This window comes from Elaeis guineensis, chromosome 7 (assembly GCF_000442705.2).
Source record: "Elaeis guineensis isolate ETL-2024a chromosome 7, EG11, whole genome shotgun sequence".
Taxonomy (NCBI): Eukaryota; Viridiplantae; Streptophyta; class Magnoliopsida; order Arecales; family Arecaceae; genus Elaeis; species Elaeis guineensis.
Window position 1 is genome coordinate 104,788,098 of NC_025999.2, and position 144,179 is coordinate 104,932,276.

General features: G+C 37.6%; 5 protein-coding genes and 1 non-coding gene across 12 annotated transcripts; 1 reads left to right on the plus strand and 5 right to left on the minus strand.

The window, feature by feature from the left end:
* The first annotated feature begins 38,194 nt into the window (after positions 1-38,194).
* Positions 38,195-81,515, plus strand: LOC105047827 (nuclear pore complex protein NUP205). Of its 6 annotated transcripts, none has more exons than XM_010926919.4 (45): positions 38,195-38,479; positions 38,569-38,664; positions 39,445-39,519; positions 39,639-39,743; positions 39,886-39,996; positions 40,373-40,532; positions 42,354-42,436; positions 42,571-42,693; positions 42,792-43,019; positions 44,293-44,382; positions 46,908-47,069; positions 48,163-48,279; positions 48,352-48,558; positions 48,882-48,983; positions 49,060-49,203; positions 50,026-50,156; positions 50,264-50,383; positions 50,661-50,784; positions 56,681-56,878; positions 56,965-57,083; positions 57,256-57,406; positions 57,488-57,600; positions 57,681-57,762; positions 57,846-57,932; positions 58,015-58,092; positions 59,832-60,032; positions 61,773-61,865; positions 61,941-62,054; positions 62,229-62,387; positions 62,498-62,553; positions 62,639-62,711; positions 62,807-62,997; positions 63,105-63,234; positions 63,328-63,405; positions 68,657-68,821; positions 69,365-69,535; positions 69,599-69,730; positions 70,894-71,037; positions 71,137-71,259; positions 71,356-71,451; positions 73,033-73,179; positions 73,394-73,494; positions 76,811-76,930; positions 77,285-77,363; positions 81,259-81,515. In XM_010926919.4, the coding sequence occupies exons 1-45, from the start codon at positions 38,339-38,341 to the stop codon at positions 81,340-81,342; spliced, it is 5,604 nt and encodes a 1,867-aa protein (XP_010925221.1). In that variant the 5' UTR covers positions 38,195-38,338; the 3' UTR covers positions 81,343-81,515. The 6 variants fall into 6 exon arrangements, 4 of the variants coding, with proteins under 4 accessions (XP_010925221.1, XP_073116729.1, XP_073116730.1 ...); XM_073260628.1 differs by having other exon boundaries at positions 42,354-42,424; XR_002165123.3 differs by lacking the exon at positions 73,394-73,494 and having other exon boundaries at positions 81,259-81,461.
* An 11,847-nt stretch (positions 81,516-93,362) lies between these two features.
* LOC105047825 (plant cysteine oxidase 2) lies at positions 93,363-98,025 on the minus strand. Of its 2 annotated transcripts, none has more exons than XM_073260630.1 (5): positions 97,719-98,025; positions 95,826-95,947; positions 95,014-95,173; positions 94,642-94,845; positions 93,363-93,666 (listed from the first exon to the last, which is right to left on the minus strand). In XM_073260630.1, exons 1-5 carry the CDS (start codon positions 97,876-97,878, stop codon positions 93,545-93,547), a joined length of 768 nt encoding a protein of 255 aa, XP_073116731.1. In that variant the 5' UTR covers positions 97,879-98,025; the 3' UTR covers positions 93,363-93,544. The 2 variants fall into 2 exon arrangements, with proteins under 2 accessions (XP_073116731.1, XP_073116732.1); XM_073260631.1 differs by having other exon boundaries at positions 96,757-98,007.
* Positions 98,026-98,855: 830 nt separating this feature from the next.
* On the minus strand, positions 98,856-108,121 carry LOC105047824 (heme oxygenase 1, chloroplastic). Its single transcript, XM_010926916.4, has 4 exons — positions 107,479-108,121; positions 103,999-104,222; positions 99,362-99,469; positions 98,856-99,195 (listed from the first exon to the last, which is right to left on the minus strand). The coding sequence occupies exons 1-4, from the start codon at positions 107,927-107,929 to the stop codon at positions 99,103-99,105; spliced, it is 876 nt and encodes a 291-aa protein (XP_010925218.1). The 5' UTR covers positions 107,930-108,121; the 3' UTR covers positions 98,856-99,102.
* A 690-nt stretch (positions 108,122-108,811) lies between these two features.
* Positions 108,812-108,883, minus strand: TRNAP-AGG (transfer RNA proline (anticodon AGG)). The gene has a single exon. It is a non-coding gene; the product is annotated as a tRNA-Pro (tRNA).
* An 8,880-nt stretch (positions 108,884-117,763) lies between these two features.
* On the minus strand, positions 117,764-118,653 carry LOC105047823 (uncharacterized). Its single transcript, XM_010926913.3, has one exon. It carries the CDS (start codon positions 118,608-118,610, stop codon positions 118,071-118,073), a length of 540 nt encoding a protein of 179 aa, XP_010925215.3. The 5' UTR covers positions 118,611-118,653; the 3' UTR covers positions 117,764-118,070.
* A 6,674-nt stretch (positions 118,654-125,327) lies between these two features.
* On the minus strand, positions 125,328-128,953 carry LOC105047822 (SPX domain-containing protein 1). The gene is made up of 3 exons (XM_010926912.3): positions 128,522-128,953; positions 127,800-127,923; positions 125,328-125,969 (listed from the first exon to the last, which is right to left on the minus strand). The coding sequence occupies exons 1-3, from the start codon at positions 128,804-128,806 to the stop codon at positions 125,536-125,538; spliced, it is 843 nt and encodes a 280-aa protein (XP_010925214.1). The 5' UTR covers positions 128,807-128,953; the 3' UTR covers positions 125,328-125,535.
* Positions 128,954-144,179: the final 15,226 nt, after the last annotated feature.

Sequence of the window (144,179 nt, forward strand, 5' to 3'; positions counted from 1 at the left end):
AATCAAAGAGTTTGACAAACACAAACGGAAGATGGATATTAGATACTGTACCGATTGACTTTAGTTCAAGTGAGAGTTGTTAGAAAATGTATCCTAAAGACAATCATTTGAATAATTATACTCTTTATAATTTATATATGAATTATGAATTAATAAAAGTTATCTGTAATTTTTTCATCATAAGGTGTATATCTTCCTTATTAAAATTCTTGTGTTATGATTAAATCCTTAGAACTATATAATAATCGATAAAGAAAAATTTATCGAATAGTTTTTAAACATATTCACGATCAAATGATATATTATTAAAGGATGATGACGTTCATCGAGTGTAGGTCATTGTGTGCCATATAGGTTGGTTGTCTCCTTAATCAAGAAGTGTAGAAATACTGGTATGGATATAGATGAGATATAAGAGTACATCATCATTAAGTAAGCGACTCACCTGTGGAGCGCTCTACTATTAAGAGTAGCTCGCGAAATGTATGCGCATAAGTATTCCTTAGATCTGAGATCACCATAGTGAGTTGCAAGTAACTCACTGTACTTTGGTGTCGGACTACACGTATTTCTAACACAATGATGGAAGGCTACTGGACACAGTTAAGTACTTACAAAGTCTATGCGTGGATCAAGATGGGATTGACTCTTCTGAATTATAGGAGTTAATGTATCATTATATTTTAATTTAGTAAAATCTGGGTCTGGATAATCCATGCGATGGATGTGAAAGATTGAAATATAATATGGATGACTCATCCAGGGTTAACAGTTAAAATCCTAGATCATCCTTGAGCATTCAGGATTAAAATGATGAATTATATGATAATCATATATGTAGGTTCTTGAATATTATCTTATATCTATTCGATCTATCTGGATGTCAGAAATTATTTCTAGATGATAACTTCAATTAGTACAGAAAATAGTTCTTGTGCTACCGACTTAGTGTTCAAACTTATGGAGTCACGCACAAAGTCAAGCAATGTAGGAAAGAATTAACCTAAATCTATGAGTTTATTTTGAAAGTAAGTGACTTGATTGAATGAATAGATTAGCTTAATTTAGAATTAAATTAAGAGTCATATAAGATTAAACAAGTTGACTATGTCTAGCTAGCACTGAACATGAGGTTCAAATTTAATTTTGGAGATGATGATGATCTGATCAATGATTCAAGAGATTTATGAGAGATAAAATTTATCTTAATTAATTTTATATTTGATCTGATTTAATTAAAACTTAATTGGAATAAAAATTCAAGTTAGATCTAGATCAGAATCCTAATTAGATTAGGATTGACAGGCTCTTCGAATCTGGTTCGAATCGGATTCGAATTGAATCTAAATTGAGTCAAATCTGAGCCCATTTGATTTAGAACCAAAGAGTCCTAATTATCAGAAACTCTCTCTCATAAGGTGGCCAACTAAGAAAGGAATTGAGGCATTGGTTTTCCCTCCAAGGAGCGCACGCGCAAAGGGTCTTACGTGAAATAATTTTGGATGCTCTCCTTTCTTAATCTGATTTCCTACTTTGGATAGGATTAGGTGTCCTAACTAATTAGGACTTTGGATCAGATATGGATGCCTCATCTATTAAAGGGAGGACCCTATTACATGGTAAAGATGAAATATTTTGTGTGGCAAAACTATAAGACCATGAGATAAGAGGGAGAAGGTGTGTGCGACACAAAAATAAGGAGTGTTTTCTTCTTGGTGTTAAGGCTTATTCACGTGTCCTATCTTGGCATGAAGGCACTTATCCAAGGCATCCCCTATTGATGAGTTTAGATCTCATCCCTCCCTTGCTTCCCTTCAAAAGAATGAGGCATCAAAGATTATCTCTCTTTCCTATAAAGTTTGACATGCGTGTGAAGTAGAGGGTCTGTGCATTCAAATCTCGTGAGATATTGGATTCGAGAATCTTCTAAGATTTTTTATCTTTATTCTGCTGCATATCAAGTAAACATAAAATTTATGTTAGCTTATTATAAAAAAATTTTCAAATTACACTCTAGCAATCCAATCAAATTGGATGAATTTTCTTTCATGATTATTGTGATTCGAAAGAGGACCTATAAATCGAGGAGGACATGGATATTGATGAGTAGATCTATAAGTTTTGTTGAATCTTCTCTTGCAATAATAGTATACAATATAATTCTATTCATTAGCATTTATGTATTTTTTACTATTATTGTTCTTTATTACATTCATTTATATGTCAAGTTAGTTATATGCATGATTTAAGCATTGCAAGTATGGCACCAGGAGGGAGACGACCACATCCAAGTTCCCAACCTCCCCCTAAGGAGCCTTCCCCCATTTCCATTGCCGCACCATCGAAGCCGCCAGAGGATGCTGTAGAGATGGGTCCAAGTGGTATTTTAATATTTTTATATAATAAAATTTAGTTTTAGTTGTATCTATTAAGTTTATAGATAGCTATCATACTAATAATTTATTTATTATTGTTTCAGGCCATTCGATGCAGGTGGTGAGGTGAAGATGAGGTCCGTCGAAGAATCTCACCTTGGAATGTTGGAGATGCAAGCACGAGAGACAGCATCTTCGTATCAAGATTTCGCTCGGCTACACCACGTCCATTATGGGTGAAAGAATAATACCCTATAAGTCAATCGTATATGAGATACGATGGAATTTTCTTTTATAATTTATCTTTCAAATTCATGTATTTGATATTATTAATTAATAAAATAGACTTTTTGATTTATTATATGTTGCATCTTATTATTATTTTAAGATTATAATGAACCTCATAGGTCACGATAATGATTTCAGGATCATGATGAAATCATGCCAATAAGATTTAAATTCTTGATAATCTTTATCTAAAATATTTTCAGTCATTGATTCATTGGGTCAAAGATTAATGATACCGATAAGACTGGTACATCCTATGTATGCTCAATAGTGAGGATGGTTAATCTCACAACCACTTGTGTGGTGACACTAATATAAGAATATAAGTGCTCATTAAAGAATGAGTTTACTAAATAGACCTATGCAACAATACCTGATGGAGTTTTATTTATATGTCAGCTGATAGTTCTCTAGTGGAAGTTATGCAAGTGATCCTTTGATCTGAGATCATCATGGTACCTTATGTATGTGAATTCATATTTTGATTTCCTTCTTAACTTGATTCTTTGATCCTTATGTGGAGTATTTTGGATATGATGAAGTATGTATGAAGGTTGTGAGTGGTCAATAAGAGATCGATCACTCCTAATAAGAGGAGCAAGCATCCTATGTGATCTCATAGGTTGATGATTCTGGAAGTCTTTGACCAAAACATGATGATAATTAGAAAAAAAATTTTAATATATCATCAACTGAATTATCATATTTTGGTTGAGATATATTTAGATAAGCAATTGAACTTGACATGATTCCATACTCACAGCTCATCTAGGATATTGTTTAACTGAAGGATTGAATTGCATGATAACTTGCCACTGAAAGATATTTTGATAATTTTTATCAAATTTTATCTCTTTCAGATAGTCATAATATATTGCTAGATATCAATCTTGACTTGTGAACTTGTTAGAATTAAAAGAGTTTAATTCAAGAATTAATTAAAAAGAGTCCTAGTTAATTGGGACTCTTGAGCTGACCTAATTTAATTGGATTAGGGTTAGGTCATGAGTCTGCATCTACTGCTGGCTAGATTTGGAACTTAATGGGTCATACACTTTAAAATTTAATTTTGATCTAATTTAATTAAAATTTAATGTAAATTCTAGGGTTCAATTTGATTTGCTAACACATTGTGTTAACCCAAGTTCCTAATTAGGTCAAGTTTAAAGTGTATGAGCTAAACTGAACCTATTATTTTTGACCTAATTGGATTAGGTCTATTTTAATTGGACTACTATCTAATTTGGAAGAGTTTTAAGTGTGGAAGGACTACTCCATGCCACTCTAGTTTCATGCCAAAAATTAATTGCTGCCATCCTCTTTTTAGCATTGAGAAGAGGAAAAGTCTTTCTTCTTTAAGACTCTTAACCACCTCTTAGTTTTTCACCGATTCCTTAATTATCACATGTCAGAATTTATTATAAAAATTATGAGGTATAGAAGAGGAAGAGTCCTTCTGTGTGAAGCTTCTTGTGTGCCACTTAATTTATCAGAGAATTAATGCTCCATGTGAGAAAGTAGAGCGCCAAGAGTTGGCACCCTTTGGGTCTTCTTGACGTCTCTTCATCACCTATTTAAATGGGGTGCCTCTTATGGGATAAGAGCTAAATTTTGGTGAGAAATCAAAGACCTTGGCATATGATAAGAGAAAAAATCTAAAAAAAATCTTAAAAAAAATAGAGTGAAAAAAAATAAAAAGAAGGGAGGTGAGAAAAATAGCAAGTGAGGTGTGCTTGTTCTAGGATTTAATTTTTTCATATGTTGGAGTACAAAATCAAATTCTAGGTTGTGAGACTTTTAGAAAAAATTCTCTAAGCATGATTCTAGTAGAGAAAATGAAGGCAATAGAGCATTGGTGCGATCGTTCTTCTAGTACGAAGCCGGTAATGTTTTTATAAAGAAAAAGCTGCGACAGTGCACCGATTGGAAAGGACCTTGACCATCTTCTATGTAGATCACTATAGAAAAATTTCTACTTTGGATTCTCATAGAGATCACCTTCTTACCATACTACTCATTTGAGAAAGTATAAGTTTCTATCTCTTTGCATGCTTGGATTTTGTTTTGTTCGACATCTACAAGGTGATTCTAAGGTTTGGATTTCTGTTCGATAGTTTTAATTATTAAAACTTTTGATTTATATGTTAAAAAAATTTAAAATTTATATTTTATTATATGATTGAAACTCAATAGTGGTATCAGAGCCATCCTTGTTAGATTCGATCAAACAAGTGCTAAAGTTGTAATATAGATTTGTTCTAATTCATGTTTTGCCAAAATATTACATCGATTTCTAGCATCGATCTTAAAATCAAAAATTATTTTTGATTTTATATTTAAATCATAGATTTAAATTTTAGTTATTAAATTTTAAATTTATGATAATATAAAATTTAATGATTCATGATTGTTTGGTGCTTAAATTATTTTGATTAAGGATGTATTGCATGCCTCATTTGATTAGGATTTGTATTAAATTGACTAAACTTGTTATATATGTTAAGTCATTTGCACACCCTTATATGATTATTGTAATCATTTTTGGCATGATAATATGAATGATATTATAACTTGAAAAGCATGTTGAATTGTATAGTTTGTATGTTATATTTTATGTAGTAGTTAGGATATGCCGAGATCAATTGACGACCCTCTATAAAAATCATATTAAGTTGTAGTGTCGAGATTCACTTACAAATCAAATATCAAATTTATTTAATCAATTGATGTCTAGGTAAGTGTTAAGGATGATTTTCTAATTAGATCTGTATGTTGGCCTGGCCGACTTTGTTGGTGTCTAAAAAAAGCTACGGGAAGCCTCCCACCTACTGACCTGGCCAATTTGATCTTATTGAGTTTCAGACTTAGATTGATTAATGATGTAGATACTACAAAGGCCTTCCTTCATGCTTGGTCAATAGAGTATATCAAGATCTTAGTGAGCTTGTTGTGCTATCCACAAGACTTATTTTAGAAATTGATATAATGTTAACTAAGTGCATACTGATGCTTATGGCATATTAGAATGGTGTTCCTTGTTGTGCTATCCACAAGGACAGTATTGTTTAAGTATGACCTGATGAAAATGAAGGATTAATTTAACTAGAACACTATAGTTTGTTGTGCTATCTACAAGACTATGAGTGATCTAAAAGTAAGAGAGAAAAATATTGAGAATTGTATGAAGTATAATTGGCAAAGAGTTAACTACTTTTGAACTCATGAATGCTTGTTGTGCTATCCACAAGGTATTTATGAGGAATAGAGATCTCAACTCCACTTAAAAATATAATGATGTTTCTCATTTTTCATACTTGAGGGCTATAAAATTCGTTAAAATAGTGGAAAACATAATTAGACAAAAGTCCTAATCTAGTTGTATATGTCATTATGAGTTATCTGCTTATATTGTGTTCTTGTTATTGTAGATTAACTGTATAAATGACATCATCACTGTCACTTCGAGGCATACTAGATGTAAATAAATTGATCAGATCAAATTATGTGGACTGATTGAGAAATCTAAAAATAGTTCTCACACAAGAGAAAGTCTTCTATATACTGGATTCACCAGCACCTGATATGATCAGAAAAGATATGTCTGAGGAGAAAAGAGCCACATATAAGATATGGAAGGATGACAGTGTGACTGTCAAGTGTATCATGCTTGCCTCGATGAACAATGAGCTTCAAAGGCAGCATGAGGATATGGATGTTCCTTTTATACTCCTTAATCTAAAGGAGTTATACGGAGAATAAAGTCGAACTGCTAGATATGAGATATCTAAGCAGTTGTTCTATGTCCGGATGACTAAAGGCACGTCTATACCAACTCATATTCTTAAGATGATTGATTTGATCACTCATTTGGGACAACTGAATTTTATTATAGATGGTAAACTTAGTCAGGATTTGATCCTGCAGTCACTCCTCGATTCTTTCTCTCAGTTTGTTATTAACTATCACATGAATAAACTGAATATTAGCTTATCTGAATTGCTGAATATGATTAAAACAGTAGAGAGCCATTTCAAAGATGAAAAGGCTCTAGTTCTTCTTGTAGATAAGATCAACAAGAAGAAAAATAAGAATGATTTCAAGAAAAAGTTGAACCCTAAGGCTAGCATCTCCAACAAGAAGGTGAAGAAGGTCTCTGTCAAATGTACTTGCTATCACTACGGCAAGGATGGGCATTGGAAGAGAAATTGCAAGGAATACATTGCAACTGTAAAACATAAGGAAGCAAATATTGCTAAAATTTTGTATATGATACAAACAAACTTATCATTAAGTACTTCAATTTTAGATTCTTGGATATTGGATACCGTCTATGGCTCACATATTTACAAATCGTTACAGGATCTGTAAAAAATAAGGAGTCTGAGTAAAGATGACTTTGTGCTATTCGACACTAGTGGAGAGTCCATCCAGACTGAAGTTGTGGGAACTAAGATTTTAAAGTTACTTTTGGACAAAATTTTGGAACTAAAGATCTGTTATTATATTCTAAAAATTAGTAAAAATATTATTTCTGTATCCTTGTTATTAGAACAAAATTTTGAAATGAAAGCTAAGAACAATGGTTGTTCTATTTATTTTTCTAATAAATTTTATGAAAATGCTTTCATTGATAATGGTCTCCTATTCCTGTCACTTAATGATAATGTACTTCATATTGATAATATGAAGAAAAAGAAGAGAGAGGATATAAATGTCACATACCTCTAGCACTGCTGACTTGATCATATAAATGAGTTAAGAATTAATAAGTTATACAAAGATAAATTCTTTGATCCTTTTAATTTTGAATAATATGAAACTTGTGAATCTTGTCTCATGGATAAAATGATCAAGACTCTATTTACTGGACATGGAGAAAGGGCAAGCGATATTTTGGATCTTGTACATACTAATATTTGTGGTCCAATACTGACTCAAGCCAAAGATAGATACTCCTATTTTATCATATTTACTGATGATAAGTCTAGATTTGGATATATGTATTTAATGAAATATAAATCCGAAATCTTTAACAAGTTTAAAGAGTATCAAAGAATGGTTGAAAAATAAATCGATTAAAGTATTAAAGCTCTTCGATCTGATCAAGGAGGAGAATACTTAACTAGTGAGTTCTTCGATCATTTAAAATAAACTAATATTCTCTCTCAATAGACACCTCCTTACACTCCATATTAAATGGTATTGCGGAAAGGAGGAATCGCACCTTATTAGATATGGTGCAGCCTATGATGTGTTTCACGGATCTTTTGATCTTCTTTTGGAGATTTGTTCTCGAGACCACGGCATATGTTTTGAATAAAATACCATCAAAATCTATCTCTAACACTTCATATGAGATATCGAAAGGAAAAAGATCCTGTCTTAAACATCTTAAGATTTGAGATTGTCCTGCTTATGTGAATAATATTGATAGACATAAGCTTAGTGCTAGATCAGAAAAATATAAAATTATAGGTTATCTCAAGAAAAGTATAAGATATTACCTCTACCATCCTACTCGATAAAAGGTGTTTGTTGGTAAGCATGCCATTTTCTTAGAGAAAGAGTTCATCCAAGAAGGAGGCAGTGGGAGGTCAGTTGAACCGGAGGAAGTTCAAGACCTATAATCTATCCAGAATTCACAAGCTGACTCTCAACCAGATGCGTCCATTGTTGAGGCACAGCCACTACACACATCTCTTCTTCGAAGGTCAAGTAGAATGCGTAATGTACCACTCCAATATGGGTTTGTCATTGAGAATGACAATACATCCCACATCATTGAGAATGATGCTTCTATGATCTATTCGGAAGTTGTCATGAGTGGTGACTATGACAAATGGCTTAATACCAAAAAATCTAAAATGGACTTCATGTATACCAACTAAGTTTGGACTTTGATTGATGCATCTGAGGATGTAACCCCAATAGGCTGTAATAGGTCTTTAAGAAGAAGATTGGAGTAGATGATCAGGTAGAGACCTATAAGGCCAGACTGGTGGCAAAAAATATCAAACAAAAATAATGTGTTAATTGTGAAGAAACCTTTTTATCTATAGTCAAGCTCAAATCAATTCAGATTATGCTTGCTATTACTGCATACCATGACTATGAGATCTGGCAGATAGATGTCAAGATTTTCTTCTTCAATGAAAATCTGGAGGAGAAAGTCTATCTGACTCAATCAGAGGGATTTGTCTCTAATGGGAGAGCAAATCAAGTATGCAAGATAAATAAATCTATTTATAGATTAAAGCAAGCATCGAGGAGCTAGAACATCTATTTTGGTGAGACAGTCAAATCGTTTGGTTTTATTAAAAATATGGATGAACCTTGTGTGTATAAGAAGACTAGTGAGAGTACTGTTATCTTCTTAATCTTGTATGTGGATGATATACTGCTCATTGGGACTGATATCTCTATGTTACAATCGGTCAAGATATGGCTATCACAAAAATTTTTCATAAAAGACTTGGGTGAAATGTCCTATATACTTGGTATAAAGATCTATAGGGATAGATCGAAGAAGATGCTTAGCTTGTCCCAATCTAGGTATGTAGACCTTGTATTGAAAAGGTTCAATATGGAAGGAAGTAAAAAAGATCACTTGCCCATGAGTCATGGCATACAACTCTCTAAGAAGATATCTCCTAAGACACCTGAAGAAAGAAATAGAATGAGTTCTATTATTTATGCTTCGACTGTAGGATCAATAATATATGCTATGCTATGTATCAGGCCTAATGTGGTTTATACCTTAGGCATTGTAAGCAGATGTCAGGTTGATCCCGATGAGAATCACTAGAAAGTTATGAAAAACATACTCAAATACTTAAGAAGGACTAGAGATATTTTTCTTATATACGGTGGATCTGATTTAAAACTGAAAGGTTATACTGACACTAATTTTTAGTCTGATCCAGATGATAGCAAATTCATATCTGGATATGTGTTTACTCTGTATGGTGGAGTAGTAAGTTGAAAAAGTTTCAAACAGCAAACTATTACTGACTCAGTCATTGAGGTTGAGTACATTGCTGCTAGTGAGACTACTAAGGAGGCCATCTGGATGTAGAAATTTATCTCAAAATTGGATGTGGTTCTAAAAATTGAACAACTGGTGCCCCTATATTGTGACAATACTGAGACAGTTGCTCAAGCCAAAGAATCGAGATCTCATCATAAATCCATGCACATCCTAAGATGGTTCCACTTCATTTGAAAGATAATTGAAAGATGCGATGTGATCATGGAGTGAGTTGATACCAAGAACAATATAATAGACCCATTCACTAGCTAAGACCTTATCACTGCAGCAGTTTAACTGCCACTTTGATTACATGGCTATCAAGTATAGGGGCGATTGATTTTAGTGTAAGTGAGAGACTGAAAGAATAATGTCCTACAAGCTAATTGCATATGGGATGCGATGGGATATTTTTCTATAATTTATCTATCAAATTCATGTATTTGACATTGTTAATTAATAAAATAGACTTTTCGATTTATTATATGTTGCATCTTATTATTATTTTAAGATTATAATAAACTCCATAAGTCTAGACAATGATTTTAGGGCTGTAATGAGATCACGCCAATGAGACTTAAATCTTTGATAGTCCTTATCTAAAATATTTTCAATCATTGGTTCATTGAGTCGGAGATTAATGATACCTGTGAGACTGGCACATCCGATGTATGCTCAGTGATGAGGGTGGTTGATCTCACAACTATTTGTATGGTGATACTAATACAAAGAGATGGGTGCTTATTAAAGAATGAGTTTACTAAATAGACCTATGAGAGAACATCTGATATAGTCTTATTTACATGTCAGCTGATTGTTCTTTAGTAAAAGTTGTGCAAGTGATCATTTGATCTGAGATCACCATGATACTTTATGTACGTGAATTCATGCTTTGGTTCACTTTCTAACTTCATTCTCTGATCTTTATGTGAGATGTTCTGAATGTGGTGAAGTGTGCATGGAGATTGTGAATAATCAATAAGAGATCAGACACTCCTAATAAGGAGAACGAACATCCTATGTGATCATAGGTTAATGATTCTGAAAGTCTTTGATCAAAGTAGGATGATAATTACAAAGAAATTTTTAATATATCATCAACTAAATCATTATATTTTGATCGAGATACATTTAGATAAGCAATTGGACTTGATATGATTCTATGTCCACAGCTCATCTGGAATGTTATTTGACTGAAAGATTGAATTGCATGGTGTTGGAAAATATATCCTAAAACCAATCGTTTGACGTTTGTGCTAATTATAAATGTATATGAATTGATCAATAATAAACGTTATTTGACCTTTTTCATCACAAGATTATATCTTCTAACGAACTCCTACATTGTGATAAAATTCTTAGGACTACTTTGATTGATAAAGAAAGATTTATCGTGTAGTCCTTAAACTGACTCACGATCAAATGATACGCTATTACTTGGACGATAATAATACGGTTGGTTGTCTCTGTAACCAAATGGTGTGGATATACTAATAAAGCATGCAGGCGAGATGTAGGAGTATATCCTCACTAAACGTGACCAACTACGGAGCACTCTACTGTCAAGAGTAGCTCGCGAAAGGTATGGGTATAAGTGTCTCTCTGACCTAAAATCACCACGATGACTTGCAAGCAACTCACTGTACCTTAGTATCGGACTATCTAAATTTTTAATTCAGTAATGAAAGATTTTTGGGTGCAGTCAAGTACTTATCAAGTCGGTGCGTGAGTCAAGATGGAATTGACCCCTTCGAATTAGTAGGAGTTAATGTATTAATGTATTTCAATCTAATAAAATCTGGATCTGAATAATCCATATGATGGATTTGAAAGATTAAAATATAGTGTCGATGACTTATCTAGAGTTGACAGTCAAACTCTGGATCTCTTTGAGCATTAGGATCAAAAAGATGAATTATACGGTAACCATACACCAGTAGGTTCTTGAATGTTGCTTCACCATCATTCGATCTATCCAGACATCGGGTCCCATTGCTAGATGGTTATATCGATTGGTTCAAAAATTTATTCTTATACTACTGGCTTAGATTCGAACCTATGAGGTCACACTCAAAAAAAATTTCTGACTGATCATGTGGCTGATCGACGATTGAGAATCTTTCAAGGGTTTAATTGTCAATTCAATTGATGGTTAACCTTATACAAAAGTTACAATAAATTTATTCACTGAGTATTAGTAAATTAATAGAGAATTAATTAGTAATTAAATTATAGATTAGCTCAATTTGATTAAGCAAAGAGAATTAGATAAAATCTAATTGAATTAGATTCAATTAGGTTTGACCCGATTAGGTTATGAGATGACCTAATCACTAAGGGAGAATTGTCTCTGATTTAATCAAAATTTTGGTTCAATTAATTTTAAATTTGATTGAGATTTGATTAAAAAATTATGAACCTAATTAAATTGGGTTTCATCTATTTATTTGGGCTTAACCAAATGTGATTTGGTTTGGAGTCAAATAAGGAAACCAAGAGTCCATATAGTATTGGACTCTTCTTCCCTTGTGCCATAACTTTGGACGCCGACCTTTCTCCATGCAAAAATGGTTTTTACATGAGATTTCTCTACACCAAAAAGGTCTTCCACCCTCTCTTTCTCACATCCAAAAGTAGAGAAAATCTAGTCATAAAAGGTATGTTCAAATGTGATCTGAATAGGTTACCATATTGGATAAGGTTTGACCTTATCTATAAAATCTTGCCATCCACTTCCTTTATTCTCTTTCTTTTGTATGACAAAAGGAGAAAATTTTTCATATGGAAAATTAGATGGAGGTCTGATTTAATGTAGAAAATATTGGGTTGGGGCATCCTATGTTTATTTGGTGTGGATTTTATGAGAAGGTGGTGACATTTCTTGGAAGAGTGCCAACATTGTTGGACACTTCACCCTAACTTCCTTATAAGCCAAATAAATAGGAATCCCTTTCTTTTGTGCATGTAAGAGAGAAGAGAAGGTGGCCTTCATATTGAGAGGGCTTTGGGCGTGGTTCCATGGCATGAAAGAAAGCGGAGAGTCCTCGTCTCTTGGGTTAGCGCAAAATCTAGATTTCTAGGATTTGATCCGAGGATTTGGGAAGAGAGAAAAATAAAAAAAATATATTTTTTTTTCATACTTCTTTCTCATCCTCATCTCTTCCAGATGTCTTTCTTCAATCTTTAAAAAAATTGAGAGATTTGAAGAAAAGATCTAGATCAACCAACAAGATGGTCTTCGTGCAAATTAGCACTCTCGAGAAAACCGATCAGATCAGAACTTCGAGTGGACTTTTTGTAGAGGCCAGACGCATATGCGGCTGTGAGCAACCAATGAAGATCTTCTTTATCATATCTTTCAATAGTGATGATCATCTATCCGCACTCAGATATCGAGTTTTGAACTCAGATAGAAGTAGATTTAATCTACTGCTCCATGTATGCATGCAGATTTTTATCTTCTAAATTTTTTTTAGATTTTATATGCAACATATCATGTCATAGATCCTAGAGTAGATTAATTTGATGATTAGATTATATACATATTAGATTAATATGATTAATCTAGTTATCTTCTGCTGTATTTTATTTTGAAAATTTTTGAAATACATACATGAAATCGCCTACGTTTTTCAACAGTGATATCAGAGCCTAGATTCATTATGACATATTATATGTATATATTAAATTTAAAATTTTATTTTATTTAGATCTGATATATGATATCTTAGATCTAAATTTAATTAATGGTTGATCACATAAACTAAAATAAGATTATCCTGCTGTAAGGTTTATCCTTTACGGTGAATAGGTTGTCCTAGTTTGTACTTATCTTTGATAAAATTGAATTTTATATGTTGCATATGATATTTATGATCTAATTTAGATGTGATCTAAGATTGTGATCAGATCTGATGTAGTTTAGATTAGATCTAAATTCATGCATATATGATATATAATTAAATTAGATGATCTGATTAGCAAGTATTTGGATTGGGTTGATCATTAGGCCGTTCTGATCATAGGAGCAAGAAGGGTTTAAAGATTCTCTCTTCTCATTCGATGAAATGCTCTTATGACGTGTAGGAATGTTATGTGATTAAATCTCATGAAAAAGAATGCGAAAGAAAAAAAATTATTTTTCTGTAAAATCTTAGATCTTGAAACTCTAAATTTGTTGTATGTGATACAAAGTTGTATGAAAAGTAAAATATCTAATCTATATAATTAAAATTATTTTAATCATAAGAAAATAAAATCTAAAATCATAAAAAGTTTAGATATGATCTAAAAGGGTGTTTATGATTGATTTATGCAAGATTTTTTTGATATGAAACTCTTTGAAATATGCTCACACAATTATTGAGCTGATCCAGTTTTGAACTGAGTCAACCCAGTCCTTTTGTATAGCTAGCTCAGTATTGATTGAGTTAACCCAATTTTAGAATAGAAAATCTTTGTATAAAATTTGTTATAAATTATTTGCAAAATAAAAAATTAAAATTATTTCAAATCTAAACCTAAACCCATGTCAACCTACACATAATTGAGAATTAAGTTGAACAAATTAGATCTAGAATTGTGAATTAAAGATCTAATATCATTCACATAAAACATGGGTTGATGGGTTTATGGGTTAGCTTGATCAGATCTTCTTAATTGGGTTAGACCTAAGGTCGGAATCAAAGAGTTAATGAATCAAGTAGAGAAATTGATTAAATCTAATCAAATATTAAATTAGATTAAATTAGAATTTTTTTAGAATCAATACAATAGTTGTAGATGGTCAAGTTCATATCTCTGATTAAACCAAATAGATCTTGATAGCGGCTCAGTGGTCGAGTCTGAGTCTTTCGACAAACCTAATTGAAACTGATGAACCAATTGATGTCTAAGATAAGTTTGGTATTTCGATCGATAGTTTTTAATTGAAAATGACTTATCTGACCATTTTAATAGTATCTAAGGCAAGCTTAGCATATCCTTCCATCGATCTTACTGACCTGACCAATATGGTTAATCAATTTTTGATTAGGTTGCTCATTAATTCGTACTAACCATACTGCATAGGTAAATCAGTGTGACTGATTTAGGTGCTCCTAGATTGACCAACTAGTCTTGAGTCCTCTTCATGACATGGTCAAATCAGTGGAAGGATTTATAACTAGTTGAATGGACTAGATTAAGCTTAATCTTCTTTGATCTGACTTGATGAAGTCAATGGAAGAATTAAGAATAGCTGGTCAAATCTCTTTTCTAAATTAATTCTTAAATTTTTTAAATTATTAGATCTCTAAAATGAGATAATTACGATAATAACTAAATTATTGCCTCCCATTAAGTTGGATGAAATGGATCCATTAGTATGATGATCATTAGAGGCCCAAAGGCATGGTACTCATCTGTCATTGAAATTATTATTCATAATATGATGACTCAGTTGAGTCTCTTTAGCAAGTAGTCAGATTGGCCGGTCAAAATCGAGCCCGATCATTTGGTAGTTAGATTTCTTAGTATGTTCATGTTAATGGTTAGATCTAAACAGGGCTTGCAAAAAAGATCAAAGTCAACTGAAAAATTATCTGAGACAAAATTAATTACTAAAAATTATTTACTAAAATAATTGATTAAGAACCTATCCATAGATGTACATGGGTGAGCCGACCAAAATTGAACTCATGTGCAATTATATGGATTCTAGAATCCGCTAAGAAATTAGGATAATTCTTCAGATTGAAGGTAGAGGCTACCAATTCGATTAAAATAGTGGGAGAACCTTTAGACTAAAGTTCAAGTTTTTAGGCTTAATCAATTCATAAACATAGAGATTTTGTATTTTCTTTTCAATTATGGCTAGATGTCCATTGCTCCGTTCACTGTTTAATAGTGGCTTATTTATAAAATCCAACTTTGATAGTTGGTATCGGAAGTTATAAATAGTTCTAGAATATGAATGGATCCTATATATGATTATGGATCCAGCACCTAATGTTCCCATGTCCAACACACATGATGCAATCAAAGGCATTTATTAGAAGTGGCCAAATGATTATATTACCATGTGGTATTTTGGAGAGCAGCAAAGAATATAATTTGGTTGTAAATTTGATGATGCTCAATGAAAAAAAATCCTTCAAATGTTGAAGTTCTTTTGCACCTCTAAAGATGTGTCTTTAGTAGGACAACAGTCTTTTAAGAAAGAAAAGAAAAAGAATGTGCAAAAGAGTCATGCTTGGACTGAGGAGCCCGAACTGATAAAAAAGTCTAAGATTAATCTAGTCTGGCAGAATCTCTTGATCCGAACAAGTTAAGAAAGAAAAATCAATAAAGGATTATTGGACAAGGTACTTATATGATAACACTTTATAATTTCTCTATCTGTGACACAACTACTTAGGTATTGGATATCGAAAGTCCATGCAAATTATTGCAATGACTTCAAGTTAGTAGAAAGATTGAAAACAGCAAAAGATTCCTGAATGTTAGAGCTGAAAGTCATGTTTCAGTTCTAGCTTCAAGAATTTTCAAGCAAGATTTTGATTATAATAATATCATTTTTGGTGATTGTCACCATTGTCCATTTTGACGAATATAATTTTTGTAGGCCTTCTAGCCAAGGATGAATTTACATTATCAACATAGAATGATTTTTGTGATATCATTATAGATGATGTCAAAATCATGATGGACAACTAAAAAAATGGTATTTATGAATAGTCACAGGCTGTAGTGTACTGTACACAACAAACAAACTTCTTAGAGTAAATAATGTCATGGAAGCTTATCTTTGGTATTTTAAGCTCAGTCATATAAATAAGGATAAGATCAATAGAAAATAATTCTCAAAGTCAATAATTATGAATCATTGTCAACCTGTCAATCCTATCTCCTTAGTAAAATGATCAAATTACTTTTTACTGAAAAAAATGAACAAGCTAATAATGTTCTGAGTCTAATACATACTGATGTATTGAATCTATGAACATGTTTGTCATAAATTTAGATTATTTGAAATATTCAAACAATTTCATAATATGATAGAGAAACAAACTAGAAAGAGCATTAAAATTCTTCGGTCAGATCAACGAGGAGAATGCCTTTCTAGTGAGTTTTTGACATATCTAGAAGAGAATATGATTCTTTCTTATTGGAATCAACTTCATTAGACATAGTTCGATCCATGATAGAGTTTACAAGTCTGTCAGTCTACTTTTAAGATTATGCTCTTAAGACTACTTATCATGTTCTCAATTCGATTTCGAACTATTCAGTCATAAGGACTCTATATGAGAAATAGACTAGGCATAAGTTGATACTCTCTTACCTTTGAGTTTGGGAGTGTTTGGTTTATGTCAAGTATTTGTAGATCAATTAGCTTGAATCTCGATCCTATAAATATTATTTTATAGGATAACCCCAAAGAATCTTGAAGATATTACTTCTACCTTGCTAAAGAACAAGAGTTATTCGGCATTTTTTTAAGACAGAGAGTATCTTAGTGAAGAAACTGATGCCTTTAATATGGAACTTATGAAGTTTGATAGGTAGAAGAACTGATACAATCTAGTGAATTCAAAGAATCAGATTTGATTAGATCAAACCCAGAATTCATTGTAGTGGCATCATTAAGGAGATCCGATAGAGTATCGCATCCATCGGATAGATACTTTGGTTTCTAGTTTCGAGATGTGATCCTATTGAACTCGATGAGAATAATAAAGATCCGATCACCTACATGGATGCTATGCAGAGGTTCAATTCCGATTAGTGGCTTGGAGCCATAAAGTCCGAAATGGAGTCTATAATGATCAACGATGTATGGACACTCATTGATCCACTCGAAAAGATAAAGTTCATAGAGTGTAAGTGAATCTTCAATAGAATCAGAAGGCACAGATGAAAAGGTAAATATCTACAAAGTCCGTTTGATTGTCTAAGGATATCGTCAATGTCATGGTATTACCATAATAAGATATTTTCTCCTGTGGCAATGCTAAAATATTTCAGAGTTGGAACATGCATTTTATTAAGTGATCAAAATGCATGACTTTGTTGAGAACAAAGATGAACCCTGTAAATACAAATAGGTTAATAGTTCTGTGAGTATATTTCTTATTTTGCATATGAATAAAATTTTCTAAATCGAGAATGATATTTCTTACAATACAGCGAATAAAGGTTTTGCTGTTATTATTGTTCTCTATAAAAGACTTGTAAAAAATATCCCTCATCTTATGGATGAAGATCTATAGAGATAGATCTAAGAGCTTGCTTAGGTTATCCTAGTCTATATACATAGAGTGTTTATAAATTAAATTTATTCTATCGTGTACATCATATACTAGACAAGATATGGTATACTCACTAGGGTAGTGAGTGAATATCTTAAGATATGGATAAGAATCACTGGTAGGTCATCCTTAAGTATTTTAAAAATACTAAGGACTGATGATTCGGTTATGGAGAATCTGACTTAAAACTTATAGAGTATGACTCTAATTTTTAGTTGGACATAATAATAGCAAGAACATATGGAAATACATCTTTATTCTAAATAATGGAGTAATCTGCTAGAAAAATTTCAAGCAAAACAATATAGTCAATTCAAATTATGAGGCAGAATGCATTGCAGCATCCGATACTTGTAAGAAAGCTATGTGATTATAGATGTTCATTGGCAAATTGGAAGTGGTACCCTTCAATGATGGTCCTACTATATTGTACAGTACCGAAGCCATAGCTCATGCCAAAGAATCAAATTTTTATTAGCTTATCGAAGATTTTGTGTCACTACCACCTTATTCGAAAAATCTATAAAGATGATGTCGAACTTTAGAAGATCGACAGAAAGAAGAATCTGACCAACTCATTTACTAAAGCCTCAGTATCTACGAGTTCTTAGATAATAAATCAAAGATGGGTATATAATATTATACTAATTGGCTTTAGTCCAAGTGAGAGTTGTTGAAAAATATGTCCTAAAGCTAATCGTTTCACGATTATGCTAATTATAAATATAAATAAATTGATCAATAATAAAAGTTATTTGACTTTTTTCATCACAAGGTTACATCTTTTAACAAACTTCTGTGTTGTGATGAAGTCCTTAGGACTATTTTGATCGATAAAAGAGGATTTATCGCGTAGTCCTCAAACTGGTTTCCGACCAAACAATATGCTATTGCTAGGATGATAGCAATATCAAGTATAGGTCGTTGTGCCATATGCGTTGATTATCTTTGTAACCAAATGGTGTGAAGATACTGATCTGGCATGCAGGTAAGATGTAAGAGTACATCATCACTGAACGTGACCAACTATAGAGCACTCTGCTGTCAAGAGTAGCTCGCGAAGGGTCCAGATATAAGTGTCCCTCTGATCTGAGATCATCACGGTGACCTACAAACAACTCACTGTACTTTAGTACCGGATAATCTAAATTTTTAATTCAGTGACGAAAGATTTTTGGATGCAGTCAAGTACTTATCAAGTGGTATGTGAGTCAAGATGAGATTGACCTTCCTGAATTAGTAGGAGTTAATGTATCAATGTATTGCAATTTAGTAAAATCTGGATCTTGATAATCTATGTGATGGATTTGAAAGATTGAAATACAGTGTGAATGATCTACCTAAGGTTGACAGTCAAATCCTAGGTCTTCTTGAGCGTTAGGGTCAAAGAGATGAATTATATAGTAACTATACGCCACTAGGTTCTTGAATGTTACTTTGTCATTATTTGACGTATCCGCATGTTGGGTCTCATTGCTAGATGGTTACATCGATTGGTTTAAAAATTTATTTCTATGCTATCAGCATAGGTTCGAACCTATGGGCTTATACTCAAAAAAAAAATCTGATTGATTATATGGCTGATCAACGATTGAGAATAGTTCAAGGATTTAATCGTCAATTCAATTGATGGTTAACCTTATATAAAAATTATAATAAATTTATTCATCGAGTGTTAGTGAATTAATGAAAGATTAATTAATAATTTAATTACTGATTAGCTCAATTTGATTAAACAAAGAGGATTAGATAAAATCTAATTGAATTAGATTCAATTAGGTTTGATCCGATTAGGTTATGAGATGACCTAATCGCTAAGAGAGAATTATCCTTGATTTGATCAAGACTTTGGTTTCATTAATTTTTAATTTGATTGAAATTTAATTAAAAAATTATGAATCTAATTAGATTGGGTTCATCTATTTATTTGAATTTAACCAAATGTGATTTGGTTTGGAGTCAAATAAGGAAATCAAGAGTCCATATAGTGTTGGACTCTTCTTCCCTTGCGCCATAACTTTGGACGCCCACCTTTCTCCATGCAAAAAAGGTTTTTGCACGAGATTTCTCTATGCTAAAAAGGTCTTCCACCCTTCCTTTCTCTCATCCAAAAGTAGAGAAAATCTGGTCATAAAAGGTATATTCAAATATGATTTGAATAGGTTACCATATTGGATAAGATTTGACCTTATCTATAAAACCTTGCCGCTCACTTCCTTTATTCTCTTTCTTTTGTGAGACAAAAGGAGGAAGTTTTCAACATGAAAAATCAGATGGAGATCTGATTTAACATAGAAAATATTTGGTTAGGGTGACTCATATTTATTTGGTGTGGATTTTATGAGAAGGTGGCGACATCTCTTAGAAGAGTCCAAACATTATTGGACTCTTCACCCTAACTTCTTTACATACCAAATAAATAGGAATCCCTTTCTTTTGTGCGTGTAAGAGAGAAGAGAAGGTGGCCTTCACATTGAGAGGGCTTTGGGCATGGTTCCATGGTGTGAAAGAAAGAGGACAGTCCTCTTTTCTTGAGTTAGCACAAAACCTAGATTTCTAGAGTTTGATCCTAGGGTTTGGAAAGAGAAAAATAAGAGAAAAAAATTATTTCTTCTCCATATTTCTTTTTCATCCCCATCTTCTCCAGATATCCTTCTTCAATCTCTAGAAAGATTCAAAAAATTTGAAGAAAAGATTCGAATCAACCAATAAAATGATCTTCGTGCGAGCTAGCACTCTCGAAAAGACAGATCAGATCGAAACTTCGAGTGAACTTTTCATAGAGATGCATATACAACTACGAACGATCAATGAGGATCTTCTTTACCACATCTCTCAATAGCAACGACCATCGATCCATGCTTAGGTATCGAGTTCTGAACTCAAATAGAAATAGATTTGATCTATTGCTCACATGTATGTATGCATATTTTTATCTTCTAAATTTTTTTTAGATTTTATATGCAACATATTATATCATAGATCTTAGAGTAGATTGATTTGATGATTAGATCATATGCATATTAGATTAATATGATTAATCTAGTTATCTTTTGCTATATTTTATTTCAAAAATTTTTGAAATACATGTATGAAATTATCTACATTTTCCAACAGTGGTAACTTACCACTGAAGGATATTTTAATAATTTTTATCAAATTTTATCTTTTTCAGATAGTCATGATATATTGCTAGATGTCAATCTTGACTTGTGGACTCGTTAGAATTAAAAGAGTTTAATTCAAAAATTAATTGAAAAGAGTTCTAGTTAATTAGGACTCTTGAGCTGATCTAATTAATCTAATCAGATTAGGATTGGGTCATGAGTCTGTATCCGTTACTGGCTAGATTTGAAATCCAATGGATCATATACTTTAAAATTTAATTTTGATTTAATTTAATTAAGATTTAATATAAATTTTTGAGATTAATTTGATTTGCTAGCATATTGTATTAACCCAAGTTCCTAGTTAGGTTAAGTTCAAAGTGTTTAAGCTAAACTAAACCTGTTACCTTTGACCTGATCGGATTAGGTCTAGTTTAATTGGACTCCTACTCAATTTGGAAGATTTTCAAGTGTGGAAGGACTCCTCCACACCACTCTAGTTTCATGTCAAAATTAATTGCCGCCACCCTCTTTTTAGCGTTAAGAAGAGGAAGAGTCTTTCTTCTTTAAGACTCTTAACCACCTCTTAGTTTTTCACTGATTTCTTAATTATCACATGCCAGAATTTATTATAGAAATTATGAGGTGTAGAAGAGAAAGAGTCCTTCTGTGTGAAGTCTCTTCTATATCACTTAATTTATTAAAGAATTAATTCTCTACATGAGGAAGTGGAGCGCCAAGAGTTGGCACCCCTTGGATCTTCTTGACATCTCTTCATCACCTATTTAAATGGGATGCTTCTTATGGGATAAGGGCTAAATTTTGGAAGAAATAAGAGACCTTGATGTGTGATAAGAGAGAAAAAAATCTAAAAAAAAAACTAAAAAAAAGATAAGAAAAAATAGAGTGAAAAAAATTAGAAAGAAGGGAGGTGAGAAAAATAGCAAGTGAGGTGTGCTTATCTTAGGATTTGATTTTTTCATGTATTGAAGTATAAAATCAAATCTTAGGTTGTAAGATTTTTGAAGAGAATTCTTTAGACGTGATCGTAGTGGAGAAATCGAAGGTAATAGAGCATTAGTGCGATCATTCTTTGGGTACGAAGCTAGTAGTATTTTTGTGAAGAAAAGACTACGGCGGTGTACTGATTGGGAAGGATCTTGATCATCTTCCATGTAGATCATCATTGGAGGATTTCTATTTTGAAGTCTTAAAGAGATCACCTTCTTATTATACTAATCGTTTGAGAAAGTATAAGTTTCTATCCTTTGCATGCTTGGATTTTGTTTTGTTCAACATCTACAAGGTGATTCTAAAATTTGGATTTCAGTTCGATAGTTTTAATTGTTAAAATTTTTAACTTATATGTCAAAAAATTTTTAAAATTCACATTCTGCTGTATGATTGAAATCCAATAATGGGATGGTGTGAGCTATGGCAGACTGAGCTGAACATCACATATCGCAGCTATGCCCCTGTGATGCTCTTCGATTGGCATCACATTACACCAGCTCAGAGGGAGGTCTTCTATAGCTACTTACAGATAAAATAATATTTAGTAAAATATTTAATTAGTATTGTATTCTTATAATATTTGTTGTTGGCAAGCTATATTTGATATTATTGATTTCGAGCATGATTACGTGCAATGAGCTATGGATGATCAGCTATACTCGCATTTTAAAGATTATCGGTATTGCATTCATCACCACTGATATGTTGTAGTGCAAGATCAAGGGGTAGAGACAACGCCGGCAGTGGCCATATGACAGTATCAGTATTGAAGTTTGGGGTGTCATATGCTGCAGGTGTGAGGATCCAATATATCAAGTTAAGCATCCAATTTTTTTTTTAGAGTTTAATAATTGAATCATTTATTCTTAAATTTAGTTAGTTACTTACTAATTTGATTGTTAACTGTACAAAGTCAATGTACCCAAAATGTCGCCAAGCAAACGAGACAGACCATCATGCACTGTGAGGGTTCGAGGCTATTCGCTCACCATATAGAGCAGATGGTAAGTAATTTTTATTTAATATATTTTAACTCCTTAATTATTTAAATTTTTTTATTAATTATTTTCAAATTATAGAGAGATATAGAGAGTGGCGAGCTTCCTCGTAGTATTGAGATCTACCAGCAGACCCATCAGTGATGGTTAGGAGAGTGGACGACGGAAAATCAGGAGCTTTATGTAAGTTTTTTCAACTATTTTTTTTATTGATATTTTGATTTTTAGTACAAACTTAGAATAGCTATAATTTTAATTTTTAGGATCGTATGAGAGGGATTAGATCCCAACCTACTCCTAAGGGCTCAACTGCACCCATAGATGACAAGATCTGTGATCAAATATTTGGTACAAGATCTTATTATATTAAGAGACTAGGGTATGGAATCAGAGCTCTCCCATCCTCATGCTCGTCCAGGACGGATGTCCATACTACCTGTGATGCCCGACTGAGGGAGATACAAAGACACACGCTGAGAAATGATAGTGGATGGATGAGCATCGACAGCTGATGAGATAGATGATGGAGCGGATGGCACAGATGGAGCAGATGATAGAGCTGATGAGGCAGTAGCAAGCCAATCCAAACTTCTCCATCCATTCTTCTTCTCCAAATGATGATGCTTGACAGCCAGTGACTTATTTTTATATTTTTTTATTTTAATTTTCGATCTATTATAATTATTAAATTTATTTTTTTATAATTATATTTTAATATAATAAAATTATTAAATATATTTATAGCTTTATTATGTAAATTTTTTATTTTTATTTTATAGATTATATATATATAATATTAAAAATATATATTTATTAATTATATTTAAAAAAATTAAATTTTTATTAATGATGTAATTATTTGTGACAAAAATATTTCATCAAAAATAATTTATTTTTTAAAATTTAAAAAAAAATTAAAATTATTTACAATGGAATATTATCATCATAAATATTTTTTTGATAAAAAAATTTATGATGAAACTTTTTGATGCAAAAAAGTAATTTATTTTAATTTTTTTAATATTAAATTTATTTATTAAATTATTTATGATAGATTATATTTTTATTATAAAATATATTATTTATGATGAATTTTTTCATCATAAATTATTTTTTAAAAAAATTATTTTATGATGTAAATATTTAGTCATAAATAATTATTATTAGTGATGAAAATTTTGTTTCCATTGTAAAATATTATTTATGATCCCATTTTTAGCAATGTAAGTTTCATTATAAATTAGAATTTGCGATGAAAATTTAGTATTTTTGACTTTTTTTTGCATCGCAAATAATCCTTTCTATTGTAGTGTAAGGAGTGGATATAGATGCGAGCTGCCTTCTTGTGCTTCTTTGACTTTTTTTTATTTCTTACTTGGCATTATCTTAATTCTTGTATGACTTATTTTATCTCTTATTTTCGTTATTGCATATTATTTTCACTACATAATCACATAAGTTAAGTTAACTAAAGCACACTATTGCTTAGATTTCAAGATTTAATTGAAATTTTTAAAGAATCCAATTCATCCCCCTCTTAGATTGCTATTTTTTTGGATAATAATTGATATGAGAGTGGGTGTTCTAATATTATTTGTTGATCTAGCGATCTTAAGCTAAAGATTATGACAATCCTGATTGGTTCCTCATTTGCTAAAGGCCAATCCATATCTAGACCATCACTATTCAACGACATCAATTATATTTTTTGAAAAGTTAGAATGAGAATTTTTATATAAATTTTAGATTATGATATATTGGGAGCCATAACTAAAGGAACATACATATCAATAATTGAAGTTAATGATGCATCTCTTCCGAAGTTCGAAAAAGATTAGAATGAGAATGATAAAAAGATGGCTCAATATAAAAGCTATCAATATTTTATAATGTTCTTTAGATGTATATGAATTTAATAGAATATCAACTTATACATCAGCAAAAAAAAATTGAGATAAATTAAAAATAACTCATGAAGAAAATCAAATTAAAGAATCTAAAATTAATTTGCTTGTTCATAAGTTTGAATTATTCAAAATGGAACAATATGAGTTTATTTCTAATATGTTCTTAAGATTTACTGATATAATTAATGCTTTAAATGATCTTGGCAAAATATATACTAATCATAAATTTGTTTGTAAGATTTTAAAGTATTTATTGAAGATATGAAAAGCAAAAGTGACAGTAATATAAGGAAAAAAAAGATCTTACCATACTGTTTATGAAGAAGTTGATCGGTTCACTTATGACACATGAGTAGAACATATATTAAATGGAAGAAGAAGAAGAGTCAAAGAAGAAAAAGATCATTGCTTTCAAATCAACTGCCAAATTTGAAGATAGCAATAAGTTGGAGGATGATGAAGAAGAAGAAAGTGAGAATGAAGATGAGGATTTGGTACTACTCACTTTGAAATTCAAAAAGTTTTTCATGAAGAAAAATTTGAAGAAGAAAGATAATGAAGAAAAAAAAGAAGTGTCATATGTTATAAGGACAACAAAAGCAGACATTAGAAATCAGATTATCCTCTACCCAAAAAGAATCCCAAAAAAAGCAAAAGCAATGCAATGATGGCTATTTGAGGTGATAGTGATATTTCTAGTTCGAATGAAGAAGAAGAAGAGGAAGATATTACAAATCTATGCCTCATAGCCAATGATAATAAGGTGTATCTTAAAAACTCCTCTGAATTTTCTTTTGACGAATTATATGAAGTCTTTAATAATCTAATAAATGAATATAAAAAATTAAGGCTGAAAAATATGGAGCTTAAAAACTCAAATATATCTTTAACTAAAGAAAAAAATAAGTTCTTAATGGAGAAAGAAGAACTTTTGAAACAAAATAAAGTCTTGGTTGAAGAAAAAAATATTCTTTCAAAATCTAAAAAATTTCTTGTAGAAAAAAAATACTAATCTTAGAAAAGAGATTAAAATATTAAGCCTATGCTTGAAAAGTTCACTATTAATTATATATTGGTTCATAAAAACTTCAATTAATTTTTAAATAATCAAAAAGCTGTTCTCAATAAAGCAAAAATTTATTTTAATCTTTTAAAAAATAAAAATTTATCAAGTATATATTTAGTAAATCTTTACATAAAAATCATTATATAGTCTATTTCAAATATAACAGAGTAAGCCAAAAAATTCCAGAATGTGATATTAAAAGAAATGGTCATACTTTGGTTAAATAAATTTAGATTCCAAAAGTAACCATGTGTACTAACTCCAATGAATCCAAGATAGTTTAGATATCAAAATTTAAAAAATAATTTTACAGGTATGCCTAACATCCAAGGGTATAAAAGGAACAAATTCTTATAAATGGATACTTAACTTAAGAAGAATGGATGATGTTGCATGCTAAAAGCTAAATTTTTCTCACATCATATTATCACTAATTTCTAATTTTACTTGAGTGATTGATTTTGATGCTTCATGCATATGCTTGATATTGTGATGATTTTTTAGTGTTTATTTAAAAATATTGATTGGTAGAAGCATAAGTTTTATTTTAAATTCAGCATGCTTCCAAACCCCTTCTAACATGATATCACTTATAAAACTTAAATTAAAATAAGCTTGATAAATTATGAAAATATTTGAATGTAAATCTCTCAAATTAAATTTTGACACTCTCATAAGACAGGTAATTATTGAAATTCTCAAAAAAATATTTGATTTAAGGAACATCAAGATAAGTCATAAATTCATAAAGGATTGCATGTTTGATGTTGTTGATTTGTATTGCATCTTAGATTAATCCTTCAAGTTTTGAATATCCCCCGGCTAAATCTAAATTTTTAAAATCTTTATCTAGTTTTTTCTTAATTTGATCTTATTTAATTTGGTTGATTATCATATCCTCTAATAGATTAATTCTTAATCCCCCACTCGATTCATTTATTCAGATTTAAATATCTTTTTTTGATCATTAATTTGATTTGTCTTTGATCCCTACCATATTTTAGCTATTCTTCATTGGATCAAAATTTTTTTAACTATTTTCTATATTGAAGAGTCAACTCATGATTTCTTAGGATGCTAGGATTCCCTCTTAGTATGTTAGTATCCTTAGTAATTCATCTTTTTAGTACATGTAGCCTTCATATATTTTAAATGTACTAATGTATTGATCAATTCCTGAAATCACATTTTGATAAATTGATAAAAATCTATTTTTTTTTTAGAAATTGAGTGTGTTTGATGATGTTATTTGTTTAATTTCTATGCTTATTTATTTGATTCAATATGTGTTTAATTTATAAAACTAAGAGAGAGAAAAATGTAAAGCTTATTTTTCTTGAAATTAACTAAATGTGCATACTTTAGAAGAAAAAAAAGAATATTAAGATAAGTGAATCATTTGACATTAACTATAAAAAATAGGGGGAGATAACATTGTTAAAATATAAAGGAGAAATCATTTTGAAATTTAATGAAAATAAAAATTATTGATGATTATTTGTATACTCTTATTTCTTTGATTTATTTTTAGAAAATCATTTATACTTGATTTCATTATTCATGCTTTGCATAATTTGATTGTATCAATTTTTTGACAATTAATTAGCATCTAAAAAAAATATTTTGCATTGATTGATCATCTTTTGAAAAATAAATTTAAAAAATGCTTTTCATAATTTATATCAAGCTAAATTTGAAATATGAATCCTTATTCTATTCAAGTAATGAATCTAAAAATTGATCTTCTTTGATCTTTAAGTGGTATCAAACTTTTAAAGAAATCATAATTTGTTTTAAATTTTAGTTCAATTAGTATTAAGAAAACCTTTCAAAAAAGTCACTATTTAGATTAGTTTTCAAGAAAATTAGCATAAAGAAGATTAGTTCCACAATTAATATCAAGAAGATTCTTCTTAAGAAATTTTTCATATTTGATATCAATGGTTTCACTCTTGTTTTATGCCTTATTTCTTCATCTTTTGGCAAAAAAATTGAATACTTGGTCTCAAATCTATTTTGCATTGATGTGTTCTTAATATAGACAAACTCATACCATTTCTGAACTTAATGGATTAAATCTAAGATGTGTTCCATATCATTCAAAAAAGAGGAGATGTGTTTCAAAATTGAATTTACAAAGGAAAAAATGTATTTTGAAATACATATTAAATCTAAATTTTTTGTAAGATTTCAAAAAAGAAAAGAATATCTTTATCTCAAATCTAATTTTGCATAGCTAATGTGATATCATTTGAGATAAATTCAAGAATTTCATATTTTTTTAAAAATTAATTGAGTGATATTTTCTAAAAAAAATAAAGAAATGCTCTTATTGAAAAATAAAATATCTCTCTATGATTTGTTTTCCATGATCTATTGGTATCTATTCAAAGTGATTTATCATTTTGACTGAATTTAATCGATCTATCTTTTTTTGATAAAAAATTTTTATAATTAGTATCATAATTGTCATAATTGGTATCAAACAATATATTATTGCTTTGTATTCTATTGCTTTATCTCTTGGCAAAAAGAAAAGAATGTTTTGTCTCAAATTTATTTCATTCTGATACCACATTTTACTTTGATATATTCTTGATATAATATCACTTGAGACAAACCACAAAAATTGATACCTTTTCAGAATTTAAATGATTGATACTTTTCAAAAATAAAAGAATAAACTTTGAAAAACTAAGCATGTCTTATGCATATCTTTAATCCTAGCAAAGCTCCATCTCTCTTGAATATTTTGAAGTTCAAAGCTATTCTCTATTTGAATTTAAAAGCTCATTCATTTCATCTATTTTATTCAAAAAGGGAGAGATATGTTTTAAATCTATATTATTCTAAAAAAGAGAAAAAAAATCAATTTAAATTTACTGCTAACTTTCAAAAAGAGAAAATAAATCATGAAATCTGAATTTACAAGTTGGATTCAAGTTAAATTTGAAAAAGAGGAGAAGTATTTTTGAGTATATTTTATCCAAACAAAAGGAGAAGTTATAAGATCTAAAATTTGATGTAGTTTTTTTGAATTTAATTTGCTTTCTACTTATTTTTGATGATTTATTTTAAAGCCCTTTCCTTGAGCTTTTTGATACTATCAAAAAGGGGAAGAGTTATGTTGAGTATATGCTTGAGCTAGCTTGAATATTTTATGATTTACTCATAAAGTATGTTCTCAATGTATCTACTTATTTACTTCATGTAAATTATATATAAATTAACATAAATCTTAGAACCACACAATATTTTATTTTGCATATACTCAAAGTTTTGTCATTATCAAAAAGAGAGTGATTGTTGATCCTGGGATTGATTGTAGTGAGGACAAAATTTTTGAGTATGATACTAATGAATGTGTATTTTTGAAGGAATTAATTTATTTTATAGGAAGCACAATGAGCTTGAAATTTAAAGAAGCATGAAAGAATAAATATTAAAGTTAGAGAAGCATTTAAACTATTTCGAAAGTATTAGAGCTAAGAAATTAAAATTTGAGAGGTCAAAATATGAAAAAAATAAAATTGAAAGGTGTTAAGTCGACTCCATAGAAGTTGAATTGACTCTGACACAAATCTAGTTTTGAGCACAGGCCTTAAGTCGACTTAAGAAAGTCTTAAGCCGACTCAAGCTCGAGTCAACTTAAGAACTGCTCGAATCGACTTAAGGATCCCTGACAGCAATAACGATTAGTTTTCTGCATATCTCCAACGGTTAGTTTTTCGATCGAACGGCCATTCCAAGTCTCCCACCAGTCAAAACTCTTTCTCCAACCAACTCCAAGACTATTAAAGGCTAGAAAAATATTTGAAAAACAAAATTAAGAGGATTGAAGAGGGAAATATATTCTTTTGAGTGAGCATCATTGAATATATTTAAGAAGAGGAAAATGAGAGGAATTTGTGCATAGAATTTAGCAAGCTTTTAATATCAATCTTCTCGATCATCAACTATATCCTCTCAAGCATCAAAGAAGAAAAGTCAAGCCTCAAAAGAGCAACTCTTCGTCGACTTTTTCTAAGTCAAAAGGAGTTTTATTTTTTTTATACTAAAATTCTGCATCTTATATTTTTTATTTTTTTTATAAATTTTTTTTTTGATAAAAAAACTTGAGATTAGGCCCATCAAAGTCCGAAATTGGATATTGTAGGTTTTAGTTGATGAGTTCATAAAACCAATTGGGTTAATTGTGATCCCAAAAAATAATCGATATATAGATTTTGGTTAGTGATCCCAGAAAACTAACTGAATTTGTTTATGAATCCAGGTAAAATAAATATGTTGTAATCGAAAAGATTATAGTAAAATTTTCAAGAGGCTCTTAGGGAGTGGACGTAGGTATGAGATTGCATCGAACCTTTATAAATTTAATCATATTTATGTTGTGCCTTCTTGTACTTACTTAACTTGCTTTTATTTCTTGCTTAGTATTGTCTTAATTCTTACATAGCTTATTTTATCTCTTATTTCTGCTATTGCATATTGCTTTCACTTCACAATCACATAAGTTAATTGAAGTACATTATTGCTTAGATTTTAGAATTTAGTTAAAATTTTTAAAGAATCCAATTCACCCCTCTTTGGGGTTGCTATCTTTCTGGATAACATTGGGGAAGAAGAAGCTCTTTTAAAATATTGGCCACTGCCATCCTCACAGGATCACCTATTGCCATGGGAGAAAAATAATTCAACAATGAGCATCATAAACTTTGCAGATTAAGAATAAAAGTGATGAAACAGATTACCCATGACTAAGCTAAGAAGGTAAGTAATGGTGGGGATGAGATGAAACTCTCACAACTCTAGATCAATAAAAAATACACTCTACTCACCAGTCGCCTTGCTCGTTGTGCTCAGTGAAGTCAAGATCCCACCGTGTCACCTGCTACATCGCGGTGTAGCCTCCGATGGTGAAGGCCCGGAGGAGGTTGAGCATCGCCGTCGCCTGACAGCAGGCTCCGATCATCCTCTGGGGATCCAACATCCTTGACTTCTTATCAAATGCATTGTCATTGACGTTATCTCTCTTATAGCTTAGGAGCTTCACCCCATTCCTCTCCTTGAATGGCTGTGAACTTTGCTTCGCAAACTGCCCCACCTACACGACTATTGAATCATGCATTCAAAACACCAGATCAGGCCCATACGATGGTCGAAAATCTAGATTAAAGGGATTTGCAAGGGGATCATACCTTGATGATGGGCATCTGGCTGCCAAACATGAGGATGGTGCCCATCTAGAGGACCGCACCCTCGCCAACGCCCTATTCTTCCTCTTCTCTCTAAAAACTCCATCATCGAAGATGTCCTCTCCTTTTTTTTCTCCTTCTTCTATTCTCCCTCTTTGTCACCGTTCTCTTCCAACCCCTACAAACCAAAGGTATTCCCCTTCCCCTATCTCCATCCTATTCCATCTCTTAAACCTCTTCTATACCCCCATATGTTTTATTCCATCTTTTGTGAACTCCTCTTCTCTTTGCCAAAGTAGCCGAATAGGGAAGCTTAGATGATGGCTAGGATTTTGTGGCATCTGATTTTTATTATTTATTTTATTTTTAAAAATAATATTTAATTTTATTTATCTATTTTAGTGTATATAAATATTTTATTAGATCTAGAAATCAACTCATTTGTCCATGTGCAGTTTAATCAAATATTGATAATACAATAAGATCAAGATGAGCATACTAAATAGTATTAGGGACAGTTTCCCAACCCTATAATAATAGTTGATAAAAAATATCAAAATTTTGAAACAAATCATAGAAAGTTTGTCAGCGCTACATAACATATTTGGAAATCTTCATCTTTATTTAATGCACTCAACCTTGGGCTGTTGAAAATCGTCGATACTCTACATGGACTTGAGGATACTAGTGACGGAGCCCTCTGCAGGAGCCCATGGTGATTCAAACTTTCTAAAGACAGCAAACTTCATGCCCTAGGTTGTTGCGCATCCCGAACCCTGCGCAGCGATCTAGTTCATGTCCCCCCTACTAGGTCGCTACTATAGGATTTGATGCGCAGCGATCTAGAGTATGATGTTTGTTGCCCTTAGAGAGTTTAGATCATCATAAACTCTTACAGAGGGTTTTGTCTCAGGTCTCCTCAGATCCATACAGGTGCACGATGGTCCTAACAATTGGTATCAGAGCCTGGTGAAGCATAAAAGTGAGAGAGAAGTCACACAGAATGAAACTAGAAATCTACTGTAGAGGATCCTCAACACCTCGTATTCATGAAGCTGTTTCTTAATGCCCAAGTTCCAGATATTTTAGACATTAAAAAGGTAAATTCTTAGGTTAACCATATATCTACTATTTTAATTGTAGGTCGATCTAATCCTGGGAGGATTAGGAGAAGCAAGCATCAACAGGAGGTTGTTTGCTAAAATTTGCACACTTATTCCACAGTATGCCTCAGATCCATCTTTATTTTTACTGTGATTTGGCTAACCAGGAGCAGCAGGTTGAAGGTGGAGATTGAGAAAATTGATGGAAAGAGAAGTTTTTCAGGGTGGAAGATTTGGATGGTAGGTTTTCTGATTCCACTTCGGTTGGATCTGGCCTTGAAGGAAGAAAGATTAGAGCGTGTGATAGTTAGGCGATAGGGTTTTCTAAGGAAGATGGGCAGTAGGAGGCTGTTTAATAGGTAAAGAGTGATTGACAGATTTGGCCTGCTAGAGGAGAGGTTCTCCAAGGGGTAATGATCGAGGTGGAGCTGAAGAAGCGACTATACAGTCTTCGCATGCAGGAAGGCAAGAAAATAGTCAAAGTGTATTCAGTGGTTCGACCAAAGCATGGATTTGTAGAGCCTTGGAATGATGGAGATGGCTGATCTACAGAGTGTCATAGGTGGTGCAAAGGAGGAGGTTCTTTGGTGGTTTCATAGGGATCCATAGAGTGTGGAAAGTCTGAAACAGCAGCAATGATGGAAGAGTTTAGCAGGAGGTCCAGCAGGACAATGCTGGGCAGCTGATCTCGGATCAGGATTTATCTTCTGCAGGGGCATCAAGAGGAGTCACGATTCAGGTGGAGCACCGGCCAGTGGTTCCTCCATAGATGGAGGATGATTTGGCATAGGTTTAGAACCGAGGGGTGCAGAGATAGAGCCAGTTTTCAGCACCAGCGGTGGTGATGTACAGCATGGTTCTATGTGGAATGTGTAGATACCAGAGAGCTTTGTCTCTGGAGAGATCATGTTAGACAGATTGTTTGTAGCAAGAAAAGATCTGGATATCTATAAGAAGACTGAGATGAGCTTTGGGATGTGATAGGTAGGTCTGAGCTTAAACGAGATTTAAGCTGTAGTTCTTTCAAGTGAAGCTGAAGCGACAGTTGGTGCAAGTGCAGAAGAGGATGACACCGATTAAATCACATATGGGTGCCAGAAAGTTAGCAAAGATCATAGCCCAGATGAAGGCGATCACCTTAGAAGCTTTCAAGAGAGCTCCAGAGCTAAAGGGTTTGGCATCGATGATGGAGGTTTGCATAGGGAGCTGTCAAGGTGCGCAACGATAGCAGGATCGTGCGAGAGGTTTGCTAAGGCTTGGAGACATCAAGATGAAGATTGTTGGCACATGTGTGGTGCTTTCAAGTCTTAAGAGATTAGGAGATGAGCAATGGACTTGACTCTAGAATTTTAGGACTGGTTTGGATCCTAAGGCTAGGATCGATTTGGTCCTAGGGTGGAGGTAGGGGTGAGCAAAAATTGAATCTGAGCCAATCAAACCGATGAAATCAAACCAAACTGTCGGTTTGGTTTGGTTTAAAATTTTATTTGATTTGGTTTGATTGATTTTTGACATATAAAAAATAGATATGGATTGGTTCAAGTTTGTCAGTAAATAAAATCGTTCTCAAATCGAACCGAACTGGCTTTAATAAAACAATATCATTTTGATTAGGGTATTGTTTATATTAGAGTATTAATGTATTAGAAAATAATTTTGGATTTATGGTATTGTTTATCAATTTAGTTTTGTGTTGATTAGCCTTAAACCCTAAGTGACTTACTTACTGGATTGTTTATTTTTTTGTAATGTATTAGAGATGTTTATCTTAATCCTTAACGATGGTGTTTGTTTAAAAATTTTATTTTATTGAGTGACAATATCTTATGTTAATTTAAATCATTTTATTTGATAAATTTTCTTAGTGGTACTCTTATGTGAAAAGAAAACAAGTCTTTACGAATCATAAAATAATAATAATAATATAAATCGGTAAATCAAACCAAACCAGATCATTTAAATCATGTTGGTTTGATTTGATTTCAATCTTCTATTGGTCCAATTTGATTTTTAAAAATATCAAACCATTTAAAACTGGTTCCACTTATGTTTGAGCATGAAATCGATCCAAACCAGACCATACTCACCCTTAGATAGAGGTTCAGCCCTCCACGATCATGAGGCCCTGGTTTGTGGGTCTCCTCATGGGGGCTAATCAAAGTTTGAACTAGATTTAGGTCCACGAGAGTGAGTGCATGATTAGATCATGGATGTACATAGGTTTAGATGAGTGCATTCGGATTGAGTTAGCCTAGAGAGTTTTTGGGCTAGAATTTTAGTCCATGTATTTGTCTATATATACATTGTATGTAACCTTAATTTGTGAGGAATGAAAGAAACTTTTTTTTCCTTAGCTTCTCCTCCTCTCTCTAATTTTGCACGCCGTCTAATGAGCAGCAAAGAAGGCTTCACGTGCACCCCCTTTGGAAAGGGGGGCGCGCGGCATGAGAGGACTAACGCCAGTGCTAGGAGAGAGTCCAATTTGCCTGGGACCCTCTCTCCTAATGGGATCTAGGTTGCCTAAAGCCTCACGCCTCTAGAGGAGGGTGTGGAGAGTTGTCCTTGCATGGTAGAGGGATTTCTCATGGACAAAAACCAGGAAGAGGTGTGCCACAACATGGAGCAGGGAGATCGTGTGGGCAGGTTGATATTTTGGTGCGCTGGAAGTCCTTGTTGCATAGGAACTCTTTCACCATTGGATCTCAATTTGTGTACCCATTAAAATAGTAAGAAGAGCTTGATCTGGAGACTTTAATATCTTGATTGATCATCCAGAAGATCAAGATAGGTGGAGATGAGCAGCACAAGGTAAAGGCTGCACAGGAGGAGAAAGGCTGCCATGGAGTCTTAGTCCAACAAAGACTCCTTCTCATCAATAATTTTTGTCCAGATCTGATAGCCCCAAGATATCACGTCCCTAGTCCTAGTTCTTAGGGTCTTGGGAGTGCGAGATTAGACCTGGAGGTGCATCCCATGTCTCGAAAAATAGGAAAGATGCGAACTAGGTCATTACTGCAGGATTTTTGGTGCACAGTGATCTAGGGTATGGTGTTTGCTACCTTTAGAAAGTTCGGATCATCATAGACTCTTATAGAGAACTTTGTCGTAGTCTCCTCAGGTCCACGTAGGTGTACGGCGGTCCTAACATGGGCATGGAGTCACCACCAAGAAAAAAAGAAGAATTTATCTATTCAATTTATTGTATAGTAATGATATGTAACATAAACTACGGATCAACAAAACATGATGAAAAGATGTTCCAACAAGTGATAGAGTTATCTTACTGAGAGTATAGGTAATAAAGAAGTAAGACTTTTTGACAATGCATCTAGTGTTTGGGGAAGAGGAAGCTCTTTTAAAACATTGACCATTGCCATCTTCATAGGATCACCTATTGCCATGGGAGAAAAATAATCCAACAATGAGTACCATAAACTTTGTAGATTAAGAATAGAAGTAATGAAATAGATTACCAATGACTGAGCTAAGAAGGCAAATAATGGTCAGGATGAGTCGAAACTCTTGCAACTCTAAATCAATAAAAAATCTACTATACTTATCGATCGTCCTACTCGTTGTGCTCAATGAAGTCAAGATCCCCACTGCATCACCTGCTGCATCGCAGTGTAGCCTCTGGTGGCGAAGACCCGGAGAAGGTTGAGCATCACCACTGCCTGATAGTAGGCCCTGATCATTCTTTAGGGATCTGGCATCCTTGACTTCTCATCAAACGCGTTGCCATTGACATTATCTCCCTGTAGCTTGGGAGCTTCACCTAGTTCCTCTCCTCGAATGGCTCTGACCTTCGCTTCGCAGATTGGCCTGCCATCCACCCCACCTGCACCACTATTGAATCATGCAATCAGAACATTAGATCCGAGCAATACAACGATCGAGAATCTGGATTAGAGGGGTTTGCAAGGAAATCATACTTTGATAATGAGCATTTAGTTGCCGAACATGAGGACGATGCCCATTTGGAGGACCGCGTCCTCGCCAACACCCTATTCTCCCTCTCCTCTCTAAAAACTTCATTATTGAAGATGTCCTCTCCTTTTTTCCTCTTCCTTCTATTCTCCCTCTTCGTCGCCATTTTCTCCCAACCCCCACAACCCAGAGGTATTCCCCTTCCCCTATCTCTATCATATTTTATCTCTTAAACTTTTTCTATGCCCCTACACATTTTATTCCGTCTTTTGGGAACAACTCTTCTCTTTGCCAAAGTGGCCAAAAAGGGAAGCTTGGACGATGGCTAGGGTTTTGTGGCATCTGATTTTTGTTGTTTTTCCATCCTCAAGAGTCTCAATCAGGTGGGAGGCTTGGAGTGGCCAAATAAGGAAGCTTAGATGATAGCTAAGGTGTTGCGATCGCACTTTGGAATATGGAAGCTTAGGCTATGTGGCTCCCTCCTCTCTTTCCCAATACCCCACATGGCAAATAGAGGCTTTTCAGATTAGATATATTAGGTATATTAGGTTAGATTAGATATATTAAATGACTGCGGCATGGGTTTGCTGGTTGCTATGCATTCTTCACAAGCAGGGCACCTCCAAGTTAAAATCCTTAGGTTGCATTTGGTGCATTACCAAGCAATCTTGGAAGATAATATAGATTGCCTTCAAGATAGATTTTCACTATTAAATTATCAGTAATATTGATTACCATGTTTGATACATAAAGGTAATATTGCAGTAAAATTATTAGGAATCTTGATTGGCATGTTTGGTATGACAATCATATTATCGATAATGTGAAATCAAAATTTTAAAATACCCCCAAGTCAAATTACCATGCGTTTAGCATAAATAAAGGTCGCAATGGCCCTCGCCCAATTCAATGGTGATATGTACATGGAAGTAAGCCTCACACTTTAAACACGATCAAAGCCTTAGCATGGCGCTCCTCTCGGGAGGTCGGCCACACTATCGGCTACCGCACGCCGACCAAATCCGACCGTAGGCTAGCCTCACACTTGCTATGGGTAATAAGGAGCACCTCTGTGGCCCAATCTACGAGGCCTCCGGATGAGATTGCAAATGCAGGCAAGGGGAGAAGGATATTGCAGGAGTTCTAGATTCGAATGGAGAGGCTAAGGAGGTGCGGGGTGCTGGTGAGGCAACGGTATGGTATGAGAGAACTTAGGGCTCTTATTCGAAGACCTTTTCCTTAGAGGTCTTGGAGTTCACGAGGAGCCTGTGCTCCTTTTCATCGTTGTCACCATCTTTGCAGCTATGGAAGGAATGGGAGTAACCCATTGAGATGGACGGAGGGTCTCAGACCTGAATGAAGGGGCCAAAGGGGCATAGGGTGCCGATGATAGAGAGCTGGGGAGCGAGCGGATAGACAGCGGTGCGGTATGGGAGGACCTCAAGCTCTTGCTTGAGGACATTTTTCTTGGAGGTCTTGGAGTTCGTAAGGAGCTCGTACTCCTCTTCGTCGTCGTCATCGTCTCCATAGTTGTGGAAAAAATGTGAGGAGTCTATTGGGATGTGGGGAGGGGGAGATGGCGGTGAGATTAGTCTCTACTGATGGCGCTACTGCAGTCGGAGATATAAATTTCATATTATTTTTTTTGAAAGATAATTTTGATTTTTTTTTATAATATTATCAAAAAAATAATAATCTGGATAACTATCCCTTTTCAAGATTATCTAGATTGTCTCTTGAGAGATAATATAAATTATTATTTAAAAAATATATAAAATATAGTAATTTAGTGGGTCTATTTTGAACTGCGGCAATCTGAAGTCGGCAAGAAAGTGGGGTAGAGGGGGTGAAAAAGAAGAAGAAGAAGAAGAAGGAAAGGAAAAAAGAAAAAACGAAAAAGCCCGCCTCGGCCCGAGGGTTTTAAACCCAAGAAGCCCCAGGGCTTGTCGTCGGCCTCCCCGCTCTCGTCTCCTCATCCTCCCGGCTAGCTAGGGTTTCGGAAGCCATTGTCGGAGCGGAGCGGAAGAAGAAGAGGAGGCGATGGTCTCTCCGCACGAGCTCCTCTCGACGATCGAGGCGGCCCTCCTCGGCCCCTCCCCTCCCACTGCGACCCAGAGGATCGAGCTCATGCACGCTATTCGCTCTTCCCTCCCGGCTCTCCGAACCCTCCTCTCCTACCCGGTCCCCTCTCCCTTCTATTCCTCTCTCTATCTCCTCTTCGTCTTCCCGTTCTCGCTGCTGACTCCTTTTTGATTTCATCGGGTGCGCAGAGCCCCAAGGCGTCTGATCGATCTCAGGTCCAATCCAAGGAAATCAGGCTTCCCGATTCATCACCAATCACGCTGGATGACATGGATGTACAGATTGTGAGTTGCTTGATCTCTTCTAGTGGAATTTTGCTTTTTCTTTTTCTCGATAAAATCATTTCCATAGATTTAGATGATTAGTTAGACCAAGAGTTTCCACGGCCGGGCTTGCTCCATCCTTTCTCTTAAAAGAACTGGCAAGAAAGAGGGTACTCAGAGGCAAAAAGAAAAACTTCCTTTCTTCCTTTTCTGATAAATTTGAATCATTTGATTTCCATATACAAGCATCTAGCATGAGAATAACACTAGTTATCTCAATGCATTTTTTTTTTCTTTTTTTTTTTTTAAATCTTCACACTCCACAGCACTCTGCATTTTCCGGTCATTTGTCTTAATGATACTTTTGTTTTGTTTCTTGGAGTAATTTCTTTTCTTGTTTCTGGTGTTTTCATCTCTACTTCGAGTCTTCAGAAGACTGATATCCATGCATGATTTTGCTTCTCATCATATTTGAAATGTTTTGACATCTGTGAGACTCCAGAGACAAGCAATCATGATCACCTTATTAGTTGTCAACAACATCGACTGCATCAGCATCCCCCTTTATATTGAATATATATTCTTAAAATTAAACATGGCATTACGTGCCTCCTACAAAAGTTAGTATACACACTATATTTTGAAACTAGACCGGTGTCAAAGGAGGTATAATAAATTCCTACCATAAATGACATTTTGATTGAAAGAATGCACTTGAGTATTGGCTTAAATCTTGGGAGCTGCACAATCTATCTAACATGTATGCTTGATCCATCTTACTATGTTTATTATGATATTCAGGCGTTGAAATTGAGTGATGATCTCAATTTAAATGAAATTGAGTGTGTTCGCTTACTAGTTTCTGCCAATAAAGAGGTATGCTTCCTTGATGTTTCTGTTAAGATTTTGTTAGTGGTAATTCATAGGAGCAGTTTATATCGTACTGTCACATGGAATATTATTTCCGTTATAATACTACACATGCATCTTCCCAGTGGGTTTTACTTGGGCGAGAACCATTGGAGATATTTCGACTTGCAGCAGGCCTCTGGTACATGGAAAGAAGAGATTTGATAACCTCTTTGTACACCCTCTTACGGGTAAATTCATCAATTCAGTGTTTGATGAAATCATATCCGATAGGGCCAAGTTCTCCTTTTTGAGTTTTTGATAATAGTTGCTCTTCCCCCTCCCTGTTCTTTCTTCTCAAGATAAAAATTTGTATACCCTTCTTCCATACAGGCTGTTGTGCTTGACCAGGGGCTGGATGCTGATCTTGTGGCTGACATTCAGAAGCACCTGGAAGATCTATTTACCTCTGGTCTCCGGCAGGGGCTGATTATGCTCATAAAGGTTGGGGATTTTTTTAAATACAATCTTAGATTTCTTTTGTTAAATGAGGTCATCAATGGCTGCTGTTAGTGCTGGAAACATGGTTATTTAACATGCATCTTACGCATATCTAATCGCAATTTGATGTCTTCTTAGTTTCTTTGCTTATTACATTAGGTGAACTGCTAATGTTATTAGTACCGACAACATGGCTACTTTCATTTCCAGCTTGTACAATTGAACTCAGTTTATATTTTTGTCAGTAACAGATCCAATAGCAATGCCATGTTCTGCATGCCTTTAGTTTTGTACGCGTTGTCTTATTGCCATGGCTTCAATCATTGTGAAGTAAAGTTGATGTCAGTTTTTGTGTTGCTTCACATTCTTTTATCAACAGGAACTAAATCGAGAGGAACCAGCTGGTTTTGGTGGCCCTAATGCTGAACGCTATGTTCTTGACTTCAGAGGTGCTATCGTCCAACGACGAGCTGTTGTTTCTCGGGAAAGATTGAGTCTTAGTCACTGCCTTGTCCTTTCTGTACTTGTTATGCGGATGAGTAAGCTAGGCTTTGTTCAAGCTCATTAGATAATATTATTTTGGCAGTCCTATACTGTGGTTTGAAGCATTTGAGTCTTATATTCTTTTAAAAATTGAGTAAAAAAAAGGTTCTTTCTAACATGTAAATGCAAAAGAAAATTCCTTAGTCTTGTGCTTTAACTAGTTTGATGCTTTTACTTGGATTTTAGCTACATTAGGGTACATAGTACATACTACTATTTAAACATAAATTAGGTTTTGAACAATATCTATGTTGCTCGATGAGAATATGTCTTGAGGCATCAGATGTACTTATTCATGACATTTTGTTCTTTCTGACATTACAACCAAGGACAACCTTTCACTTTTGTTTAGATAACTTGCAATCATCAATCATCAAATTGACTATCATTAAACTCATCTTAATCAACATTTGCACCATCTATTGTTTATGGATCAAGTTATCGTCCATTAAAAGTTTGATAACATTTTACTTTTGCAACCATCTCTTGACCTAGTATTGACCTTTGTGTTGAAAGGGGTGTCAACTATTTGGCTATTACAACTGTGGATAAGTTGGCATAGTGACGTACATGTAACTTGGAAGAGCCATATGTTATGCATATAACCTAAGTTTTATTCAATGGTGGAGCAACACTCAAGGTTTCTCTAGGAATGCATGGTTTGACATGGGATATTCTTTTTTTTTTTTGGGGGGGAGATGTTACATGACAAACAGCCTGTGTTAAATGGTCCATGTATCACTGTAATTGAATGTCCTTTTATTAGTCTTCCATGATGATTGCCACCCTTGTTCTGGGATTCTTGCTGTTTGGTATGTTCATCCTAGTTATAAATCCTGCACGGCTTCATCAAATTTTCTTTTGCATACTTTTTTCCATCTCAGTTGGTTCCATGAATTCTGTACAAGTTTGTTTTCATAATAAGTTGGTAATATTTTTTGGGATCCTGGTGGTCGAGGGTCTTTTTCCCAAGGCTATTGGTGACTTCTCAAACAAAGATGGAGTAATGTGCATATATCATACCTCCTTCCTGTTGCCAATCTTGTGCCTGTGCTCTCTGAACTCCTCTGATTTGTTGTCCTACACTTTGTGCTTGACCTTTCTCATATTGAAGCCTGGACTTATTGAATGTGGTTTTTGGCATGCCCAAGGCTTTCAGTAAAGTGGATTTTGTTATTGGGGTTGTGAAGTTGAATCTTTAGATGCTGCAATTGGGTAGTGATTCAAGCAGGACATGATAAACTGCTGAGGCATATAGAAGCAGCAATGAGGTTGTTGAGGTGGAGTATGATGAAGCTAGCAAGCTATGAATAAATTTAGGTATGCATCATTTGAATCATGGACATAGAGTTACTTATATTAGAATTGCAGAGGTGCTGCTTTTGGGAAGACTTGGGGTTGGATATATCCATGATTTGAGTCAAAACGAATTGAATATGTTTGCTGTTTGTGCTAACTTCTTCCAATTACATTTGTCTGAAAATCTTCATATTCAGGGTTCAGTATCACTTGTCCTTAAGCCTACTATTTAAAGTAATATGCACAGTGCTGAGTGGTTGGAATACTTCACTAAAATCGTGCAACAATGAACACACATTGTAGGAGCCAGATGTTTCCGTTCCATTTATTATGCTTATAAGAGAAAAGTTTGTTTTTATTGTTATATATTCAGCAATTTTAACTTATTAATATACTTTTACCTAATTGGTTGCCTATATATCAAACAAGGATCCCCCCTGCCCCCTACAAATTGAATGAATTTACTTCCCCTGAGATGAAGACTTGATTATGTTGCTGTTCATTTTCACTTTTTGCAGGTCCAAAAGATGTAAAGGATGTATTTGAGACCCTAAAAGATTGTGCAGCTGAAGTTGATAGTGATGCCACCGTACAGCTTCAGGTCTAAATCTAATGTGTATCCTGTTAATGCTTAAGTCCTAGATTTATTCTTATCTTATTTTGCTGGTTTAGGTTTTATGTATATTTCTAACCATGGTCAATTTAATCTCATTACATGTTGTTTGCCCATTGTAGATAACATTCAGCCTTCTGTTTTCTCTTGTTATTGCTTTTATGTCTGATGCCTTAAGCACAGTTCCCAACAAAGCCTCCACACTATCGCTTGATGCCTCCTTCAGATATGAATTTCATGAATTAGTAAGATATGCTAACAACATCTTTCCTTCTCTCTTTGTTGTCTCACATTAGTTAGGAATAATTCTGCTGATGATGACTTATGACTTTTGCTGACCTAGGTGATGACTACCGGGAATAATTCCAATGTTGAGGGTTTCGTTGATGGTGTAAGACTTGCATGGACCGTTCATTTGATGTTAACTCAAGATCAAAGTGCTTCAAGAAATACTATCTTGGGTGCTTCATCCAAGGATTTGGCAAATATTTACTCATGTTTGGAACTTGTTTGCTCAAACAACGTTTTCCACTTTTTCTTGGCTAGAGTTCTCCAAGCTGCTGCCTATCAGGTTGAGTGGTAACTGCAAATGTTGTTTGACAGAGGATGTTATATTAATATGTTTTATACTTACAATGTGATGTTTGCGCATGATAACACAGGAGATCTCTTTCTTACTACTGCATTGACAGTTAAACTAAAATTGATGTTCTGTGTAGTTCTAGATACTGCCTTTTCGTTCTGTAAAACAGTAGAGGTTCCTACTGTTGTTGCTGTGTATCATCTGCTGTTGGCAGCTTTGTAATTCACATATTCCTGGTGCTCTTGGCAATCAGTATGTTATGGCAGTCCTTTCTTTTATTTATTTATTTTTTGATTTTTCAGTCATCATTGTTTATGGAAATTAATGTCATTCTATGTAATTTTCATTTACTTTTGTCAAATGTCAAGAAGTAAATTCATGAAAATTCATTAAAGGCAAAAATTATCTTTATCTTAACATACTCAAGTAACATTTTCTTGATTGGTGAAATCCAGCATTTGGAGAAACTATATAGTAGTAAGCTTCTTAAGAAATAAAAGAACTTTAGTTGTGCAATTCAACATCCATTTATTGTCTTCTACAGAGGGTCAGAGTTGAGAAGTGATGGAAGATATACAGTGAAAAAGACTGATCCTATGTTGTCTAAAGGGAAAAGAAAAGTCACATGTCCCTGTAGTCCTAAATCTGTGTTGCTATCACTTGCTTACATCAATTTACTGAATTTTCTATTTTATTCGTTTAAAATTTTTTATTCCCTGGGGATTGTGGTTTTTGACATGCTGGTTTTCAGTTTATTTCGGTTACCTGATTTGTTTTCTTCTCGCATGTTCCTTGATTATGCATATGACTATCATGCAACCCTCAACACTTTCAGTGTGAAATTGTTCCTTGCTGAGGGCTTTTGTTATCACCATATATTTATCTGTTTTTTCCTAAATATATATATCGATATGTTCCTTTTGATGCTATTGTTTCTCTTATATTTGATCTGGAACTTGCTGCCTGTAAGGAAATTTATCTTTTGCTTCTTGTACAATCAAGTTCTTTGACTAATTGTGTGCATAAACTTATTCCTTCAAATGTTTGTTTTTACCAACCTTCAAATCTGTGTTGGTATCAACCTCTTAAACACCTGTTGGTGATCAACAGGAAGGTGAAATGGACTGAGAGTAGTTTAGCTTTTGTTCTGGACGTATCAGAAGTTTAATATCTCTAGTTGTTGATACTGTACCACTATCCTAGCCTCTGTTGATAGTCACTGTTTGGGATGCTGACTTTTCTTTTACTTCATTTGGCACAGAATGATGACGAGGACATGGTCTATATGTATAATGGATACATGCATAAATTGATGATGTGCTTTCTTTCGCACCCACTTTCTAGAGACAAGGTCTGTATGTAGTTATTCTTTTGTCCCCTGATTTTTTTAATGACAATAAGATAACCAGGAATAACATATAGAAGACTGAAATTTCAAGATTAAATCTTCACATCTCATATATTCAAATGATGTAATTTTTATTTTTTTATTTTTTTAAGTCATAGAGCAATTAATATAGATATGTATATGTTTGGTCCGGAGAAAATCAAGTTGTTCCAGCAGTTATTCATATCTGCCCATAACTTTGCATTCTAAATGCAGTGGAATATATTGTACTTTTCAGTGTAATTGTGTGATGTTTTGCAATCTTATTTGAAATAAAAATTGGAAGCCAAAAGAATCTATCTTACATGGACTTTTTTATAACTGTTGGGAGTGCTGGATCCTTTTTATCATTAATAATGTCCCTTTGTGGAATTCAAACTGAATGTGACAGGACATAGCGATTAAAGCTGTTCCGCATTGATTGCTTTTGGAACAAAGAAAGTCAAGAAATTTCTTTATTTTTGCTTTGCAAGGGCATAAATGGGCCATGACAGCCCAAAGGTGTGGCCTTCAAGTTCCAGGGTTAGACTTGAAGATGTGGCTTCAATGTTGGATTCAACTTATATAGAATCAGACCATGAAACATCACCAAGAAAAGTTTGTGTGAGATTGGTTTGATTCTGAACTCGGCTTGGTTCTGCAAGACACCTATCTTGGATAGAGTTTGAGGCATGGTTTTTAGCGCTGGAACCAGGCGTACCAACTCGTACCTGTAGTAAACCAATATTTGATTTGTGCCCTGTATTGAATGTCAGTACCAGGGACCAAACTGTACCTGTTAGATATCGAGACAGGTACCGAAACTGGTTCTGCGAAACTTGCTTTCATGGGCCTTCTTGTTTTGAGTTTGGCTTGGCTTGCCCCTAGTACTACATCAGGAAGCTAGTCCTTACCCCTGATTAGGTACCAAATTTCTCCAGAACAAGATAGGTTGCAATTTTGCAACTACATATGTCTATTTTCAATTGGATTATTGTGGAATATATGTTTTCCTATGAATAGAGAAGTGTACTCCTATGTATGAGAGTTAATAGAGAAGTGTACTCCTATGGATATGCAGACAAGGGTTCACTCATTCAACTATTATTTATATGCCATGCATTAAGCTATGATGCTAACATTCTTGTATGCACAAAATAGGCTGGTACCTAAAGTCTGCACTGATTGAGTGTTTGGAATCTGCTTTTTCAACCAATGTCTCATGCATCTGCGCAAAATAGGTAGGCATGCTGTATCATGTGCTCACACCTAGAAGTATATTAGCACAACAAGATGAGTAGCACTGTTAAGAGGTTAAACAGCACCAGCCCAAGATATTTAGGAATACATCCTTGTGCATCTAGGCTATTTTAATCGACTGAGGGAAGTGATGACATGCTTGAATGACATTAATTTCGAACAGAAGATAGAAAAAAAAGCTGAGCTTACTTGGACAGTGCTGTACTTGGGGTTGCAATGGGTCAGGTCAGCTTTAGGATGTGTCAGAAAACCCTCAATCCATACCCGACCCATTTGCAAATGGGTTTAGAAAAAATAGACCATGCCAAACCCATTTATTTTATATGGATATCCAGCTTGCCAGCTATAGATCTTGACGTATCAATTATATACCTTAAAGGATGAGAACAAAACAAAGATAAGAAAATGGGAACTGGGGCCCAAATAAAGTGAGATTGGAGAGGAAAGTAACTTATAGAAGAAAACACTTCTAGTCATTCAAACCAAGCCTTGACTAGTCTGTGGGGCCCACCAAAATATTATCTCTATTCTAGGGATATAGGACTAGTTTTTAATGGCCTATCCAACCTATGATAGCCTATTGATTTTGGGCCAGACACAATTCCAATCCATTTATATTCAGGTTTGTCTTGGCTAACTGGAACTCGATGCAATTATAAAAACCTTTACCTGTATTCTCTATTTATCTTATTTTGAGTTGGTTCGGTCTGGTTGGATGGTTGAGGTTAGGAATTGCCACCCCTAACTATACTGCTTGTCCTCACATAAAGTAGCATCTTGGAATTGGTTGGCCAGCAACATGTTGCAAAAGTGCTCCGGACCATTCAATCACACATCCTTTTTTGGGACAAATGAAAAAAAATAATTTGTATTGATGGATTTTTGAGAAATTGATTTAGATTATTAATCATGCTAGTGGTATTTATTCCCTTATAATTAAAGTCAGGCAATTCAGAACCATACTGTGTTAAGTGTTAACGTATGGTTATAAAGACAGAACTTGAATTAGAAATTTGAGGCTTTTGTTAATGTTTTGATAGGCTTAGCAACCCATCATGATATGAGATCAAGAAATTTATTTACTTTTTGTGATATGTTCTAGTTAATTTAATATATCAGGATGTATGATATTCTTCTCATTTTGACTTGTGATGACTCAGCAGCATGATGCAGAAACATATAATGTGTTTCTAGTTGTTCAATTTCTTTTTACCTGAGCTTTCTGTTGATCTATCATGATCATGTAATAGGTGAAGGAAATGAAGGAGAAAGCTATGAGTGTGCTTAGTCCATATAGCTTGTTGGGATCAGATGACTTCAGAGATGACACTTTTAGTGATCCATGGCAAGTGACACAGATGGGTTGTCAGCCATTTGTTTCGCTGTTGGAATTGGTTAGCGAAATTTATCGGGTAAATCTATGCACTTTTCCTTGTTCGAATCTACTTTTTTTTTTCCTAATTATTTGTTTTGTAGCAAAATGCACCTGTGCTAACTATGATTTTTTTTCCCCATGTATATATATATTTACACAATCTTTTATATGCTAATAAGGCTGTGAAAATTTTATTATTTTTTTGTTGATTCTGTTAGCTAGTAACTAGATTGGATACATGAATGATGATGCAAGTTTCAAGATCCTCATTGTGCTTGGAGAATGTTGGAGTATTAAGCAAGGATTTAAATGCCATGGGACAGAGGTGTCCCGGTATCTCCATGGAATGGGATGCCCATTGTTTCATCCCGTCTTGTCCCGATGCATTCCGATAGATATCTTTCATTTCTCCCTCTCTTCTTTTTTCCTTTCTTTTTTCTTTTCTTCCTTTTTTTTCTTTCTTTTTCTTCTACCTTCCTTTCTTTCCTTTTTTTCGTTTTGTCATCCATTCCTTTCTTTCTTTTTTTCCTTTTTCTTCTTCTTTCTCTTTCCTTTTCTTCCTTCTTTCCTTCCTTTCTTTTCTTCTCCGCTCTCTTATTTCTTCCATTTTTTTTCTTTTTCTTTCCTTTCATTTTTTCCTTTTTTTATCTTCCTTTCTTTCTCATCTTTTTTCTTCTTTCCTTGCATGGATAGGTATTGGAGTCCCGACCCCATCCCGGTCCCGTTTTCTCATAGGAGCGGGATGGGACAATCGGGACACCCCCATTCCCACCGTGATGTAAAACCATGGTAGTGAGCATAGACAGCCTCAGATAGAAACTCACATATTGTGTTGGTCATCGTTTTGTTTATGTGGTTTTACAGTTTTATGGTGTAGAGGTTATATATGGCTAATTTAACAAATATTCAGATGATTCTGTATCTGGTCTGCATGGAGGTTAGATCTATAATCCAACATGTTGTCATGCTGATGATAAATCATAAGTCCATATCAATGTGTTAGTGCAAAATCTAAGATGTAATCATAATTCACGTGGTGGTATGATTCTTGTTGTGGTCATTGTTTTTACTCCCACTTTTCCTTGTGACTGAATACTAATATGCTTTTGCTGCAACTCACATTTTATCAGAAAGAGCCAGAGCTATTGTATGGGAATGAAGAGTTGTGGACATTTGTAAACTTTGCTGGAGAGGACCATACCAATATACGGACTCTTGTGGCTTTCTTGAGACTGCTTAGTACTCTGGTATGGTGAAAGTCTGTCTAATGTTTGGTTTGCAATTCAGAAATTTAAAATTATTTTATTTGGATTTTTCAGGCTTCTGACGAGGAGGGTGCATCAAAAGTTTTTGAGTTACTCCAGGGTAAAATGTTCCGGTCAATAGGTTGGAGTACCTTGTTCGATTGCTTATCTATTTATGAAGATAAGTTCAAACAGTCTCTGCAAACTTCTGGAGCCATGTTGCCTGAATTTGAGGAGGGTTATGCGCAAGCGCTTGTTGCATATTTAGATGTTCTTAAGAAGGTGTGGACTTGTAACTTATGTGCTTGTTTTTGACATTATCTATTTCTTGCTGTCTATGGCACTACGACTGCATGCTCTTGAACCTATCCTTGCATGTTTTTTTGTACTTTTTTTGCTTCCATATATGCCTATTGGCCTGCAGCTTCTTACCCTTAGTCCCAAAAACTGGCGACAAAGGTTTCAAAGACTCAAAGTTCTTCTGTTGCCAATCTATTTGTTATGTGATGGTTACCATTATGGTTTTTCTTTTACCGAGATCATTTCTTTTTTCCCCCCTCTCCCGGCGTTTTTAACTAATGTTAGAAGTGGATAAAATGCTGTAGGTTGTGGAAAATGGAAATCCTATTGAAAGGAAGAAATGGTTTCCGGACATTGAACCCTTATTTAAGCTTCTCAGTTATGAAAATGTGCCTCCATATCTAAAGGTTGGAATCTGTCATGTACTTTTTATACAACTTGCCTGAGTGTTGGACATTAGTGAATGTAACACTTTATGTGCAGGGAGCATTGCGGAATGCTATTACTGCTTTCATCAAGGTGTCTCCAGTTCTAAAAGATACTATCTGGAATTACCTTGAGCAATATGATCTTCCTGTAGTTGTTGGTCCTTCAGTTGGTAGTGGTGGGAAGCATGTTGCATCCCAGGTATGGTTCTCAGTGCTGGCTTCTGTTGTGCCTTTTATTTTGGTAACCAGGTCTCTGCTAAAAACATTCTACAAACTTGTAAAATTACCATAAGGAAAACATATTGTTTTTGTAAGCTGCTTGCGGTCTACCAGCGAACAAGATAAGTCATGCTGTCCCTGTCCAGCATTTTTCAGTTTTTCCTGGCTTTCCTGCTTTGTCTCTGCTTTATGGATTTTGTTTCACGTTAATATAATTGATCATAAACTACGTATTCAATGAATATATTAGTACATAATTAGCAGTTGTGTGTTGGTTTCTTGTCCGGAATATGTCTAAAATGTTTCATCTTCTTCCTATGGAGTACTATGTTACTGTTGATATTCAGTTATATTCCAGCATTTGGTGTTAAGTGTTGTTATAGAGGACTCCTTGCAATTCCATGTAAATATTGTCAATCACAGCGATGGTTTTGTTTATTTGTTTGTTTTTGCTTTCATAAGAATTTCTTCACAGAGATGCAGACCATCTGGTCGTAAAGTGGTTAATTCTTGCATGGATGTTTTAGAAAGTCATTTAATAGGGACAGCTGATTTGATTACTTCATGAAGTAGTTCATCTCAATATAAAATTCATGAGACTGCGAGAAATGAACTTCTGTTATTTTGCATTATGAGAGGAAATTATGAAATCCTTCTACATTTATAAGTTATAACTAAGATTAAAAAAATAGTAGATGATGGTTTAATCTGAACAGCTATCTGGTGCATGACGGATGGAAGTATGATATATGTTATTGCTTCTATTTGCTTCTGATGCATCAATAGTAACACGCTTTGGCAGGTTTATGACATGCGGTTTGAGCTGAATGAAGTTGAAGCAAGGAGGGAAAGATACCCATCTACCATATCTTTTCTTAACTTGGTAAATGCTCTTATTGCAGAAGAGAGAGATGTCAGTGACAGAGGCCGAAGGTACTGACTCGCTAGTCGCTATCACTTGAGAAATGTTTATACTGTTCCCAACCTCCAATCTCATTGTTAATTTGTACTTAAATAGCTTATTATTTTTGGTTTATCAGGTTTATGGGGATCTTCAGATTTGTTTATGATCATGTGTTTGGGCCTTTTCCCCAGAGAGCCTATGGCGATCTTAGTGAAAAGTGGCAATTAATTCTTGCTTGCCTTCAGCACTTCCGAATGTGAGTATTCTTTCTGAAAAGATTGATTGGATATTCAATCAGAATCTGCCTTTTCAGTTGGGTTTTGGCAGATATTTGTTTGCTTTAGACATTTTCTGAAAGGCTGCCTTTCTCATGTAGATTTGACTCACTTTGTTGCTGACTTCATCTTGATTGGCTTCTCTGCCAGTTCTTTAGCTAAACTAGAAAAACCCATTGTTCATATGCTTGATGAAGTTTTCTGTTCCAGAATTTTTGAAAGCCTTGAGGAGTTTGATTCAATCTGTGGTGCTGGCAGGGTTTTGAGCATGTATGATATCAAGGATGAAGATATTAGCAGTGCTGTCGACATGTCTCAGCCTTCAGCCATGGCACATGTCTCCCCACTTGAGAACCAGCTCCCTGTGCTGGAACTGCTGAAAGTATGCATTTGTTTTTGTTAATATATCTGATATGGTATGCACTTTTTGTTTTCCTAATTTGTTTATTTATTTGGTAGAGATATTTTAGGGTGCCATTGCTTGGTGCAATGGTGAAAGGCTTGGGTTGACAAGCACAATGGTGCAGGTTCATGTCCTGGGGAAGCCATTTTGTGGAAAAAGATGCCAAAGGTTAGGTTTATCCCTAGTTTACCCAACCCAGGACTCTGATTTTTGGGACCCTAATTGGGTAGAAAGTGAAAGTGTATCCAGTATATGGATATTTTGGTTCTTGATGCTGCTGAATTCTACTTACATGGATTATTGGAGTTAGGAATAAACTCATTTTATATTATTTGTCAAACCATTGTCTGTTTTTTTAGTGTATAATACAAATGGCTGGTTTATAAATGACGGTAGTATACAGGTGTCTGATAATATGAGCTATGGAAAAACCCTTTATATTTGCCTTATATAGTGTTGATTTATAGAAAAGTTGATGATATGAAAAATTTGTTTATATGATAAAGTGTCTCACAAATTTGAGGCTAGGTTCACTTTGCAAATCATTCTGGTCAGAATACTTGTATGTAGCTATCTTAGATTATATAAGCACATAGATAGCATTGAGCATACAAAGATGATGTGTCATGTGATATTCCATATAAGTAGGATTAAGCATACAACAATGATGTGGGATTTGTCATCTGTTTTCATATGTTATTTGTATCTCCAAACAGAACTTGGGGTGATTTAAATGATGATATACGGTGCTTTCATGCAATAGCTGTCCTTTTCTGGATGGTGTTTTCAATTATCTTCAAGTGGATCGTTATCAGTTTTTTGTATAATCATAAAATGATAGTCACATCATATGAGCATGAATGCTAAGAAAATTGTCGGGGCATTCCTTGCTAGAGACATGTCGCATTGGAACCCGAGTGTAGGGAAAAGTGGGCAAGGTTTAACCAGGGCTTTCACTGGAACCAATGTGATATACTGGTGCCTGGATGTGGTGAGAGGTAGAGAAGGATGAGAAGTGGGTAAAAAAATGTTACCCCAGAAAAGTAGGATACATTTAGTGCATGTTTGATTGTAGAGAGTTGGATTTTGGAATGTGAATGGGAATGAGTAACTCCCATTCCAACTGTTTGGTTGGAGGGAGTCCCATTCACACTCCGGAATGGAAATGTCCCAATTCCCCAATACCCAATCCCTTCTCTCCCCTATGATTCAAATTCCATTCCAATTCCGATTACGATTCTAGTCATGAACCAAACATATGCCGCGAGGTATGGTCATTCTGATTCTTATTCCATTCAATTCCGATTTAGATAATTTCGATTCTGGTTGCAAACCAAATGCGCCCTTAGCAACTTGGAATGTAAGTTCATCGGCAGGGAAATTGATGGAGCTAGTATATACAATGGCTAGGAGGAGAGTTAATATAGCTTGCTTGCAAGAGGCTAGCGCATAGGAAGACAAGCAAAGGTAGTTGGTAAGACCTGTTATAAACTTTGGTATATTGGTAAAGATTGGAATAAAAATAGAGTAAGAGTTATTGCAGATAAGAATTTAAAAGATGTGGTTGTGCATACTAAGTGTAGGAGATAGAATAATCTTGATCTAATTCATGTTAGGAGAGGAGTCTATTGATATCATTAGTGCTTATGCTTCTTAAGTAAGATTAGATATTGCTACAAAGGAATGTTTTGGAGAGAAAATGAATGGATGAATTCAACAGATTCCTAGTGAAAAAATATTTATTGGGGATATGATTGTGTTTGTGGGGATATATGATGTGTGTTTTGAAGTGGGGCATGAAGGGTATGGTTTCGGTGTTAGAAACGAGGAAGGAGATGCCATTTTGGAATATGCAACAGCATATGACCTAGATTACCTAATGCTTGCTTTAAAAAGGACTCTCATTTGATAACTTTAAAAGTGAGTATGGTAGTCAAATAGATTCCTTCTTTACTAGAAAGACTGATTGAGTTATAAAGATTGTAAGGTTATACTGGATGATAGTTGAGCCATTGGTGGTTTTAAATGTGTATTATGAAATGGAAGGGAAAGACTAAAGAAAAGTGGAATTTGAGGACTAGGCGATGGAATTCGCGAGGAGAGAAACAAATGGCTCTTAAAGATGGAATGTTGAAGGAAAATGGGGTCTAAATGTGGAAATCAATAATTTGTAGGAAGATATGACAAACAATATTAAGAAACTACGTATAGAGGTATTGGAAAATCAAAGGGAAAAAAGCCATGTGGTATGGAAACTTGCTGGTGGAATTATAAAATTCATTTGGTTAAGGCTAAAAGAGAGTGCTATGGATATGTAGAATATAAAGGCATATTAAAGCTATAAGGTGGCTATAAGGGAAACTAAGAAGCAATATGATGCGCTAGATTTGAGGCATATGAAGAGAAAGATATATATAATTTTGCAAGGCTAAGAGAAATGAAAACTAAAAACTTGACACTGGTTAAATGCACTAGAGATGAAGATAAAAAAAATTTTAGTTATGGAGAACGGGATCAAAGAAAGAGAAGTTATTTTGAAAACTATTCAATGGAAGTCACATAGATGATTTAGGTTGTTTTACTAGTTCTATTGAGGATAGAAATGTTAAATATACTCATAGTATTGGAGTATTTGAGGTAAAGCAGGCTATGAAAAAGATGAAAATAAGAAAAACAGTTGGCATGATGAAATCCCTGTCAAGGTTTGGAAGTATTTAGGTGATGCAGAGTAATCTTTTTGACTAATTTGATAATAAGATTTTTAAAGACCAAGAAGATGCTTGATGAATCAAGAAGAGCACCACAATACTGATGTATAAGAATAAGGGTGACATTCATAATTGTTCCAACTATCATGGTATAAAACTCATGAACGATACTGAAAAACTTTTGGAGAGGATGGTTGAGAACAAATTGAGGTGTGACACAAAAATATCAAAGAGCCAATTTGATTTTATTCTAGCAAGGTCGACAATGAAAGCCATTTTTCTCCTTTAGAGGTTAATTTAGAGAAAGCATTTGACAGAGTCTCTTGAGAAGTTTTATGGTGGTTATTAAAAAAGAAAGGATGTGTATTGTGGAGTAGAGCTGTCAAGACGGGCCAGCCCGTCCCACCCTGTTTAGGTTATTAAAAAAGAAAGGATGTGTATTGTGGAGTAAAGCTATCAAAACGGGCCGGCCTGCCCTGGCCCGCCTCTAAATGGGGTGGGGCGGGCTGGCCGGTCCGTTTAACTGGCGGGTTGGGAAAGCCCCAACCCAACCCAACCTGCCATGGGCTGCGGGTTAAACGGGCTAACCCGCCAAAATTTTCAAAAAAAAAAACTGTAAACTTGCGGGAGCCTACCAGGGAGGGGGGAGTGGGGGGATGTGAGCGTGGCGAGCATGGGGGGCATCATGGGGAAGGGGTGTGGATGTCGTGGAGGGTGGGGTGGGGTGCGGCGTCGAGGCGGGGGGCGGGGTGCATGCGGCCACAAGGGAAGTTGCGGGGACCGGGGTGCGGGCGTCGGGGCGGAGGAGCTTATTAGGGAGCAGGGGGAGGGGGGAGCATGGGGGGATGGTCGGATGGGAGCGTGGCGTTGGGGAGGAAACCCTTCCCTCGCCTCTCCACATCCCTCCACGATCTCTTCCAAGCTCGTCGGAAACCCTTCCCCGTCGATGGCCGGCGCCCCCAGGATCAGGTCCAGGACCTCCTGGAGTCCCATGATCCGGCGGCTGACGGACCTCCGTAGCTCCCTCACGGTCGGATAGTAGTCGGGCACTGAGTCCAGTCGAAGGAGTGCCATGAGGCCCTCGCTCACCAGGAGCCGCTCCCGCTCGTCCCGTCGGACGGCATCCACCGTCTCATGCTGTTGGATCAACCGCTTCATCCGTTCGGCCTTTGTGTCGACGGCCCAGATTTTACCGATCAGGGATCAGACCAAGTGGCTGCGGAAGGCCGATTGGATCTTGACGGTGGCGGCGTTGAGGGCGGCGACGGGGAGGTGGATGGGGATGGGGGTCGGGAGGTCGCCGGAGGAGGGGGCCGGGGGCTGTGATGCGAGCGCCGGGGTTGGGGAGCTCTTTCAGTCTCTCCTCTCTTTTTTAGTTCTCATGTAGTTGAAACTTGTAAGGGGGATTACTGAATAAGGAGATTTGATAATTTTTTTTATTGAAAAAAAAGAGGTAGGCCAGCCCCCCCCCGACTCACCCCGCCCCGCCAACCCAAACGGGGCGGGTCATTTGACCCACTTTTAAACGGGTTGCTAAAATATGAACCTAACTTACCCCATTTACATGGCAGGGCGGCCCAATCCGACGGGCCCAACCCAAATTGACAGTTCTATTATGGAGCGATTATAATGGGAGAACTACTCGTGGTAATGCTATTAAGTTTGTAGTCATAATAAGTTTATACAAAAGATTTGCTGTCCCTATATTTTTTTTCTAGTCATAGACGAGCTTATTAGACATATTCAGGACAATATTTTTTAGTGCATATTATTTGTGGATGATATAATCTTACTGAATGGTTAGAGATAATCATGTGGAGAAATATATTAGAATCCAAGGGTTTTAGATAAAGTAGGACTAAGATGGATTATATGGAATGTAATTTTGTAACATTAGAAATTGAGATGAAGCTTTTGTGGAAACTGAGCAACACGAAGTTCCTAAGAATACTTGTTTTTAGTATATAGGCTTGATTTTTCATAAGGGGAGATTGAAGAGGAAGCTATTCGTAGGACCAAAGCAGGTTGGATAGAATGGATAAGTGCAACTGGGTTATTATGTGATCATAGAATACTTACCAAGTTGAAGAAAAAAATTTATAGGATTGCTGTGCACCAGCTATACTTTATGGTACAAATGCTGGGTAGTTGGAAAACAATATGTGCACAAGATGGGTGTGGCCGAAATGAGAATGTTGAGATGGATGTATGGTAATATCAAAAGAGATAGAATAAGAAATGAAGTCATTCATAAAAATGTGGAGATTGCCCAAATTGAGAGAACGACGGCTTAGATTGTTTGGACATGTACAATGTAAGTTGATGGATGCACAAGGATGAAGGAGCTATTTAATATATCTAGAAGCAAAGAGAGGTAGAGGTAGATTGAAAGGAAAGACTTGACATCTCAATATCTCTCAGAAAATATTTCCTTTAATCAAGCAGAATGCATGGAAACTAGTTTCAGATTAAGGCTTAGTTGAGTTGAGATGAGTCGAGAATTTAACCCCACTTCATGTGAACTTAACCTAGTTTGTGTTGTTTTCTAGGACCATGCCGAGCATCTCATGCTTGTCAGTTCCTCAAGGGAATTAGATATAATGAACAAATTGGAAAATAAGAGAAGGTTTTGCTGATAATATTGTGGTGGGACTATGCAAACTTCTATATTTTTTGCATATTGGCTTTCCATGTGACCACTTTGCAGTAGCTGCTCGTATGTGGCTATAAAAATTTTCTTCTGCCATTTCATCATTGCTGTGATTGGTTTTGAATTTATTAGATATATCTATAATATATTCTTCCTTGAAACATTCTTGTTTGTTGGAACCAATATGTTACTTTGCCATCTGTAGTACATTATGTATCTATTTTTTCAGATATTATTTCCTTTTTTTGAGAAGTGCTGAGTGAGCCTAGAGGATTCAGATAATGAAATGGTTACAAAAACAGATCTTTTTCATCAGTTCTTTTTCTTGTTTTATCCAAAAGTATGTTTGTGTAATTTCTCTCTTTATTGCACTGGATACTTCTTATTCTTCATATATGCATTGTGGTGCCTTTTTATCTTTTTTTTTTTTTTGAAATATTTTTGCAGGTTGCTTTTGTGCTCAATATATGTTAAGTAAACAGGTAATTCTGTATCTGCTTTGTGAATGTTGTTGCAGGATTTTATGAGTGGTAAAATTGTTTTCCGCAATATAATGAGTATCATTTTATTGGGGGTCAACACTATAGTTAATGAGCGGAGTAGCCAAACATATGGCCAACTATTGGAGAAAGCTGTGCACCTTTCACTGGAAATAATTATTCTTGTTATGGAAAAGGATTTGTTTCTTGCTGATTTCTGGCGCCCATTATATCAGGTTATTGTCTTTAGCCTGTTTGGAAATTTTCCTACTTTTCCTTTAGATTGAGTTTACATCTTCTCTCACCATCTGAACTTGTACAGCCTTTGGATATTATTTTATGTCAAGATCATAACCAAATTGTTGCATTGCTGGAGTATGTACGATATGATTTTCTACCTCAAATTCAGCATTGTTCAATAAAGATCATGAGTATTCTTAGGTACTTTTTTTTTTTTTTGGCTGATTGCTGATTCATGCTGATCTTACATTCATTTGCAATGATTTTTTGCTCTCGGAGTGTATATGATTATGATGTTTGTTTGCATAAACTGGCAGTGAGTCTTCTCTGGTAATTGAGTTCCAAACTTACCCGTAAAGTGGCTTCTTGACAGTTCTAGATTGGTTGGCCTCGTACAGTTATTGTTGAAATCAAGTGCAGCAAAATGCCTGATTGAGGATTTTGCAACCTGTTTGGAGTTACGTTTTGATGAGTATCAGGTTATAGAGAACACAAAAGATGATGTTGGCATTCTTATATTGCAGGTTGTATTAAATATATTTTTCTCCAAGCAACTTAATATACATTTGAGAAGATTTTAAACATTGTTTTGGTTATATTTCCAGCTTCTTATTGATAATATTGGTCGCCCAGCACCAAATATCACACATTTGCTTCTTAGGTTTGATGTTGATATTCCTGTGGAGCAGACAGTATTGCAGCCAAAAGTTCATTACAGGTTTGACATTTCTAACATATTTATAATGACATGTTTCCGTATGTAATGATCTAATCAGAGTAATTGAGCACTCTGTGCAGTTGTTTGAAAGTAATTCTTGATAACTTGGAAAAGCTTTCAAAGCCAGATATAAATGCTTTACTGCATGAGTTTGGTTTTCAGGTTTGCTAGCTGTTTTTCTTTCATATTCAATGTCTTCCCATTTGAAATCTTTTGGAGATTTAAAAGACTGTTATTGCATGCAGCTTCTGTATGAATTATGCCTGGACCCCCTAACCAGTGGGCCAGTAATGGATCTTTTGAGTACAAAGAAATACCAGTTCTTTTCTAAGGTGCTTCTTAATTTGTTAAAATTAGTTTTGCAATTAAATTTCTTTTTCCCCTATATCTTTGATGCATGTAATTCAATTTCAGCACTTGGAAACAATTGGTGTTGCTCCACTCCCCAAAAGGAGCAACAATCAGGCACTTCGCATTAGCTCTCTTCATCAGGTAATGCAATTTTTCTATGTGGGTATGTTTTTTCAGCCATAAATTAAATGAAGTTCCTTATGTGAACTGTTAACACCAACACTTTGGATCATGTCAATTACAAACGTGATTAGTTAATGACTGTTTATAATACCAATTTTGACAAAATGGGCAGGACTATATGCCCTTGAAAACAGTGCTGGCCATGGCATATCTTCTGACCTTGCTTGGTGGTTCTCTTCGCCTACATGGTGTAAAATCTCTATGATCATAGTTTATAGTTATTGATTTGAAGTTCTCTGCTTGACTCATGCTCCCGGTCTATGTTAGTGTTACCACCTGAAGTGGTGAAACTAATGATGAAATTGGACAAAATAAAATATTGTAATAACAGTTTTTGGTCTATCCTTTGAATCCTGAGAATATATAGAAAGCAATTGCTTTATTTGTTGCAAGGAAATTCAGGTACTATGGTATACTAACACATGTTCTGCTGTTAATAATGGGCATTAGAAAATAGAATTGAGTGGTAAGTAATAAGCATCTACCATGACAATAATAATTTGCATGACCTGGACTGGATCCAGACTGCCAAGTTGAAGAATTCATGCTTCGCTGGTTACTTATATGATAATTTTTGCTATGTTTGGTTAATTGACCATTGGGTAGTCATTGCCTAATGAGTTCCGACAAGTGTTGGATATGGGTGTCAATGGTCCAAGTGTCCTGAATAATCTGACAAGACATGCTTAAAAGATTGGATACAAGGACGTGGCAGTGTAATTTAATTATAAAGTATGACTACATATAGAATATGGTGCTGGAATCTTGAAATTTAGTAATTTATGTGGGTTTCAAAGTATTTAGACCATATATGAGCAACAATTTGGACTGCAATTTCTGAAAGTACTACTTTTGGGCTATAATTTTGTTTGCACTCAGTTTAGTTTAGGCATGACTCAATAGCAAGCCCAATATAAGCATTAGGTCTATGCGCATTACTAGCTTCGCCCATTCACTTGGGATTGGATATCCGCACCAGTCACCCATCCCCCCCCCCCCCCCGCCCCCCCTTCCCCACAACGTGGGTCACTATTCACCCTAAAACCAGATGTCATTCGATAGGAGAATAGGCTGGCAGCTGGCTGTGTTATGCATTCCTTCCACCCTCAAGAAGGGATTGGGAGTTTAGAGCTTTGGATTACTCTGCCACATTGTAAGGAGGGCACATGAGAAGCAGAGAGGAAACGGGCACTCCAAGCTCTCTCATCCACCTCCTCCTCTCCCCTCCCTCCCTCCGTCCCCCCCCTATTTTTTTGTTATTTTTCTGTTCTTTTAGCAGTTTGTGGATGAGAGATGCTGTGAACCTCAAAGTAGCAAAGAAACCATGTCTATGATGTATGACATTTGTGTCATGCTGTGTGAGCGTGGGGACACTGCAAATTTTTGCTATGTCCAGGTGACAATGGTGCCAATCTGTTTAAGGTCTTCAGGGGAAGTTGTTTTGATTGCTACTTTTATCAATAATCATTTTTGCATTGATCAATGTCAACTTTTGAGATCTGAGTATAATTTAAACTGGAGATTTGACAACGTATAATTAGTTATGATAATAAAATTTGCTTTTGAATGTGCTAATGAAGAAGGTACCATTCTTGCCTAGTAATGTCAACCTCGATGTCTAGGGAGGGTAGGTTTTTACTTTTTTCCTACTTTATGTTGATTTTAATAATGGTTACTCTTTTTCATATCCTTTCCAGAGGGCATGGCTGCTTAAATTATTAACATTGGAGTTGCATTTAGCTGATATGGCTGTATCCACACACCGAGAAACATGCTTGGCGATTCTTTCCCAGATTTTTGTTCAGTGTTCTGATGAGATTTTTGGAAGTCCAAATGTGTCTCAAACCAATGATGCAGATGCTAATCATGCTGGAAATAGAACTTTTAATAAGCGGAAGGTGTACCCTGAGACTCTATTCACCTTTAATGAGATGTCTAATGCACTTAAAAGCATCTCTATAAGTTTTTTTTTTGTGCCTTGGCTATTTTATTTCATGCTCTATAATTGTTTGTTGTTATTACTGCATTCAGTTGTGGCATCTATCTTCTAATATCAGGTCCTGTGTTTTTTGTTTTAACATTGCTGAATGAACTCGGAAGCTGTACTACTATCTTTTGGTGTAATAATCAACTGTTGTAACATGAACATGTTGAGGTTCTAGTTTTATCTTGATAATCAGTTTTAAAGCTGGAAGATTTTTGTTGTCAGATTGTGCTTATATTCTGCTCTATTTATATTGGGAAGAATGCACTTAAGCTGGCCATATTATCTACTTTTGGATCGATTAGGTAGTTTTAGATGTTAACATATCGTCCACTTTTAGATGGGTTAAGTAGTTTTAGATGTTAGGTCATGGTAAGTGATATTCACGCTCTGGTGGATAGAGCTTGAATGTCACAAGGAAGAAATCATGAAATTACTTTTAGGTGGAATAAATATATGAAATGAGAACTCTATTATCTGTCATACAGAGCATTGTGTTTTTTCCTTTCCTTAAGGTTGTCTGATTATTCGATATGTTGTTGTATTGGTTAATGTTATAGAAAGCACTCTATGTCTTTTTCATCATGTACTAGTTAATATGCAAAGTTGGAAAGCATCAAGTATCGCCACGAACATACAACAGAACCTACAAGCTGTCAGTGGTTAAGAAGGTGATGCTGGCTATTTTGGGGTGTTGATTGACATAATTTGGAGTTTGGACATATGTTATATATTTGACTTGATCAAACATCTCTAACATCAAAAAAATAATTTAAGCAGTACATTGGTGCTATAAACATGACTGAAAATGATATAGAACATTATATCAGCAGATGATGCTTATCGGCTAATATGAAACAACATTGAACTGAAGATACTTCCATGAGGACAGAGCACTATCCAAGACGGGTAGAGTAAGAATATGTGGCTCTTGATTCTCTTGTGGTTGTATAGTTGATTAATATTGCAAGAAAATGGAAATCTCGATTCCTCATGAAAGATCTTCCATGAGGATAAAGGACTACCAAACAATAGACAGAGCAGGATTACATTGTTCTTTTCTTTCTTAGTCATAGATGATTAATCTCATAAGATAATTGAAACCTCTAATCATGAATGTTACCATTGGTCTTGCTGATATATAACTTTTGTTAGCTTGTTGCTAAATGGTCACTTGGAATTGCTTTGTTTCATGTTGAGGAGCTGAGGACTTTGGTTAAAATGAATGGAATTATATGCTAGAGGATAAATCTAAGCTAGGGGGCATTCTGAAGTTTTTCACTTTCATATGCCTTTTATCCAGCAATACTCAAAAATAATATATATCCTTGTCTCCTTGTTGATTATGATGCTATACTAAGATGTCTATTACCTTGTATATGGTCTGTCATTAGTTTTTCCTTTCATTCCCGAGCTTCTCATATGCAAGTGTCAGCTTCTGCATTGTATGATTTCTGTGTTTCTCAACTTAGACTTCTCGCATGATCCTGTATTCTCTCAGCAGTTATAATGCATGATCTGATAATCTATGTTTTTGTTTTTTTTTTTGTTTGGACGTTAAATAAGGAAATTACATGTGTGGATGTAGTTCTTCATTGTGCTTTCCTCTTTCTTTCTTAAATTAGCTTTGACAGATCAATTTTTTGTAGTTCAGGCATTAGAATTGCTTGAAATTGTCCAGTTCAGATCTCCTGATAGAGCTATGAAATATCCTCAATTCCTTTCTAGTTTGAAATATGACACAAAGGTAAGATTCTGTGAGTTAGTTATAATCTTTGTGTTCTTACTATTATTTCTTTACAATCTATAATCTTTTTTCTAGGTTGATGATATACTCAGAAATTCTGCGACATCTGAAATGGGTGGTGTGTATTATTATTCTGAACGAGGTGATCGACTAATCGACCTTGATGCATTTCATGACAAGCTCTGGCAGGTTATATTCTCTTATTCTTTCTTAATGAGTTATATAGCTGTTAAATTATTAATTATGTGCGGAAATTTTATATATAAATATTATTAATCTGTCTTATTTGTATGCAGTGATAAATCCTAATTTGATCAAGTAACAGCAGTAAAACCACGACTGATTTTTCTTTTGTGTTGTTAGACATTCGCGCAAGTGGGCTCCCATTTTAATGAGGCTGAGAAAGGTGAGCTAAGAGAATCAATCCAGCAGTTGTTAAGATGGGCTTGGAGGTATAACAAAAATCTTGAAGAGCAAGCAGCCCAGCTTCATATGCTGACTGGCTGGTCCCAGATTGTAGAGGTGGCCGATGTTTATTCTTTAGCTTTAATATTTGTGATGACTGATATATTAAACTGTTATATATTCTTTTATATGTTTCAATTTAACATGCTTGTTTGGACATCTTTCAGGTTCCTATATCTCGGAGAATGTCACTTCTTGAAGATCGCTCTCAGATATTGTTTGAGTGAGTGAAATTGTATGGCTTTGATCTTATGATTCTAATTGTATCTCATACTTTATTATTAATTGTATTTTGAATAAATTGCCAGGTTGCTTGGTGCTTCATTGAGTGCATCGGCATCTCCAGATTGTTCATTAAAGATGGCAGTAATATTAAGCCATGTGAGAACCCTTTCATGTGATACGTTTGGTGTCTCTTCGTGCCAGCTATCCCTTTCATAGTTTTTATCCTTTATTTGCTTTCTTGGATTTCAAAGGTTGCGCTCACCTGCATGGCGAAACTTCGAGATGAGAGATTCTTATGTCCTGGTGGTGTAGATTCTGACAGTGTAACGTGCCTTGATATTATCTCGGTGAAGCAATTGTCAAATGGAGCTTGTCATTCTATACTTTTTAAGCTTATGATGGCTATTCTCAGAAATGAATCATCAGAAGCCTTGAGAAGGCGGTATTGATATTTAACTTGCGGAGATGTTCTTGAAACAAATATGCATAAACATCACTTATTTTCTGCAGCGTTAACATGTTTATTTCCTTGAATTTTCTGTATTCCAGCCAATATGCACTACTGCTGAGTTATTTTCAATACTGTCGGAGTATTCTTGACCCTGATATCCCCGCATCAGTCTTGCATTTCTTGCTTCATGAGGAACAAGATGGAGATGAAGAACTTAATCTACAAAAGGTTCTTGCCTTATATTTTTTAGTTCTCTGTGACTCTATGACAGCTGTGATACAATAAATTATTTGAAAATTGTTTGTTTTCTGATGTTTACAGATTGACAAGGAGCAGGCTGAACTTGAGCGGGCCAATTTTTCCATAATAAGAAAAGAGGCTGAAGCAATAATTGATTTGGTAGGCTCCTTGTGAGTCTTGCAATTGTCAGAATTTCAATTTACTTTTTTGCTGGTTCATGCGCTTCATGATGTTTGTTGATAATTAAATTATCATTGATATGCATGCAATCCAGCTCAAATGTAATATTATTTTAGCCAACTAATTTCATACTCTCTTTAAGCATCAATTTCAAGCAACAGTCGAAGTGTCATGTGTTTCGTCTGCCTTGTTCAATTGAGAATTTTCTGCTGTCCCAAACTTCGGTTATTATCTGGTGCATAGGACATGCAGGATGGTAACTTGCTGCATGTACTGTACCAGTAAAGACTTATTATGTGGTCTCTCTCTCTCTCTCTCTCTCTCTCTCTCTCTCTTCTCTAGGTGGTGATGGTGGTTATGGTCTTATGGATAAACTTGAGCATCCTTCAGGTTGTGTTGGGCCTATGCTCAACATTAAGAGCTCAGGCTAGCTTGATGCTGATCCGGCCTGAGTGTGACTCGAGATTTCTTAGCTTGAGCACAGCCCGGCTTTTAAAGTGTCATGCTAGGGATCAGCCTGACTCAATTGATCCTAGGGCATGGCTTGGTTTCTTGAGACACGAGGGATGGGGAAAAGTGTGGTGGGCAACAATGGCGAGCTAGTGGAGAGGGAGATGGTGAGAGAGATGAGGTTTTCACAACAGTGGCAAGAGGGAGGAATTAGGAGGTCACAATAGTGATGACGAGAGGAGGGGATCCACAAGGAGGTAGAGCGATGGAGGGGAGGAGCGAAGGAATGAAGGAGCAGGTTGGGGTGGGGGCTTGTTACAAGTGGGGGCAAGATGGGAAAGGGTAAAGGAGAGAATGAGATGGGAGAGACAACAAGATGGGAAAAAGAAATGGAGAAAAAATGAGATATAAAAATTAAAGGCATATAAATATTATGTTTGTTTTCTTAATGAAATATCAAGTCAGGTTAGGCCTAGCTTCTTTAAATTTTATTAGGCTCAAGCTTGGTCAAAACTGCATCAAACCTCAATCAGTTCAACCTGCCCTTGCGGAGAGGCCTAAAGCTTGTATCTAGGGTCACTCAAGATTGGATTGACTTGGGCGGACTGGGCTCATTTTGCTCAAGTCTAGTGGTCAATCCAATTGTTCTACTATTTTGTAAACTAAAAGCAATAGTAACAATCTCAAACTCTTTGTATGGGAAGCGGGAACAACTCTAGCCCCTTTAAACTTTGGGTGCCTTTTTGTGAGGTTTAATTGATCAACCGAAGGAAGTAATTGCCACCTACATTGCTATTGTTTGTTGGTGATTATCATTGGGCTTAAGATTATGTTCTACCTAGGATAGCATCATGAGTGATGCTATCATCATATGAGTTCCTTTAATTTTTAGCAATACATGTTCCATATATATTTAACTTCTGTAGAATGTCCATTAGTATCTTGAAAATACTATGGCCTCTTTTTTTCTATCAATACTTCCCTTTCATGTTTTTTAGGATGAAAATATTGGTTCACATTGGTCAAAACATGTTTGAATGTTGTGCATGCTTTTATTGTCTTTTATGGAGGAATCGGTAGTATACCAAGAGAAATTTTGTGTACTCTAGTCTATTTGTGTATCGTAAGGATGGGATATACTGAGCATGGCAACAACTTTCTAGAACACATTGTCATCACTTCAATACAATTAGTTTTTTCACATCTTAACCCCACAAGAAAGTATCTGTGTATGTATATTTGTAGTTATTCATGGACCATAGTTGTAGGAGATGGATACAAGTCATGGTTTATTGTATTGGACCATACTGTTAGGTATGGGGCATATCATAGCAAGATCAATGGAATTGGTATTGGGACCTATATTGGTTGCCCAGTGGTATAGTACGGTATGGTATCTTGCCATGCTGAATTGGATTGTACTAATAAAGGGGGGTTGGAGAGGGAAGAGGAGAGGGAGAAGGAGAGAGAGGAAAAGTGAGGGAGGGAGGGGGGGCGGGATGCAGAGAGAGGGAGAGGGCTTTCGGGCCTCCTTTGCTCTGATCATGGCGTAATGAAGAGAGGAAAAGAGAGAGAGAGAGAGCGGGAAGGGAGAGGGAGATGGAGGGTTGGTGGGAGAGGGAGAGAGAGCAGTAGAGGGCTTTCAAGCACCTTCTCCTCTGGCGTAATAGGGGTGGAGTCCCACTTTTGAAACAAAATAGGAGCTCTGGCCCCTTTATTGGAATTTTTCTAAGGTTAAGTCTTTTGGAGGAGAGAGGGCTCAAAAGCTCTCTCCCTCTCCTCTCTCCCTCCCTCCCTCCCTCCCTCCCTCTCTTTCTCTCTTGCTCACTCTCTCTTTCCTTCGCCCTCTCCCTCTCCATCATCGGTTTCTTCTAATGAGGGGCGGAATCATAACAGTCCACCCTTGGTACGGCACAATACGCCCCAAATTGGCGGTTCGGGATGGTTCTGCCTTCCATGTTTCATACTATATCAATAATGAACCGATACTCGGTTTAGGAGGTGCATCGATTTTTAGTAGCATGAACCAACCTGTACCTATGTTATACCAGCATGGTGCTAGTGTGGGTACTGAAATTGGTATTGCAAACCATTTTGAGTGCATATGGTAAGTTTCTTAACCATGTAGGATATATGAATCCAAAATGCTTAAAAACTGAAAGTTATATCTTTTGATGTCTTGTTACTCTATATTTATAGCGGACATGAAATGAAAGGTATCATTAACTTTTAGCATAATGATTGGTTGGCCCAAGAATTAGAGTCCACCTTGTTTTTTATATTTTGAACAAGGATTAGGATGTATAGTACTCATAGTAACTTATGAAAACTGCAATATCACAGATAGATTGGCACAATACAAGGGTACAATGGACAGCAGTGTGTACCACACTTTCAAGATGTATTGTTCCACATTAAATAGCATTTTAGTCCAATGCATTTTGGTTTGGGTTTACATGCAACCTTGCATATGTTACTGGAAACTCCATTTTTAAGTTGTTTGGAAGTGTCAATACTTTTGGGTGCTTGTGCATAGCACAACACAACATGATTGGAGACTCCAGTTCAAGGTGTCCTATTGATGTCAGCAAAACATATCCCATAGTGTCATGCAGGAGACTTGTACTTTTAAGTGGTGGACACTTTAAGTGACATGTCTTGAAGGTTTTCTTAACACTTTAAGCTAAATGTCCTTGTGCTTTTAGTGTAAAGTTTTCACATATATAGACACTTTAAGCAAAGTGCTGTTGTATTTTGGATTTTGATATAAGGTTATCACAGTTGAAAGCACTTTAACTGAAATGAAATTTGGTTTAAATATAAATGTATCATGCTTAGCTGTCAATTTAAGTATGTCAATATAGCTTAAATAACTTTACATAAACCTAGTGAATAGATTACAAAATTTGCAAACTCATGGACGTATCATTGAATCTATTTGTAGATTGCATCTACTGATTTAAGTTATTCTTTTCTTAAATAAGCATCAAACATTACACACACACACGCACAGAGAGAGAAAGAGCGAGAGAGAGAGAGAGAGAGATTATATATATATATATATATATATATATATATATATATATATATATATATATATATATATATAATCTCTGTGTGTGTGTGCGTGTGCATGCATCCCACGTAATCTCTCCCTCCCCGCTCTGCCTCTGTCTGTCTGTCGCTCCCTCCCATGCCTAGGTTTTTGGAGGGTGCTTTGTCTGACACTTGGGGAACTTTTTGACACCAGGCACCAGTACCTGGTGTTTAGGTAATGCTGGACATTACTGCTCCCCTTTTTTGGTATCTCTGACCATGTTGAAATAATTTTTTGTTTGGATGTTCCAATATGATGCATAAGCTTTTGCTTCCTTGAAATTTTTTTTCTTCTCAAGATATCTTTATGCTTTTTGACATGAGAAACAGTAAATTTGTTGGTTCTTAAGGTGTGCCTTGGGACATTGTAATTTGTAAGAAAATTATGTTTTTAAATTTTGCTCTTCATCTATTTAAAAAAAAAATTGTTTTTCTTCATTTAATTTGATGTACTGTGACACTTATGCATGGATCTCCACATTCCCAGCCATTCACCATGATTAATCTAAGGACAGAGCTTTACATGTGGACAATAATACCGTGAATGTGTATCCATTTTAATATAAATTTTGGAAATATTTCCAAATCAGTCTACAGGTTTATTATTTTGACATGAAATGTTTTAAACATTGAGTTATAGAACTAATAAAATAGAAAATCATTTGTGTAAATTATGATTACTATTATCCAATTATAAACTCTTCAGCTTATTTTTTTATTGATATATGCACATGCACATAGCAAAAACCATGATCTTTGACTGGGAGGAATCATATTAAGATATTATGATGATACATTCATCAACAGTTCTAGACACTGCAAACTCTGCTTGGCAAAGGCAAGGTATCTCAGAAGTACCTTCATGCCACCTGATGTCTACGAGTGCCTTGACTGGCTATATAAATGATCAGTTATATCCTACATGTGATCAGTCATCTCCTACTGCTAGCATGACAGGCCTGGTCCAGCATTTAACTTATCTAGAGCTGCACATGTAGTTTGATATGTTAAAGTGAACAAATGCAAAACTTTAGCATTCCATAATGTTGGCAAAAGTTGATAAGACCATTATATTGGTATTGCAGCTATTGCCTCCGGAAGGATTGATGTATGGAAATACCAATTCCCATGATCAGTTGGTTGCTTTTATGAATGTCATGACTCATTAGTTACCAGCAGGAATAGGATGTTCCATATCTTATTGACGTATCATCTATGTCATCTAATTGAGCCCTATTGGCATTCCACCATCTCAATGGTTCTGCATAACATGATGTGATGTGTACCAAGAAAGTGATGATTAGTATATGAAAGGACAAACAAGAACTGAAGAACCTTTTGGATCCATAACATTATCAGATGGATTTGTGGGGTGTGTAATATAATTCACTTTTTTGTTTCCATTTTAGTGCGTGTTATTTATTTGTTTGTACTTGTGTGTTTTATGTGGACAATTGCTCCACTAATTTTCACATAAGTATTGTGTTAGCTAGACTATCTTCAACTGTGCATGTTTTTTTTTTTGATTCTTTCAAAGATCCTTAACGTCATGTGCTGTCTGCACAAATAAAGGGTATGCTATTTCTGCGTAATATGTTGCGTGTTTGTGATACCAAAATCAACAACAACAATCGTCTTTGCTTATGTTCCTTCTTTTCTTGATTTCTTTTTTTGATATTTTCAGGTGACAAAGGATGCCATGCAAGGCAGTGAAGCTGGAAAGGCAATATCATTTTATGTTTTAGATGCATTTATTAATATAGACCAAGAAAAGTTCTTCTTAAATCAACTTCAAAGTAGAGGAATTTTAAGGTCATGCTTCATGGAAATCAGTAATTTTTCTTGCAAGGTCTGTCTTTTTTCTTAAAACCATCTGCCTTCTCACTAAATATATCAAGTTTACCTTCTGATGCTTTATGTTGAAGATAGCTTCTCCAATGTTCAAATCTGCTCCAATATTGGTGGTTGAACTATTTGTCCTTTGTTCCATGCGGGATAACTGTTTTTGTTACTCATCTGTGCATTTGGACGTGTCTTTAACTGTCACTTACTTGTACAAGTCCTGCCAATAAATGAGGTGCAACTAGAGATGTATATAATTGCGGAGATGGGGCACTCATTGTTCAATTTTGGAATATCTAAATCCATTATTTTATTGCAACATCTCTTTACTAGTTTATGCTTTGGTCATGAACTATTTCAGTAGATTGCTGTATACAAGCCTTGAGTCATTGTCTTCTTCTATTTATCATTTCATGCTTATACATGATCCTATTCTAAAGCCAAATTAATTTCTTGTATCTGGTCCAAAGAAATGGCACTGTGAATGAAACCTTTGTTTAGCCTATGTTGTCTTCAAAAGTTTAGCAACATTTATTATCTTATTTTGTAGGATGGCGGGTGCTCATTGGAGTCTTTGCAACGTTTGTGTACTCTTGAGGCTCAAATTTCTTTGTTGTTGAGAATCAGCCACAACTATGGAAAGCATGGTGCTCAGATTCTGTTATCTATGGGTGCCTTGGAGCATCTTGCCTCATGCAGGGCCATGAGTTTGCCAACCAAGGTTGTATCAAATTTTTGTTTCAAGATAGTGTTATAATTGTTATTTATACCAGTGACATTCTAGGCAAGGTGGGTTGGCTCCAACATGGGCAGAGATCGAGCTGGAGAAGCTGATAAACAGAGGTTGCTGGTAACACCAATACTGAGATTGGTTTCAAGCCTGACATCTCTGGTGGATTCATCAGAATTTTTAGAGGTTTAAACACTATCAACAATATACTGTGATTTATTGTTCTATCTCGTTTCCAGCCTTGCCATGCTTTCAATTTTTCTTGAATGTTTCTTTGCTTATGAGGAATCTGTTAGCAGACCTTTGCTAATAACAACAAATGAACCAGGCTGGTCTTGTCTTACTAATATCATGAATATCCACAATGAAGCTTACAGGAAGTTGCTGTTGATGTGTCAGAATGTCACTGAATGTGTTTAAAGGCAACGCCGCAAACCTGCCCCTGTCCCCACTCCTCACACGACCACGACCACCACCACCACCACCACCACCACCAAACAGATACACATGCATGCACACTTCCCACCAGTACACCCAAACACACTCACACGTGCACAATTTCTTTGTTATTGATTGTCTCGAGTTGAGAGTTCTTGTGTTCTCTGATTTCTGGTCTTTACTCTATGTATACTTTGTTGTTTCATGATCTTGTATGCAACTTTTTTATAATTACTTGGAGTTTTTATGACTTTTTATTTGGTAATTGTGATAGAAATCTTGAGAAAAATGGAAGCCCTAGGAAGGAGAGTGGCTCAAACTTGTGTTCAAAGTGGAGATAGAAAACTTGGATGAACAATGTGCACAAGATGTTTGAATAAGCTTATCTTGACTTGTATTAGTTCGTTGATTGGGATGTTGGTGAAGTAATGCTACTGGATGGTATGATAACTGAAGGGATGAGAAGGCTCAATCTAGGGAAGGAATACATCTTGGGCTGATTGTTGGAATAAGGATTGCATGAGACATGGCTTCACATAAGTAGCCAATGATCTTCAGGGTATAAGAGTTAACATAGATAATAGAAACCTATGCTAATAATAATGCAGTAGAAACATTTGATTGCTAATTATTTGGATGAGATTTGAAGTGTTGCAAAATGATGAGAAGTTGGTTACTTTCAAATACTCCTAAATCCTAATTATCCTACTATGTAGCCCACTAGTCTGAAAAGGATGAAGCATGCATCAATATGTGTTTATCGCCTTTGCGTAAAAGCCATTGGAGTTTTCATCTTTTGTTCTTTTCAGAAATTGTTTATCTTTTCTTCCTTTTCCTTTCCTTTTTAATATTCAAGATTTATTCTTTTTCTTTGTATGGCTCTGATCTGTAGCTTTTGAATTCTTATACAGGTGAAGAACAAAATTGTGCGCGAAGTTATAGATTTTGTCAAGGCACACCAGTCAATTTTTGATCAAATTTTCAGAGAGGATGTCACAGGAGCTGATGAATTGACCTTAGAGCGGATTAATCTCATTGCCTCTATACTAGGCAAGGTAGATTATATAACTTGTTGAATTCGATGCCCTCGACTTCTATGAGTCTTTTCCTCTGTGGCAGTTCTAGTGATGTTGGAAGCATGGTATATTATGTAGGTTTGGCCATATGAGGAATATGATGAGTGTGGCTTGTCTCAAAAACTTTTTGCAATGATGCATTTTCTTTTCCGTCTTGATGGTATCTCTTCCAGTTTTATTCACTCTTCAGAATCTATTGAGGTGTGCTTCCTTGGCCTCTAGACAACTGCTTTATAGAATAATGGTAGCATTGCATAAATGATTTTGTTCTTATTTTTGGAATTTCTAATTTACCAGAACCAAAAGAAGTTAGAGTTGGTAATCTTTCAGCTATGCTTTAGCCTGAGCTCTTACCTTTATTTTCTGATCACAAAGAAGCTTATTTGTTTGCGGGTAAGTAAAATTTTTATTGTCCTATTCAATGTTTGATCTTCATTCGATCTTCCAGATTCATTATATATTTTTTCGCTTTTCTTTTCCTGATCTTTGTTCTCTTGTCATGTTAGTGTTGCATTATATCTGTTGCATTAAATCTATTGCAAGGTACTTTGGTTTCTGCTTCTGATATATGGTTTCCAATTTCTTATCCTGTTCTTGGAAAAGTATATTAATTCAAATATTTTGATTTCACTAGGTTGTCAGAATCTTTCATGATGAATACATTTTATCTGCCAAACTAAAGACCTAAAGACTCATTCTTCATCTGAATCACTATGTGAAGTTTATGCATTTATTTTGTTGTTTTTCTTATTCTTAATATGTCGCAAAGAAGATTTGTGGGGCAGCTCAGTGTTTTAAAATGTTGTGCATGAGCTCTCATTTGTGCTTGCAATCCAATTACGACTCCTCATTTCCAATATGGGGCTACTATGTGCAGTTGGGCAGCATAGGGCTTGAAAAGATGGTTCACTTGGCAACATGGGAATGCATATAAAATAAGATTAGTGCTATGAGGCTGCATTTGCAGCATATTGTCACAAATATGGCCCTTTTAGCATTGTTTGACATATATTGGCTATTCTTATGCCAGCACATGCAAAACAGGACGTGTTCAAGTTGATTGTTGGTTAGGATGTGGACAGATGGATCAGATATGTGTATATTAATGACAATAATATGTTGATTGTAATATAATTATAGCTATTGGAATTTAGCACTAAATAGTAAGCACTAATTGCTAAATATTATTGTTAATAATATTATTATTATTTATAAATCAGTATTATAATCTATTTTATTTAATATTGTTTATTTATTTTAAAATTTTAAAATACTAACCATATGTACCCCCAGTATATACAGCCCACATAGTTTTGTGCTATGCGGTCCCTTGACCGCCTGTATATGACAGACACCTAAAACATTGACTGTTCATGTTTTAGCATTCTGTTATTCTTGTTGGACATTCATCTTTTTCATATCTTATCTTTTTGAGGATCATTGATCATTCTAGGCATTTTATCTAGCTAACAAGAAATTTCAAAATAAATTTCTTTTCATAATTATGGTTATTTCCATATTCATTTATTTTTTGGAATTATATCTGATGAAGGCTGGGCCTTTCAGAACCTAAATACTGTTTCGATTCTGATGAATTGTAAAGGTTTTATTCAGCAAGACAGGCTGGCAAAGAAGGCCCTTTAAAAAATCCAAAGGCTTCTATGTTAGTTTGTAGTTGGCTGCTTAGAAATAGGAAAAAGTTCCTCTGGAACTCAGTAAAATTTTATAGTATTGTTATTCATGGTTACTTCCATTTTCAGGGGAGAGAGTCTCTGATTAATTAAGCTTTCTTTGATGGTCAAAATCATTATTGATCTTGAGGGCTAATGTGTTGAAAGCTAGTGAGTGTTTAGTATCTATTGCTTAATTGTCCTCTAAAACTTGGGTACTTCTTCGTTCTACTGCCAAACTTGCTTTTCTTCATGCACATTGTGTTGAACTTGGTTTTGATCAACCCATGTTTTGACATGATAGGTTTCGGATGGTCCTGGTGATCCTAGTGAACCTGGTCGGCAGCGGCAACCGCAGCAGCTCACACTAAATTTACTACTGGACCTTCTTAGTTTAGTAACGGCTGCTTTGGAGAGAGCGGGTGAAGAAAAATTCTTGTTACTTAACAAGGTAATGTGCCTCAAGAATGTATTTAGCTCTTATAAACAACTGTGTGAAAAGGCACATATCCTGATTTTGTGTAAGCTTGGAAAGTGATGGAAACTTAGGAAAATATATAACAAAATATTTTGTCATAACTATGTAAAGTCCTGAAGGTAATTTCTCAATAATTTAAATAATTTGATGGCTGCAGTAATATGTCTAACTACTTTTCATTTTCTAGATTCAAGACATTAATGAACTATCAAGACACGATGTTGATGAAATCATCAATGCATGTATGAGACAAGATTGCATCTCTTCTTATGATAATATCCGGAAAAGGTAAGGAGTATGCGTTCTATGCTCTTTGACCGTTAGCCTTCTTCTGGTGTTAAAAGTTCTAATCATCCATGGTTGTCATGATCCTGTTAAAATGCTAAAATGGTAACCATATTTTATTAGGCCTTTAGATTGTCCTTGAAAATCTGTTCTGAGAGTTCTTCTTTGAACTTGAAGAGCAAATTGTACTGTCATAATTGATTTTGCTTGTTCTTTTTCTTTTTCTGGGTTACCTGCATATTCATGAAACTTGAACTTTCTTTTTGTCATCATAACAATGCGCTTAAGTTTTCTTGAGGTTTTCATGCCTCAAGTCTGTGTTTTTTGAAAAAAGGTGAGCAATCAATGTTGAAACGGATTTGATGTTCCACTAATTATAGCAGCCTAAGAATTTTGATATTGAATTTCGGCACTCTTTTGAGATTTCTTGAGGTCTTTAAGTCTCATTGCAGATTTGCTAGAGCTGACTCCATTCCACGTGTGATGTTTGCCTCTCTTTGTTGATCTTATCCAAATAACCCACCATACATACGCCTCTCTCTTTGTTGGTCTTATTCAAATAACCTACCATGTTAATCTCATTATATATTCTTGAAATGGGTCTAAAAATGTTGTTTGATGGGTGTGTAGTCGATGTCTTTCATTTTGGCTAAAAAGCCTTGAGAATGAAAGCAAAACCTTAGAACTAGAGGGTGATCCTTAAGGCTTCTTTCTCTTTGGTTGTTGACTGGAATGTGGAGATGAATTCCTTGTTTGTCTCCATGTTGATGATTCCCTCCATAGCCAGTTCCTTCTTTTCACTTGTTGCTCCTAGTGGAGCTGATGCTAGCTCACAGTCCTTGGTTTGAGCTTCTTGTCCTCTTGAAGATTTTGTCCTTGGAGGCTGCAGTTGGAGCAAGGTCATCTTGTGTAAAATAAATAGCCAAACCGAAGGAGGCAACTCAGTTTCACTATTTTCTTGACGATATTATGATGGAAGCTAGGAAGCCTTGGCAAAGTTTCTTTGTTAGTTATTTCTTGGTAGGAAATGATTGGTCGACTAACCTCCCAGATGCGCTGGAAAACATATGGAAGGCCCTAAAAGAGGTTAACATCTTAACTGTTGCAGCTGGATGCTACCTTTTTTGGTTCTGACTTAAAGAGGATTGGCTCAAGGTTTAGATCAGTGGCCCTTGGGTGGTTATTGGCCAAATTCTCATCTCAACAATTGGCTGGGTTTGTTACCTAGCCCCTCAGTTGAGTAGTGTAGGACAAATCACGTTTGGCTGTTCTAGCTCAAGCTAGCAAATCATTAGTTATAGAACTTGGCTGGTGAGATGTAGGCAAGGATGACAGAAGCAAAATGTGTAGGTAGCAAGTCAAACAACTTGGCATTACTCATCACAAACACAGCCTAATGCTTCTAACCTGCTTGTTCAAAATTGATCTGGTTCAACAGGCTTAGTGTTTGACTCCCCAAATAATAGGTGGCAGACTCCATCTGAAACATATTTTATCAGAAACCAAGACATGATGACAGAGAAGTGGTTCTGGAAAGTTCTGGATGGGTTTAATGCTCACTCATCTTTATATTCTCAACTTCTTGCTGAATAACCACTCAAAATTTAAGTTTTAGGTGTTTTCACTCCTAGTTTAGGGAGACGTAGAAATGGCACATTTCATGATTTAAGCTCTGTAGATTATGAGACATCAAACTGGATGAAGTGTTTGATGCTTCTTTTCACTAAATCATAGAGTTGTACAAGAGTCTGAAGCCCCTAGCACAACCTTCTTTGTACATATTTAATATGAAGTGTGCATTGGCAAAAAAAAAAAAAAACAGAAAGGGATACCATCTTTATGTAAGGAGTTGTCTTCTACAAAGAGACAATGGAAGGTTGACAATCCAAAAATTCATTGTGGGACTAGTGTATATGAACCACAAACTTCTAGTTCAATTTGAATTTTACTCATTTCACTTTTTCTCCAATTTAGATAGGTTGGAACATTATTTTGGTGACTGAGTTGGCCTCAGAATGCTCGTAAAATTAGGGCCAAAAGTTTTTACTTAGATCAGCAAGCAAGGTTGGATAGGATTAGGTTGCCTCTCTTATGAAATTGAGGGCATGTATTTTTTTCCAATACCAGTCATTTAAAACAATTTTTGAATCCAATAGTGTCTTTTTGGCATTAATGAAATCCCTATATTGTGGCATCAAATTATGTTAATTTTTCAATGTAAAATAATAGTTTTTTTCTATTTTTCATGAACGGTTATTAAAATGTTTGAAGACATTACATTTCAACATCTATACAAATTGTTGGTCCATAAGTATGTTTTGTCTAGTTGTAAGTATTGGAGACAAGGAGAGAGCCTGTATATAATATTGGAATGATACTGTTGCAAATTTGAAGGTATGGCTGAAACCATAATCACTGTCAAACAAGTTAGAAACCTAAGTTTTGAAACCTCCAGCTATCCTGGTATGTGGCTTTATCTTGGATCTAACCTGAAATTTAGAATGGATTTCCATAATGAGATACCCCAAAACTGGAAAAGATGACACCTCGTTCCCAATTCATTCTTGTAAAATTGCTTATATGATTGAACTTATATACCATGCAAATCAACAGTCAACTATATCATTATAACACACTGACTAATGATTCCATTGGTGGATGAAAGAAATTTGGTGTTAGAATCTTTGTATGACTACTTTTGTGGTGGTAAAGTTATTTTTATCCTTCAGTTTCTTCATCATTGTTTTCAATTATCTTTTTATTTTGGGTGTTTGGTTTCTTTTTCCAGTTGTTCATATATTTGGAGGATTTTATGTGATAATATCTCAAGGCATCCATCTAGCACTTAGGTTGTAAGTCCCACAATCTGTAGCCTGCTCCGTGTTTTATTGCAATGTTGGTAGCACAAACCACAATAGCTTTATCAGTTGATTAAAACCCTTAAATTACATGTGACCTTTGTTTTCTTTACTGTTTTCTTCATGGTTCTACCATGATCCTGTTGTTATATGGAGATATTTATGACTTCATGTTTGTAAATACTGGGTTCTAATTTCAAATTTTGTTTCATCAAGCTATAGACATCATTTGTTCAGATCTATTTGCTATAAAATTGTTGTTGGTTTATTTTCATGGTAACCAGTCTGTTCTTATAAATTTGTCTATGCGTTTCCTGCATTTGATGGCCTAGTATGTAGTGCATCACATCACCAAAGTGCTTGTCTGCTTTATCATGCAAATTGCTTGATCATAAACAAGACCAATATCGTTTTCAAAATTGTGGATTCGATCTTCTTATGTAGGCCTTCTTTTATTGCAGGAGGTACATTGCAATGCTAGAAATGTGCCACATGGCTGGGAACAGGGATCAACTAATTGCTCTTTTGCTTCAGCTTGCCGAGCGTGTCCTTAACATCCTTCTCATTCATTTTCAGGATGAGTATGACTATTTATTGTATTTAAATTTGCATTCAGGAAAAAAGGTCTTTGGTTATGGGTTACTCCTCCCAGGAAGAGCTTAGCAAAAATCAAATGAGAAACATGGAAGGCAATCACTTAATACTTGCTTTCGTTCATCCCATGATTGGGCTTTTGGAGCCCTGATATGAAAGTTCTAGCAAAAGACCAGAGGATGTCACATACCCCTTTATAGATTACCTAACCTCCTCACTGGGGAGAGCTACCCTAAACCATTTGTTTCAGTCATAAGAAAAATCTCTTTGATTTCCATTTTTTTTCCCTTTGATCTTTCCATGTCTAACAAATACACTGTTGAACATGATTTACATGACAGTAATACTGATTCACAAGATCTTTCTTTGCTGTGTGGGAATTTGCATGCAATTTTAGAAAGAATCGAGCAATTAAGAGAGGTATGTATTTTGAGTTACTTTAAGAAACTGAAGTTTATGAGGCACTATTTTTTTTACAACTTGGTTAGACTATCAAGTGTCTCAATGAGGAATGCATGTAGGATTTGAAAATCTGAATTCCTGATTTGAAAATCTGAATTTGAAATTCCTTTCTTTTTTTGGATGGGGAAGGGAAATAAAGTTATTCCAAGTCCAAATATCAAATTCAGTTCCTCTTTCTTTGGGAAAATACCTTTTTTTTTTTTTTGGAATCTTGTTTCATATCCTGAGTTTGAAGGTGCAGTGTTGGATTATATAAGCCTCACTATCCTGTAACATGTTTGATAACCTTCATTGAAAGTAATCTGGATCACGATAGCAAGCAGGTATTCGGATGAGCAAATAAATCATCAGAGGTCCTACATTTTTGATAATGCAAGTTCCAACCATGTTCCTACTTTATTAATTAAATCAGCTTAGGTCTTTCCACAAAATTGTGGGCACCCCAATTCAACATAGTTTTTTGAGAGATGCTAGGCGCAGAAGACCTAACAGAATCTCACTAAGATAACGAAATAACAATAAAACCAATTTTAACATAGTGTGAGCAAATTTGTGAATATGAAGAATACTTAGTTTATGCATATTCGAAAGAATATATTGCATAAACTATAGAAGTCTCAAACCTTGGCCTGACAAGTTTGATGCTGAACATTCACAACTTGGAAGGAGAAGGAAAGAAAGGCTTGGGGAGTAGCGGGCCTACTAGAAAGATTACCTTTGAGAGCCAGAACAGCCATGGACTGTGATTTATCTAACCAAAACCTGAAGCTGTAACCTGTGGCATAAGTAATCCTGTTTTGAGTTTCAGAATAATTGGCAGGTCTGATATGACATATATGGTCATGAATTGACAACAGTAAAGTCTCAACTTAGGCCATGTTTGGGATTGCTATTGGTGGAGAACTGGTGGAAGTAGAGCTTTTACAAAAAAAATATTTCCTATTTGATAACCACTTTTCTAAAATGTTTTGCTACTTTAGCATATGTTCAGTAACTAAACTAAAAAATTGCTTCAGTAACTAAACTAAACAATTGCTTTTGGTATGACAAAATGACAATAAAGGACACTGAGTAATATTCTGTAGTAGGATATAATACAGTGTGCATGGTATAATATTAATATAATATGATATAATATTATAATGTATTATAATATTATTATAATATACCATAGTATAATATTGCATGCCATAGCATAAGAATATAATATGATATCATACAATATAATATGATACATGATATATCATATTATTACATAAGATAATATTATTATAATGTAATATTGTAAGAAATATAATATAAAAACGTTATATGATATAGTATAATAACGTAATATGATAAGATATGATATATTGTAATATAATAATGTAGTGTTATATATTAAAATAATATTACATAGTATCATATGATATCATACTATATAATATGATACATAATGTATCGTATTATTACATAGGATAATATTATTATAATGTATTATTGTAAGAAATATAATATAAAAATGTTATATGATATAGTATAATAACGTAATATGATAAGATATGATATATTGTAATATAATAATGTAGTGTTACATATTAAAATAATATTACAGTGTAATATGATATTATAGTGTAATATAATACAATATTTTTATGATACAATGTAATATAATAAGATGTGATATGATTTAGTAATACATTATTGCATTGTTATAATGATATAATGTAATATTATCATGTAGTAGTATAATATTATCGAATATTATATTATAGTTATTACCTGACATTAGCTATGTTATATTATTATATTATCTATTATACCATATCAAACGATATTCTATTATTCTATTATAAATATTATATATATTATATTATATCGTATCATATCATATTATATTATACTATAAATATATTACATGAACTTTAATATAAAATATTATAATTATTATTATTGTATAGTATAATATTTTTGTGGTATTTGTTCGTGGGAATTTTGGCCACCAAGAAAATTTTACTAAAGCCAAAATAGCTTCCTTACATTTGCCACAAAGCACTTTTGGGGAGCTCATAGACCTTTTCAGCTTCTTTGTAAAGGCAAAACAACTTCTGGATTTTTTTTGTCAAACACTACTATACCATCCAAAAGGGCTTTTAGAGGGTCAGGAAGTACTTTTTAGCTCTTCAAAAGCTTGTTCAAATTGGGACCTTCATATTTTTGGTGGCATATTATGTGAAAACATGCTACTTGAGTGTGAAGAGGAGGTTGAGTATCTTGGTGTGTGAAACCTTCAATTTCGGGGATATTGTATGGATTCTAATAGAAAGAAAAGGTCGTAGAAAATGGGAGCCAATCAACAGGGCCTTTATCTCAAATTAGTGTGGTACCATTTATTGTGTGGAAACATAATGTCTTGGGAATTTTTGGTGAAACGTGAAGGAAATATGCTAGTTGTGGACTGTGTAGACTATGCTTTGACATAAGGGATATTCATCATCATTGTTTTCATCATCGTTTATTGTTATTATTATGTGCTGACTTAAAATGTGAATCATGACAATGGATATTTATTCTTAATTGGGATCTTGCTTTTTGTGTCATGAAAATGGATATTTGCTGTCTTTAAAGACTGAAATGTTCTAGAGTTGTGGTCTCTGTGGTGGGTTTTTGGAGCAAAAGGACTGTGTGATGGTTGTGAATGTTGGTGGTATTAAATTAGATTTGTTTTCCAGTGACCGACATCTTGCAATGCTTTTTTTTTCTTGATTTCCTAACTTGTATAGAAAAGCCATTAATATCTGATGGTCTTTCTTGTCAAAATCTTGTGCTACTTCTCAAAGAAGTAATTTTTTTCCATTGAGTCATCTGAAATTTACCTGCACGTGAGAATGCATATCCCAGCAGAGTGATGGTTATATATTTTTTAAAGCAAAAAAAAAAAAAAAGGAATAATCTCAACCATCATGCTGTGTGATGGTTGTGGTTGTTAAAGGCATTAAATTAGGTTGGTTTTCCTGGGAGCCCTTGGTCTTGCAATCTATGTATGAGTTATATGGTATGTCTTTGGGCTTTGCAAACATGTTTTTTTGCGCTATTAACATGTATCATGATGAATCTTGACACCAGTTCCTAAATTGCATCAGAGTGACATCTGGACACGCCATCTGTGTAATGCAGCATTACTGGTAAAGTAACACTTATTTGTGGAGTGACCAGAATATGAATTTTATAGTAGGGTATCTTGATTCCTCTCACAATTATGTGACTCCCTCATGGTAAAATGTCATTCTAAAGCCAACATGTTAATGAAACTAGCCAATTTTTCACCATAGTGCTCCATGTAGGGACGTGGTATGGAATCATATCTGTGCAGTTCTTGTTTGTAAAGTTGTTCTTCAGAATATCCAGGATGATTCTTTTGTAGAGATTGAGGTTCATAATGAGTATGTAATCACGATTACATTTTTTTATATTTAGATGATGGCATCATTGTTTCACTACTTTCTAAGGCAACTCTTGACAAATATGTTCCAGATTGCAACTCAAACATGCATGTACCCTTAAATTGAAGAAATTGTTTGCCTTTAAAATAATCAGACTCATGAAAGCAATCGTGTATGCAAAGGCATTCTATTTGACAGCACTTTCAATAAGAAAGAATATAATTTCATTTTAATGTCATAGGACATGTATGATTTGCAATTTCTTCAAAATCTGATTCAGTTCATCAGTCTTGTAGATGAGCTTATTGATTTTGGTATACAGAAACTTTATTTGCTGTTTCCTTTGTGCGTTATGTTACTCTTGTTTGTTTTTCTTCCTGATGTATGTGAACTTATGCTGTGTTTTTGTTCATGGGTACCTGTTTCAACAGGAGAAAATTGGTCGTGGTCTGAAGTCGTTCCAGAGACTTGTGAGCACACTGAAGGAAATGTCAATTCGGAAGATGGCTCTCTAAGTCTGACATAGAGTTGTAAGGTTGTATAATTACCAAGAAATTGTTAGGCCACTAATGTAAGAAACTGGTCAGAGCTTGGTCTGATCTTTAGTAATTAATATGTAGAATGCCTTTCTGAATTCTTGTGTATATAATTTTCATAATGAAGATCAACTACTGGAAGTCATTGGAAAGGGTATTGATGTAGGCTGGGCAACATAAAATATGAATTATACCGTAGCAGTTTAATGTTGGACTCGTCTTTACCCAAAAAAAAAAAAAAAAAAAATGTTGGACTCGTCCGAACTGTTGGAAAGCTCTGTTAGTTAGGCATTGGGCGTTGAAAAAGGTGCAGCCTGGCCAGTCCCGATAGGCTGGATGTCTGTACCAAGGTTTGCTTGGTCCGACTTTTGAGACCTTGTTCCATCTTCCTCCTTGAAGCCTTCCTATGCTTGCAGCGCGACTTGAAAACATGGATGATGTTTGACATCTGGGACATGGGCCACATGGCTACCGGTCGAGGCTTACTTCCCACCTCCTACTCGAAGGGGTCCGTGGGGTGCAATCCCGGTGCTCAAGGAGTACGCTCGAATGGTGGTGCAACTATTTGGTTTGACAAGTTTCCCAGACGATATGGCTGTAAGATGGCCGAGCTTGCAGTAACTCCGTGAGTTTGTGGTGTTACTTCATCATCCACGACCCACGATGAAAGTGGAAGCAAATATTTTGTTTCTGATTCTCTATCCTACCTCATTGCTTCTGGTCTACAATCTTTTATCGGAATTTTCGAGGGTCCATCTGGTTGGGGAAAGTGACATTGGAAAGTAATTTCTAAGAATTATTTATCTGATAATTTTTGAAAATTATTTATCTGAAATGGTTGTGGAGGAAGATAATTTTTATCATGTTTGATTGGTGAAAAAATAATTATAGAAAGAGATATTAAAAAAAAAAATTACTATGTTTGTTTGAAAGTAAATCTATATAGTAATATGATTAAATTTATAAATATATTTTTTAATATAAAATAATTTTTTAATATTAAGATAGTATTGTCATTTTCAATTAGTCTTTATGTAATAATTATAATTACATAGTTATTTATATAATATCATTTTTATCTTAATTTTTTTTATAAAAATTTTTTATTAAATAAATTTAGGGTGCGTCAAACCACGGGCTGTGCCTGGCCCTCCCCTTCCTTCGCTTTGTTTCTTTTTTTCCTTCTTGCGCTGTTCCTTCCCCCCATTCCCAAACACGTTCTGCTCTTTTCTCCACGCGTGCCGTCTCACCGCACGCATCTCCTGTTCTTACCCCATCCCTTTGGACAGTTTCCCATTCTGCGCCCCCCCTCCTCACTCCCTCCCCTCTCATTCTCATACGCCTTCTCGTCTTCCTTCTCATGTAACCTTCTTGCACTCCCCTCTGCGCTGTCCGTCTGACAAAAGGTCAGGTATGCGATGAAGGGAAGGAGGGAAAACGTACCTTCGAGTTAGATCTACACATGTGGATGGAGAGGGCTGTAGAGAAGAGGATCGTGTCTTGCTCAAATATGACGGAGGGAAGAAGAGGGGATCGAAGCATGGGAATGGAGAGGGAAATGCCGCCATGCTGGCTCACGTGGCAGGAAGGCGGCGATGTAGGCGAAGGTAGAACGGGAGAGGATAAAAAAGGTGGCCTCGAGGGAGTCATGGGATTGAAGGAGCCGAGGACCAAAGGGCTGATGGGGAGGGTAACATCGTGGAAGACAGTGGCCCGGTGGTATTTTTTGGGCTTTTCTTGCTGGTTTCTTTTTTGGTGGCTTTTCTTTGCTAATGGCGGAGCTATGCTTCGCTGTCATCTGCTCTTTATTGCATTGCTGAGGATGGGATTCTGTTTGATGAATTCTTGGATGCTTGATGAATTTTGTGATGGGTTTCTCTATAGTAATGGTTTTCTGGGTTTGTTTTTATATGATATGACATTGGCTTTTTTGGATTTCTTTGGGCCTTTCAATTTGTATACTTTAACCGTGTTTTTTTTTGTTAGTGGTTAGCAAAACAAACGTGAGACGTGGGTGATACAAATAGGTTAGATGTATTACTTCAGGGTAGATAAGTTTGCAACATGTGGAAGTGATTAAGAAGACAAGACCAAACTTTTTCGATAAATTACTAAGTAAACATATATCATAATGATCATCTTTAACATTTTGAATAGCAATAAAGTAACCAAGAATTGCATTCTGAGTTTATGTTAAAATACTTTGCCAATTGAATACATCCTTAATTTTTCTTAAAAAAAAAAGCCAAGACCTTGAGAGCTATCCAGAACATGAGACAAATGTCCTGAATATATGAAATTAGTAGATACCATCTACAACTAGATATGATATTAGTTTTTATGTGATCATCTCAAATAAATATATTGGTAACTTGTATAATGCTAATAAGTTTTCTTCTCCTTCTCGTCCTCCTCTCTCTCTCTATTCTTTTTTATTTTTTTGCAGTTTGCTGCATTGGGTTACTAAATTTGTGCAAGTTGCTTTTTTTTTTTTTTGGTTGATGGGTTATTAAATAGATATATTTGATGAGGATAAGCTATAGTTCATTTATACGTCCTTAATAAATTAATATTTAGAAATTATGTTATCTTTAATATATTATTTTTATTCATCACATAATTATTTAAAAATAATATATAAAATATTTATTTTATTAATAAATATTTTTATTAGTTTTTAATAAAATATTATTATATTAATTTATTAATATTTTATTTTATTAATATATTATTTATTTATTATTTTTATTAATTTTTAATATATTAATATTATATTATAGAAATGTCCATTTTCTTCTAAATTACAAAAAGACCCTCTACATAAACTTTCGCAATGCTTTTCTTCTAAAAGTAGTAGCTCAATCAAATAATGAGCATATACTTTTTCCAAGTTCAAGTGCAAAATCTTGCTTCAGTAGAGACATGAAATTTCTCAGTCTAAGCCCAACCATCAGTTATATATTTTGATATTCTATTTATTTCTTACTAATCTAAACCATTTCCATCTTTTTTTAAAAAAAATAATATTTTCAAATAAAATATTTTTTTAAAAAAAATTATTTTATTTTATAAGATATATTTTCATGCAATGATATGTGCACTTTACAATCATAAACATCCCTTCCAACGATGTGTATGGTTCTTCAAGAATCCTCTCCCTCTTCTTCCCCCACTTTTCCTCCAACTTGATGATCATTCGAGTGTTTGACTTTAGCATAAATATTTATGCTATTTAAAACTTTGATAATAATAGAATAGTATTTAAGCTACCATCCAATCAGAATTATTTTATGATATTTAAGATGGGTCCACTTTCTTTCCTGAAAAATTCTATATTTTTATATAATAAATGAGATGCTGTTCTATATTCTCCTTGCAGTATATACCCTTTTATTTTTAGTAAGCACACATGTTTTTTATTAATATACAAGGGGAAGGATAAATATATCCTTTTATTTTTAGTAAGCACACATGTTTTTTATTAATATATACGTGGAAAATAAAGAGATATTACCTCAAAAATTGATTTACTTAGCACTAATAGAATAGTATTTAAGTTGATAATAATAAAAATTATTTCTTAATATTTAAGTTGGACACATTTTTTTCAAGCAGGGGATGAAGAAAGAGAAATATGATAACAGTATATTTTTTTAAAAGTTCTCAATCGAATATAAATAGTTTAGATGAATGAGACTCAATTTTTGTAGCCTCCTTTTACTTTCCAATAAGAAGAAGATTTTGTCATCTAAAAGTACAATCTAGATCTAGAAGGCCTTTTGGCTTTTTACTACAATTGAGGCATATTCAAATCACGCATATTCAAATCATGAGGCCGTCCTACTTTAAATACATGATGAAGGGAAACATGCTATTCATTGCTTGTACTCCTCGCTCTCCACATCTTTCTATTTTAGAAGATTATGAAATAGGAAGGGAGAGTACCTCCTGGGATTATGGCAGAGGAGTGAATCGATGTACTTGAATAGAATTTACTATAATTAAGAAGTTTCAGTACAAACATTCATGCTATTTGCGCTTTGATTTAAATATACGAAGAAGGGAAACATTTGACTTCCCTATTTGGACTATTTAAAAACACGTTGCAAGTGAAGAGATCATACATACAGCAAAGAAGAGCTCTATATTTCATATAATACATATAGAGATGATAATAGGTCAAATATGGGTTCGATCAGTTCATATTCATATCCATCTCATAGATAAAAATATTATATTCTTACCTACCTTATTTTCATCTTGAATCAGGTTGGATTGGATCAAGTAGAGGTACGAATTAGATCGGATCAGATATAGATATATAAGAGGAGTTGATTGGATTGAACGAAATTGAATACATATAAATCATATAAAATTATTATAATTTTGAATACGAGATATATATTAAAGTTATATCGGATCAGATTCGAATCGAAATATATCATTATCCATATTTGATCCGAATCTACTTTGAATATTTTTTTCTAAAATCCATACCTATTTTAGATTTCAATCGGATCGGATAAAACTTGCCCCACTTCGGATCGAATTGCATTGGACACTCGACGGCGGGTTAAAATTGCCACCCCTAAATACATGGGTTGCAGTTTTTTTTTTTTCCAACTATTCTTGAATACAATAAATAATAGATAATAAAAATAGAGGAGAATATAATTGACATAAATATTTAATGTTTCTAAAATAAATATTTTTATAAAAAATAAATATATAAAAGTTATACCAAAAACCAAATAAATAAGAAAGAATAGAATAATACATTTATATTAGCAAATGCCTCCCATGGCATTCATTAACATTTCCATAACCACAAGCATTGAGGATGAAGAACAGCCTACTAAAAGAAGAAGATGGTCAATTTAGAATCACTCCAATGATGCATCTGTACTGCAATTTTGGTTAAAAACTACAAATCATACAATGTCATACAATATCATTTTGGCTAACAAATCATACAATGGCTGATTCAATTGTAGACATACTTTGATATCTCCTTAACAAAGAAACTTAGGTCCTATAATAACATAGCACTTCAATAATGTACCAAAATCACAATGTTAGAATTGTTTCACAAAATCAATCAAAAAGCAATGATGTAGATAACTATAACACAACTCTATATTTTTCTTGTCACCCAGAATACATAGAATATAAGGATTTTTCATGAACCACAAATATAGTCTCCAATGGAGGGAAAGTTCAAATAGCTAGGAGACCAATTGTCAAAAAAAAAAAAAAAAACTCATTCTTACCCAAGAAATGAAAAATCAACCAAATAGAAAAGCAAAAAAAAAAAAGTAAATGCTTTATATGAAATCAATCATACCTTTTACCATGACATCTAAACCAAATAAGAGAAATACCTAAGCTATTAAAAAAAAAATATCAATAGTAGCCCGAAAAATATTAGCTAGCTTTTCTCGATCTAAAGTTTAAGTGATTGTTCGATCAAATAAGAACTCTACTAACGCACATCAACCACCAAAAAGACAATAAATAGACATCAGAAAAAGAAACTTTTTCACCAGAAAGAAGAGAAGACAGCCAAAGCTGTACTTAGGATCAAAGATCACAAAGAATGAAAACAGTGGAGCACCTGAGTAGGCTCCAGAACCTTGATCGTGACTGGGATCTTCATTAGTTGCTGTAGCACATCCATGCATTGATCTGCCTCTAGCGACACACTGCCAGCATCCCCCGCCCTCTTCATAGTCTCGAACATTTCGAGAAGCTTGTACTTCATGGCTTCCAAATCGTTTGCCAAGAATCAAAAAAGAGTAAACCAACTAAGATCACATTCATTAACATCTAACAGTAATAAAAGGATGGGTCGCTTTGCACATGTATGCCTACTACTGGACCAAAAATTCCCTAAATCCAAGAGCCTCAGCTCAGTTTGGCGAGATCATGGTTTAACGATTGGCAGTCTTTGTCACCGTGGGCCATTGTGGCAATGACAAAATGGGATATCAAATGTCGGCCATAAGATTCCTGGTCTTCAAATGATAGATGCGAAGGAGAAGAGCATTGCGATTGCCAAGAGAGAAAGAGCAAGACGGTCAAGAGGGAGAGGAAGGGTTGAAGAGAAGGTGAAGGGACGAAGAGGGAAAGGAAAGCAAGTAAAAAAATACCATTGGGAATTAGAAACACCAGCAAAATAAATGAAGAGCCGGAGAGAGAAGGGAAGGCAAGTCAAAGATACAGGCGGAGAGAGAAACGAAGACAAATAAAAAAAATATATCATTAGGATTTGGAAACATCAGAATTGGAAACATTAGCAAAATAAATGAAGAGCCCATTCAGGTGGCAGAAAAAGAAGCCATTTATGTGGCGAGTAGAGGCTTTGCCAATACAAACGCCTCTATTTCAATATATATATATATATATATGCTTTGTAGGGGATAAGTTTATGGTTAATGATTTTATATATAGATTTAAACCAACAATTCTAAAGGTTTGCTCTATCTCGAAGTATTAAGTACCACTAGATTTGCACTATCCCAAATAAAATGTGCTGAAATATTTTATTTAACTCATAGGGAACAAAATTTGTTCATCACGATTGGAAAAATTTGCTAAGGAATTCTTTTGTACTTTATTTTGGATTATCATTATGAATGCATTTATTCATATCAATGCTCGTATAAATGCTTAACATGTGATTATTTAAATATCAAAATGATGTAGTTCCTATAATTTAGAACTATACACCAAGAAAAAACAAATTTTGTATCTATATACTATCTATATCTGGAAATAATACTAGTGTTTCTTTTTTGGTAAATGAATAATAGCAGTGTTTTTTTCATCGAATGATGATTTTAAATAAACTAGATATCATGTAAATATCATCTGCTCTAAATAGAAAGTGCTAGGTATAGTTATATTTTTATAAGGAAAACAGTTTTTATATCTAGATATTATCTACATCTACATATAATAGCAGCTTTACATGCAATGACCATTTCAAATAACTTTATTAGCATTTTTGTGCATCATTTAATGTTCAATACGACTATAAATTTTGCTAATCCTAATCTTTCTACTAATTTTTTACCTCCAGCCATGTCCCCTTAAAAATATCTCTATTCTCTCGGGTTGACCCAACAATCAAAAAAGAGAGATTATTCCGTTTCAAAGATCATTGGTACTTATATCTTGAACTTTTCAGTATTATTACTTCTTCTTGGATCAGCCCCACCAAATCTCTGAGTGCATGCGCTATATTTGCCGAAAAGCTGAAACACCTGAAAAAGACCCTCAGATAATGGAGTAAATCCAATGTTGGAAATATATTCTAAAAGAAAAAGAAATTGTCACCGAGAATTGACGTACTTGATAAAAAAAAAGAACTCGGATTATAGAATGAGGAAAGATCTACCTAGACTCATCTCAAAAAGATGCTCGAAGGTATCTCCTCCCAGGAGGAACAATACTGGAAACAATGTTTTCGTGATCAATGGATCAAATAAGATGATAGAAACACATCTTACTTTCACATAATAGCATGCAACAGAAAACGGAGAACAAGATTAATGAAATTTCTGTTAACGGAGAAACTATCTCATTTGAAGACTCAATTCACCAAGCCTTCTCATCTTACTTCCCCTCTCTTTTGGATAATTCTGATCATCAGAATCTCGAGCTAGATTGGAATAAACTATATCCTGAAGGATCATTAAATCTGCAATGCCTTGAAGCTGTTTCACTATTGAAGAAATAAGAAACGTCATTTTCAGCTTGGCTAAAGACAAAGCATCGGGCCCAGAGGGTTTCCCAATCTCCTACTATCAAAAATATTGAGAATTAATGAAAAACGATTTCTCCAAGCTTTCCAGCGATTTACTCATGGGGATTGCAGATATCTCTAAACTAAACTACACTTACATCACCCTCCTTCTAAAGAAAGCTGATCAGCCTTTGATCAAGGATTTTAGACTAATCAGCCTAGAGAACGGAGTCATCAAGATAATTTCTAAATTTCTTTGATTGAGTAGGGTTATTGACAAATTGATAGGCAATTCACAATCTGCATTTATCCAAGGAAAGAATATTGCTGAGAGCTTTACTGCTGCTTCTGAACTTCTTAATCATTTTAAAAAAATAAATGAGAAATGAATCTTGATTAAATTGGACTTCAAAAAAGTCTTTGATAACGTATCATGGGATACTTTATTTTTTCTATTACAAAAAAAAGGATTTGGCCCAAGATTTTGCTCATGGATCTCATAGATTCTGACAGTCTCTACATCTACTATTCTCATCAATGGAAAACCAGGTAAATGATTTAAGATCAGGAGAGGTCTCAAGCAAGGTAATCCTTTATCCTCTCTTTTGTTCATTTTGGTTGTCGATATTCTCAACAGGGTGATGATTCGGGCATATAATAAGAATTTGCTGAAATCAATTGGGTCGAATCAGTCAACAAATTTTGCTAACATTATCTAATATGCAGATGATACTCTAATATTTTGTCAGGCAGCTAAATCTCAACTTCACATTATTAAGCTCCTATTATGCATATTTGAACTACTTTCAGGATTGAAAATCAATTTTCTCAAATCTCAATTACTGGGTATGGGGCTAAATTCATAGGAATGCCCATAATATTGGGTTGCAAGAGATCAGAATTTTCTATCTATTATCTTGGTATCCCACTTCACTTCAAGTCTCTACATGCTAATCATTGGAACTTTCTTCTGGATAAGATCGATCGAAAATTATCTGATTGGAAAAGAAATGTGCTCACCGTTGCCAGATGTTTAACCCTTATAAACTCGGTTCTTCAAGCGATTCCCACCTACTATTTGTCTATAACTAGATTATTAGTCACCATCATCAAGGAAATTGATTCAATCTGTCTTAACTTCCTGTGGGATGACAGTGAGAAATGTTTTAATTTCAAGATCTTAGCTAATTGGGCTCAAATTTATCATCCTAAATAGCTAGGAAGACTAGGATAATCAATCTGAGAGTCTTCAACCAAGCCTTGCTGTTGAAATGGTGGGTTAGATTATACTCGGATTACAAGAGTCAGTGAAAACTTATGATAATGCAATCATACTATCTAAGGGTATAATTTTGACATTATCTCAAAACCTGAGAAGGAAAGTTTCAAACTTCTAGAGATCCATTCTAGATGTAGGTAAGTATGTCATTCCTTTCTCTACAGTATAGATTGGTGATGGAGTTTACATATCTTTCTGGCATGACTGCTAGATCACTGACTCCAACCTAAAGATCACATTTTTGGTATTATATTGATTGGCGGAAGACAAAGATTGCACCGTAGCTGCTTTTATGTCAAATGAGAATTGGTCCCAGAACTTTATAAATTTATCCCATCCAGCTGCTCAAATCGACCTTCAAAACCTATCCATGATGCTGAGGATAGTAGATCGTTTGAATCATATTGACAGAAGACTTTGGAGATGGTTTCCTAACCATAAATTCTCTGTGTCAGCCTACTACAAGTCTCTAATCCATGGCGAAAAAATATTCTTGTTCGGTTTGATCATTTGGCAAGTATCAATTCCAGAAAAATATAAGTTATTCAATTGGTTTTGTTATCACCAGAAGATCCTTACAGCTGACACTTTAGCAAAAAAAGGTTTCCACGGTCCTAGCCGATGCCAATTCTGTTACAGCAACTGCGAAGATTTGGATCACGCTATGTTGCATTGCAATTACTCGATGGAGTTTGGAAGAATATCTTATGAAGATACAATATTACAGATCTTCCATCAGATATAGAAACTCTATGGGATGAATGGAGACAACGACAGAGGATCTCAAATAAATTTAGAAGGCTGGATATCATTATATCAATTACTTTGTGGTGCCCATGGTCAGAGAGAAATAATAAGCTGTTCTGTTCAGCAGCTCGCTTATCCAACGAATCAGCAAGAACTGCGGTCTTCCTGGTAGCCGATTGGATCAAAAACTCAGATAGAGTAACCCACGAACTGCAGTTTCAGAGCTCAACCTTGAGGTGATATATATACTTTTGATCCTTTTTGAAGAGTCCGGAAAAGATACACATCTTGAGTCGGGATCTGCTGAGCTGCTCTATTCTGAAAAAAATTCTGAAAACAGTTCTGCTTTTCTACTATCGCTGGACACTCAGTGAACTTCGAAACTGAAATCTTTCAAAATACCTCTCCTATCTTTTCAGAAATCAACTCGCTAAACATTACTTCTAATGGGACAGAAAGTGAGAATCAGCCCTTTGTATATTTTTCTTGTTCTTCCACCCACCCTTGATAGGACTTCTCTATGCATTTTGTTCTCCTTTTGACCCATCTAAACATTCACAAGTCATGTACTAACCATAATGCCTCTACAGGTTGTAATTCACATTAATATAATACTAATTGCAAGGGGGACCCACTCACTTCCTCCTTGTGTTACTTCAAAAAAATCTTCCTATTAATTTTTTTTATTATTTAATTAAATTTTACGGCATAGCATGGGTCACTTGCTAGTTTGCATTACTTGGAGTTTATGGGTGGATCCTAACCTATTTCTGAAATTTTATTTTTCCCCATATTTTCCGGGTGTCCGCCAGGTGGGTTTCGAGAGAGATTCACCGACATCTAAAAGAAAGCCAATAGTGTTGGGCCATCAATGCATCGTTTATGGTGGATCTTCAGGCCAAGGAAGATGGACAGTCAGCATCAATGGGTTGGTGCTCTTGTCAGGAGATGTGAGAAAGGAAGAGAGGTTTTTATTCGCACAAGCCAGAATACCAGCAAGCTTCATAACATCGTGCCAATTATGGGAAATGAATTGCATGCATGTGCCTATCAGCACTAATCTTCAGTTTGTATTAAGATCTGGAGGACATCCACCGACAGCCTCCCTGGAGGGCAGAGATCCAACTCCCCTCAATTTTCACCTGGCGTTTCTACCTGGTGCTGATCATCATATTGATCATAAAGCAAATAGCTTTCTATGCAATCATAACTTGCATCACAATTACGATCCATCAGCTACTCGTCAAGTTCGTTGTGCTTGTGGCCATCATGGTCATAAGACGGACCTTTGCCTGCTTATCTGGGGTACCACCGGATTCTACAGATCTCTACCAAAAATGTACCTTTCTGATTTGCTTGCATAGGCATGTAGAGGGCGAAGTTTCTTTAATTTTCAACAATTTTGCAGTAAAAAAGTGAGTCCTCACTTCCTCCTCACTCCGAAAAGAAGAAGAAGAAGAAGAGGAAAGGAAGAAAGAAGGGTGAGACTGAGATGAAATCGCATAGTGTGTTTGCGTTCAGCATTTTGTATGTGGTGGCTTTTTTCGAACTGACATCATGTATTGGAGCAAACACGTGGATATGGCTACTCGCTTAGCTATTTCTCAATATTAACGAGTGCGGCAAAGATTTTGGCATTCTGCATTTTATTTAAGTTGCGGGTTTCTCCCTTCCCCGACTGTTTTACCGGTCAACTTTTGGACTCACAAGACCACGTACTACCCGGGAGAACCGCTTGGCCAGCCCGTGGGACATGGATGCTTGTTTCCTCTCAGTTTTGCCCCGCTGCATCTCTGCAATGGTCTACCATGAAATATCCGAGCCTGGAGAAGTTGGTTCCGGATTATAACTACTAAAGTTACGCAACATGTCATCGGTAATGGATCCGCTGTTTTCCTGCTTTCCTCTTTGGTTCGACAACTTGTTGCTTCAGGTGAACAAGATCAGGACCAAGCTCCTTCTAGAAGATTTACCTCGCCAAAGGCGTAGAGCAGCCGACGTACAACGCGTTATTAGAAAACACCGTGACATTCCGGATTAATTTCAATTGGCCTAGACACCAAGAGGAAAGCTGCCTGCCGTTTTTATCTTTTTCCACTCTTGAATTTAAATTCCTCCTTGGCATTCTACCGAAAATCGCACCAATTATCACCAGATTACATATCATTAGGTACGCATTCTACCATCAATCTGACCACCCCAGCACCCAAAGCGTACGCCCAATCAGGCTATCGAAAGTTATTCATTAAAAAAAAAAAAAATTAGTATTGATATTAGCACGAAAACAATCCACATGTTCATGCTGCACCAATATCTTCAACAAACAAAAGAAGAAACAAAAGCAAAAAAAACGAAGAAAGATAACTCCGCTGACATGTGGTGCCGATCTAAAACGAACCATACTGCTGTCAATCATCAAGTATCTGCGGGCCAAGATATTCCACACCATCCATTTTCAAGTTCTTGGGAATGTCGATCTCTTCCAACCATCTGAGATGATCATACTTTCCTTGTTGGGCAGAATCATAATCTGCAAACATGTTCATGAAAAGCCTCAATCGGTAACCAAAAGAGAATTTCTGGTTTTAAATGAAGGAACCATGCTAACTTCAAAAGCAATTGATCGGAATAGGTGCGCTGATGGTTTCTCATGCAACAGTTAATCTGCTCAACAAATAGCATAGCAACTAAAGAAACGAGACTGTCTAATTTAAATTATTATCACCCACTATAGTAAACACTTTTCCTTTGGCCATAATGAAGTATTACAATGCATTGCTTAATTTTTATCATAGCAGTGTTAGTCAATGGAGGTCAGCCACCGACAAGATCCAGTCCATGTTTTTATATTACACTTCGATGAGGCAAAGAAAAAAAACCTGTGAAAGCATATATATAACGTCAAATGGACGAGATATGTAAACATAGCACGTGCACATGAATGCATGCTAGAATGTGCAACCATACACACATATTTGGCATTTATCCTACACATAAAGATTCAACGGGCAATCACCAATCAGCCAGGTAATCTGATAGTAAAATCTGTGCTACTAAGCTATACCACAGCCTAGCATTATTATAATAAACCAACTGTGTGTTTGTAGTGATACAATAAATTGCATATCTATACATGACAGTGGCATGACTATAAGAACTACTCAATATGTGAACATATATTGTATTAGGCATGACTGAAGGTATCTGACTAACGGATACTTGTTAAGTTTCTTTTGACAAGGGTTCAACAAAATTCTAACTTGTTTGGCTTAATAAAGTGCCTGAAAAACAAGGCTTATATTAAAGCATGTAATTAGGTATTATGGGAAGAATCCTTTATTGACACCACTAACATATGCAAAACTGCATGACCTCAATTACAATAGCTACCAAAATATGCACATGACAAGAACACGGATTTTACAGGGGAGGCAAACATGTTATGCCGAGACAGCAGATTGTTGTTCTTAATCAATTAACATATTTTTGGCAAAGTGCTGCTTACCTGAAAAGCTGGAGTAAGGATGATCATGGTAATATGTGCAGTCACGGTCATCTTCTTTCGAGTAAGGGGGTCCTAGGACATCAAGCACCGCACATGGTGTCATGGCTCTGAATGTGTGCATGTTCCCTCCAGAAGTTGGATAGAGAATACATGTATTACATGGGGCAGTGAATTCGGAATCAACCACCAATTTTGCCAGTCTCACTGCAAGATTAGCAAATTTAATCAAACAAAAGCAAATGCATAGAAATAAATACTAGGTTAAATTCGTGTGTGCACACACAACACACAAACACATATTGAGGGAGAAGAAGAAAAGGTGGGGGGGGGGGGGGGGGGGTGTAAGACCCAGAGAAAGAGAGAGAGAGATACGCTGAGATGAGGGCTTGGAGTCAGTTGATATTATAACTGGATCAACCCAGTCATACGATTTTATGTGCATTGACCCCACAAGTAGTTTGCTAAAAACAGTCATCCCTGGATGGTTGTGAAGAGGAATTACTGCTGTTGGGGGCAAGAAGAATATACACATCTGCAAAATTACAGGGGGTGGTGAACTATTCAGCAAAGCAGTTCAGCAGTATTAAATAAGTTCCAAATATAATTGAAGAAGGCGTCAAAAAAAAAAGAAGCTTTAATTTGCTCTCTCAGAGAGTTAAAAGACTCCACATCAGCTGAAATGAAAAAGCAGCAGCTGCATTCTTTAATGCAATCATTAAGAGTTGTCTGCATTAGATATAATTATTCAAATTTTCAAAATCTTATCAAGTTCTTGCTGAGATCTATTCAAAATGAAAATGTAATGGATAAAAATAATACGTTTTAAGCATATACCAATAAGTAGTTTTTGTGGCAAATGATATGCAAAATTTTTCCACAATTTGCAAATTTCTTCCTTCTCTCCGAATTTTAATAGTTTCACCCTCTCACCAATATGATTCTGATGCCACATCTCCAGTTTGCCTCTCTTCAAGTCTTTGTTTACTATGTGGTATAATGTTCTACATTTAGCCTTCCCATTAGACCTTTCAAGTCACAACCTACGATCATGCTTGCTTGGTCAATAATAAGAACACAAACATTTTCTAATAATCACATAGTATAATAAAAAGGGAAGAATACTTGCTTGTAGGAACATGCTAGCAAACATAGCAAGCTTTGTTGATTGGCACAAGTTATCTTACCGAAAAGTTATTGCACTTGTACACTGTTGAATATGTAATCCGTGGAGCTCTGTTAACAGCATTCCTAGACTTGAAGAATAGTAAATCAGAGCTTAGACCAACATCCTCTGGTCTCATTTTGTCTGTAATGAATCGCATCAAATGATCAGATCTCCCGTTAACTGAATTATCAACTAATATATGTACATAGAAGTAGAACAACATTAAAAGTTCAGACACGAATCCGATTGAAACTAGAATATAGCAACAAAAGAATATGGCAAAAAAGGTTATAATACGTGATATATTAACTAATGATTAAGTAATCGTAGTAAATACCATTCCAAAATTGTTACATGAAACAGGCATGACGCTTAAAAGTTGATGTCAGGATTAACAAGGGCTATGGCACGTACAGTGTTGTTGCCCTGTGAAAACCCACGAATAATAGTCGGTTAAAAAAAAAAAAAAAAAAAAAAAAAAAAAGACAAATTCAAGGATGGGCCAATAACACAAGAACCGGGAGTGCCAAAATATGTAAACGAACAAGGGTTGGAATAAGAAGAAAACTCAGCTCCTATCTGGTCGGTGAATCATTGTAGGAACAGAATAGAAACCGGAATTGGAAGAGCATTAACGAACGGTGACAAAAGTCAAGCATAACTGCTTGATGTCTAGGCCAAGAGACTGTGATAGCTCGGTTACTCACTTTGGGAACAGAAATAGGAATTATAAAAGGCGCTACAATTTTTGAATTCCATATTTAACGAGACAGGATTTCTGCACAAATTTAGAAGCTCCTTAAGCAATCACCAAGAATGAAAGCTTTTATAGGTAATCATTTAAAAAAAAAAAAAACATTCACACAAGACAACGTGGATCGCGAGTTCTCAAGTGAAAAAGAGAAGGAACAAGGAGAAGAATGAATGAATATAGAGATAAACAAGAATACCAAGGAGAAGGCGCAGGACATGGACGTCATCTGGGTGGGGGACGGTGCCCGGGCCTTTGAAGGCCGTCCGGCATGCGACGAACAGCCTCTGGATGGTGGTGGAGGAAGCCTGCACCCGCCGCGTCGTCCTCTTCCTCATCATCTCCTCCTCCGCCTCATCCTCTCCATTCCTCCTCCTCCTCCTCCTCCTACTCCTCCCGTTCGCTGCCTGTCCTCCTCCTACTCCTCTCATCTTCTCCTCGACCTTCATCTCCGGAACGAACAAAATCCGATCCAGTCCAATTCCGGGAATCCGAGATCTTATTTCAGCAGCAGATTATGATGCGACTCGAATTGGAATACAAAAAATCTCCTGGGACGAAAGAAATGGTGGATACAGAAGCGATCGATTGTGGAATACGCTTTGGGATCTGATTTGGGCGTCTGATTTCCAATCCCCGGTCGAATAGGAGAAGGAAGTGTGGGGCAGTCGATGAAACGCCCGAGACTACGAGGTGAGATGAGATATAAATAAAAGGGAGGAAGAAGAAGGAGAAGGGGGAGAGAAGCAAAACCGGGGGCCATCGTGCATGGATTTGGAAAAATCTCCCCCCCTCTCTCTCTCCAACGCAAGGCAACTAGGCAAGGCAGGGGAGGGAAAACCGGAGTCCGCCCTACGAACCCGCCCACTGTAGTGGGTGCCTCCTCACCCCTGAGAAGCCAAAGGTGGACCGTCCTTTCGGCACCAGCGCCCACAAGACCGACACCGAAACCGGGCGGCTTATTATATTTAATAGCTCTCGCCTCTCGCCCCTTTTTTACTCTTCTCTATATACTAATATTTTTTCCTTAAATTAAAATGGAAAACCATTAAAAGGAAGCAAACGGTATGGTTGTACGAACACCACCCCTTCCCACTCCCTGAAAGAAGAAACTTTACGATACCAACGGGAGAATCCCCATATATCACGCATATGACATACCCCCTCTCCTGCTAGCTGCTGCTTTTCTTGGATCTCCGACTCCAAATGAACGGAGCTCGTGGGATCGAGGGTCTACAGGTTCAGCCTCCGAAGGAACGAGCAGGGACAAGAAAAAGACGAGAAGGACCGAGACAAGCGACCTGCCGCTCATCTCCACCATTTGTTCTTTCCCTTCTTCCTTCTCCCCTCGCTTTACCTTGCCTGGCCGGTGGCCGCCGCCTTTTTTTTTTTTTTTTTTTTTTCTTTCTTCCCTTCCTTTTAACCCTCGCCTCCCTTCCTCCGGACCAGAAGCAGAAGCAGAGGAGAACGGAGCCAAGCCGAACCCGATCCGTTGAGCGGAGTGGTTAACATAAAATTCCAAAAAAAAAAAAAGAAAAAGAAAAAAACTAGTATGTTTGGATCCGTCCGATGGAAATAATAAGTTGCAAACCACGTGATCCATGAACCCCGAACAACACGATGGATGGGTTGCCGCCTAACGACCTCCATCACGAGGAAGAGGATGGGCGCATTGCTGCCGCCAATGGCCGGATCCAGATGGATGATCGTGGGGAGGATTCAGACCCACCACAATAGCGACGAGCACACACCGTATGATAAAATCATCCGCAGAAATAAAATAATAGAGAATGGGACCACGGACGTTGCTCTATCGTTCTTGGATCCCATCAAACCTAAACAACGCCCGCCCAAGTACTCACCAGTAACAACGAACCGACGAAGTCGAAACTGCTCCCCCACGCCGCAGATGGATCCATAAAATAGGTGTCAAACAAGGCCAAGCGCATGACACGAAAACGTCCTCCAACATCGTTGAACAAGATCCAGCCATGAAAGATGTTTCAAAGCAAAATTAATAAAGACCTCCAGTGCCGCCCCTCGGTCGCCACCCTGGACGGAAACACCAAACAGAATGGTAGCAACACACCACACGTCCGATCGCCACCTCACGGCCTCTGCAGGAACCCCATCAAACGCTGCGTTTTGCTTCTTAATGCCACAGCAATCATTTAAACCAGACCATAATCAATTGCATTAATTACTCCAACCAACCATGGACCAGTTCAAATGCCACGATCATCCACAGCACCTGCCTTTTCATACTGCTTACAGTTACACAGCCAAGCCATGCAGCTATATCATGGAAGACGATCACTTTCATCTATACATCAATAATTTTTTTTCTTCCACATCGACTAGGAGTATTTTTCGCTCCAAGTTTGACAACAGAATTATTCAAGAAACAACTTTTGCAGGTGACAGGTAGCATGATTACAAGAGTCGATGCAAAGGCACAGGATTTATCCTGAACAGTCCTTCCCTATGCAAATGTTTTGCTCAAAGAATATCCACGGTTTGACAGTACAGCAGGATTCAGTGCTTGTTAAGACAGTATTAAACGGAGTATCTCTCCTGAAAATTTGAATGACTTTTCAGTCTCCTCCAAGCAATGGTTCTTCTCCTCTGTAGACCAGCTCTGGGCAAGGCAATAGACAGATATCCCCATGTGAGATACATAAAATGCAAGGTATTCATTCCAGCAGTCACGAAAAATTTCAAAGGAACCTCAGAAGTAATGAAGAACAGAAATGGATGCTTGATATTACAAACTTTTGAGAAGAACCTAGATAAGGTTGTCTTACAGAAGCAACTTGGTTAAGCTTCTCTCTCACATTCTGCAACAGTTGGGAGAGATCCCCATCCCACTTGTAGAATTCCAGCTCCTCGTTGTTCAAGATCTTCTCAGCCACCTGGGAGGGGACAGGGACGAAGTTCAGCTAAACATATTGCAAAGGACGCAGGTGGCAAATGTTTTCAACTTACAAGCACATATCAGCTACAATAAGATGTGCTTACAAAAGTTATTGCTATGGATTTCTCCTCTCTTTATTTTGTGCCAGCAAATTAGGTTGGTTTGTCCTATTATCACAAAGGAAAAGCGTGACTTTCCTGCCCAAAGGGTGTGCTCCTATATTATGTGTTGTTTCATACAACCATTGCTTCTGGATACCAGTCCTTGCCAGTTTAGACAGCCAATTCCATTTTTAATCTCAGTCCTTTGTACCAGGAATACCCATTTTCCAACACAACTGCTTTACGTTTGGGTTCTCTTGGGCTGCAGAGAAAGTGCAAGCTTTTTAATTCTAGTGGAAGAGACCAGCAAAGAAAAGAACTCCTGATATATTCACCGTTTGGTTGTTCTAAGAAATGAAGTACAGAAGTTGATAGACGGGAATAGTGATATTCTTATCTTATATAAATCCCTAAAAAGGAACAAACTCTTGATATTCTTTACCCCAATCGCAATCTTTCATTAAGGTAATGGTTAAGAAAGCTTATATGCTATATCTTTTTCTCAGAATTTACTTTTTGACTATCGTCTTCACTATCAAACATCGGAAAAGAATTGCCCTCCAGCAAACTTTCTTTTCTCTTACTTTCTTAGCAGCCAAACAAAGCATTAATGATGAGCCTCTGCAGTTGCCATGGTGGATGGGTATGACAATTATTTTCTAAGAAAGAAATCCATTGCTTCACAATAGCAGTTTAAAATTTGTAAATTATTACCGATCACCTCACAGTGCAAGTATTAAGGACTACAGGAATAACTTTTCTTCCTAAAAAGTTACTTCCTGGGGTTATGATACTTGGGAATATGATTTTGGTATGTTTGTTTGATCGTGAAAAAATGGCTTATTCCATAATGCTTTTTGTTTGGATGAGCATCCACCTGAGAAAAATATATAAAATACCTATTATACCCTTAATAGATAAAAAATCATACCTTTTTACTTCTAAACTCTATATAAATATTAATATAATATTTATATTAAAATAAATGTAAAAATATTAATATAATATAACATTAAATCATAATAATTTATTATATTAATACAACATTAATATATATATGTATTGATATAATATTAATATATTAATATAAATACCATATTAATATTAATAAAAATATTACATCAGTATAAATATTAAAATAATATCAATATATTATAAATATTATGATATTTATATGAATATAAATATTATACTATATCAATATAAATATTAATATAATATAATATTAATATTTATAAGAACAATATTAAAAGGATATTTTTGGAAAGAAAAAAACGGCCACCAATTCCCATCGTATGGGAAGTCCTAAAATCCACCTCCTATATGAGTTTATGCTTTCCATGAAACGTGAAAAGTATCTTTCCATAGAAAGAGTTTTTTCTATTCTCTCTCCTCTTAAAACTCCAACCGAACAAAGAAACCCCCTCCACTTTCCAGGAATTGCATTTCCCCCCTCCACTTCCCGCAAACGAAACGAGCCCTAAGTAACTTATGAGGTTGGAATGTATAGTTAAAATATAAAGTGTTATCATATGCCAATTATAAATTTAATGCAATCTGCAAAATAATATAAGCATCGAGGGATTATTGGATGCCATCAATATTACAATGAATTGCTTCCCTTGATTCTTTGAGCAAATAGCGAAAAGAAATTAGACCCAACATTTTACAAAAATCACCATGTAGTCGAGAATTATTCACATTATAACAAGTAAGTCACAAAAAAGTATGAATGGAATCAAATATCTGAATCAAATGGGATGACTAAACCAGCATGCGATGGTACATCGCGTTCACCTATCTTTGCACAGAACATTAAAGTACCATGTTTGTCACAAGTACAGATTTAAGCCAATACAGCTGGTGATGGAAACAATTGGATCTCATATATAATTTTATTTGGCATCTATAATATGGACATAAGAAAACATGCTATAGCTCTTCTAAAGATTCAAGCCTAATGTATCCCTATAAAATGTTGACAAAAAAAATTCCACAAAAACACATCATTTTATCTAAGACAATTATTTTTAGAAACAATCTAAGTAATATTTGCCAGAATACGGATATTGTCCAGATAAGATTAACATTTTTGAAGCACAGAGAGCAAGCATCCAAGCATTTCTATTCCATGATCCCTATGATTACTTTAGATCAAGAGCACCAAGCCCCAACATCAATTCATTGTTTATAAGACACAACCCCAAATATATTGGCAATAGTTGGACCACATTACTAGGGGAAATTACACTTTCACCCTCTCTAGTTTAGGTGATTCACACCCTCTCTTCTTTAAATTTTTCCAATGAGTCCTTTGAGTTTCCAAAGTGACCCAATGTGGTCCTACCATTTATCTCCTGGCATATGACCATCACACGATATTATAAATTCATTGTTTGATCAAGATACCCTTATTATCATTTGTTTGGGATGGAGTCATGGTGCCACTATCAAGGTATATACCCTATCCTTGGCAACTGCTTTACCAGCTATGGCACCCACTACTAGGACATATGCTCATTCAAGTGCAACACGGTCAAGAAATAGACTGATGAATGGATGCGAGAAAATGAAGACCACGACCCTAACGAGGAGCCAAGAGGATGGGCTGAGAGCTCGAGTGTGAGCGAGAGAGAGAGAGAGAGAGAGAGAGAGAGAGATTGCCTCCTTAAACTCCCTGCCAAACACTAATCTCTCCCGCAAAACCCTCTCGTTTGACCTCTTGCATCCCTTCTCTTGCCTCCTTTCTCCTTGTTTCCTTCCCCAATTCCACCATGTTCATCGACTCCATTCTCCCACAAGGCTCCTCTTTGAGGTTCGACACCCAATCGAATCCTAACACCCTCAATCTTGAAATTTCTAGCCCAAAATCTAGTCTTTTTGCAGCGTTGATAGTAGCGAGAAGCCCACACCCGACGGGGCCCATCCAAAAAGATTCAAAGTGAGATTTATTTACCTCTCAGAAAGGCCTACTCAACTCTTTGGACGTACCTCGTCGTAGCACCTTTGCTGCCACCCCCCAGGAGCTGGCCCTGTGCTACCTTTGTAAGAACCCCAAGCTGAGGCTCCAAGAAAAGTAGGGACTTGAGAGCGATCATCTCACTAGAGAAAGCCCAAGAAAGGGGGAAGGAGATCGCCTTGGACTTGTCAGATGATAATGCATACATAGCAAGGGATTTCCTCCAGCTTGGCAGCAGCAAGGTGTCAGCAATGCAAGAGGGGCCGAAGGGCATTTTTTTGATTGAATTAAGGAAGGGGATTGTAGGAATTGAGGGAAGGACCGGAGGGGATTAAGGTAGAGGAATGAGAAAACAAGCTCAAGATTGGGGCCCTAAACCTTTCCCCTAGGCTGCCCAACCTTTTGCCTTCACTCAATTGGTAAATCTAGTGGCTCTATCAGCGAGTGTCACCACACTTGTTGTTGCCACTTCGGTAATGATGAAAATGGCAGTGACTCCAGCAAAGAGGAGCTTTAGCAATAACACCCATCCAACCAATTCCGATGATTATGACTTGCTCTCCTACTTATGTTCGGTGGCCTTCTTGCACAACCCTAGTTGCTCCCTCAAATTCCACTAAGAATTTTGATGGGTCTTCTCAGCTCCTCGTTGGGGTTGTCTCCATCATCCACTCTATTCATAAATTATAACTCATGGTCTGTGATAGTTGAAATCCATGGGATCATTTAATCAAAAAGCAATACCTAGAATCAAAACAATCAAACCCAATCTATTCATTTTTTTCTTTGGTCAAGGCCATAATTTGAGGGGTCATCTATGTTAGAGGGGCAATCGGTGCTGGTGTGTTTGACAATTGCTGTTGGTGCCGAAGAAGGTTGAAGAAGGTGAGGGCATTTTTGTCTTTTGAAATGGCCAGCTAATGACATCTACTGGTTTAAGGGCCACAGGACCACATTGGGTCACTTTGAGACTCAAAGGACGCATTTGAAGATTTTTAAAGAAGAGGGCAAGATTAATAAGGCAGCAGCTTTCCTAAGTTTTATTTTGAACTTCAGGTGCAAGATTTATAGGACAGCAGCTTTCCAAAAGGTTTCCAATATGTGTGACTGCTTTGCCCAAACATGAATACCTATGATAACCATCAATGCAGAATTAAGATGCAACAATGGCACTGGAAGTTATTTACAACTGAAGAACAATGCTCTGGAAATTATTTACAACTTGAGGAACAATGCAAGTCTTCGTCCACTCTGAGAAAAGTTATTCATAAGTGAATCAACTAGGCACCTTATAATTTCAGAATTCAAGTTGAATATCCTCAGAACCAGTTTAGCATACAAAGCAAGAAAGCAACAGATGAATGTTTGAATTTGGTATGCACCTATACTTGAAACTTGACAAGTTAAAGAGATTAATCTTGAGGCATTTTAATAACGTACTTAAGTGAAACACAAAAGAAAACATACCTTTTTGCCAATAATTCGACCACCAGCAGTATGAGCAAAATATACATTGTAAAAATGGCAGATGAATGCTTGAGGATCTTTTTCTGACAGCTCTTCCAGATAACAAGCATAAGAAATCCCAGAAGAAGATGGTTCAGGAATGACATGACCCTGTTCCTTGAACCATTCTAGATCCTTCGTCAATTTCTCTGACCTTTCTAATCCTGTGTCCCTGAATTCAGCATCTGCAACCAAGAAAACACATTTTCCAATATGAAATATATTCAAACTGCTCTATTCAGCTTGATTGCTGAGATATTAATCAAACAAACTCCTTATATAGACTTAACAACAATGGGATATATTAACATATCACCTGCTGCTTTCCTTCATACGATCAAGCTGCTACGAATTTTATACTTGACTATATACTCAATTAAGTCCAATAACTATAAGGTGATTGAAAATTTGAACTACCTCCATCAAGCTGATCACATAATTGAAATGCAACCATCTTCTTCTTTTGTTTACATATTGCTTGTAAGTTGTGATGAACAAGGAGAGACACAAATTAACTTACAAATCCAGGTTGTATTAATGATGTTGCTGCTCAAGTTTGGACTCAGGAATATTCTCAGAAGGAACGCTAAATTGAAAATAAAAAGGCACCATAGAGATATTATCATTTTAATAGGAATACATATATGTTGATATTCATACAAAAATTATATTTTATGTATATGAACAATCTAAATGGTAGGATTAGGGGCAAGCTAGACTAGTTTACCAGCTGTTGGATCCAAAGAGCAGCCAAGGCCAACTTAAGTAAGTAGCCCCCCACCCAAAACCCTTCATAGACCATCCTGTTTGTCTTTAAATGCATTGATAATGAGTGGAAGTAATAATGCAAATAAAGAACCAACCCCAACCCCCTCAACAGAAAAAGATAAAATAAAATAAAATAAAAAATCACCCAACACAGACAACATAAAAAGTTATAATGGAACTCCTTACATCTCAAACTTCACACATAATTATGTAAAGTCCAACTTTTCAACATCTTTCTTACCTTCTTCATTTTGTATAAAATAATGGATCTTTTGAGCTTGAGTGTGGGTTAAAGTATGATATATTAATTATACAAGCACTCACAAACACAAAACAGAACTCCATGTAGTCAGGCTATAAATTGACTTGTCACACCTACAGCACACTGTTTTGTGATACAGGTTGCTACGTACAGAGCCATTGAATAATTATAAGAATCAAACTCCCCCTTTATTGCAATAAAATGTGACTTTCAGATAAAATTATCTTGACAATAAATTGTAATATGAATTTATTGACATGGTGTATTAATGCATATTATCGGAAACAGCAATATCAATCCAAAATGATTGTGTTTTTAATTATTTATATAAACAAAAATTCAATTTTCAAAACTAGCTTCTTGATAATATAAAACAAGTCAAAACAGTCTATATATACATATACGTGGATAAACACACACACACACACACACACACACAGATCATGGCATCATTCATTTTTAAATATTCAGTGATATAACAGTGTCATTCATCATTGTTTCAAAGCATGCCAAATGTTAGCATTAAACCCCGAGGGCCCAGTCCGATATAGGCACTAAGTGGTAAATTTAGATCTTGAGTTAAACATTTGAGAAACTAAAAATAATGGTTCTAGACACAACGCTTATAAAGACATAGTTATACCGGTACCATCTGATCAATTTTCACTACCTTGATTTTCTGTTGTTGTCAACAAAAAGAGATCAAAAGGAAAAGGAGAAGGATAATTAGACCATCACACTGGGAATATTGTGTCAAGAGTAAACATTATCAATATACATATGAGTAACTACTAGCAGAATAAGTGATATCCTAACATCTAATCATTACACTAAAAGATAAGCATAGATTTTTACTTTTGTTGAGGAAACAACACACAAATAGAAGTGCATTGTTCTTCTTCGAAAAACTTTTGATGTGAAAATATTTCACCTCCAATATCACATCATCTTGCCATGTCAGAAAATGAGGTGTATGCTAACCACCTGATTTCAGTCAACCTATGTGTGCTACTGCATCTAACTGGGCATTTAAAAAAAAAGAATATTTGAGATAAGAAAAGATAAAACACAGATTATGCAATATCTTAATACCAAGCCCAGCTCTCATTTTTTATTCTCTTTACCCTGCATGCCAACTTAATCAAACTTAGATCAAACCAAGCAACTTTCCAACAATCACTGACACACCGGCACAAAATTTCTAACACATCATAGGGAGGAAATAATTGTCTGGTCAGGTTCTGTAAATTGTCTGCAACCTAAATTGGGAAAGAAAAAAATGCTAGTATTCTAGCATTAGTCAACAATGTTTTCCCTCAAAAGACAAAAGGTTCTGCATTTAGTCTAGAAGGAGAAAGAAATAATCATTGAAACTGGCAGATATTTACATATGTTAAAACAGTTGCATGTGCCTCCCTCAAATAATGCATTTATGTCTCCAAACCAATTCATGAACATTTTACCAGCAATTGCAGAATAGATCAGAACTTTTAAGATTAATACCAACTGAAGTCATGTGATTATAAGCCCTTTCTCATATCCAGCATGCTGAGGAGGGTATCATGAGCAGAAAGAAACAAGACGTAGGATCTTCCAACTCAAGTATAAGGAATGTTTCAAGGCTCTAATGTCTGAAAACCAAGGAGAGAACATCACTGACAGCCTTAATTACCAATAGAAAGAGTAAATGAGTGATGAAAATCATTTGGACCCACTTTCCAGAGTCGTATAGAGTTCCTAAAGCATCCCTAAGATGCAATAGTCATGCTCCCACCAACCTTTTTTCACACCAAAAAAAAAAAATATAGGAAACACAATACTTTCATGATTTAACCTTGCAGGCCAGTCAAGATGTCCAGAATCTATGCAGCTGACCTGAAAACATGAACTTGCAGTAAAAGCAAACCAAGAAGTTCATAGTGCGAATAAATTGATCTGGCACAAATATATCCATGTAGCTAATTTCCTATTAGCTACGATTCACCAGGGAGACCTCCAATTCCCTGTCACGCCCATGTCTACCTCAACCCGGAGGATATCAGGTTTATGACAAGCAGAGGGCTCCATAAATCGAAATGTGGAAAATTAAAAAAATCTCTGAATCCAATTTCAATGCGAAAGTATCTGTTTGAGGAAAATATAAGAGCAAGCATGAAAACCTAATGTATGAAATTTGAGGCATCCAGCATCAGCTGCTCGTGAAGCTCAACAAAAGTTCCGAATTTGCGATTAAAAGTCAAGTTCTTTATTTTTTTCTTTGAAAAAAAAAAGTCTAAGAGATAAGAGAATAGCTCGAATAGATGATCCGCGATCATCGCTTGGACGTTTGAAGGAAGGGCATCAATCAACCACTCAACCAGTTAACCAACCAAGAAGCTCAAAGAAAAAGAAGAAAAAAGGGAAAAGCTTACACCAGGGATGGGATGCCTTGTGGACGATGGTCTCGAGGGTGTCGTAGACCAGCTTGCTGTCGACGAGGAACCTGAGATAGCCCTGGAGAGAGGGCTCCCACTTAACGACAGGGGGGGAATCAGGTTCCTTCTCCCCTTCCTTGGCCTGGTCCCTCGTATGCAGCTTCATGGCGACGGCCCGCATCTCCTCCACGAACCCCTTGGCGGAGGACCGGTCCTTCTTGGGCATCTCCGCCATCGTGGCCGCGAAGACGACGAAGGGGGTCCGGAACCTGAGGAACAACCCGCGATGGGGCGGGCACTCGCTGACTCTGCCGCGGCGGTGGCGGAGGGGGTGCCAGGACTGGAAGATAGGGTTCCGAGGAGGTAGGGAGACGAAAGGCTTGACGTGGGCCACTGCAGCGGTGGGGGAGAAGGCGTGGGACTGGGAGATGTGTAGCGTAGAAGCCATCGCAGGGGTTTGGTGGTGGAAGGAAACGGAAAGGCAGGAAAAAAAAAAAGGCGTGAAGAAAGGATGGATTAATGGAGAGGAGCCTTTCTTTTTGAATGTTCTGTTTCTTGCTGGGACCTGAGGGTGCGAAGACTGAAGAAGAGTGGAGGAGCCGAAAGATCCTTGGTTGGGATTTCGAAGAATGAAAGGAGGAGAAAAGAAAATATTAGTAAGGAGAGAAAAAATATTATATATATATATATATATATATATCTCTTTCTTGGTTGGAAGTTAGAAAAAGAAAAAAATAATTTTTTTAATTTACTTAAAAATAAAAAATATTATAATCTATTATTATTATTATATTTTTATAAAAAATCCAATAAATTTAGAAAAAAATAAAAAAAATATTTTTTTATTTTTTATTTTTATTAATTTTTTTCGTCCACACGAGCCTTAATTGTATAGGAGACTTGGATGGGATATTTAAAATAAATTTTAAAATTAAAATATAATTTAAATTTTATTTTTTATCGTTAAAAGAGTAAAATGAGGATTAGAAAAGGTTCATTGGCTCTCAATTTTTTTTAATTTTATTTGATTTAAAAAAATAAAATTATAAATTTAAAAAATTTATTTTTTATATTTTTTATAAAAAAATTTAATTAAAATATATATATATATATATATATATTTTCTGCTTTATCCTTCTCTTCCAAGGCATAAGAAAAGCCGCGGTGATCGGATCCTCTCTTCGTGCAAAAGAAAAATATAAAAGAGAGAGAGAAGAGAAGGAAGAGGGAATGGAAGCGAGGAAGTGATGGACCCCGCTGCATCCTTTTTGCTCGCCTTTCTTCTCTCTCTTCTTTGTGTGGCGTCCTAGGATATTTCATATATAACATAGGGGCATTCCGAGAATTGAACTCGGGACCTCTCGCACCCTAAGCGAGAATCATACCACTAGACCAAATGCTCGGGTGTCCCCAGTGTTGTCTCTCTATAATATTTGTTACTCTCGCTGGCACTGGCATTTCCCAGACACTCCTGGCAATGTGAAGACTAAATTTTATCTTTGAAAAGAAAAAACCTCTGGCTAGCTAGAGATCTGTTGCGGCCAATCGCCTCGTCGCTCGATCGCCGGGAAGCGTGCACCTGCAAAAGGAAGTCCGCACTGACCGGAGGCAGCTCCGGCGGGGACCCTCCGACGGTCAAGTCAGAGAGGTGACTGGGCAACAGTGAAATGCAGACAGAGAGCTCTGAGAAGGAGAGAGGGAGAGGGAGAGAGGAGCGAGCCTGCGTATGTGGGAGAGACGGGCGGATCGATCCCTTGCATTGTTGCCTTCCCCAGTATATATAGTAGAGCACGGTATGGCGCCATCATTAATGGCGCGGACAAGTGAGGAACTGTCAACTCACTGTAGGCTGTCAGAGCCGCCGTGAAAACGTCATGTCGCCGTGTAGCCGTCTAATCACCAGGGTTGACCCGGCTCTCGGCGGGACAATGCCCCTAGGTAACTGTGCCGCATGTCCGTGTCAGAGCTGACAACGTCTGGCGGCCGTACGGTGGTTGGTGGAGTCGGCCGACCCAAGGTCGGTGGCCAGCAGAGTGGCGTCGGACTCCTCCGTCGGTCGGCGAGCTTCACGTGGGTCGGCTACCGGACCTCTGGGTTCAGTCGGTCGGGAATGGACCGTGGAATGGCCGCAGTTAGCCGCTGATGGCGTCCGTCGGCCTGTCGCCCGACTTACGATCGGCCAGTCAGAGTCGTCCGTCGGGCCGTTGGTTAGTTGGTCGGGCGGCCAGCCGGTCGGGTCCTCCGATAGTCGATCGGTCGGTCGGGCCGCCAGCCGGTCGGTCGGTCGGAGTCGGCCAGTCGGGGTCGGCCAGTCGGTCGGTCGGCCGTCGGGGTCGGCCAGTCGGTCGGTCGGCCGTCGGAGTCGGCCAGTCGGGGTCGGCCATCAGACTTCCTGGCCGGAGTCGGCCAGTCGGTCGGTCGGAGTCGGCCAGTCGGTCGGTCGGCCAGTCAGGGTCGGCCGTCGGAGTCGGCCAGTCGGTCGGTCGGCCGTCGGAGTCGGCCAGTCGGGGTCGGCCCCTTCGACCGTAAGTCGGTCGGTGGGTATTCCCCAACAGTTGCCCCCCTCCACTCCTGAGCCCGATGTCGTGTTGGCTCGCGTGAACACGTGGGCGACGGCTTCGGACGAAAGGAGTGGTGTTCCATCTTTTCCTGCCCCGACTCTGGCGATCATATCAACGAACGATCCAATATCGATCGTCCCGACTGTAGGTCGAGCATGCACGTCGGGTCGGAGGTCGGCCATCCTCCGAACGTTGCTCGTCGACACGATCATTCTGCAGAATCTGATAGTCGAGTAGCATCCGACGTATTCGGATAGGATAGCGATGGCAAGTCGAATACCCATTGTCCAGCCCTTGGTCGGACGTATTCGTCGGGATGTATGATAAACGGTGGCAAGCCGAATATCCTTCGATCGGTCGTGACCAGATCGGTATGTCGCGAATGCGACTGCGGTCATCTTGGCGTTTTGCCCTTCTTAGTCGAAGCTAAGTCGGCAAGTTAGCCAGCCGCATTATTCGAAGCCCTTTGCCTTCAGAGGCCGAGGCCGTCGATTTCGGCGATCGATGATCCAGCCATTGATTCGGCGATCGACGATCGGCCATGTTGGTCGAAGCCTTTTGCCTTCAGAGGCGAGGCCGTCGGTTCGGCGATCGATGATCCAGCCGTTGATTCGGCGATCGACGATCGGCCATGTTGGTCGAAGCCTTTTGCCTTCAGAGGCGAGGCCGTCGGTTCGGCGATCAGTGATCGAGCCGTTGATTCGGCGATCGACGATCGATCATGTTGGTCGGAGCCTTTTGCCTTCAGAGGCCGAGGCCATCGGTTTCGGCGATCGATGATCGAGCCGTTGATTCGGCGATCGACGATCGGCCATGTTGGTCGGAGCCTTTTGCCTTCAGAGGCCGAGGCCGTCGGTTCGGCGATCGATGATCCAGCCGTTGATTCGGCGATCGACGATCAGCCATGTTGGTCGAAGCCTTTTGCCTTCAGAGGCCGAGGCCGTCGATTTCGGCGATCGATGATCGAGCCGTTGATTCGGCGATCGACGATCGGCCATGTTGGTCGGAGCCTTTTGCCTTCAGAGGTCGAGGCCGTCGGTTTCGGCGATCGATGATCCAGCCGTTGATTCGGCGATCGACGATCGGCCGTGTTGGTCGGAGCCTTTTGCCTTCAGAGGCCGAGGCCGTCGGTTCGACGATCAGTGATCGAGCCGTTGATTCGGCGATCGACGATCGGCCGTGTTGGTCGAAGCCTTTTGCCTTCAGAGGCCGAGGCCGTCGATTTCGACGATCGATGATCCAGCCGTTGATTCGGCGATCGACCGTATTGGTCGGAGCCTTTTGCCTTCAGAGGCCGAGGCCGTCGATTTCGGCGATCGATGATCCAGCCGTTGATTCGGCGATCGACGATCGACCGTGTTGGTCGGAGCCTTTTGCCTTCAAAGGTCGAGGCCGTCGGTTTCGGCGATCGATGATCGAGCCGTTGATTCGGCGATCGACGATCGGCCATGTTGGTTGAAGCCTTTTGCCTTCAAAGGCCGAGGCCGTCGGTTTCGGCGATCGATGATCGAGCCGTTGATTTGGCGATCGATGATCGGCCATGTTGGTCGAAGCCTTTTGCCATCAAAGGCCGAGGCCGTCCGTTTCGGCGATCGATGATCGAGCGGTTGATTCGGCGATCGACGATCGGCCATGTTGGTCGAAGCCTTTTGCCTTCAGAGGCCGAGGCCGTTGATTTCGACGATCGATGATCCAGCCGTTGATTCGGCGATCGACGATCGGCCATGTTGGTCGGAGCCTTTTGCCTTCAGAGGCCGAGGCCGTCGGTTCGGCGATCGATGATCCAGCCGTTGATTCGGCGATCGACGATCGGCCATGTTGGTCGAAGCCTTTTGCCTTCAGAGGCCGAGGCCGTCGATTTCGGCGATCGATGATCGAGCCGTTGATTCGGCGATCGACGATCGGCCATGTTGGTCGGAGCCTTTTGCCTTCAGAGGTCGAGGCCGTCGGTTTCGGCGATCGATGATCCAGCCGTTGATTCGGCGATCGACGATCGGCCGTGTTGGTCGGAGCCTTTTGCCTTCAGAGGCCGAGGCCGTCGGTTCGGCGATCAGTGATCGAGCCGTTGATTCGACGATCGACGATCGGCCGTGTTGGTCGAAGCCTTTTGCCTTCAGAGGCCGAGGCCGTCGATTTCGGCGATCGACCGTGTTGGTCGGAGCCTTTTGCCTTCAGAGGCCGAGGCCGTCGATTTCGGCGATCGATGATCCAGCCGTTGATTCGGCGATCGACGATCAGCCGTGTTGGTCGGAGCCTTTTGCCTTCAGAGGCCGAGGCCGTCGGTTCGGCGATCAGTGATCGAGCCGTTGATTCGGCGATCGACGATCGGCCGTATTGGTCGAAGCCTTTTGCCTTCAGAGGTCGAGGCCGTCGATTTCGACGATCGATGATCCAGCCGTTGATTCGGCGATCGACCGTGTTGGTCGGAGCCTTTTGCCTTCAGAGGCCGAGGCCGTCGATTTCGGCGATCGATGATCCAGCCGTTGATTCGGCGATTGATGATCGACCGTGTTGGTCGGAGCCTTTTGCCTTCAAAGGCCGAGGCCGTCGGTTTCGGCGATCGATGATCGAGCCGTTGATTCGGCGATCGACGATCGGCCATGTTGGTCGGAGCCTTTTGCCTTCAGAGGCCGAGGCCGTCGGTTCGGCGATCGATGATCCAGCCATTGATTCGACGATCGACGATCGGCCATGTTGGTCGAAGCCTTTTGCCTTCAGAGGCGAGGCCGTCGGTTCGGCGATCAGTGATCGAGCCGTTGATTCGGCGATCGACGATCGACCATGTTGGTCGGAGCCTTTTGCCTTCAGAGGCCGAGGCCATCGGTTTCGGCGATCGATGATCGAGCCGTTGATTCGGCGATCGACGATCGGCCATGTTGGTCGGAGCCTTTTGCCTTCAGAGGCCGAGGCCGTCGGTTCGGCGATCGATGATCCAACCGTTGATTCGACGATCGACGATCGGCCATGTTGGTCGAAGCCTTTTGCCTTCAGAGGCCGAGGCCGTCGATTTCGGCGATTGATGATCGAGCCGTTGATTCGACGATCGACGATCGGCCATGTTGGTCGGAGCCTTTTGCCTTCAGAGGTCGAGGCCGTTGGTTTCGACGATCGATGATCCAGCCGTTGATTCGGCGATCGACGATCGGCCGTGTTGGTCGGAGCCTTTTGCCTTCAGAGGCCGAGGCCGTCGGTTCGGCGATCAGTGATCGAGCCGTTGATTCGGCGATCGACGATCGGCCGTGTTGGTCGAAGCCTTTTGCCTTCAGAGGCCGAGGCCGTCGATTTCGGTGATCAATGATCCAGCCGTTGATTCGGCGATCGACCGTGTTGGTCGGAGCCTTTTGCCTTCAGAGGCCGAGGCCGTCGATTTCGACGATCGATGATCCAGCCGTTGATTCGGCGATCGACGATCGACCGTGTTGGTCGGAGCCTTTTGCCTTCAGAGGCCGAGGCCGTCGGTTCGGCGATCAGTGATCGAGCCGTTGATTCGGCGATCGACGATCGGCCGTGTTGGTCGAAGCCTTTTGCCTTCAGAGGCCGAGGCCGTCGATTTCGACGATCGATGATCCAGCCGTTGATTCGGCGATCGACCGTGTTGGTCGGAGCCTTTTGCCTTCAGAGGCCGAGGCCATCGATTTCGGCGATCGATGATCCAGCCGTTGATTCGGCGATCGACGATCGACCGTGTTGGTCGGAGCCTTTTGCCTTCAAAGGCCGAGGCCGTCGGTTTCGGCGATCGATGATCGAGCCGTTGATTCGGCGATCGACGATCGGCCATGTTGGTCGAAGCCTTTTGCCTTCAAAGGCCGAGGCCGTCGGTTTCGGCGATCGATGATCGAGCCGTTGATTCGGCGATCGACGATCGGCCATGTTGGTCGAAGCCTTTTGCCTTCAAAGGCCGAGGCCGTCGGTTTCGGCGATCGATGATCGAGCGGTTGATTCGGCGATCGACGATCGGCCATGTTGGTCGAAGCCTTTTGCCTTCAGAGGCCGAGGCCGTCGATTTCGGCGATCGATGATCCAGCCGTTGATTCGGCGATCGACCGTGTTGGTCGGAGCCTTTTGCCTTTAGAGGCCGAGGCCGTCGATTTCGACGATCGATGATCCAGCCGTTGATTCGGCGATCGACGATCGGCCGTGTTGGTCGGAGCCTTTTGCCTTCAGAGGCCGAGGCCGTCGGTTCGGCGATCAGTGATCGAGCCGTTGATTCGGCGATCGACGATCGGCCGTGTTGGTCGAAGCCTTTTGCCTTCAGAGGCCGAGGCCGTCGATTTCGACGATCGATGATCCAGCCGTTGATTCGGCGATCGACCGTGTTGGTCGGAGCCTTTTGCCTTCAGAGGCCGAGGCCGTCGATTTCGGCGATCGATGATCCAGCCGTTGATTCAGCGATCGACGATCGACCGTGTTGGTCGGAGCCTTTTGCCTTCAAAGGCCGAGGCCGTCGGTTTCGGCGATCGATGATCGAGCCGTTGATTCGGTGATCGACGATCGGCCATGTTGGTCGAAGCCTTTTGCCTTCAAAGGCCGAGGCCGTCGGTTTCGGCGATCGATGATCGAGCCGTTGATTCGGCGATCGACGATCGGCCATGTTGGTCGAAGCCTTTTGCCTTCAAAGGCCGAGGCCGTCGGTTTCGGTGATCGATGATCGAGCGGTTGATTCGGCGATCGACGATCGGCCATGTTGGTCGAAGCCTTTTGCTTTCAGAGGCCGAGGCCGTCGTAGATTCTCCGCTCCTTCGATCTCTATCAGGATCTGCGCACGAGGAGCGGGGAGAGGGGTGTAGGAGTCATACCTGCGATGCGTCGGTCTCGGACTCCATCGTCAGGGTGACTTTTGGATTCGTCGGGGTGGCGAGACCCGACTATCGGTCGGGAGCCTGCTTGGTTCGACGGGTTCCCGACCTTTCCTCCGCTTCTCCTTCGGGCCTCTGGGCTCGGCCAAGCGTCGGTCGGACGCTCCTTTGTCCGCGCGCATATACTTGTATGCGCGCTTCAGTAGCTCGGCATATGTTCGGGGGAGGGTCTTGTCCAGGGAATAAGTAAATCGGGACGACCTCAGGCCCCGCTTCATGGCTGAAACAGCCATGTCTTCGTTGAGGTCCCGGACCTCAAGCGTGGCCGCATTGAATCGCGCCACGAAGTGTCGGAGCGTCTCGTTTTCCCCCTGCTTGAGGGAGAAAAGGCTGTCCGACGTTCGCGGTGGCTTTCGACTGGTGCTGAAATGGGCCACGAACGAGTGCTCGAGCTGCGCGAAGGAATGGATACTTCCCGATCGGAGACCGGAGTACCAGGCCCTGGCAGCCTTGCGGAGTGTGGCGGGGAAGCCGATGCAAAAAAGAGCGTCGGTTGCCCCATGGATCGTCATGAGAGCTTTGTAGCTTTCCAGATGGTCGATTGGGTCGGTGGAGCCGTCGTAAGACTCCACGTGCGGCATCTTGAACCGACTGGGAATCGGCTCGTCGAGGACCAGTCGGGAGAGAGGTTGGACGGTCTGGAAGTTGACGTCGTTCGAAGACTTCTGGCCGTCCATCTGCAGTTGGGCGAGTCGGCGGTCGATTTCCTCGAACCGTCGCTCGTAGTCGTCCGCTCGTCGATGCTGGGAGACCCCAGGAGTGGAGTCTCCGGAGGATTCTGAAAGGGAGGCCGACGGTGTGCGCGGCCGCTTTTCCTTCCTCGCCCGTTCCAACGGGGAAGGAGAGGGCCGCTGGGACCGTCGGTCGTCGCGCCGTGGTCGCCCCTCCTCCTCTCTGTGGGAGCGCTGTTGGGAGCGCTCGCATGGAGGCGACAGGGGTCGGCGCGGTCGGCGGCGGCTGCTCCTGGAGGGCATAGGTCGGGCTGCCGGTTGTTGCTGGAGGCTTTTGACTGCGTCGGTCAGTACGATCATCTGCCGTACAATGGCCGCAATCTGGGCCTCCGTGGTCACTGCAGGGCGCGGAGAGCTAGGCTCCGCCGCCGGTGGTGGCGGGGAGGCCTCTTCCCGGCGGGAAGAGCGCCTTGCCGACCCAGTGACTCTCGATCGTTGAGCTCTTGTCTTTGTCATGCTGTCCCCTTCCTGGCGCGCCAATCTGTTGCGGCCAATCGCCTCGTCGCCCGATCGCCGGGAAGCGTGCACCTGCAAAAGGAAGTCCGCACTGACCGGAGGCGGCTCCGGCGGGGACCCTCCGACGGTCAAGTCAGAGAGGTGACTGGGCAACAGTGAAATGCAGACAGAGAGCTCTGAGAAGGAGAGAGGGAGAGGGAGAGAGGAGCGAGCCTGCGTATGTGGGAGAGACGGGCGGATCGATCCCTTGCATTGTTGCCTTCCCCGATATATATAGTAGAGCACGGTATGGCGCCATCATTAATGGCGCGGACAAGTGAGGAACTGTCAATTCACTGTAGGCTGTCAGAGCCGCCGTGAAAACGTCATGTCGCCGTGTAGCCGTCTAATCACCAGGGTTGACCCGGCTCTCGGCGGGACAATGCCCCTAGGTAACTGTGCCGCATGTCCGTGTCAGAGCTGACAACGTCTGGCGGCCGTACGGTGGTTGGTGGAGTCGGCCGACCCAAGGTCGGTGGCCAGCAGAGTGGCGTCGGACTCCTCCGTCGGTCGGCGAGCTTCACGTGGGTCGGCTACCGGACCTCTGGGTTCAATCGGTCGGGAATGGACCGTGGAATGGCCGCAGTTAGCCGCTGATGGCGTCCGTCGGCCTGTCGCCCGACTTACGATCGGCCAGTCAGAGTCGTCCGTCGGGCCGTTGGTTAGTCGGTCGGGTGGCCAGCCGGTCGGGTCCTCCGATAGTCGGTCGGTCGGTCGGGCCGCCAGCCGGTCGGTCGGTCGGAGTCGGCCAGTCGGGGTCGGCCAGTCGGTCGGTCGGCCGTCGGGGTCGGCCAGTCGGTCGGTCGGCCGTCGGAGTCGGCCAGTCGGGGTCGGCCATCAGACTTCCTGGCCGGAGTCGGCCAGTCGGTCGGTCGGAGTCGGCCAGTCGGTCGGTCGGCCAGTCAGGGTCGGCCGTCGGAGTCGGCCAGTCGGTCGGTCGGCCGTCGGAGTCGGCCAGTCGGGGTCGGCCCCTTCGACCGTAAGTCGGTCGGTGGGTATTCCCCAACAAGATCTGATGGTTCAATAAACATGATGAGTGCCCATTCAAACACGATTTGTCAGACATAAAAAGGAGAGGGAAGATGGAATACAAGGAACTTTACATCTGACATGCAAGATGAATAGGACCAGCATAGACAATGGACAACAAATAATAAAACGATATAAATGCCAAACTCTGTCCGCTACCTCTACACGTGCGCGTGCGAAGCACTCGGATATAAGATAGGTCTTTAGAATAGCACAAATTAAGTGTTAATATACCTTTTTTGAAAGAGTTTATTATTTGCTTGGTATATTGTATTTTAATCCAGATGATCGAATTTGGAGTTTTGCTACGTCCAGCAAATCACTACGAAAAATGAAAAACATGAAACTCGTATCATGCATAAAATCATTAAAATTAATTAGGAAGATTCTTTTTCTTGAAGAGCTCCTATTGTTTCCCAGATCTTAGGGAGGTCTTTATGGACATAATATTCAGAATTCGGGCAAACGAGAGTATATGTATTAGTTGATGTAAACAATGGATGAAACCAAAAATTGGAAGTTTTAAGTAACAATAATCTCCTTGATTTTTCAGTCAAAAAAACCTTTGCATATGTCGACAACAGTTTGAATGTTTCACTAAAATCATCTGTGCGCATCTGAAATTGTTGTTTATATATGGGAAGATAGAAGACAAGCCAACTTATAAAACAAGAATCGGAACGATGGACATGGAACGCAGGAACGGCAAGAACCCGCCAACAAGAAATGGGAAATACACACACACACACACACATATATAGGATTCCGATCGAGATACATGACCGTGGCATTCAAGTCAGAAAATCCTATTAGTACCAGCACAGTTTTTCACAGAGATATTGCTGCTCGAGACTCTCGTAGAAATGATGCCACATCTGCTCCTTCAAATGCGTAGACCATGGATGCACATGCAGATATCAATCCCTAAAGAATAATTCTCCAACTTCCTTGTACCAGTAGTTGTGCCCGGCCGGGGCCTCAGCCTCGCTGATGACATCCAGGTAATTGGGGGAAGAGGGCACGTAATTAGGTGATGGAAGGCCAGGACCCGGACCCGAGTAGCTCTGGGAAGCCTGCAGAGAGCCGGCCACTTTTCGGGCACCAACTCCAAATGATGATGGAGGGCTGGAGTCATGCATCGGATTCGGAGAGACGGGGTCGTGAGTCAGCACCCGAGCCTTGACTCTCACCGGAAATGGCCGAGTACTCCCCGGCGTGGATTGATGATGAGTTGCTGATGATTCGCCGCAAGGGCGCGAAGCAGGAAGCCCTGTGAGGCGCTGAACCAACGCCATGAATTCGCTAGCCTCGGCATGGATAATCTTGGGCGACACCACGTAGATGATGACGGGATTCCTTGCAGGTTTCCGGATCCTGCGAGTCTCGTTCCGGATCATGAGGTGCGCAGGTCGTGGGCCTTGCAACTCCACCTTCCCGTGAGATCTCAACGAAGACATGGATATTGTGGAGTCCGGGGAGCTGCAGGTTCCTTCTCCAGCAGCTAGCACGTATATGCATTTATTTGAAGAATATATATACACACACAAGCGATGTCTAACCAATTAAGCTTTCTTAATTGCGACGATACCATGCATGCCATCGATTGCTTGACAGATGATACAAAGTCAACTCCGACTGCAAGACAAGGGCACGTGCTTCCGTTGCCTCTTACACGACCAACTCCACGCCCGCCACCTCCAAGGGCGGGAGTGCGTGTTCGGATTGGAAATTAAGACTTAGAAGAAAACTTCATGAAATCATCCACGCAAATAAAAAAGCTAGCCCGTGGAGTACTGTTATCCTAATTAAAGTAATTGTCGATTTTGATGACACGCTCACGTTTAGATCATCCCGGATGATTGGCCGCCCAAGAAGAAGGTGGCGGATTAGGGTCATTTCAAACGGTTGGTTTTGAGCCATTCAGAGCGCAGCAGAGTCAATGGAGGAGATGGCCGTCCAGAAGCAAGAAACCATATATAGATTAATTGCTGAATCAACGCGCGAGCCAGCCAAATCAGGCATATGTCATCTAGGATGTCATTTCCACCAAGCGTAGCACGAGGAGTAGAAAGGGAGACCGGCTCAGCATAACCTACCTTTTGGACAGATCGATTTGGATAATGGAGAAGCAGGAAAGGCTTAATTAGTCCAATATGGTCGGACAGGAGTCTGTCAACAGGAGCTAGATTTGTATCTGAATCTAGCAGTCAGTCGGGGAAGCTGGTCTTCCATGTTTAAAGCAAGACGGAGGCAAGGGTTCAGACACTTTTGGCAGCTCTGGCAATGATAAAGAGTGCATATCATCGGAGATTAATTTATTCACCTAAATGGCCTTTGTTACCTTCTCCTTGGGCAATAGATAAGCAGCAGCAAGATTAACAACAACCAAAATGATTGGGAAAGGAAGTAAAACTAGGCCGAAAACATAAGAATAAAAGAAAAGAAGAATAGCATTAAAATTTTATGTTGGCATGGCACGCTTATAAATTTGAATCTGGGAGTAACTCATGAGAAAGCTGTTGAAATTTGTAAACTAAATTAATATTATCTCTTTATTAACAATGATTTTTAATATTTTTTATAAAATATGTATAAAACTAAAATATTATTTATATAAAAATTAAAAAAATGACTCATAAATTTTTGTATAGATCAGATAGTCGGAGGATCGTAAAATTCACTGTGTAGAGAGATGCACTTGAGCCCTTTTGAATCAAAAGGGTTGAAAAAATTCAAACATAGTAAAAAGTTCTCTTCTACGAGTAGGTTTACTCTCGTCGTCTCTTATATGAGAAATCATGCAAATACTCCTCTTATCCTCAATCTATCATAAAAAAAGTCCGATCTTTCATAATCAAATTTAGACAGAGGCAACTGTTCAGACAATGTGAAATTGTTACAATTACAAACATGCAGCACCACCAAGGAAACATTCGCAAATGGCCTTTGAAATATCTCAAAAAAACAAACAAACAAGAAGAAAAGGTCAAAGAAAGACAGAAGGAAGGTACTTGAATAAAAATGCATTTACCTACTCCCTGGCGATAGATCAAGGGGGAACAATTGCAAGCAAAAGGGTTCAGAAAGAGGTTAGGTGAAACTACAAATAAACAAAAGAAAAACAGCCTTTGTTAATTAATAGGGTATTTATGGTTTTTTAGTCTAGCGGTTACTTTAGGGAACCTGGCCTTTCGCAGTGAGACGGGCAATAAGTTCAGACGCTTAAGGCATGTAACAACATTGAAAGCATTTTGTCAATATGACCTTAAGCACTAAAACAATTACCTGATCCCTGACAACAAACAAAAATGGTAGAAGAAACAACGAAAGCAGAAAAAGTTTAGAGAAAGATTTGGTGAAACTACGGGCAAAAGAATAACACCGACAAAGCAAAAAAAATTATATATATATATATATATATATATATATATATATATATATATATATATATATATATATATATGCTGCCCTTCTCTAATATTTCTCAGAAAGAACATGAAACCAGAAAACGTTTATCTCAATCTTTTGCAGTGGGCCTAGGAAGCTCAAAATTAACTCCTCACAACCACCGCTTCTCAAAACTCTTATTGCAATCCAATGCACACATTGTAACACCCCAAACCTAAATAATTTACCAACCAACAACTGAATTGGGCTTAAATCATGTGGCCCAAGCCCAGTTATTATCTAGTTATTGGTTAGTAACTACTAAACTATTATATGCTGGTCAAATTTTTTCAATTTATCTAATATGAGACTATCACAATCTCTCCTATTTAAATCCCTGACGTCCTCGTCAGGGTCTATTTGCTCCCAGTATCTCCTCCCAGTATACATACATGTGAGGCTTCGGAGGCAAGCCCATCACATTACTGTCACCGCCTACGGTGGTCAATCTCCCCTCACCAGATCGAGGGTACATCATCAGGATGCACAGTCTGTTTCATCATGACCTCATATAATAGTATCATCGGAAGTGGCTCTGATACTATTTGTAACACTCCAAATCTAAATAATTTATCAACCAACAACAGAATCGAGCCTAAATTATGCAGGCCAAAATACCTAGACCTAGTTATTGGTTAGTAACTACTAAACTATTATATGCTAGTCAATTTTTTCTAATTTATCCGATATGAGACTATCACACACATCGATCTCGGATTCTTGTCAAGATACACATGAGACGAGCTGCACGTGAATATGCCTTCCTTCTTTTGCATTATCGGAGGAAGGACTTATAGAATCACATTAAATATTTGTACGGCATAAATCCAAAAAATTGACTCTAATTTGCTCGAGGTGACATCATGCATCATTAATTTGTCACTTTATCGATTCCTAGTAACTTCAATATGGTCCACATATTTATTAAATATACACAGTATGTAACACAAAAAATCGTTGATATTGTAGTCAATGGCTTATGGCTCAGACGGACCGATCTTTATTCTCATGCACGTGAAGTATTATCCACTTCAGCCTCTGACCGCTATGGTATGGGACCTAATAATTTGTCCTTTAAAAATGCCCCATAAGAGAGAAAAGATCTTATCCTATATAACCTAGAATCTCTCTTAATTTACAGTCATTGTGAAACTAATGATATCCTCCCTCCTACACCACAACAACCGATATTATTTTTTTTATTAGTACACTTTAGTTGTCTTCTTCAGCCATTTCTTAACATCTTTCTTTTGGAAACCTCGTAATATAAGGTTGTCAACCAAGCAAGAAAGGTTTTCCCATAATCTTAAAGACGTAGGTAGTTCCCCAACTTTACTGCCTAGTCATTTGCATCTTCGAAGTATTCTATTTCTGATATTAGATGCATATATAAGCAAGGGACCAAGCGTATTTAAACTTCACAAAAAGTTTTCTTACAGCATACATTCACTCAATCAGCTCGCACACAAATTTTCCCACTGAATTTTTAGAAGCTCCATCAACGGAAAGCCTTGGAAGTAGCAGAGCACAAGACTGGCCCTCTTAATCCGCTACATTAACAAGAAAAAGAGACTGATTTGCTTTCACCTCTTTTGTTCCATACCCCAGTATTTCCAGCACCAGCTGGTATATATCAGAACATCAATAGAATATCCCATCATTTCTCTTATTTTCTTTTTAAGAAGACATCTTTCATCTAAATCATGATTCAGGCCAATAATGAGCATAATGAACTCCTTTCACCCCACTAAGAGTTACTTCATTAACAAGATGCATGCTTGGCTCCAATAGAAGGAAGGCTAGATGAAGCCTTCAAGGAACAAGACAAAACATTTCAGCTACTTCGAGCCATGCTTTCCTAGTTCGTGAGAACGAGAACTCATTGAAATGGTAAGGTATCGTCCGCCAAAATTGTCCCTTTGTCACAACTTCAAGATCAAGATCAACGTAAGCAAAGGCGCTAATTGTTGGAATTTGACAGTGGATACTTCTTGTGCACATACTTTGATATCACTTTGTTGGAAGGGTGATGGGCACAATCACCCTTCCAACAAAGTGGTATTAGAGCATATGTACAAGAAGTATCTACTGTAAAATTCCAATAAAGTGATATCAGAGCAAGATCGATCTTAAAGCAACTATCAAAGCATAGAGTTGATTCTACAGCAATTTATAGAGCTTGAGAGCCATAGAGCCACAAAGCCAGAGAGCCTCAGAGCTTCAGAGCTAGAGAGCTTCAAAGCTTCAGAGTATCAGAGCTTCAGAGCCTCAAACAGTATTATCTATCATCTTTCCACTCCAAGTATTTTTTATGAGCATCATATTCTATCAAAGCAGTAGTATTTGAGTTTGTGATTGTGCTCATTATCCTTCCAACACTAATTGAGGAGATGAATAAAATTAAAAATTCATTTCTAAGACCCCATAATATGGTGTTGTCTCATACTTCTAATTCTCCTTCTAAGCCTTTTGCGTCATATTCTCCAGCCGTTCAAACCCATACAATTGCAAGATCTAAGCACTGCAAGTGAAATCATCAACCGTGATGGTGAACCACGTCTAGATATTCAAGAATCGAAAAAAGATATTTAAGATTTATAATAAAGATCCATGTTGATCTCTTGAAGATTATGTTCGAAAATGGAGAGTCATATTCGATAAATGGTCTTACTTTCTCGTCACTTCACTTATTGGAAAATCATGAAGATCCCTACTTTCAAGGCATATATATGATGTTTACCATTTGTAATTGCTACACTCTTGATTGATTTGACCAAAATTTGATGGAAGAAAATTCTGTAAGAATTTATTGAAACAAAATCATATGGTACCACATCATCCATTACAACGAAATGTGTTTAACGAGAGGTGTAAGAAGGAAAAATTGAGGGCAACAAAGCAAAAGATATTTACAGACCTATACCATCGGGTACTTGACAAAGCTTTGAACTCAAAATGATAAGAAAATCTTTGTGCACCACATACGGTGCAATAAAAATGCACCACCTCATCTTATTGGGCCACATAGCCATCATTTTCTAACGCACATTTAATATCTGCAGTTCTACTTTTTCGTTTGAAATTTTGAATGATAAAAATATCCTTTCTCTTTTGAAAAAATTATGACATCTTATGCATGTTATGATATCCTGCGATCAAATTATAACTTTCTGCATAACAACAAATCATAATTTGACTACAGGATGTCATAAGGAAGAGTGGGGTATTTTTATCATTTAAAAATTTTATAAATTTTCAATGACAAAAATATCTTTTTATCTGTATAACTTTTGAAAAAAAAATTATGACTTTCTATTATGCAGGAAGTCATAATTTGATTACATGATATCATAATATGTCACGGGATGTCATAATTTTTTCAAAAGAGGAGGGATATTTTCATCATTCAAATGCGTATTCGAAAATGGTGGCTATGTGGCTCAATAAGGCGGAGCATTGCATTTTTACTCACCACATGCGGTGCATAAAGAATTACTCCAAAATGATTTCCATGCAACACATCTGTTGGATGCAGTAGCTATGGGCCAACCATATCGAGTCAACCCATTTAGGTTCACTCCATTTTGGAATGGCAATAATTTGGTCAAGAAATCAAAATCTAGTATTATTTATGCTATTAATGGCTGCAAATTGTTACGCTTTAATTATGTAGTGTCCATATTTATGTCTCTTAATATTTATGCTATTAAGCCTATTAATGATGTTAAATTTAGTGATGGATTTTACTTGTTCCCTCTCCTTTCCTATTTACTTCTTCCTTATCACAATACTTTTCCCCCTTTTTCTTTGCTTAACTCCTACTATTTCTAGCATGAATTGTCATATATAGTAGTTCGCACAGAATTTTCATAACTTTGAGAATAACGTGAAGCACAACATGAAGTTTGGGAGGGCAATAAACATAACAAGTCAAGAGAACATGTCTAGGTACCAAAGTTGCACATGAAGTTATCACTTGTAATTTGCAACCCCGGGTTTACGAGGAGGCATCATTATTGCTAAAAGGGCGATTTTAAAGAGTTCTTGCCGGCAAGTCCATTTTTCTTGTGAAAGAAGCAAGCAAAATTCTCCCTCTTAGTGGTGTCCGGTCTGAGTGCTCTCACAGGAAGGAACTGGTTTAATTTCATTTGCCTGGTAACCAGCGATGATGCAACTACAGAAACATCTACTCCTACCCTTACAAATGGTGATTAGAAGGGTTAAAGAGATTACAATTTCGAGCTTGGCCCACATTGAGGTGCCCAAGTCCACCACTTCCTTCTCGATGTTCTTTTGCCATTGGCACATTACTACAACCGAACAATTTGACATTTCTAATTCTTGATCATATGATACGAAATTCACGATCCTAAGAACATATGGCCACTGGATATTACAGGCCTTTTACGAAGCTTCTTTCTTAAAAAAGAAAAAGAGGGGAAAAAAGAGACTTTAACTATGAAGACAAAGGATATCGTGTAGGTCATATGGTTCTAGATCTTCCAACTCCATGAAGACGGTCATCACACATTGATAGATGGAATGGCTCGAACGCATGCTATATCTGGAAATAAGAAAGTAACGTCGAGCGAATGGTCGTAGTTCATGGACATGCCAAGGAGCCATACTCGGTGTTAGGAGGCCCAAAATCTAATCATACAAGAAAGAAAAGATTAACCGTCGCTCTCAGCAGCAACACAATTGCAAATCAGAGAAATGAGCAGATATTCTCAGAATCTTCTATGCGTATTTAGATTTCAGCATTTTACACCTGTTAGAAACCTAGCATCTAATCAATACAGGAAAGCATATAAGCAACAAAGAGAAAAGGGCTAAAGAAAAACAGAGGAGGATCACAATCCCATCTCCGAGCAAATCCATGTTGGAAGAAGTACCGAAGCAAATGATCCATGCCCGCACACAATTAATTTATAATCATTTTGCCACTTGTTCGAGCACAGGAATCTTATTCCACCTCTCCTCCAGCCCACTACTCTGCAACGGTGGCAATGAGAAAACGCTAACTGTGGAACTCCCGCTTCTGATCTCTTTCAGCGCCCGCAATGCTGCGATAGTGCTCTTCATGTACAAGCTCTCCATGTACTCTATATCCTCCAACTCCGGGAACCCTCCTCTGACCAAAGAGGAACCAGGTTTTGATGGCTTCCGCGCCCCATCCCCATCGTCCCCGGATACCGATGCTTGTTCATTCTTAGGGAAGAGGCGGTCCAGCATGGCCTCACACCCCTTCACCAGCTTGTATAGCAGATCAGTGGTGAAGAAAGGCTGCTGGAGTACCCTCTGGATGAAGGGTAGCCGGATGAGAGCCCCTGTCCTCTTGTCATACTTCTTCAGTATTTTCACTAGTCCTGTCCACATAACAGAAAGAGCAACATCAGCCTTCCAGCAGTCAAAAGCCGGAGTTGAGCCCCCGGGGAGGGGGGGTGCAATCAGTGCCATGCAGTAAATGATGACTTCGCCTCTGTTTTTTGGTTTCTAGAGATGGGTATCCTAAGCTCCTTTGACTAGAAACAAAAAAACGTCATTTACGAGGTTATTTGCTTTTGCCATTTTCAGCATGTCTGAAACATAAGACTGGGTAGGAAATAGAAAGATACAAATCAAACAGTCATGGAGGTACTAGTTTCCCCGCAGGGAACCCTAAAATTTGTTCAAGAATTCTCAAATGTCTTGTAAGCATCATGAGCAAATGCAGCAAGTATCTACACAGACTCCAGAGAACATAACATAACATTTGACCATTTTGTGAAGTTTGAAGAAATTATCGACTCAAGATTGCCAAACTGACCGATCAACGAGTTTGAACGACTTCAATTTCACATTGCAAAGCACCGTAAAATCAAATATGACAAGAAAAAATTGAGAAAAGTAGTTTGTTTAGTTAAATGGTTCGGATTGCTAGCATAATGGTAGCTTTTCGATTAAGACCAAACTACAAGGCAAATCTGATGCGATCAAAATGACCATTATCCTCGCAAAATTTTGATTGAACATGAACAATTTGATCTATTTAAAAAATGTTTTAGACTCGATTTCATGATTCCTTCTAAAGGATGGGATAGAAAGTTGACATTAAATTTTAAAGCAGAGTAACTAATTGTTCAGTACTGTGGGTAGCTTTTCATACCAAATATCCCAAATTCACCACAGTGGTATCCTTCCTTTCTTTATTTTTTTATTTTTTTTACAGGGTAATGAAATTGACTAGGCACTGAACTTAGGTCGCTGAAAATATTAGGCTAGAAAAATGCAAGTCTAAGCCGCACCTGATTATAGTTATAATTGACACTCAAAGGAGAAAAAAATCGCAAGCATGTTCATATAGTTCATTTTTATATTCCAATTTAGATCTAACCCATGCCAATGAGGTCTTCTTTATCCAGCATATTAGCAAGAACAGAAGACCTTTAGGTCAATATTAAATTAGTTGAACATGAAAAACACCTTGGTTCACATATGTGCTGGTCATTTAGAAACAATTTGTGTCTTTGTGATAGCTAATTCACCCAAAACTTACTGGAGCATTGAATATTTATTTCATCTTAGGAGCGCAAGATAATGTATGGTGCTTCATCTTGGTTGGCGCAAAAAGATAGTAGCATCAACCTTTTTAAAATAAATAAAAAAAACAAAAAAAAAAATAAAGCTGTTGCATTTTATGTATTTAAAAAAGTGCCCTTATTAAGAGAAACATTAAATATCTTAAAACAATATCAGATTTGACTAAAAGTTTACCTAGCAAAACTTGAATGGAGTATGGCAATTCAAGTGAAATGCCGAACACTCCGGTAAACAAACTAAAAACAGGGTGTGAATTTTTTTCAAAAAAAGTCTACCAGGACTCAAATAAGAGATTCGCTACAGTTCAAGTAATTCCTCCTCTCTCCTAAGAATTGTATCAAACAGGACTGCTATTCTCGACTGCTATCATAGAGTCTTATTGCATCCTGCATGGGATTAATGACCATGTCTCATTGTATCATGTACCTATAGCTACAGCTTTGCTTTTAGCATACCAATCTGATGTGGTCCAAATCTCCTCCGTTTTATAAAGAAGTAAATTCAGGGAGGAGGAGTGAGAGAGATGCATGACATGGTGCGGCTATCGCAGCAAGCTTGGTGGATGAAAAATAAGAAGGTCACAAGGAGGGAGTTGATATGGGGTGGGGACTTCTTACCGGTGTAGTTGAGGGCGCTGTAGTTCTCGAGGAGGACCATCTCTCCGTGGAAGTCCACGATCTCCTTCCTCACTTTCATCAGCTCCACCTTGGACTCCGCTCGAGCTACTCGGTCCTGCAGCTCCTGCAACGCGCCACAACCACGCCCTTGTTAGCTACTAATACTAACCAAGAGCAACGCAAAGCAACCACGCCAAGCTCACACCACCGATGAATAGCCAAAAGCACGCGCGTTCATGTGTCCGTCCACGTGAGAGAAAACAAAAGCCAAGCCAAGCCAAGCCAAGCCAATCCAAGGGTCTGCCAGCTGGCAGGCGCAGAGGAAACCTCGTTCCGGACGGAAACGGCTCTCTTTGGAATATTCCCGCAGTGGATACGATCGGTTATAATGAAAGACAGAACGGGAGAGGAGTTGTTATCATGATCATTATTTAAAAAAAAAAAAAAAAGAAAAGAAAAAACTGACGAGTAACAAAAGCGATGGCGAAGATCTGTAGGGAAAAATTAACGAATTAAATTGATGATGAATGATCCGGGAAAAAGCAGAAGAAAATTCGATAAGAAAGTGGATGGGGAGCGACGCCTTTATCGGAAGGGAAAGCAATAAAACTCAATTCTAGAGCGATATCTTGCACTTTATTCTTTTAATTAATTATTAGTTAATTAAGTAATCAATTCGAGAGGAGGAGGAGGAGGAGGAGGAGAAAGAGATGGAGGAGGACCTTCTGGCGGATGATATACTCCTCCTCCTTCTCGACGAAGAAGGCGTTGAATTTCTCGAGCTCGGCTTCCAAAAGCCTCAAGAAATCCTCTTCCTCCCGCGTCATCGCGGCCTCCGACGCGGCAGCGCTGTCATCATTATCAGCCACCCTGGGCCTCTTGGCCGGCCGATCCCCGCCGCCTATGATCTTGAGCCGCTTCTTGAGCTCCTTGTAGGACAAGAACTTGTCCCTCCATTCCGGCAGCGTCTCCTCGATCTGGTTGCTGAGGCTCTTCCCGAACTTCATCTCCAGATCCGACAACGAACGAACGAACAAAGTAGATGGTTTGATGGATAAATTCGTGATGGTTAAAGGAAGGAGAGAGAGAGAGAGAGAGAGAGAGAGAGGGAGGAGATGGAGGGGGAGGCGATGATATAACGAGAGGAGTGGTTGAAAGGGGGAACGGGGAAGCGGAGAATATTCGAGGATAGGACAGAGAATATTCGGCGAGGGAGGATATTTGGGGTTTTATTCCCTCACTTGGCGCAGGGGAACTCGCTTTCCATCCGGCCGCGACACCTCCAGTGCGGGCGCAGTACCTATCTCCTTCTCGGGCTCCCGAACCTTCCACGTGTGACCGCCACAAGCCGAGGCTTGTGGCTCGGCTTGGCTCGTGAGTTAATATTTTGTAATGTACATCTCAGAGCGCGGCTCCAAGGATGGGTTGGAACACGAATAATTAATAGATATAAGATTACTTGGTTATTTTTATTGCCAATTAATTATATTAATCTTATGTACATCTGGCGCGTACCGTTTTCGGATCAAGAAGAATATTCCCCTACCCGAGTATCTAAGAAGCATCTCAGTGGATATTCTCCGCCAGATAAAAAAGGACTCCCTTTTTTTTGATTTGTTCCAACCTTATCCCTAATGTCTAAAAATCACTGACAGTAGTTGACCGTGGATATATACACACACACACACACACACATATATATATATATATATATATATATATATATATATATATATATAATGATGAAAGCTGGCTAGCCTCTCATGAGAAAATATAGATACAAATGAAAGCCATGCTTCTCCTAACGTATCATGACCGCTACTAATTATAATGAGTTATAGTTAATAATGCATTATCTTTCATGCTATAAATATAAGGCAAAAAAAAAAAAAGGAACCAAGAGCTGGATCGTTTTAAGAGATAGAAAAGAATGATATAGTAATAATAGATAATGCTTTGCATAATTGGCATCAATCTGGAATTGTGTAAAAGCAAGATAAATTGTTTATTGTGATACAATAAACAAGCCATAATATACATTTGCAAAGAAAACACCCAATTATTCTCTTCCATTTCCTCCCTGGAAGCTAGGATTTCAATTATTTAATATTTTAAACAATGAAAATACTTAATTTCGGTTACTCTGTTATATTTATTTCATTCATCTCAGCCCCTTACTTCTCTCGTTTTTCTTGTGATGATGTCAACTAAAGTGATCCAAAAACAGAAGCATTGTTTTCTAAGACACACTGGAACGGGAAAATTATGCATTCATGTACTAAAAATATAAAATAGAAATTTTAATTATAATAAATTTTAGAGTAAATTATAAAAATCCTTGCAAGGTTTATTTTTATTATATTTTTATCCATTAATTTTAAAAACCTACGCTTACCACCTTCAGATATAACTGTATTACTAAAAAATTTTAAAATTTTAAAAAAACCAAATTGCCCCTCTTGGTAACTAAAAATAACTTGATGCCTTCTTTATCCTCCAGAAATCTTCTGGATTGATTGCCTCCCCCATGCATCCTTTCTACTTTCGACGTCGTCTACTCCATGCTGAGCTCATCGTGATTGCCATCTAAGCACCGAATTATTGTCTCGCACCATCTCCCCCTCAATGCAAGCCCCGACCTAATCGCTCCCTTTGACTGATCTTTCTCTTACAATCCCGACGCCCTCATCCTGCAACTCCACTCTGGCCTCCCCATCGACACCAAAGTCCTCCACATCGGTACCCTCCACAGCCACCCGATGGCCTCGACCCCATCCACCATGATGCCATCACTACCCAAATCCATCACGAGTTCCACTTTTTTAACAGAGGCTTTGAATCAGATGCACGCTGCAATGGAGTGGACTTCGGAATTGTCGCTAGTGTTAGCAAAGGGGGCAGTTCTTGAGTCGGGATTTTGGAACCGCCATCGTTCGGAGGGAGAAGCCTCGAGGGTGGGGGAGGCGAAGCACCGATTTGGTGGAGAAAATATCAGAACGTCGAGTAGGCGAGATGTTGGGAATTATGTCCTAAAATTAATCGTGTGATGATTGAGTTTCTCTTTCTATATGAGTTATTGATTAATGAATATAGTTATTTTGATATTTTTCATTACAAAGTTACATCTTCTTTGAATTCTTATGCTGTGATGAAATCCTTAGAACTATGTTAGTGTATGATAAAGAGAGGATTTATCGTATAATTCTTAAACATATTCACGATTAGATGACACGTCATTATAGGATGATAACGTTTATCGAGTGGAGATCGTTGTGTGCCATATGGGTTGGTTATCCTCTTAACCAAAGAGTATGGTAACACTGGTATGACATACAGGTGAGATATAGGAGTACATTGTCATGGAACAAGTGACTCATCTGCTGAGTATTTTGCTGTCAAGAACTGCTCACAAAATATATGGATATAAATATCCTTCAGACCTGAGATCATCATAGTGACTTGCATGTAACTCACTGTGCTTTGGTGCTGAACTATCTGAATTTCTAATGCAGTGACGGAAGGCTATTGGATACAGTCAAATACTTGCGAAGTCTGTGTGTGGATCAAGATGGGATTGATCCATCCAAATTATTGAAGTTGATGTAGCACTGTATTTCAATTTAGCAAAGTTTTGATTAGAATAATCCATGAGATAAATTTGAAAGGTTGAAATACAATATGGATGAAGCAATCTCGGTTGACAGTTAATCTGAGACCATCCTAGAGCATTCAGGATCAAAAGGATGAATTATGCGATAATCATGTATATAGATTCTGAAATATTTTTTTTGCGATAATTTGGCCTATCTGGATTCGAAAATTATTGCTAGATGGTATCTCGATTAGTGTAGAAATTGATTCTTGTGCTATCGACTTAGTGTTTGAACCTATGAAGTTCGTACATAAGTCAAACAAAATAAGAAGGAATTGGCCTATGTTTATATGTCTAATTTGAAAGTACTTGACTTGATTGAACATATAAGCTAACTTAATTGAGAATTAAATTATGGGTTAAATGGAATTGAAGAGTTGACTATGTCTAGCTAGTACTACACATGAGGTTCAGGTTCGATCCCAACGATGAACAGTTTCTGATCTATGATCCATAGAGTATATATAAGATTGGATTTAAATGTTAATTAATTTTAGATTAGATCTAAATTAATTAAACTTAATTGGGTCTAAAATTCAAGTTAGACTTATTACAAAAATTTTAAAGAGTTTGGGATTGACAGTCTTTCGAAATTGATTCGAACCAATTTCGAATTAGATTCGAATTGGATCTATTTTAGATGAGATATGAGAAATTCTTCTTGCATTGAGATTTTTCTCTCATATGGACTGACCAATACCTAAAATGGTGCTGGTTTGGGGCATCCCATATGGATGGAGGATTGGGTGCAAAGTGGTTGTCATAAGTGATGGCAATTCTATCTCATATAGGGATCTTTCTTTCATGAGTATTGAACTGATTTAAATCAGATTTGAGTTAGAACTCCTATACTTATTAAGTCATGAGATTCATCTATAAATAGAGAGGGTCTCTACTTATGGATGCATAGCAAATAATAAACAAATCAGATTGAGAGAAGAGAGAAAGAGAGAGAGAGGTGTGTGAAGAGAGAAGTCCTTCTCCTTAGCCTCTCTTCTTTGGTGCCACCCCTCCTCCCTTGGGCATGGGCCCTCCTTGGGCATCCCATCTGTTGGTATCAGGTGTCACACCAGCACATCTCTTCTCTCATTTGATTGAATTGTGAAGATCGGAGTTCATCTTGCTTTCTTGCGACATATGGCGTACATGCGAAGTAGAGAGTCTGTACTTTCAGGCCTCCGCGAAGATTTAATCCAGATTATTTAAGATTTGATCTCTGATTCTGCTGCTAATCAGATAAAGATTTGATTCTTTTTTACATAGATTAATAAAAAAAATTTAGATGCAACCTGGATTATCCGAAGAGAAACAGTTTTTCTTTCCTTTACGAGGGTAGAGGGGGGGATGGTGCGGACGGACTCAAGGAGCCAGTCGGTGAGGAGGAAGAGGGCGGTGTTGGCCTGGGGCTTGGGGAGGGCCGGCCCTAGAGAGGCCTTCTGGCTCTTGAGCCGCTTCATTATGTCCTCTAGTATCGGAAGGGTGCCAAGGTCCTCCCTCCCATAGGAGAGGATGAGGGGGGTGTGGGGGCCACAATGCTAGCAGTGGTGGTGGCACCATTGGATCAGCGAGGGTGAGAAAAGGGATGTGGTTGGAGGAGGAGGAGAAGGCACCAATGGCACGCTTGTAGGGTGTGGGGGGAGAGTGGAGATGGAAGTGGGAACAGCAGTGGAGGTGACGATAGCAGTGCCAATAAAGGAGGAAGGGGGGTGAAGTTGGTGCAGGTGTCGAAGGCGGTGTGGTTGAGGTTGGAGGCGGAGAAAAGGGTGGTGCAGAGTAGCGGAGTTTCATGGCCGTGGGGATGTCGGGTAAATCTGGGGAGTGGATGAGGATGGGCTCTAGGTGAGCCCAATGCCACACCCCCTTCCCCTTCATCGCCTTCGTTCAATAGTAGGCCGCATCCTCTTCCTCCTCTGCCACCAGAGTCTTCACCTTTGCTGTTGGCACATTGGCCGTGGCCATTTGAAACAAGACAAGGAAAAAAAGATCTCTTTTTTCCCTGCATCCTCTACAAAACTAAAACTTAATTAGTATGCCAGCAGATAATATTCGTTGTCTTCTTCCATCGACGGCAACGGCGGGGCGGTGGTGGTTGCCGCCGCTGCCACTAAGCTAGATTTAAGTGGAGCTTATCGGCAAAGGTGGCTGGTAGCTGGTTTGCAGGCAGGATTGTAGGGGATGTGGCATATTTTTATTCGAGGTTATTTCAATCATTTCAAAAATTTATAATAGCATGGCAATAAGATTCAAGTAAATATTAACGGATTGTCTAATAGCATGGGTTAAACTGTAGGATTGACTAAAATGTTAAGGGTATAACTATAAGTTTTGGAAACTAATTGGTGTATTTATGATTTCAACCTGTTCTCAGAGATTTTTTTTGTAATTTATTTTAAATTTTAAAATGATTAGAGTGGTATGAATTATGTGGTGCACCAAATAAATCAAATTGATGGTTGATGAAAGAACTAGCTAAACTCAACTACTTAGTAGAATGTTGAACGATTGAGTAATCCGAAGCAAATCATGACAAACATGTATCGCTAATTAGATCTATTGGGGTAATTCAGCCGACTCTCTGATTCTGACTTTCAATTGACCTGATAAGCATGGCCTGCCGACTATCAATCGGTTGACCGACTGACAGTCGGCTATCTTCAGCCATCAACAAACTCAGTTATGATAACTCGACTGATCTCAGACCGATGACTATCGACATATCAGAGTTCGGACTTTCACAACTATCGACATACGATCAACATATTTTGATTATCGATATGTAGTCGGCTTATCTGAAACTATCAGTGCAGAAAGTACATAATGGCCAGAACATGATCAGTGATAAGTATAACCACCCATCCCATGATCATATAATGTCGAAACGAGCAGGACCCATGTGTCTAATCGTTACAGACGGTTACCAACTACTCGTCTATAAAAGGAGGTAAATGAACAGTATTTGGTAAGATACTTCTGGACTGATACTCTATCTTTCTAAAAATTCTATCTACTATTCATCACTCTCCAATGACTTAAGCATTGGAGAGTTCTCATCAGACACAACTTCGATCAGTATAGATTTCTTTTATAGGTGCTCTTCTCTGGCAACGAACGTAATAGGAGATTGGCCACAATAGATTGACGTGTCAGATAGAAAAAAAATATGAGCAATCATGGCTAAGATCAGAGCTCAACATTCAACTAGATCAATGAGGCAATCTTTCCATCGAAAAGATCTTCCTCCCCTACCTCTATTGATAGAGTCCAGCTCTCCGCATCCAGTAATCACTATGGATGTATAAATTGCTGCTTTAATGTAGTAAATGAAGGTGTTGACGGAGGCTGTCCACAACCTCCAACAACAATAGACACAGCAACAGCAGCAACCATCGGTGGAGGAGCTGGTGGCTTATTCAGTGCCATCTAGGCACAGTCGTCATCCTCCACGGTGTTCACCTTCCTCATCTCCCGAATGACAATCGTCTCGACACTCTCATCAAGTCGAGTAACCGTATTTTTGGCATTCTCATCACACTGCTCATCCTTCGTGGAGATCTCCTTCTCCTTCCCATGTACATAGTATCAAGAAGGGAAAAAGGCCGCGTGCACCTTCTCCTTCTCTATCTTCAAATTCTTCAAGAGACTTTACCTCCGAATTATCTCAGCAATGGCAGCTCGACGACTATGAGCGTAAGTTCAAGGAGATCGACTGCTAACTTATCTGATTTCAGGTGGAAGGTCGAAAATTCTCTAACGATTACGACTTTCACACTGCCAACCTCTCTCTCAGCATATCTTGGATGAGTCGATCCTGTCTCGATTCAAGATACCGCAAATGAAGCCATACGATAGCTTCATCGATCCAATTAATCATTTGAAGAGTTATAAGGCTTTCATGATGATACAGGAGGCAACCGACGTCCTCTTGTGTATTGACTTTTCGATAACTATTCAAAAGGCTGCTCGAGTCTGATATTCTGAGCTTCAGTTGAAGAGTATAAACTCCTTCGAGTAGCTAGAGTATTCTTTCGTGACCCATTTCAGTACTAGCCGAAAGATGTCATGGACATCAGATAGTCTCTTCTTCATTAAATAAGGCAAGACAGAGACATTGAGAGATTTCATGGCTCGCTTTAATGCAGCCACACTTAAGGTCAGGGATCTCAATGAAGATATGGCCATATTGGCCATGAAGAGAGGTCTAAGGGGATCTAGATTCACTTATTCTCTGGATAAGACTCTTCTCCGGACCTATGTTGAACTATTGGAGCACGCATTCAAGTATATTCGCACAGATGAGGATATTTCTGACTGGCACCAGATAGAAGGAAAAGGTCAGACAAAAAAATAAAAGAAAACTGAAGCTCTGATCGAACTAAGTCGGTCGACCATCAATAAACGAGCTTCACCCCATTGATGGAGTCTAAGGTCGAACAATTTTGATAATAGATATGACTCCTATACTCTTTTTTCTGTTCTCCATGTGCAGATCTTACTGAAAATCAAAGGAGAGGAGTATCTTCGACATCCTCCACCGATGAAAGCACTATTGAGGAGTCCTGACAAGAAGTACTGTAGGTTTAATCATAATCACGATCACGATATCGAACAGTGTATTCAACTCAGGGATGAAATAGAGATCCTAGTTCGATGTGGCTATCTCAAAAAATTTCGACGAGATCACCCGACTCAACCTCCCACCAACCAATAGCCTTAGCCACAAGTTGAAAAAATGATCAACAATCGACCAACGACGGGAGTGATCAATATAATCTCTGGGCGACCAAAAGATTGGGGGCAACTTTCGAAGAAGAGTCGGCGAAGAAACGATGACTTGACGATGTAATTTCTTTTTCGAAAGATGATGTTAGGGGAATACAAACTTCCCATGATGATATTGTCATCGTTTTGATGATGATAGCAAATTATGACGTAAAAAAAATTTAGTTGATAATGAAAGCTCAACTGATATTTTTTTTTATTCAACTTTCTCCCAAATGTAACTACTGACTGACCAACTCAGAAGAGTCTCAACGCCATTAGTTAGTTTTACTGGAGATGCAATTACCGTGGAAGGAAAAATTACTCTCCCTTTAACTATGAAAATAGATCCATAATAAAGTACTATTCTTTTGATATTCATAATTGTCCAAGTTCCATCAACTTATAATGTCATACTTGGATGATTTAGACTTGATGCCCTAAGAGCAATATTTTCAACATACTATTTATTGATCCAATTTTCAACAAGAAATTAAGTCAAAAAAATGCATGAAAAATAATAACTTACTCGACGTTGCTTCCTAGTCTCTATAAAGAATAATCAATCTGAAGACTCTTTGTTCATTGATAAATTGGACTAAAGAAAAAATGAAGAAAGAGGTGAATCAGTTGAGCAACTGGTTTTTATCCCGTTAAAAGAAGAAAATCTGAGAAGACGGTCCAAATTGGATTGCAATTGTCTGATCCAGAGTGGCAACAACTAATGAATCTACTAAGAGCAAATGCTGATATTTTTACTTGATCGACAACCGATATGCTAGGAATTTCTTCAAAAATAATAACCCATCGGTTGAACATTGATCCTAAAGTTAGATCGGTGAGGTAAAAGAAAAGACCTTTTGCTCTTGAAAGATAGAAAGTCATCGACAAAAAGATCGATAAGCTTCTTGCGACTTATTTCATCAGAGAAGTGAATTATTTTGATTGGCTCGCCCATGTAGTGATGGTAAAAAAATTAATAAAAAATAAAAAATCTGTATCAACTATACAAATCTAAATAAAGCTTATCCGAAGGATAGTTTTTTTTTTGTCAAAGATCGATCAACTAGTTGATGCAACTTCAGGACACCAACTTTTAAGCTTCATAGATGTCTTTACGGGCTATAATTAGATTCGAAAGGTATCCGAAGATGAGGAGTACACTGCTTTCATAACCGACAAAGGCATCTACTGTTACAAAGTAATGCCATTCGGTTTAAAGAATATCGAAATTATTTTTCAATGGCTAGTCAACAAACTATTCAAGACACAAATCAGATGAAATATGGAAGTCTACATTGATGATATGCTGGTGAAAAATCCTGAAACTTCTGATCATATTCAAAATTTGGAAGAAGCCTTCGGCATACTTTGACGATATCAGATGAAATTGAATCTGACTAAGTATAAATTCGGAGTAACTTTTGAAATTTTTTTTGAATTTTTTGTATCACAATGAAGAATTAAAGTAAATTTTGAGAAAATAAAGACTATCATCAATGTGAAGCATCCAAGCTCTAAGAAAGAGATACAATAACTTAATGAAAGAATTGCCGCACTTAGTCGATTCATCTCAAAGTTGGCAGAAAGATATTTATCCTTCTTCAAGATCTTGAGACAAGTAAAAGACCTTTCATGGTCAGATAAATACCGACAATCCTTCGAAGATCTAAAAAGATATCTGACATCTCCACCATTACTTACAAAATCAAAGGTCAGAAAAATTTTGTATCTCTATCTGACAACTTCGACAGAAGCAGTTAGTTCAGTACTCATCTAGGAAGATTAAAATTGAATTCAACTACCAATTTATTACACCAGCAAGGTGCTTTATAATGCTGAAATAAGATATTCAAGAGTAGAAAAAATAATCTACGCTCTAATTATATCATCACAGTGACTTCGTTTGTACTTTCAAGTACATCTTATAGTCATCTTAACAGATCAGCCATTGAAGATAATTTTATACCTGCTTGATACTTCAGATCGAATGACAAAATGGATAATAAAATTCAGCGAGTTTGATATTCAATATTGTCCACAACCATCAATAAAGGTACAAGTTTTGGCCGATTTCATCATCGAGTATACTATATCTGACAATAACTCTGAGAATGAATCCAACAATAAATTAAAGCAAGTTGAAACTCTTGAAGCCGACTTAACATCGGTGTGGGTGCTGCATATTAATGGGGCATCCAATGTACAAGGCAGTAGAGTCGGTCTCATTTTCATCAATTTCGAAGAGATTGTAACCGAATATGTCTTTCAGTTTAATTTTAAAGCTTCAAATAACCAAACCGAGTATGAAGCTCTCCTAACCGGCTTGAAGATTGTCAAAGAACTTGACATTGACAACCTGAAGGTCTTCACCGACTCAGTTGATTACTGGATAAATTAAGGATGAGTTTGAAGTCCGAGACCCCATTATGATGAAGTATCTTCAGAAAGTGAAAGATCTTATATGAACTCTAAAATATTTTGAGATCTCTCATATTTCAAGAACAGAGAATACTCGAGCTGACGTACTTTTCCAACTCACAATCACTTCATTCAACTCGCTCGTTCGGACAGTCACCGAATGTCTTGAACAATCGAGCATTGATAAAGTCGAATAAGTGCTACAAGTCAATGACGAGCCATATTGGATGGATCCGATCATCCAGTATCTGACTGATGAAATTCTACCTACAGATCCCTCAGAAGCCAAACGACTATGATAGATGGCTTCGCAATATATTTTAATGAATAAATAACTTTATAAAAAATTATTCTCTCTTTCCTTACTGAAGTATTTGAGATCAGCGGATGCCGACTCTGCACTCCGAGAAGTTCATGAAGGAATTTATGAAAATTATTTAGAGGATAAATCTTTGACTTATAAAGTCTTACGACAAGGATATTATTGACCCATCATGAAGAAAGATGTAGCTAAATTTATCCGAAGATGTGAATCATGTCAGAAGTATGCTAACATACAACATCAACCGATTAGTCAGCTGACTTCAATTATTGCACCATGGTCCTTCGTACAATGAGGAATCGATATACTTGACCCTTTTCCTCCGGCATCCAGTCAGAAAAAATTTATAGTAGTTGCCATCGATTACTTCATCAAATGGGTAGAAGCCGAACCCTTGGCACAGATCACCAAAAGTAAGATGAAAAATTTTATTCAGAAATCAATCATATTTAGATTCGATCTGCTGTACATCATTATCACCGATAATGATCGATAATTTGACTATCAAAATTTTATCTAAAATTTTATATTATACACAAGCTCACATCAGTCGGCCATCCACAATTCAATAGTGAAGTGAAAGTAACAAATCGAATAATTCTACATGATCTTAAGTCCAGACTGAATGAAGCTAAAGACCTCTGGATGAAAGAATTATGTCTGATCATATAGATATATCAGACAACTCTCTATATACCGATAGGAAAATCATCATTCAACCTAGCCTATGAGACGGAGATGATGATTCTACTTGAGATCGGATTACCATCAATAAGAGTGGAACAGTATAATGAGCCAAGCAATTTTGAATGGCGAAGAGTTGACCTAGACTTACTTTCAGAAGTCCAACAGCAAGCTCAAGTTTGGATAGTAGCATATCGATAAAGAATAGCCCGATATTATAATGCAAAAGTCAAGTCGAAAGTCTTTCATCCAGGAGATCTGGTCCTAAGAAAAGCCAAAGTTTTAAAGCCTCTAGATCAGAAAAAATTATCTCCAAACTGAAAAGGATCCTACAAACTAATCGAAACACTTCGATCGGGAGCATGTCGATTAGAATCCCTTGATGGGAAGATTATTTCTCGGACTAGGAATGCTGATAATTTGAAGATGTACTATTAATAAAGTCAATTACATGTATGTTCATATGTATACTTGAAATCTTTAATCAATTACAAGTTATCAACAAAATGACATCAGATCGACAAGTAATTATTTAACTTGTATTGACTATATTTCGATTTTCACTGTAAAAATTGACTTAAGTTGAACGACGACATCAAGTTGACATATAATCGATCGACTTATACTGACTATATCTTGATTTTTCATTGTAAAAATCAATTTAAGTCAAATGACTACTCATGCCGACTCAGCTTTAGCTAAGCAGAACATTACGCCGACTCGATCCCAGTCGAGTAGAAAATACACCGACTTGACTACGGTCGGTAGAAGAATATTCGGTTTACCACCGTCTATCAAATATCTAGAAAATATATATACTAAGTCAGCTGACACTCGACTAATGGACAAACTCTGCTACGACCAGTGGACGATATTCAATTCATTGATAGATGATCGAAAATCAGACTATTATTCAATGACATTGAAAGTACAAGTATAAAAAGAGATTCCTTACTCAAGAATTTTTTTTTTCATTCATTAAAGAAAAGGTTACAAAATTAGACCCAAGGTCTGATTATAAAATTAGACTTAGTCCGATTACAAAAAAAAAGTATTACATCGGTCACCAGTCGGCTTCTTCATCATCTTGCTCTGGTACTTCGGTGGTTGGAGCTAGTTTGGTGGTTGCAGCAAGTTTGGTGTAGCCAATGCATCTCTTTCAGTCAACACGACAGTCTTCTCAGCAACCTCTTCTCTCAAACTAGGGGGGACGATGCTGTTCAGGTTCAAGTCTGGATACAATCTCCCAATTACATCTCTGCCATCCTCGTATCCAATACAGTAGGAAGCGAATCTGTCCTCGAGAATTTTATTCTTAAATTTTTATGAATTTTTAAAATTTTCGATGGTCAGACTCAGAGCACCTCTCGCCGACTCAACTTCTTCCTTTGCAGAGGCCGACTCTGCATCGGTTAGTGCCAACTTCTCCATGTTGGCCCGATGCCTTCCACGCTCTGCTTCGAGCTCTTCGATGCATCCGTATCTCTCTCTAGAGCTGACTGATGGAATGCTTCTTGCACTTGATCCGAGATTTGAGAGATGCGATGCTCTGACGAGCCGATTCAAGTTCAGCTTTGAAGGACTATAGGTTAGCCGTCATATGGAAGATCTCTTCTTGAAGCATCTTCTTCCATTCAATTGTTGCCTGAAGCTGTTCAACGGCAGCAGTCTTTTCAACATTGGCGGCCGTTACTTTATCCATCCATGTCCGATGAAGATCGATGATTTTTTGATATCCACTCTCTAGAGTGTACATATCGTGTGCCCACTGAAAGGAAAAGACAAGTCAAGTCAGATAAAAAAAAAGAAGAAGAGGGGAGAGGAATGTCAGAAACTTACCCCAAGCATCATCAGGCAAAATGAAGAAAATATTTCGGACACTGTCTGATTTATCCTGCTCTCCCTATCAGATGGAAAAAGAGCTGCTTCGATAAGCCGTTTGGCCAAGGCCGACTCACCGACAGAGATTCGGATGTTGAAGAGGGTAGGGAGGCCCACAGATGACTCATCATCGACAGAAGTAGTCGGTCCCTTTCTCCAGTCCTCAGTCAGCGGTTGTGCACTTGAGACCGCTACAAAATCAGTGCTTGACTACGCCCGAGATCGCTCTGTTGGAGGAACAGCTGGCGCAGCAGCAGATTGTTTTAGTTCGATCACGATTGTAGAATCGACCCAAACCCCAACTGATGGAGCCGCCAATGGTTTTGGTGTGGCATCTTCATCTCTTGCCATCTCGATTCCAGTTGACGGCACTTCAATCAGAGGAAATATTGTCAGAGCCGACAATGCTATAATCGGTTCAGGAGCTGATACCAACGAAACATCAGACTCCCTTGCGGGTACCGACTGAGAATTGATCCAATTTTTTCTCGATGGTCGGGATAGTCCGACGTCGGTTGCTGTCCTCTTTTTAGCAGCATGTTGGCAGATGTCGAAGGCTGAAACTCGTGCTCTCGTCTGCATAGCTACAATCAAAAGATGAAGTTCAGTATAAAATTCAGAAACAAACAAAAAGAAAAGTGACGTGACCGACTATGCTATACCTAAAGAAGTTACTGAACTAAGTCCGACATCGTAGAGAGCCTGCTCTATCATCAGCTCTCATTGCGGTGAAATTTTTGTATCTTTAAGTCAGAGGAAGTCTTTCTGATCGATGATGTCAACCCGATTATGCTCGTTGGGGCTAGTTCTTGAATCACCCTAGTGTGAAGGAAAGCCCCAAGGAGATGATGAAGAAACAAAGAAAAATTGATTCTTCTATCTATGAATAGATAATGAAAGATCGGAGATGAAAGAAAGACCCTTCCTCGAGTTGAAAAATCACCATCTCTTGGCTTTGGGATGAGGATGAAGAACAAAGAAAGCCCAAAAAAGAGATGGGTGAGGATTGGTTGGGATAAGACGACATAACAAGGCAAAGCTGATAATCAGTCGAATAGAATTCGGAGCCAGCTGAGCGAGACAAAGTTGATAATAATCAAGAAGATTTCGAACAAACTTCGAAATCAAAAATTGAAGGTCAGCCCAAAGATCCTCGACATAGAATGCAACTTAGTCTGGAGGAGGAGAGTTCATCCGACTGTCTGGACCTGGGGCAAAAAGTTAAAATTACTCTGAGATACGGTACTATTCCCAGAGCTGATCGACATTTGGTCCAGACAAGGAGGAAACCTCCATCTCCGGACCTAAAGGAGAGTCACTGGTCGGATTCTCCGACTGACTATCCCGAGAAGATGAAGCTTTCATTTTCCTACTTGCCATTGGAAATAAAAGAACCCAGAAGAAAAAGAAGAAAAACCTAAGAAGAGGGAATGGAAACTCAATCTAGAGCTAAGGACGATGCGAAGAACAGAAACTTCAAAAGCTCTCAACACCGGGGCAGAACCTTCTGTTGTAGAGGAGAATGATGAATGCAAAAGTAGAAAGTCCAAATGAAAGTGACTTTATATATACAGGACCCCTCAACGGTCTGGATGAAGTCATTCAAATCAAGATTTTCTCAGATGTCGACATGTGGCTACATCAAGACCAACCACTAATCGGACGGTTCGATGCACCTATTCTCAGATCACGCCACCTTATCATTATCACGTGAACAACATAAAGCCAATGACATCTGGACACATGGTCAAAATCTACTAGTCAGAATCAAATCATTCGGATTCTCCTGATATCGAATTATCTTTTCGAAACGACATCCCAATGATGATCTCACAGTTATCGAAATAACAAAATGGCTGGAGATCTTTCGTATTTCGAAAAATCATTGATGCTTGCAACCGAATCGGGGCTCAAGACAACACGTGGTGACTTCCTTTGTCTAACGTGATAGACCACGTGACAATATGCATGTCAAACTATCTTGGACTTGGGAGTGAGGGACAATTGTTGGGACAATTCAGCCGACTCTCCGATTCTGACTTTTGATCGGCTTGATAAGCACGACCTGCTGACTATTAATCGGTTGGCCGACTAACAGTCGGCTATTCTCAGCCATCAACAAACTCAGCCATGACAACTCGGTTGATCTCAGATCGATGACCATCGGTATATCAGAGTTACCGATCGATGCTCATTCGAATTTCCACAACTACCGACATATGATCGACATATTCTGATTACCGATATATAGTCGGTTTATCTGAAACTGCCAGCGTAGAAAGTGCATAATGCTCAAAATATGATCAATGGCAGATATAATCACCCATCCCACAATCATATAATGTCGGAACGAGCGGGATCTACATGTCTGACCATTATAGACAGTTACCAACTACTCGTTTATAAAAGAAGATAATGAACAGTATTTGATAAGATACTTCTGAACTGATACTTTGCTTTTCTAAAAATTTTATCTACTGTTTATCATTTTTCACTGATTTAAGCATCGAAGGATCTCCGTTGGACATAACTCCGGTCAGTACGGACTTCTTTTGCAGGTGCTCTTCTCTGACAACGAGCGCAATAGGAGATTGGCCGCAACAAGATCAATATACAATGACTATTTTATACTCTAGTATGTCACTGGATGTAGACGAGAAAG

Excerpts from the sequence above, each read along its gene's own strand:
- LOC105047822 (XM_010926912.3), bottom strand. The coding sequence starts at position 128,806 with ATGAAGTTCGGGAAGAGCCTCAGCAACCAGATCGAGGAGACGCTGCCG. Across the intron at positions 127,924-128,521 it reads AGTATATCATCCGCCAGAAG|GAGCTGCAGGACCGAGTAGC; the intron begins GTCCTCCTCCAT and ends GGCGCGTTGCAG. Across the intron at positions 125,970-127,799 it reads CAGCGCCCTCAACTACACCG|GACTAGTGAAAATACTGAAG; the intron begins GTAAGAAGTCCC and ends TTATGTGGACAG.
- LOC105047825 (XM_073260631.1), bottom strand. The coding sequence starts at position 97,006 with ATGAAGGTCGAGGAGAAGATGAGAGGAGTAGGAGGAGGACAGGCAGCG. Across the intron at positions 94,846-95,013 it reads CTCCAAGCCCTCATCTCAGC|TGAGACTGGCAAAATTGGTG; the intron begins GTATCTCTCTCT and ends CTAATCTTGCAG. Across the intron at positions 93,667-94,641 it reads TCCTTACTCCAGCTTTTCAG|ATTATGATTCTGCCCAACAA; the intron begins GTAAGCAGCACT and ends ACATGTTTGCAG.
- LOC105047827 (XM_010926919.4), top strand. The coding sequence starts at position 38,339 with ATGGTCTCTCCGCACGAGCTCCTCTCGACGATCGAGGCGGCCCTCCTC. Across the intron at positions 44,383-46,907 it reads ACCCACTTTCTAGAGACAAG|GTGAAGGAAATGAAGGAGAA; the intron begins GTCTGTATGTAG and ends ATCATGTAATAG. Across the intron at positions 76,931-77,284 it reads CTCATTCATTTTCAGGATGA|TAATACTGATTCACAAGATC; the intron begins GTATGACTATTT and ends TTTACATGACAG.
- LOC105047824 (XM_010926916.4), bottom strand. The coding sequence starts at position 107,929 with ATGGCTTCTACGCTACACATCTCCCAGTCCCACGCCTTCTCCCCCACC. Across the intron at positions 99,470-103,998 it reads GTCGAATTATTGGCAAAAAG|GTGGCTGAGAAGATCTTGAA; the intron begins GTATGTTTTCTT and ends GTCCCCTCCCAG. Across the intron at positions 99,196-99,361 it reads AGCTTAACCAAGTTGCTTCT|AGCTGGTCTACAGAGGAGAA; the intron begins GTAAGACAACCT and ends TGCCTTGCCCAG.
- LOC105047823 (XM_010926913.3), bottom strand. The coding sequence starts at position 118,610 with ATGTCTTCGTTGAGATCTCACGGGAAGGTGGAGTTGCAAGGCCCACGA.